The sequence below is a fragment of the Phyllostomus discolor genome, chromosome 6 (genome assembly GCF_004126475.2).
Source record: "Phyllostomus discolor isolate MPI-MPIP mPhyDis1 chromosome 6, mPhyDis1.pri.v3, whole genome shotgun sequence".
In the NCBI taxonomy this organism is placed as follows: domain Eukaryota; kingdom Metazoa; phylum Chordata; class Mammalia; order Chiroptera; family Phyllostomidae; genus Phyllostomus; species Phyllostomus discolor.
The window spans coordinates 40,175,128-40,278,247 of record NC_040908.2 but is presented as its reverse complement, the minus strand read 5'-3'; the positions used below and the strand labels follow the sequence as shown (position 1 = coordinate 40,278,247).

General features: G+C 36.8%; 2 protein-coding genes and 1 pseudogene across 9 annotated transcripts; 2 read left to right on the top strand and 1 right to left on the bottom strand.

Annotated features, from left to right (window-relative positions):
- The first annotated feature begins 14,551 nt into the window (after nt 1-14,551).
- Nucleotides 14,552-15,327, top strand: LOC114500267 (annotated as a pseudogene).
- A 593-nt stretch (nt 15,328-15,920) lies between these two features.
- Nucleotides 15,921-33,140, bottom strand: PEX13 (peroxisomal biogenesis factor 13). Its single transcript, XM_028515851.2, has 4 exons — nt 32,982-33,140; nt 23,418-24,109; nt 20,386-20,511; nt 15,921-18,407 (listed from the first exon to the last, which is right to left on the bottom strand). The coding sequence occupies exons 1-4, from the start codon at nt 33,071-33,073 to the stop codon at nt 18,109-18,111; spliced, it is 1,209 nt and encodes a 402-aa protein (XP_028371652.1). The 5' UTR covers nt 33,074-33,140; the 3' UTR covers nt 15,921-18,108.
- A 250-nt stretch (nt 33,141-33,390) lies between these two features.
- Nucleotides 33,391-102,259, top strand: PUS10 (pseudouridine synthase 10). 8 transcript variants are annotated; one of them, XM_036028017.1, is made up of 18 exons: nt 33,394-33,691; nt 36,331-36,471; nt 39,143-39,397; nt 40,306-40,392; nt 68,213-68,247; nt 72,036-72,147; nt 74,204-74,265; nt 74,565-74,610; nt 76,846-76,910; nt 78,332-78,417; nt 79,478-79,603; nt 87,219-87,275; nt 88,063-88,196; nt 88,290-88,345; nt 89,372-89,489; nt 95,547-95,689; nt 99,128-99,227; nt 101,065-102,259. In XM_036028017.1, exons 2-18 carry the CDS (start codon nt 36,346-36,348, stop codon nt 101,101-101,103), a joined length of 1,647 nt encoding a protein of 548 aa, XP_035883910.1. In that variant the 5' UTR covers nt 33,394-33,691; nt 36,331-36,345; the 3' UTR covers nt 101,104-102,259. The 8 variants fall into 8 exon arrangements, with proteins under 8 accessions (XP_035883907.1, XP_035883903.1, XP_035883905.1 ...); XM_028516322.2 differs by having other exon boundaries at nt 33,395-33,691; nt 88,120-88,196; XM_036028014.1 differs by lacking the exon at nt 101,065-102,259 and having other exon boundaries at nt 33,391-33,612; nt 99,128-101,041.
- The last annotated feature ends 861 nt before the right edge of the window (nt 102,260-103,120 follow it).

The following is a 103,120-nucleotide window of genomic DNA, read 5'->3' as shown; positions in this document are numbered from 1 at the left end:
CCTGTTTCTAAAGGGCACTATCCCACCTAATCCCCTTAGTAAGTCTGTAGTCCTTAAAGACAGCTCTTGATTCAAAACTGAATCTTGATAACCTGGCTATTAGCAAGTGCTTACCACCTTTAACAAGAACCCTTACTATATGTCAGATGCTCTGCTAAGTGCTCAACACAGAATCCCCTCAACAGCTCAATGAAATTGATATTATTCAGAGCTTAATAAATATTAACAAGTTTCCAATGGAAAATGTATTAAACATTTATATCAATAAATTTATTTTGGTTGGCTTTTAAAAATTTGTGTTTTTACATAGAAATGGAAAAACAGTAAAGTAGTATATGTTTGATCATTAATACAATGGTTGAGGAGTGGATTTTTCAAATCAGTTTATGAGTTTAGTTGCCATGTACCATATATGAATGAAAATTTTCAAACAATATTGACATAGACTATAAAATTCTAAAACTACAGTTATAAACATATCTATTTTTTTCTGGGAGTCAGGAGGCACTTAGGAATCTTCATAAACCTTAAAGCAGAAGTTCCCAAATGTCTGTCTTAGTTTAAGGACCTGTGAGGACCTGAGGTAGATGGGAAAAACATTATGAAATGTACATGCTTGCTGATTTATTAAGTCTGTTAGTAGAAATTATGCCTTTTCTACTTTCTGGTGTTAATACTGTTTCTTCATTTCTGGTTTCTCCTCATACCCCACTGAGGGTATTGAGTTTCCCAGTTAATTTCAAGCTAAAGATTAGTTTTTACAAAGTAAATATGAAACAAAACATATCAAAGAAACAAAAACACACATTTACTGATTTTTTTCACAATGTAATACTTGAATTAATTGGCTATGCATGTCTGGAAATTGGAGGGAAGTTCTAATTTTTGATATTGTGCTGGGCGACATGTGTGGCTCTCCTGCTGAATAAGTAAGACCTTGTCTGGGATACACACATTAAAGCATTGTGAATCTCATAGGAAGTTGGGGACAAGCAAAGATTATCAAAACCAGTGAACTGGGAACTGCAGGCAGAAGGGAAGAGTATGGGGGCCTTGAAGGGTAGATGCCCAAAGCTGCCAGGAGTCTGAGCTCTGGGCCAATAAGTAGAGTGAGGGTGAGGGGAAACTCATTCTGGTCTACTTTTGCAGGTTAAAACAGGGTTACATGGATGGGCTCATTGAAATGACTCTTGGACAATGACCAGAAAGTTTCAGAAGAGGGCCAAGAGGATCTCTGGGAGAGTGTCCTGACATAAGAAAAACTATGTACAAAGGTCCTAAGGTGGAAGCATGCCTGGAGTATAAAGTAGCTGCAAGGAGGCCCATGCAGACTCCTGTGAGGAAAGCGGAAAGGGGAGAGTTGAAGGGGGTTGGATGGCATAACCACTTGTAGACCACTGCAAGGACTTTGATTTTTTTACTGAGTCAAATGGGAAACCACCTGAGGGAATTTAGCAGAGGAGGTTGCAACATGTGACAGGTTTTTAAAAAAAGGAATACTCTGCTCCTGTTTTGACAACTGACTACAGGTCTGGTGAGGTAAAGGCAGAAGCAGGGCGACAAGTTATAGGCTATTACAATAATATATGTGGGGTAAAAGTGAGAGAAATAAGAAGGGTTCCAAAGTTGCTGGCTTAAATGAATGGGAAGGTATAGTTGTTTTTTACTGACACGGAAGAAATAGAAGAGAAACAAGTTTTGAAAAGAAGGTCGGGATTTTTAAGCATACTAAACTTTAGATACCAAGTGAAGATAGCAAAGTGGTAGCTAGATATGTGATTTTAGAATTCAGATAAAAGATAAGGCCTGAAGATATAAATTTTGGAGTCAAGAACATACAGTATTGTAAGCCACCAGATTGGATGAGATCATCAAGGAAATGCATATAGAGTAGAGGACACTGGGGTCCGTAAAAATTTACAGGTAAGGATATGGGAAGAAATCAACAATGAAGATTGAAAAGAAGGGGGTCAACAATACTGTAGAAAAACTAGGCATTGTGGCATATTTGAAGCCAAGAGAAAAAAAAAGATTTTCAAGCAGGAGGGAGTGATCAACTATGCCACCACAGGTCAAGCAGAATCAAGACAGAGACTGTTTGCTAGATAGCAGAGTAGTTAGTGGTCACCGACCCCAACGAGCTGTTTTGGTGGGAGCCAAAAGCCTGCTGAAATGAGTTCACGACAGCAGGGAGAGAAGTACATTCAACAGCAATATGGACAACTCTCTGAAGGGCATGTGAAACTTGGTTGCACAGTTTCACTTCTAGTTAAATACAAGAGATTGATTATTCACCTTTATCTCCTTCCTCCTCAAAATACCCCCAAAATGACAATAAAAGAATGAGAGGAAAGAAAAAAAGGAAAAAACAAAAGAAAAAATAAACAGAAAAAAATGAGTGGGTCAAGGGGGAGGGGAGTGGGTGGAGGTGAAAGAGGGTACAGGGGATAAATGGTAATGGAAAATAAATAAATTTAAAAAATAAAAAAGAATGAGAGGGTCATGTGGTTAGTCATGCCACAGGCATATAACTTCTTCTTTTAAAAAATATTTTATTTATTCATTTTTAGAGAGAGAGAGAGAGAGAGAGAGAAAGCAACATCAGTGTGTGGTTGCTGGGGGCCATGGCCTGCAACCCAGGCATGTGCCCTGACTGGGAATTGAACCTGCAATGCTTTGGTTTGCAACCCACACTCAATCCACTGAGCTACACCAGCCAGGGCACATATAACTTCTTTAGTAAAAGGTTTTATCTTTGCCTCAAGTAAGCCCTGTCCATTATTTCTGTGCATCAACACACCTTTAAATAAATTGTAACCACTCTCAAGAGAGCACAATCTTGTTAGCTATCCTGAAACACAATCCCTGCCTTGCTTTTTCCTGACTCTACTACTGTATGTAACCTTCCAATGTTCCTTACTTAATTCCAAATGCATGAAAGAAGCTGTGAAACTGTTTTTCTTTGGGGCATCTGAGATCTTGTTCCCTGGCATAGGTCATTAGTTTGGCTCAAATAAACTCATTAAATTCTGAGAAAAAAAAGGAGGAGGGAGAAAAGAAAAAAAAGATTGAGAAGTATTAAACAACAAGGACAAAGCATAAAAGAGAAGACAACAATGAATGAGACTTTTAGAAGTCAGAAAGCAAAAGGATGCTAGGTAACTGACTTGGCAGAGGGGATGAAATGACACCCAAGACAGGGACTCTGACAACTAAGACTATTTATGCTACAGAACCTTTGAAAGACTCAACATTTGAGAACATTGGGCACCACTCCTTGTAGCTAGCCACAGTACACAGAAACTAGGCAAATAAAAAAACAAGGCAATGTCAATGCCAAGAAAACCAAAAGGTTATTTGAGAAATGAACAATAGGAAGAAAAGAAACAGTATTAACATGATCACAGTAATGCAAACATTCTCATTGACTTAACCAAGGGTTAAAATATCTTTATATGGGGAAGATTGGGTAAGAGGAAATGTGGGATAGTATAAAGCAGTCAATTTCTCCAAGGGGGTTGAGGGGAAAGAAAGAGGTTAATAGTTACCCTCTAAAACTGTAAGTCAAGAAATAGCAGAATGAGCACATTGTGTAGGAATAAGAAGGTAAAAACAGAATAGCAAAAAAGTTAAATGTGGTTGCTTTTGGGATAAGGACTCTGGAGTAAGGCAGGAGACTACTTTATTTCCTTAAAGTCACAATTTGATTTTTTTAGAACCATGTGATTATATTAGTTTTGTAGTTAAAATGTAAACAAATGGATAAAAAATACATAGGAACTTAAGACAAGTTGTTCAGTTAGGCAAATATTAAATATAAAACATTAACCATAACAATCTAGAATAAAAACTTCAAGTGGTAACAACATTGGTGAAGGAATACAAGCAAGGGGGACACAGTGTCTGGAGGAGAAAGCAGGGAGGATAACACCTTGCCAACATTCTTGTGTTGTTACTTCAATATTGATAACTTTAGCCCTGACCAGTGTGGCTAATAGTTCAGTTGGTTGGGTGTTGTCCTGCAAAGCAAAACGTGACCAGTTCGATTTCCAATCAGAGCACATGCTCAGGTTGCAGGTTCGGTCCCCAGTTGGGGTGTGTACGAGAAGCAACCAATAGATGTTTCTCTCTCACACTGATGTTTCTCTCTTTGTCTTTCTCCCTCCCTTCCCTCTCTAAAAATAAATATTTTTTTAAATAACCACAAGAATAAAAGCACATGAAGTTTTGAAACCTATATGAAATAACTGATAAAAGCATGAGAAGCTATCAACTGGACAGTTTAAATATATTCTTTTTAGAAATAACAGAGGCCAAAAAATAAGCAAATATAAAGACAAATTTAAAATACAAGTTCAATCTAACATACTATTCAATCTAACCTAACTTCTCCATATTTCTACATGGAATAACAGCATTCTGGTACCCCTTTCTCCCTCACTTACTGTTTCTCAGAGGAGGAGTGAGCTGAGATTGGTAAATTTGGAAGAAACTGTATACACACAGTTTTCTACTTCCACTCTACTCTTACTATATCTGCCTATCTCCAGTGAAGGTGCTTTCTGGTATGTTTTCCTGACCATTCTCTAAGTTTGGTGGGTCACTTTTTCTGAGACTTGGATAGTTTAATTCAGGGAAATAGTAGCAAACTCTATGTCGTGCCTTCTGAAATGGCTTTAAACACAAAGTTTACAGACAATAGCCCCACCTGCCTACTTAAGGTCCTCAATCAGCTGTTCAGTCTCTTATTCTTTTGTTCTATTTTCTTTGTCATTTGTTGCTTTCAGTTTTATATCCCATATATGAGTAAAAACATATGGTTGCTAACTTTTTTCTGACTTATTTCACTTAGTGTGATATTCTCAAGGTCAATCCATGTTGTTGTAAATGGCAGTATTTCATCTTTCCTTATGGCTTAGTATTCCATTGTATGTATGTATCAGAGCTTCTTTATCCAATTATCTATTAAAAGACACTTCAGTTGTTTCCATGTCTTGGCCACCATGAATAATACCACACTAATCATAGGGGTGCACATGTCTTTATGAATGTTTTCAAAATTTGGGAGTATCTACCAAAAGAGGTGTTGCTGGGTCATATGATAACTCTGTTCTTAATTTTTTGAGGACTCCACATACTGTTTTTCATAGTAGCTGTACCAGTTTACATTCCCAGTCAGCAGTGAATGAGGGTTCCTTTTTCTCTACAACCTCTCCAAAACTTACTTGTCTTGTTTATAATAGCCATTCAAACAGGTGTGGAGTGGTATCTCATTGTAGTTTTGATTTGTATCTCCCTAATAGCTAGTTGAGTACCTTTTCATATACCTATTGGCCATTTGCATGTCTTCCTAGGAGAAGTGTTTATTCAGGTCCTCTAACCATTTTTTAATTGGATTGTTTATTTGGTGTTGAGTTGTATGGGTTCTTTTCATATTTTGGTTATTAACCCCTTGTTGGAATTGTTTGCAATTATCTTCTCCCATTTGGTTGGTTGCCTTTTTGTTTGTCGATGGTCTATTTTGCTGTGCAGAAGCTTTTTAGTTTTATGTAGCCCCATTCATTTATTTTTGCCTTTACTTTCCTTGCTTTTAGGGTCAAATTCATAGTCTTCTCTAAGACTAAGGCCCATAAATTTAGTCCTGTTTTCTTCTATGTAATTTATTGTTTCAGACCTTATATTTACATCTTTAATCCACTTGGAGTTAATTTTTGTGTATGGGGACAAACAGCAGTCCAATGTCATTCTTTTGCTTGTGGCTTTCCAATATTTCCAGCACCATTTACTAAAGAGGTTTTTTTTCCTCCATTGTATGTTTTTAGCTCCTTTGTAAAAAAGTATTTGCTCATATACATGTGGGTTTATTTCTGGGCTCTCAATTCCGTTCCAGTGGTCTGTGTGTCTGTTTTTCTGCCGATACAATGCTGCAATACCTCCGGCTTTGTTCTTTTTGCACAGGATAGCTTTGGCTATTTGGGGTCTTTTGTGGTTCCATACAAATTTTTTTCCTACTTTTTTAAAAATAAAAAGGCATTGGTATTTTGATGGAGATTGCATTACATCTGTATATTGCTTTGGGTAACATGGCCATTTTAACTATGTTAATTCTTCCAATCCATAAAGATGAATATCTCTCCATTTCATTGTGTCTTTTTTAATCTCTTTTAAATAACGCTCTGTAGTTTTCTGTACTTAGGGTCTTCACATCCTTTGTTAAGTTTATTCCTAGGTAGTTTATTTTCTTTGTTGCAATTGCAAAAGAAATTTTTTCATTTATTTTCCTGAAATTTCATTGGTAGTATATCGGAATGCAGTAATTTTTGTGCATTAATTTTTTTATCCTGCAACTTTGCTGTATTTGTTAATTGTTTTTAATAGCTTTTTTTTTTGGTGGAATCTTTGGAGTTTTCTATATAAAGAATCATGCCATCTGCAAAAACTGGAACTTTTAGTTCTTCATTCCCAATTTGGATGCTTTTATTTTTCACTCTTGCCTGATGGTTCTGGCTAGGACTTCCAGTATATGTTGAATAAGAGGGGTGAGAGTGGACATCCTTGTTTTGTTCCTGATCTTAGAGGAAAAGTTTTCAGTTTTTCATCACTGAGTATAATATTGAAGGTTTGTCAAAAATGGCCATATAGGTCAGCCTCATATTCCTAAACATACAACCAGAGTTCAGCAGAAACCTGAGGAAACTCTTTATCATGAAAGACAGAGATAACACACAGTGGGTAGGAGGTGGGGGAAGACTACGTAGGAAAACAGAAACTTTGTAACAAAGCAAACAACCAGTCGAAACTTATGCAGAATGACTTAGACATATTGTGAGCCGCCTTCAAAATGCTGCCTGTTACACCATATTTTTAACTTGATAAGATCTGGATGAGCCTGGCCTAGGTTATAGCTGCATTTAGTTTGTTTTACCATGTGCTGATGAAATCCTTGCTCTTTTTCTCCAAGTTCTACTCTCAGGATCATCTGAGAACACACAAGTCTTCTGTCTTGATCTGTTCCTGAGAACTGAACGATGCCCATGAGGCGCTTAAAAGTAGAAAAGCCTAAGCAGCTCACAACCCCCCACCCCATGGTGTTGGTATCAATTCTAGTAGCTGGTAGACCTTTCAAAAATATACTAACTGTGGATAATCCTAGACTTCCCAAGATTTGCTCAGGGCCTTGCCCAATGACTTCTCCAGAAAAAAACTCTTGATAAATTCTCAGAGAAACTGAAGCCAGACTGTGATCCAGTGCTTCTTTTTAGCTTATCTTCTCCTGGGGCACCTAATTAAACAGTGGCAATATTGCCTTCTATATATAGCTACGTTTCTGCATGCTACCTCATTTTTATATTAATCACTTTCCACACTCATTTATATGTATATATTTGATAAGGCAATTTATTTTATAAAAAATCCTATCAAGAAGGCATGCAAGAATGGTCAATATCAGAAAAATCAGTGTTATTCATTATATTACTATAATTAAAAATGAAAAATCAAAAGACCTTCTAAACAAATGCAGATGCAAATTACCAATGAAAAAGGAACTTCTTTTGATAAAGACTAGCTTGAAACTCACAGCAAACATCACATTTAATAGAGCAACTTTGGACTCTGAAGTAGAAGTAAAATAAAAATGCCTGCTACCACAGTTACTGTGAATTACAGACTACCTGGCCAAAACAACAGGAATAGAAAGTATATGGGCTAAAAAGGAATAGGCTTTTTGCATTTGCATTTACACAGGCAACCTAGGAGGATCGATACTGTTAGAACTAATAAGCCACAAATACAAGATCATCATACCACACTCAACATATTTCTCTGTACCAGAAATAACAGGATACCATTTTCAACGGCAACAGAAATTTTAACATTCCTAGGAATTAGCCGAAAAATATGCATGATATCCTAAATAAACGGGAGAAATTATTTCATGAATGGGATGATCTGACCTTGTAAATGTTAATTCTCTCTAAATTAACCCATAAATCCAATGCAATTCCAATCAAGATCCCAGCAGCTCGTTTTAAAAAACTTGAAGTGATACTAAAACTTATACAAATGAATACAATTACAAAAATAGCTAATTTTCACAAAACAGGACACAATAGATTCACCTATCAGATACGAAGACATATTACAGTGGCATTATTAAGTTACATTAAGACATTATTATATGGGAAAAGGCACTGATATATCAATAAAACAGAACTGAGAGCCCCGAACAGTTTCATGTACATGGTATGCATTGAAAGGGGGAAATTTTGGATTATTTAGTAGATGGTGTTAGAAAAACTGACTACAATCCTACAATGATGCCCAGCAGACATTTATACCCACAATATCTGAAAGGATGTAACTTGGCACCAAGGTCACTTAGTTTGGCACTAGGATAGTAAACAAGCACAGTAAACATGGTATGGAAAGGAGAGCATCCTCCTTAGAGAAGCCTCATGTGCCAGAGGAAGAAGCACTATTTTGTAAAAATCCCTGAAGATCTCCCATTCCAGCTCTCAGCAATGAGGAACAAACTCAGTTACCAGTTGTACTTTACTCAGAAGTCTCTGAAAAGCTGATGCCTTTTCATTGTATATCAAAAAAATGTTGCTGGTTAAACATTTGACATTCTGTATTTATCTTAACCCTGTAGATATCTAAAATTATGCAAAAGAAAAGGTAAACCCAAGATAATTTTCCCAGAGTGAGAGAGAGAAGGGGTTTTGTTAACTCTTTCCCCTTAGTAACTAGCTGGAGAAAAAGTTGAACTCTTACCTTATACTACACCCAAACGTAAGTTCCAATTAAAATTAAAGACCTAAGTGTAAATGATAAAACGATAAAACTGAAAGAACAAGACCTAACAAACAATTGGGGAGAAAATTAAAGAATTCCATTCCATGAAGGACACCCCAAGACAAGAATTAACAGTGACTTAGTTATTTCCAACATCTGAAACTGACAAGGGAATAACATCTAGAATCTATAAAGAATTCCTTGTGCTATAATCAGCAAGAAAGAGAAAACCTTAATAGAAAAATGGGCAGCCCTGGCTGGTGTGGCTTAGTAGACTGAGTGCTGCCCTTCAAACCGAAAGGTTGCTGGTTTGATTCCCAGTCAGGGCACATGCCTGGGTTGTGGGCCAGGTTCCCACTGGGGGGCATGTGAGAGGCAACCAATCAATGTATCTCTCCCACACATTGATCTTCCTCTCCCTCTCTTTCTCCCTCCCTTCCCCTCTCTCTAAAAAAATAAAGTAATAAAAAAAGAAAAATAGGCAAATTAATGTAGTATTTTCCACAGAATGACTAAAAAGCCTAAGCTTAGCTTCATTAGTAATCAGATAATGCAGATTAAGACAATATACAATTTCACACATATCAGAATAACAAAAATCAGAAAATATCAAGCACTTCTAAAGATGTAGAGAACAGGGAAACTCTTATATCTTGCCGGTGCAAGTATAAACTTGTCCAACCATTCGTAAGGACAATCCAGCATTATTTAACTAAAATTAAAAATGCATGTACCTAAAACCCAGCCATTCTTCTCTAGAACACATATATTATCATAGAAACTACAGGGCAGGTTCATAGAAAGGCATGTGCACATTTGTAGAAGTAGGAATAGCAGGAAGCAACCTAATTATCTATGAGTAGAGGAAAAGATAAACTATGGTATGTGAATAAAATAACATGCATCAGTAAAAAGCATGCTATATAAAGTAACATGAATAGGTCTTAAAACCCTAATATTTTATGAAAGAAGCAAAATGAGATTTATTTCACAATATCAATTTTATAAAATTGAGAACTTATATAAAATAAATATTACATAGTTTTTCAGGAAATATATTCAAAATCTGGAAGAAGGCTTGAAAAGATAAATAGTAAATACAGTAAGGAATGGGGAGTATGGAACCGGAGGCAGGAGATGAACAAAAACTATTACGGTACAATAAAACAAAAAAAAATGTAGCCTTTCTAGACCAATGATATTGATGTCAATAAAAAGTATGACCAGTAACTGACTTAGCTCTGAGCAACTGAAATTCTTAAAACTAAAAACATTTGTTTTACATGAGCAAAAACACTGTTGGGACTTAAGTTAGATTAGCTAAACACAATTTAAATGTGGAAAACTATTCATGGGGAATTATATGTAAGTATCTCACAGGATTTGTGAGTTAGTTGGCTTTTTTTCAAGATGATGATGATGATGATGATGATGATGATGATGATGATGATTTTTAGAGAGAGAGGGGAAGAGGGAGAGAAACAGACCAGCTGCGTCTCACAAGCCCCTAACTGGGGACCTGGCCTGAAACCCATGCAAGTATCCTGATAGGGAATCCACTGCGCCACACCAGCCAGGGTGAGTTAGTTGACTTGAAAAGAAACAGTTCAGGACCTGGCCACGTAGCACAGTTGGTTACACCAAGGTTGTGGGTTCTATCTCTAGTTAGGGCATGTGCAGGAATCAACCAATGGATGCATAAACAAGTAGAATAACAAATCTCTTTTTCTCTTTCAGTCTCTTTCCCTTCCTGTCTCCCTAAAATCAATAAATTAAAAAAAAAAAAACAGTTCTAAAGACTATATAATATGAAAGGATATTTCAAGTCAATGCTGAAAAAAAAAATCCCTTGTGCTGAATGAATATTCCTGTTTTCTTGTTAGGCTGTTCTGGTATTCATGAAAATAATTTAAATTACATTTTGACAAAGTTATAAGAACCTGAAATTCTAGACTGATAATACTTTGTGACATTTTTACAGGATGTAGTAAGTTTAAATATACATGGAAATATTTACTATGTGTCTTTTATTGGTTATGCTATTAGTTATCCCATCTTTTTCTTCTTCCCTTTAAACCCCAGCCCCCTGGACCCTCCTTCCCTCCAGTGTTCCCCCCCCCCTTAGTTCATGTCCATGGGTTGTACATATAAGTTCTTTAGCTTCTCTATTTCCCATTCTTAACCTCCTCCTGTCTATTTTGTACCTACCAATTATGCTTCTTATTCCTTGTACCTTTCCCCCATCTCCCCGTTCCTCCTACCCACTGATGACCTTCCATGTGATCTCCATTTTTGTGATTCTGTTCCTGTTCATTTACTTAGTTTGTTTTTTAGGTTCGGTTGTTGAAGTTGTAAGTTTACTGTCATTTTACTGTTCATAGTTTTGGTCTATTTCTTAGATAAGTCCCTTTAACATTTACTATAATAAGGGCTTGGTGATGATGAACTCCTTTAACTTGACCTTATCGGGGAAGCACTTTATCTGCCCTTCCATTCTAAATGATAGCTTAGCTGGATAGAGTAATCTTGGATGTAGGTTACTTGGAATACTCCTTTCCAGCCCCTTCTTGTCTGCAAGGTTTCTTTTGAGAAATCCGCCTAAAGTCTTATGGGAACTCCTTTGTAGGTAACTGTCTCCTTTTCTCTTGCTGCTTTTAAGATTCTCTCATCTTTAATCTTGGGTAATGTAATTATGTGTCTTGGTGTGTGCTTCCTTGGGTCCAACTTCTTTGGGATTGTCCTGGACTTGCATGTCTACTTCCTTCACCAGATAGGGGAAGTTTTCCTTAATTATTTGTTCAAATAAGGTTTCAATTTCTTGCTCTTCCTTTTCTCCTTCTGGCACCCCTATGATTCGGATGTTGGAATGTTTAAAGTCGTCCCAGAAGTTCCTATGCCTCTCCTCATTTTTTTTTTTTAACTCTTGTTTCTTCATCCCGTTGCAGCTGAATGTTTTTTTCCAAATTGTTGATTTGAGTCCCATTTTCCTTCCCTTCATTGTTAGTTTTTATTTCATTTTGTATAGCCTTTACTTCTTCCTTTATTTTGCATCCATACTCAATCACTTCTGTGAGCAGCCTGATTACCTTTGTTTTGAACTCTCCATCTGATAGGTTGGCTATTTCCTTGTTGCTTAGTTCTTTTTCTGGAGTTTTAATGTGTTCTTTCATTTGGGATATATTATTTTATTTTGGCCTACCAGCTACCTTGTAAGAGGTGGAGCCTTAGGTATTTGCCAGGGTGGGGCAACCCACATTGCTGTGTTGTGGCACTGTATGTGTGTGTGTGTGTGAGGTGGGGGTTGGTCAGAGAGGGAACAATGGTGCTTGCTTGGCTCTCACCCTGCTTTCAGTCACTTTCCCTGCTGCCCACAAGTGAATTGGGCCCTTATAGTGCTGATTTTTGGGTGGGCGGGTTTGTGTACATTCTAGGACCATGTGGGTCCCTTCAACGGACTTCCTGTGAGGATAAGTTTCTCCCATCACTGCAAACCCCACAGGTTTTTGCAGCCAGAGGTCTTTAGGACTTATTTCCATGTGCTAGATACCTGGATTGTGTGGTCTCACTCCCCAGTTGTTCCTCTTGGTTTATCCACATGTGAATATGGGACTGCTTGGTCTGCCAGCCACCACCTTGCTGCGTGTCCTCTCCACCCTGGCTGCCTGTTTCCACCTCTCCTACCTAGTATGGATGTTTCTTCTTTAACTCTTTGTCAGATTTCCATAACATTTGATTTTCTGGCAGTTCCTGTTTTTTTGTTTTCAAATTGGTGGTTGTCCTTTTGGTTGTGCGAGGAACCAAAGTGTATATACCTACACCTCCATCTTGGCTGAAGTCTACATGGAAACATTTATAAAACATGTAACTGCTATAACATCTTACTTTTGATTGCTTTATATATATATATATATGCTATTTTAAAAATATATTTTACTGGTTATGCTATTACAGTTGTCCCATTTTCCCCTCTTTATTCCCCTCTGCCCTCACACCCCCTCCCACCCCCATTCCCCACCCCTTTAGTTCATGTCCATGGGTCATGCCTGTAAGTTCTTTGGCTTCTACATTTCCTATACTATTCTTAACCTCCCCCTATTTTCTACCTACCATTTATGCTACTAATTCTCCATACCTTTTCCCCACCTCTCTTCCACTCCCACTCCCCTGCTGATAACCCTCCATGTGATCTCTATTTCTGTGATTCTGTTCCGGTTCTAGTTGTTTGTTTAGTTTGTTTTTGTTTTTGGTGTGGTTGTTAATAACTGTGAGTTTGCTGTCATTTTACTGTTCATATTTTATATCTTATTTTTCTTAGATAAATCCCTTTAACATTTTACATAAGGGCTTGGTGATGATGAACTCCTTTAACTTGACCTTATCTGAGAAGCACTTTATCTGCCCTTCCATAGCTTGGCTGGATAGAACAATCTTGGATGTAGGTCCTTGTCTTTCATGACTTGGAATACTTCTTTCCAGCCCCTTCTTGTCTGCAAGGTCTCTTTTGAGAAATCAGCTGACAGTCTTATGGGAACTCCTTTGTAGTTAACTGTCTCCTTTTCTCTTGCTGCTTCTAGGATTCTCTCCTTCATTTTTACCTTGGCTAATGTAATTTTGATGTGCCTTGGTGTGTTCCTCCCTGGGTCCAACTTATTTGGGACTCTCTGAGCTTCCTAAACTTCCTGGAAGTCTATTTCATTTGCCAGATGGGGGAAGTTCTCCTTCATTATTTGTTTCAAATAAATTTTTCAATTTCTTGCTCTTCTTCTTCTCCTTCTGGTACCCCTATGATTCGAATGTTAGAACATTTAAAGATGTCCTGGAGGTTCCTAAGCCTCTCCTCGTTTTTTTGAATTGTTTCTTCATTCTTTTCTGTTTGGATATTCCTTTCTTTTTTCTGGTCAACGCTGTTGATTTGAGTCCCAGTTTCCTCATCATTGTTGGTTCCCTGTATATTTTCCTTTATTTCACTTAGTGTAGCCTTCATTTTTTTTTATCTAATTTGCAACCACATTCAACCAATTCTCTGAGCATCCTGATTACCAGTATTTTGAACTGTGCATCTGATAGATTGGCTAGCTCTTCATTACTTTGTTGTATTTTTTTCTGGAGCTTTGATCTGTCCTTCCATTTGGGCCATTTTTGTTTTGTTTTGGCATGCCTGCTACATATAAGGGGTGGAGGCTTAAGTGTTCACCAGGGCTGGGCAACCCCTGTCACTGTGTTGTGGCAATGTATGTGGGGGAAGGGTCTGAGAGGGAACAATGGCACTTGCTCCACTCTCTGCCAGTTTTCAGTCACTTCCTACACTACCCACAATCAAATTGGGCCCTTCTGGTGCTGATTCCTAGGTGGATGGGCTTTTGTACATTCTAGGACCCTGTGGGTCTCTCCAACAAACTCTCCTGTGAGGCTGGGAGTGTCTCCTGCTGCCTCAGACCCTATCAGTGTTTTCAATTAGAGGTTTGAGGCTTTATTTCCCTGCGCTGGAGCCCTGGGTTGCATGGTCTGTCTTGCTCCCCAGTTATTCCTCCCAGTTTATCTGCATTGCAAATATGGGACCGCCCGCTCCACCAGCTGCTATCTTGCTGCGAGTCCTCTCCACCCTGCTGCTCGTCTCTGTCCCCTACTGGTCTGGATGAATGTTTTTTTCTTTAACTCCTTGGTTGTCGGACTTCCATACAATTTGATTTTTCTGTCAGTTCTGTTTTTTTTGTTTTTAAATTTTTGTTGCCCTTCTTTTGGTTGTGCAAAGAGACACAGTGTGTGTACTATGCCTCTATCTTGGCTGGAACTATGGATTTTGCTTTATATTTTTAAAAAACACTCTCAACTTCCTCCCTTTTGGCAAGCTGAACAGCACATGGCGGTTGGCAAGAACAAGCACCTTACAAAAGCCAAGAGGAAAGTGGTCAACCCATTTTCTATGAAAGACTGGTATAATATGAAAGTACCAGCTATGTTCAATATAAGAAATATTGGAAAAACACTAGTCATGAAGACTCAAGAAACCAAAATCGCGTCTGATGATCTCCAGGGTTATGTTTTTGAGGTGAGCCTAGCTGATCTGCAGAATGATGTAGCTGCATATAGAAAATCTGAGGTAATTATTGATGGCATTCAGAGAAAACACTGCTTAATTTCTGTGGTATGGATCTTACCCATGACAAAATGTGCTCCATGGTCAAAAAATGGCAGGTCATGAATGAAACTCATTTTGATGTCAAGACTACTGATGGGTATTTGCTTCATCAGTTCTATGCTGGTTTTATTAAAAAATACAACAATTAGATTCTGAAAACCTCTTATTCTCAGAATCAATAGGTCCACCAAACCTGGAAAAAGATTATGGAAATTACCTGAGAGGTACAAATGATGTGAAAGAAGTGGTCAATAAATTTATTCCAGATAGCACTGGAAAAGACATAGGAAAGGCTTGCAAATCTATTTATCCACTCCATCATGTCTTTGTTAGAAAAGCCAAAATGCTAAAGAAGCTCAAGTTTGAACTGGGAAAACTCAAATAACTTCACAATGAATGTAGCAGTTCTGGAAAAGCTATGGGTGATGAGACAAGCGCTAACATTAACAAGCTGATGGATAATGAGTTCCCGGTTCAAGAATCTGTTTAAAATTCAGATTAATGGTGACAAATAAAAAAAATCCTACTTGTGAAAAAAAAAAAGCTCTCTCATGTGAGGCAGACATAGCTTTGCTCAACATTATCAATGAGGCAACTAAAACTCATGTGAGTTAAATCTTATAGTAAGTAGTAGTGGTGTCCAGATTAGATTCCAAAACCTAGATTTGTGGTCTTATTTTTATTTAACTCACCTTCTTGATAATTTATATATAAATGTAAATTTAGTATTTTCCTTTAACTCACAAGGAAACAGAATAGACACACTGGTTTGCAGTCGTTAATATACACAATGAAATGAAGAAAAATAGAAACTTTTTATATCAATTCCAATCTTGAACAAAGAATTAATATTTTATCTTCTAAGAATGTCAATCAAGTTTAATGTGTTTTTATTTGTTCAATAAGGGTAACTTTTAAAAATAAAATTTAACTGCATTCAATTTGTTCTTTTTTCCATTAAAGCACAAGATGAAGGACAGTTATATTCAAGTAAATGTATAATTATGATACACTGACAGACTAAATCAAGTATATCCATATAAATAAAATGTTAAAACATGAAAATTTACAGTCCTCTTTTTCCTTTCTAAACTGACAAAATAAAATCAGAAAAAATTAGTAAATAAAACCTGTTTTCTTATTGTAACTTGTGATTTATTATTTTATTTGAAAATGTTTTGGTTTAAGTTAGTAATTTCTGTAAAGTAGTACTTCTTAAGTTCCTAAAAATAACAATATTGAAGCCTTGAACATTACATTTCATGTCATCTAAAAAAGTATAGCAAAATTGTCATAATAAAAAAGATTATAAAACTCCTCTTATTCTAATCCTAAATTCCTTTTCCAGAATTTTAATAGCAAAGGAATTTCCAGACCCATAGTTACCAGATAATATATATTGCAATTCAGCATACTTAACTGAAAAACAAAAACAAAAACAAAAAGAAACCAAAACAGCCTAAGTGAAATTATTCTTTTCATTCTGTGCTATACTCTTCTCCCTATACATCTTTAATATCAGTCACAAATTGTAATGTAAAGACTTACCTTTTCTAACTTAAATAGCACTGACTCAACATTTCACCTGTACACTTGACTTAGCATTCAATTCAGATGTCTCAACACCAAATTTAAAAATTTGTTTCAAGAACAAAATTTCTATAGATTACTCTACAACAAAACAAAGCAGAACCTCTAATTGCAGAACAAAAATGGAAGATAATATACAAGAAACTTTATCTCAACTTGAAGGTTAACTAATACCTGGATGTTAGAAAACAGACTTTAAGATATGTAAATTTTGCTATATTTTTACTTTTTTCTGCATAGGGTCAACATTTGCATTTTAAATGTTACTCATTATACTGTCATTTCAAAAGAGAGGTTCCCAAGAAGCTTTTAGTAAAGTTCTATGCTGAGTACATATTTGGTTCCTATATGTTTTAGCTGGAGCTGTTCTAGAATTACTTATTTGGTTAACATAAAGTCTATAAAAAGAAAGATACAAATACTAAATCAAAATCTCTATAAAAATTGCAAGTTTTCAGCAATACCTGTGAATATATTCTTGTACATCTGTACTCCTAACAGTACTGCTTTGCAGTATGATCACAGCAAGTATACAAATTTTCCAATTTTTTTGTGGAAATATTCAGTGTACTGAAATTTAACTGCATTTAAAGTCATTATTAAACAAAAAACAAGTCACATAGCATTATCATATGCTAAATGGCAATTCAGGTTAAACTAATCCTGAAAACTAATCCTAAAAAATGTATATTTTCAATGAATAGCCTGAATATGGACTTCTGAAAATTAGAAGCAGAAGATCTATGAAAAGATTTTAAATCATTACTGCTAGAACTGATTATATCATTAAACACAAACTCAAAGGACTTAAGTCCTCGTAGGAGGAAAAGAAAGTAAATCTTTCCTATATCCCGTTTCATACAGGATGAAAACTAGTCATATCCCAAAGGAAAAAAAAAGTTCAGAAGATCCTCAGAAGAAATGAAATAATCTGTAAGAAAGATAAGTGTCAGCCTTTTTATTAGCAGGGAAAAAACTATGAGGGCTAAATATCACTCTAGAAACATCTCCCTCAAAATGCTTCCAGCAACCTTTTCAAGATATTTTTAAAAATACAGTAAAAGATGATGGTACCAACTATTAGTGGGCAAAAACATTAGTGCCTAAAACAACCAAGACTGAATGTAATACAGATCCAAAAAATTTTTATTATTCAATATAAGTTGTAAAAAAAATTAGCCTTTTTTCCTGTTCTCACATGTTAGCACTCAATTTGAGGATTCCAATGTAACTAATGTAGAATTTTTAAAAGCATTAATGTCTACTTAGCAAACAGTATATTCTGTAGTTTCATCACTCTTACTCCTTTAATAAGCATAGGGTTTTAAATAAGATGAAAATGATACCAGTTTCCATAATCTTAAAATCTAAGTGAAACAAACATCCTTGTGGTCCGATCACTTGTAAAATGTAACCAGGTCGCTAGATCAACATACTAGTGTACAACTTTAACAATTTCTAGCAGCAAAACACCTGGAATAGCAATTAATAAATGTGTTCACAGGACTGTAGAATAATTCCTCTGTAAGAAGTAATTTTTAAAAAGTACTCTACAGTTCAACTGCAGGCAAACATGAAAGATATCAAAGATCTTGTTTATCTCTACTTTTCCCAGTGGAATCAGGTGCAACTGGAACCTTACTAGTTTCAACAAAGACAGATTCAAAGGCAGCTTCCTGTTCATCCAAAGAATCAGCGGCTGTGGCTCCTTTAATTAGTGTTGTATTGGTCAAAGATTGTTGCTGCATGGAAATTTTACTGGATTCCAGTGTTTTTCTACCTCTTCTTTTACCAAGAATTTTGACATAATTAGCAGGTACAAGTCCTGTTGTTTGACCATCAAGACTAGCCAGAAGCCAACCACGCACTCTGGGTTGCTGTTCTGATGAAAGAAAAGACAGCCTTGTAATTACAACATAATTTGGAGTTCAACAGAATATTGATAGTAAAATCTGTAAAATCTGTGTTACAACTATATATAATAAAATATATAAACAAAAAGTATATATACAAGCATTCAGTATCAAATAATGATAGGCTTAACATTTCTAGGGTCCCTTCTTACAATTTATACATTTTATACTTACTAAATATATTTTTGACCTTGAAGAACATAAAGCTTATATCAGTTGGTCCATTCATAGAGTGGACCAGGCATAAGTCAGGCATACATAAGTCGGGCATATGTATAGAAAATAAATATATACCTTCACATAAGCCAGCTTTCTTTACGTCCTTTTAGCCAAAATGTAAAATTTATCCCATATGATTATGATGGACAAGCCTGGAGACAGGGAATGTTAATTTTAATCCAAGATGGGCAAAAATGAAGCCCTCTGTTACCTCCAGCCATATGAAAAAAGTTAAAGGGACTAACCTAACCTTAAAGTAGGAAAGATTATTTAATATATTCAATTTTGTATTTTGGTATTCTCCTACCTATTTGATCCATGTCTTCAAAAAGCTGTTAAACTGTTACAGTTTAGTTCAATATTACAGTTTAGGTACAATATGACATTTTAATATTTAATATGCTATAAAAATATAAAATAAGTTAACCATGTCTGTGAATGATTTCATTCTAAATGTGCAGATATACTTTACTTGAGTGATGAAAGAAAGCAAAGAAGCAAAGCCAAAGTGTTAGGAGGCAATATTAGGAGAAAAATAACCTAAGACATTTTTCTAAATCGTTATAATGTAACCAAAAGACACTTTTTTTTTATTCTCTATTTAGAGTAATTAAAACTAATTATCTGAATGGTCCTATCTCTAAGAACAAATCCTATAAAGAAGTCCTTCTGAAATCCAAAATAGTAAGGTGCGGCTTTCACTAGAAGGAAAATATGGATGTAACACGTAGAAGGCAAGATTTTGTGTATGAGGGGATATGGCAGAGATTTAGCAAATTTGATCCAAAATTTTTAATTATTTACACATTAAACTAATAATTTGAATATTGATGGTATTTTTTCCTTTATGTAAAGAGTGACTTAAGAGCAATTAAAGGCTCCTATTAATAGATTATACAGAAAACAGTCCAAGTGTTTAAAAGTACAGGTTTCCAAAGCCAGATAAACCTACTACATTCAAAGTTCACCTTCGCTACATCTCAGTTTTGTGATATGGGCAATTTACTCAGAATTCTGAGTCTTAGTTTTCTCATGTGTAAAACAGGGACAGAATAGTAACAGTTTGCACTTCACAGCATTATTATTTTAAGGGTTGTTATTATTATTACTAGTATCTTTACCAACTATGTGACTTTTTGTAGCAAACTCGAATCTTCAAAAACACACAAAATACCTTTTTTTGTAATCAACAAAAATTCTGTTCATCAATACTGGGATAGCTGAAGAAAAAGGCTACTTTGCCTAGAGCAATTAAAAACTGTTAGTGACCTGGTCTAAATACTTCATGACAGTAATTCCTAAAATACTCAAGTTGAAGTTTCTGAAGTAAACACTATTTAAGAAAGAAAGCAATAACAGCCCCAGCAATTGAAGAAGGAAAGGGATGTTTAAATAATGCTAGATAATTTCTTTGTTATATTTGTTATATTTAGTGTTTACCCTATGTTTTTGTGTGGGGATTAACAGAATTTGGAATACAAGTGTTTTGAGTTTAGAAGAGATTATATAAACAAACTCCTTATCTCAGTGAAATATTATTGGAACAACTGTTAGGGCATTTCTCCACCACTACCCAAACCTGAAAGTTCTAAATAGACACGAAAGAGAAATCCTAGTAACTACTTCGAGTTGACCAACAATAACCAATACCCTTGTTGCAGTTTTTAATATTACACTTATAATTTCTAAAAATTCACAGATAGTTTCAATTTATCTATATTCTGTTACCTTTGAGGGCTAAGTTCAGCATATCGCCAGCACGGAAAGAAATTTCTTCTTCAGATACAGCAGCAAAATCATATTCTGCTCTAGCAACTACATGGTCATCCTCACCACTTGCCCAGTTGGTATTGTCTATAAACCAAATTAAGAATTAAGATTAGGTTAGAAAAACTTACAAAAATAAAATGAAGTTATTTCACTGGCTACAGTTTGCAAACTGCATACATTTATTTGCCAAGGAAAGTCTCCCCCTAAAGTAAATTCTATAATTAACATGATATAAAATCAATAGCATGTTCACTAGGATATCTATTATGAACTTTTCCCTTTTCATCAAGCTCAAAATTCTAGCTCCCTTACTTTGAGCCAAGGTTTGGAAAATTTTTTTCTATAAAGGTCAGATAGTAAATATTTTAGGCTCTGCAGGTCATGAAGCAATCTGGAGATACTGTAGTTACTTATATAGTGAGAGAAATAACTTTCCATAATTTTTTGACAAAACTCAAATGTAATAAAAATTGAGTTAAAAAATAATACAGGTCTACTACTGAGAAAAATGGGATTTTAGGAGTTCAAAGGCAGTGTTTCCTATCATATCAAGTACAAATGTTCATCTGTTAATGCTCATTCATAGAGATTTGAGGTATTTCATCTTTGAAAATGTCTTTTGCACAGATAGGTACTGACAAATCCTGATATCAGTCCAATGAACTTGTGGTTTTAACTGAGCATATTCACCCATGAGGTGAATAGAGTATAATTCTGTTAAATTCTTCTTTTGTATTAACTTTTACTGTGTCATTACAAGAAATATCAGTCATTTCCAAATGAACATTAAGTGGAAACTTCTCAATTGTACAGTTCAATGGACTGTGAAATACAGAAATTTCCTTTGTACTTGCTTGGATGTCCCAAACACTGCACTCTTCCCTCCTTCATTTCCTACTACTCAGACTTTGCTCCTTTCCCACGGGATCCCTTGCTGTTCACATGACATGCTGCGCACACTACCACTTAAATACCTTTGTACTTTTGCTGTTCCCAGCCTGGTGGAGCATGGTAACCTCACTTCCTAACCCTGGTTCCGTGACATTTGTCCTTGCTTTATTTTTTTCCCAAAGGTATTTACTACCTTCTGACTTCTACAGGTGACCCTTGAACAATGCAGGGGTTAGGAGTGCTGACACCCCCCCTCTCCCCACCCGACCCTGTACAGTCCAAAGTCCATGTGTACCTTGTGACTCTACAGTTGGCCCTTCTTATCATCCATGGTTGGGAATGCAAAAACATAGTTTTTGACCCATGGCTGGTTGAATCCGTGGATTCAAAACCCACATATAGAAAGGGCTGAAAAAAAATCAACATATAAATGGACCCCGGAGTTCAAACCTGCATTGTTCAAAGATCAACTGTATATATTTTAACTTGGCTTATTGCTGTCTTCCCTGGATAGTCAGAAGGGAAGGCATTTTCTTTTAATGTTTTATTTACTACTATATTCCAAGCTCCTAGAATATGGTAGTCCTAAAAAATATTTACTGAATTGATGAGTGAAACAATGATTTCTCTAATAACCCAAATTTAAGCGCCTAGGGCATTTTGATTCTACCTTTCCTTTTGTGTACCACACCTATCCATTCGGTAACTAAATTTGTTCAATCCTGTTTCACACACCCTAATTCAGGCCTTCATTATTTCTAATCCAGTCAATTGCAAATGCATTATAACTGATATCCTCAAATTAATAAACACTTATTAAGCACCTTCTGTGTCCCAAGCAGGTTGTTAGCTTTTGGGGAAATAAAGGTAAACATAACCCAACATTCTTTATGAATCTTACCAATCAATTTCAACTTGTTCTAACCTGCACTGATCTATTTTAAACGCTTGAGACAGACTAATCTCATTAGAACACTGTTTATATGCCCTGGCCAGGTAGTTCAGACGGTTAGAACATCACCCCGATACGCCAATATTGTGGATTCAGTCCCCAGTCAGAGCACATACAAGAATCAACCAATGAATGCATAAATAAATAGGTGGAACAATAAATCTATGCTTCTTTCTCTGTCTTTTCCCCCTTCCTCTCTCTATAAAATCAATTTTTAAAACAGAACACTATAAACACACACACACACACACACGTATAAACAAGTCTGTTTAAACATATACAAATCCTTTCCTTACTAAATGAAGATTAAGATCTTCCATTATTAGCCTTCAACCTCATTTCTCAGCCTTATTTATTATCCTTTTATCCTATACTGTGGGACAGCTGCTAAACAAACATCACATTTCCTGCCTATGTACTTTTGTTCAAAGCTGTTACCTGTCCTTCAAAAATCTAACTTATGTGACACTTCTTGGATACTAACAGACAAAAAATAAAAAATAAAATAAAATAAAAAGACAGCTTTCTTTTTTTAAATTGAGGTAGTGCTCTGTACCAGTTGACGGAGTAGGAACTTAACAAACAGGCCTGGTTTTGTTTTTGGTTCTACCTTATTAAAGATGTCACCTTGGGCAGTGACTTCTCTAAACCTTAGTTCTGTCCCTTGCAAAGTGAAGATTATTTCTATCTCAGGGTTATTGTAAAAATTAAATGACATAAAATACACAAAATACCTAACAGTGTCTTGCATATAAAAAGGGACAATAAACCTTGTCTTTCCCTGTCACATTACTTACCATACTTTTTCTGCCTCATTACAATTACCTGTGTATGTGTCTTACCTCCCTGCCAGTAAGTTTTAGAAAAAGAGGGGGATTACATCTTATGTATCTTTATATACTCCATAACATCAAGTTCAGTACCTTGTAAACAGTAGTTAGGTAATGTGTACTATTACACTGAATGAACAATGAATAAATCAAGAAACCTGTTTCTGCTATATATTTCTCTTCCAGTTTTGAATTTCTTAACTAAAAATATAACTGGATCAAAAATTAAATACAAATAACATAATGCTAATTTAACAAATCTATCCTTGAAATTTGAGATTGTTATATGGTTTTTGAATCCACTCTTTTACTCTTACCTGTTATTTCATCACTGTTGGTAGAGAGCAGTTTCCAGATGAGGTAAGGACCACCAAGGATAACAGCAAAGAACAAGAATATTGGCCAAGATTTTGCTGAGTTAGCTGCTCTGTCCTCGGCACCAAGGATAGCCACAGTTCCTTCACTTTCTGCCCACAGGTCCTCATTCTCAGAGCCTCTTCTTAAACCTAGCATCCACTGTAACCGTCTGTAAAGATACCTTATAGTCCTAACTAATGCAAAAGCTGAAAAAACCTTGGTGAAGTGTATTTTTAATCGGGAAAAATGATTCGCTACATCCAATACAGCCCTAAAACTATTATACACAGCTGAAAAGGTAGCATCCATCATCATACTGACAGAGGCAAATGCATGCACAATACTTTCAATGGACTGAAATGCACCTCTGCTGCTTTCTTCAGCTTGCTGAACAAATCTACTAGGCGGAAGATCATCTACACGGAGGCGATTATAGTTTAACCCATTATATCCATAACTATAAGGGCTATAGCTTCCATAAAATGAATTTCCATAGGCACCATATCCTGAAGAAAATGAGCTGTAAGCTGGTCTGAAAGTGTTCACACTACTTCCTGTCTGCTGTGATGGCCTTGGAAGAACAGGTGGGGGCACTCTGGTGAGTGCTGGTTGTCCAGGTCTTGCCAATAAAGTAGGACCCAAATCAGCAGATCTAAACCAAAAAAGATTCAAAACAGTAACTTAAACACAACAGATTTAATTTAAATTAACTATTAAATTCCTCCTATAACTAGTGCAATGAGATTCTACCGAAGATATGTTAAGAGTGAGAAATAATCTGTAATATCTAGTTGGTTAGAATCTCAGTGTTAAGAGAAAATGTATTAAGATAAAATAGCTGAATGAACACTATATTCTAGTTTATGCTGGCATTATTAGTACTATCTTCAATCTGTAGTTTCCTTTTAAGACACCTGTCCATTTTCTCAGACTTGGTTGCTAGATATTTGTCCATCCTTGTACCTAAATGACACTATCATAATTATTATAGTTTTATGATAGATCTTAGTATCCAATAAAACAAGTTCTCCCACAATGTTCTTTATCCTCAAGAATGTTTTGACTGTATGACCCTTTGAATTTCCATATACATTTAGAATCAGAGCTAAAAGTTCTATAACCCTCTTCACCAAAATATTTTTCTCAAAAATGGTTTTTAAAAATAACTTTATTGACTCTAATGTTTTATAGTTTACTACATGGAGGTATTCTTTTTTTACTTTTCATTTTTTGGTACACGGTGTCTTTCTAAAATTTCACTTTGTTACTGTTATGTAGAAATAATTGATTAAAAAATATGGTCTTTATATCCAGCAATCTTGTTGTGGGTTCCTTTCTTGGATTTTCTAGAATCTTAAGAATTTACAGTCACATTGTATGTGAACACTGATAAGATTTATTTCTTCTTCTTTTTAATTCTTGTGTCTAGGACATGCAGTATAATCTTGAATGGTGATGGTAGCAGGTATCCTCGTCTCATTCCTGATCTTAAAGTAAAATTTTCAGCAGCTCACCATTATGCACTATGTTTGTTGTAAATTTAGTACTTGTTTTTCTATTTCTATTTGCTAAGAGTTTTTTTACCACAAATAAACACTGAACTTAATCAAATAATTACTCAGCATCTATCAAGATGATTTTTCTTCTTTATTCTCTTAATATAATGAATTACATTAATTCTCAAATGTTAAAGCCAACCAACATTCCTGAAGTAAAACTGAAAAGCCAATATATATTCCTGATTTGGTTTGCCAGTATTTTGTTAAAAGATATTTTTGCATCTATTTTCGTAAGTGAGAATGTCCTAATTTGCTTTTTACTGTTTTTGTCACGTTTGGGTATCAAGGTTAAACTGGCTCCTTATAAAGAATTGAGGAGAAGCCCTGACCAGGTGGCTTAGGTGACTGAAGCATCATCCTGTACACCAAAAGGCTGTGGGTTCAATTCCCAGTCAGGGCACATGCCTAGGTTGTGAGTTCAATTCCCAGTTGGGGCATGTATGGGAGGCAACCAATTGATATTTCTCTCACATCCATGTTTCTCTCTCTCTACAATCAATAAAAACATATCCTCAGTTGGAAATTAAAAAAAGAATGAAAACTCATTCAAGGAAAAAATAATTTGATGTAACAGCTCAATGAAGATTCTAAATATGTTTAAGATGGTCAAAGATATAAAGAAGCAATAAAATATTTGAAATAAAAATTGAAATGAAAAACATGTTAATATGAAAAAAAAATTTAGTACAGACCTTAGACATGACACCCACAACCACAGAGGTTATCTTGCAACTGTGAGGCAAGATAACCTCACAGTTGCAAGAAAAAACAAAACAAAAACAAAACCTAAGGCACAGAGTAGAAATACAGAACTTAGGGAATTCCACTTCAAGTAATGGCATTTCTGGAATCAGACTAACCCTTGCACTGAAAACAACTAGAAAAGCTAGAAAATATATAAAATTATCTATTTAAAGCACGAGAGAACAAGGGACTGAGGAATTATGGAGCCAACATCCATAAAAAAGAGAAAACCCAGAGAGCCCACTTTAAGATATTTCTCAAGCAACAAGGGCCAATTCTGGAAGACATGGCTGATAGGATGAGAAGCTGAGCCTTGGTTTTAATAGACTCCTTGGGCTAAAGAGACAAAATTAGAGTTTAGAACCCTCAAAGAAGAAGGCCAACATAAATCCCCACACTACAAATGGGACCTTAAAGGGACATTCACTAGGAGTAAGAGTAAGAAGGTTTACAGGAAATAGACTAGCCCTGGTAGGAACTGAAACCACAGCTTCAAATCTTGATTGGATTCAAATGATCCTAGATTGCTAGTGGCCCAAGGTGCCTGTCAAAAGTAAAACTCATTGGAGGAAGTTAACCATCCTAGGCCTCAAATAGTTTAAAACTGACTATATACAATGTTCAGGTTTCATTTAAAAATAATTAGGCCTGTATACGATGACAAAATTACATGTTTAAAAAAAGAGTGACATTAGGCAATACAAAGAGATCCACAGTGGGTAATGATAATGGAGTTTTTAGTCAGACTTTAAATAACTATGATCGATATATTCAAGGAAAATAGACAAGACTGAAAATTTTCAGCAGAAAACGGAAAACTATAAAGCAAAACCAAAGGGAAATTCTAAAACTAAAAAGAAAAACAAATACCTGAAACCATAAACTCAATGACTGGTTTAATTTCAGATTAGACACATTTAAAGAAAAATATCAGTGAACTAGGAGAAAGTTTGGAAGAAAACACTGAGAAATGAAGCATGAGTAACCAAAGCATACATACAAAAAAAAAAAAAAAAAAAAAAAAAAAGAGGGTAAGACAGGGTATATAGTGAAAAACAGAGCATATATGTAATTGGAGACAAATGAGTAAAATGATGATGATCTGAAGAAATATTTAAAGAGATAATGGATGAGACTTTTCTACAATTAATGAAAGCCATCAAGTCAGATTCAAATATCTCCATAAATCTCACCCAAAATAACTCAAAGAAAACCACAGTAATGCTCAGTAAAGCATCACTTTTGTAAAACCAAAAACAAAGAGAAATCATGAAAGCAGCCAGAGGATAAAGAGATTCCTTTTGAAGGAGTAAAAATAACACAGATGGCCAAAACTGTTAGAAAGCTCACAGGGGGGGAAAAAAAAAGGAAATCAGAAAAAAAAATGTAGACCAATGTAGACCCCTTGATGACCATGCATACTCAGAGATCATTCAGAGATCTGTTGAAAGATCTCTACACTTCTTGTTAACCAAACAATAAATGCCAAAGCACAGTGAGTCAGATATTGTTACTTACAGCAGAAACTATCCCTGATACAATGTTTAATAGGAGTTCTAAAAGAAGAGATGGGAAAGAAAAGTACTCAAACAATATTTAAAAATGTAACTGGGAGCCCTGGTTGGTATGGTTCAGTGGCTTAAGTGCCAGCCTCTGAACCAAAGGGTTGCTGGTTCAATTTCCAGTCAGGGTACATACCTGGGTTGCTGGCCAGGTCCCCAGTAGGAGGTGCTCAAGAAGCAACCACACATTGATGTTTCTCTTTCTTTCTCCCTCCCTTCCCCTCTCTACAAATAAATAAAGAAAATCTTTTTAAAAAAGATGTAACTGGTAAGAATTTTCCTGAATTAAATAAAGATATGTATCTTCGGACTAAGCACTGTGAGTTCTGAGCAGAAGGGAAAAAAATGTTTACATGTGTACCTGCATATTCACACTCTGATAGAGCATAAAAAAGCTCTATCAGACTGGTCCTTGCAGAGGACCAAGGTATCAGGTGAAATCTTAAAGGCTCTTAAGGAAAAGATAACCTACTTATAAAGGAATAAAAATCAGACTCAACAGAAAAATTTCTTTAAGTTATATAACTTTGATACAAAACCAGAAATGTATGACAGTACAAAGAAATAAATTATAGGCCAACTTCACCTAGGAACATATATGTAAAGATCTTAAAATATCAGAACAGAATCTAGCATTTATTTTTACAAAATCATCACAATTAAGCAGAGTTCATCCAGAAATGCAAAGATGATTCAACAGTAGAAGTTAACTGATACAATAAACCACATTTTCATATTAAAAAATGTACACAATGATCTCAACAGACAAAATAGTTATTCATAAAATCTAGTATTTCTTCACAGTAAAAATCTGAGCAAGGTAGAGAGCTAGAAGTTCAATAGGAAATCTATCAAAAACAAAAATCAAACATTATACTTAATTGTGAGACTTGAGAAGCATTCCAATGAAAGTGAGAATCAATACAAGAATGTGGGCTCAAGTTCTGGTCAAGATGGCATAGGTAAACATGGCTCACCTTCACACACAACCACATCAAAGCTACAACTAAAACAGAACCACCATCACTCAGAGCCATAAGAAATTGAGTTGAATGGACGTCTGACAACTATGGAATTAAAGAAACCACAACCATCTAGACTGGTAGGAGAGGCAAAGATGTAGAATGGACTGGTCCCTCTCCCACGTGTGGTGGATATAAATTCAGGAGGGATATACTGGGAGCAAGGAGTCCCAGCCCCACACCAGGACCCCCAGTCCAGGGTTCCAGTACCAGGGAGATAAGACCCCATAACTTCTGGCTGCAAAAACCAGTGGGGATTGAGTTGGTGGAAGAAACTTCTGGAGTCCCAAGGAGTTCCTCTTCAAGAACCAATTCAGGGACTTAATCAGACTCACTCCTTCTGAGCTCCAGCACCATGGTAGCAGTTTGAAAGGCAACAATGGCACACAGGGAGAAACTGAAATGTTGCATCAAGGCAAGAGCTGAGGGACAGCCTTCTCCTACACAGAAAGGGGGGCCATTGTCCCTTTACTGAATCCCTCCCCCACAAAGCCACAGTGCCAGCAGGTTGGTGCCATAATAGAGACTCCATCAGCCTGGCTGACACTGTTTGCCCTGCCCTGGAGATCCCCAGAGACTCTGGCCAACCTGCTTTTCCATATGAACGGCTGGTCTCGGCTCATGCTTCACAAATTCCTAAATCCTCTCAAACAAGCAACACCAGGCCTCAGTGAGCCCCCAGCCCTCCATATTTCTTGCTAAGGAGCTCCAGGCCAGACACTAACAGCAGCTAGCCTAGATTCACAGCTTGGCTTTGCCTGGGAATCTCCAAACCCAGCACAAGTAGCAGCCATCTCAGATTGCTTTATAGCTCAGGCAGAACGGCCTTGGGCAGAACACAGTGCGGGCTGACCTTGGCCTGCACCACCCAGTAAACCCTAGAGCCTGTACACAGAGTGGACAACTACAGACCACATCTGCCCCTGTACAACTGATCCTCCATGGAGGGCAGAGGTTGGTGATCAGTGGTCAAAGCCAGTCCTTGCAGGTGACTGGCCTGGGGAAATCCTTCCCATTGATCTGCCAAAGGTAATCAAGGCTCAACCACAAGAGGAGGGTGTAGTCAGCCCACACTAAAGATGGCTCTCGTGTATCCAGCTTGGGGCTGTGCCACTGGACCCTAAAGAACACTTACTACATTAGACCATGCTACCAAGACAGGGAGACATTGCAGCTCTACTTAATACATAGAAACAAACACAGGAAGGCTTTCAAAATGAGGAGACAAAGAAACATGGTCCAAATGAAAGAACAGAACAAGACTCCAGAAAAAAAACTAAACAAAGTAGAGATAAGCAAATTATCAGATTCAGAGGTTAAACACTGGTTATAAGGATGCTGAATGAACTTAGGACCTCAACAGCATGAAAAAGATCCAGTCAGAAACGAAGGACACTACCTGAAATAAAGAATGTTGGCTATCTATGCCGGCTTATTTGTAAATGATAAGACTGTCAAAACACAAGAGAGTTATAACCAAATCATCAGAACAAATTAAGTCAGAATTATGCTGGATATATATCTTTATATCATAAAAGATGAGAAAGGACTTCATGGAGACAATAACAAAACATTATTTAATACAAATAAGGTCAAAATTCTCACTAATTGTACCATCACAATATTCACAAATGGAAAGACTTACTTGATCATTAAATAAAAGTCCCAATAAAATATAAAGTTCCGGTAAAAATCTCAGTAAGTCTTTCAATAAAAGCTAAATGTAACAAAGGCAACTTTGAAGAACAGGAAAGTGTGAAGGTTCTTGATATACCAAATATCAAAACTTATTATAAAGACAGTATGGTGCTAGTATAAGAATAGACAGACCAATAGATGTATCAGGAAGTCCCCTAAACAGAACCACTCATTTAGAAAAACTTGGTATCATACAGATGGCACTATAAACCAGTATGGAATAGATGAATAAATGGTACAGGACAATTAGTTATCCACATGGAAAAAAATTAGACTGCCCATTTCACATTGATTTTGTACAAAAAAGTCAGCTTCAGGTGGATTACAGAGATAACTGTGAAAAGCACAACAGTTAAAAGAAAATATAGAGAAAATTTTTCCTGATTTGAGGACAAAGGATTTCTTAACTAAGACACAAAAGGCACGATCAATATGAAAATTTTGTTTATGTTAAAATTAAAAGTATTTGCACAAGAAAGATAAATATGAATATAAAGGTAAGCTACAGACAGAAAGATTTTAAAAACATACCAAGAAAACAGGTTTAGTATGAACAATAAAGTATTCTTACCAATTGATAAGCAAAAATAAAGCCAATAGAAAAGTGGGCAAAACAAAAAAAAAAATCAACAGAAGAAACTCAAATGGCTAATAAACATTTCAAAAAATATTCGATCTTACTACAAATCAGAAAAGTGTAAATTAATGATGAAATATCATTTCATTTCATACCCATTAGATTGCCAAATACAGTACTAAAAAAATAACATCATTGTGAGGAACCAAAATTTTGCCACCTCCAAATAAGCCTTTTGGAATATTGATTTTAAGCTGGTTATTAAGGAATAAAAGACTCAGAAAGAAACTTTGATCTTCCTCGTAACTGCCTAAAAGGAATTTTGATAAAGGAGAGGACATGCTCCAGGAAGGGAGGTATCACCACAGATAACTCTAGTTTAATAGAAACTAGTGTGTGATAGACATCTGCTTTTCCATCTCCATGTGAATTGCCTTCCTGCCCTTTAGAGTACCAAACAAACCACCCCCCATTCCCGCTTCCCCTTAGTCCAAAATGGCATATAAACCAGTGTCTCTATGGACCTCATGTTCTTATGGCACCCCTACAATGTACATCCATAATAATTTATAAATTTTCTCCTGTTTATCTGTCTCTGTTAATCGGATTATTAGCCCAGCCAGAATAACTTTAAAAGGTGACAGGAAGAGTTATTTTTTTACACTCCCACAGTATGAAGGGCTGGAAAGAATACAGAAAAACAGAAAACCTTGCTAGTGAATAGTAAAAACTGACATACAACCACTTTGGGGAACAACTTGGCCATAGTCAGTTCTTGAAGACAGACACACCCTTCCACCAAGCAATTCCACTACTAGTAACACATTAGAACCCCCCTTGGAAATATGGACAAGGAGAAAGAAATAAGAATAATTGTAGCAGTTTTTAATATATAACTAATACTGTAATACCTATAACACAATAGTTTTTTTTTACATAATAGAACACTCCACGGCAAATAAAATGAACTATAGGTATATGTATGAGCAAAATAAACCTCAAAATAAAAATATTTAGTGGAAATACATTTTGCAAAATGATAGTTTGAAAAAAGTATATATATAAAGTATAAAAGGTACTGGGTACACTAAACACCTGATAGAAACAGTAGTTACTGCAGGAAAGAAGAATGGGAAGGTTTATCTGTTTTTTTAATTTTAATTTTAAAAAATCTGAGGCAAATCTGGCAAAATATTACTTCTTAAAGCTGGCAGTGAATGCACACACAAGTATTCATTATCTTACTCTCCACCAATCTCTACATCCTTAAAATAATTCACAAGGAAGAATAGGAAACAGTTAATTTTACATAAACAGAACCTTAACAGATGCAAGAATAAATCTCTCTTCCAAAGAGCAGTCCAAATTTTTAGTAAGTCAAATCACCATAAAAAGGAAGTAGAAAGTGTCACCTCAGCTTTATAGCATAATTAAAGCTTATTACTTGTTAAATATCTATCATTATTAAATTAGAGAGCGATTGTGTTCAAGCATCTGAGCGTTTAAATAGAAGATTACAAGACTTTAGAGCATAGCATAGGAGAAATATATTCCAGTATGCTGGGGGTTTTTATGTAATAGGTTATGTGACATTCCAGTCTCATCATTTGAATCAAGATGTCCAGACACACCCAACACAAAACACACAAGGCTATGAAACTCTTAACTTTTTTAATCTACGTTAACCTTTTTTGAGTTGTAGATCCATTTAACGGTGATTACAATAAAAACAAAAACGCAGGCCTTAGAGAAATCACACGCTATTTTGTATACAGAGGCCATCCACAGGCCTTAGATTTAGAACTCCCGCTTTCAAGTTGCTTTTCCAAATCTCTGCCCGATAACATTGTTGAGTTATGCGGGAAAACGACGCCAAGTGTTATTCAGGCTTAGCTTCCAGTTGCGTAAAAGTGACCTGGGCTTTCACCAACTCCTAGAGAAGCTTTCCAACTCCTAGTGGAAAGCTTTAAAGAGACTTTGCTCCCCGTCGAGCGGAGGCTGGGCTAATATCACTCTCATTCGCTACAGATTAAAAGTCTATCGCTTTAAAGGGGGTCAGGCGGTACTGCCTAGGTGTCCCGTGACAGAAACCCCCTTTTATTCTAAGCCTTGGGACTCGGAGAGGCTCCCAGGAGCTCCGTGGAGAACGTCGCTACCAAGAGCCAGCGGGTCAGAAACTGTGGTCAGACATCGACACGGCCCTGTACGCCCCTTCCTCAAGGCCCACCTCAACCCCCCCGCAAGGTTGGGGACTGGTAGAAAGGGGGAGGGGAACCTCGCCCCAACAACGTCCTCAACCGCCCCCTACCAAAATCCCTGATCCGGCAAACCCGAGTCACGGCTTAAAGTATCCCACGCTCACTGAAAAGCAGGGCCGGGTCCCGGTCCCGGCCCAGCCCCAGGAATTCGTCGAGTCTCCCAGGGTTTGGGGGGAGGCGGCGGCTGGGACGCCATCTCCTCCACCTCCGTTCCGCTGCGGCTGTGCGCTCGGACTCACCCGGCCTCAGCGCACGGGCGGCACGGGCACCAGGCGCAACCGGCAGAACACCGAGCCCTTCACCCGGCCCAGCCCCGCAGTCAGGACGAGGCTTGTGGTGCTTTGCCAGCTGGGACCAGAGGATAGGAGGATGCCACTGATCCACGGGAGAGAAATGCCCCCGCCCTCGTTTTTATTTGCCTCGGAAAGAAGGTACACTCTAAACCTCCTGTATAACGTAAGGTCTCATCGATATTTCTGGTAGCGGCTACAATGTCTGAGATGTCGGTGTCCCTAGGGAGCAGTTTTGGGACTTGTCCCGCTTTACCCGGGACTTCTGTCCCCCGCACACCTACCTCCGAGGGACAGGTCGGGTGTGTGGCAGCAGTCCAGACAATATTACTGATTTTTGTACACACAAATCGGGGACGGTGCGTTCAGCCCTCCCGAGAGGGGGCTGGTACTTTCGTTCTAAAGCTCTCGTTTCCTCGGGGAACAAAATTGCTAGACGCTATAGGTGCGTTGTGTTTCGTCTTCCCCGTTCTCTCCGAGGGCCAGAAGGGGTTAAATCTCAGACTCCAGCTTCGTTGATGAAAGTGAGGCTGCGAAGTCTGAGGTGAAGGTATGCAAACTGGGTGCCAGAGAGGTGTGGATGGAGGGGGTGGTTTCCTTCCTGCTGGGGCGGCTTTGTTAGCAAGGAGGGTTGAGTGGGAAGTTTCTTGGACTTGACCGAGGCCAGGAGGTGGGGGGCGAAGGGTGGAGGAGGGAGGGGGAAGGCCTTGCTTAGCCAAAAAAGAGACTCGAGATTACATTTTGGGTGTAAGGGAGATCTCACAGCTGAGTGTATTGGTAGCAAAATGCAGTTGTGAGCGCCTTCTTAAGATATCCTCACCCCACCCTCACCACCACGAGACAAATGACACCCTTCAGTACAGAGTGAGTTTTTAAAAGATCACGGGATGTGAACAGCCTGGTCATTATGGTGCCTTTTCCCATGCCCTGCTCCTTCCCTATTTGCAGTGAGTGATTTGTGTAACGTTCTGAGAGATGAAAAGAAAGTTCATCCTCTCCTCCAGTAAACCAGAGACTGGGGTAGTTATACTTGGTTTGTGGGGAAGGGACTCTGTCCCCTTAGGGATCCTGACACCAGGGTGAGGGTGGGGAGAAAGGAGGTTCTGTTGCAATTACTTGTTCCTGTTCTTTCCGTACACTGAACACGTAAACGAAAAGCAAAAATCTTAGCAAAGGTAACCAACAATGAAAATCTTACTGTGTGAGTTACATTTCTCATGGCTTCCTTTCAAAGGTAATAAACCTCTTATGGAACAACTGATTTCTGACATTCTAGGAAATCCTATCATTTTAGTGCTGTACATTAAGATGAATCAACCAAATTTAAGTCAAAACGTATTTCCTTCTTTTAATGTTGACATGTTTAAGTCGCTAGATTATTGCTAGGCGAAAATTATTCGAGAGGTTTGTAAATCCATTCAAGTGATTACACACTAAGAGGGTTTTGTTTTGTTTAAGGCCCCTTCAAACTACTCAGGAAGGTTTCCTAATTCTCAACTTGTTTGGGAACTTCTCAGAGCCAAGAGATTATAATGTATCTTTTATTGACCTTGCATGATACCTTTATTTTTAGAGAACCTATTGGAGAAATAAACATTGTCCTTTGCCAAAGGAAATAAAGTAAATGTTTTATTGAAACTATTTAACTTAAGTCCCCAAGGAAATCTTCGATACAAATTGTCCTTTTTAAGCATTTATTCTTTGACTTTATGTGTTGGGGAAGAAGGGTTTTTTCTCTTTTGAGTTGAAGGTTAATTCTAAATTAAATAAAATCCTTGATGTTATCTAATGGAAAGGAGGAGTCATTATTTTGTGTCAAGGCTCTGCTCTTGATATGTGGCCACAGACGTTTAGAAACTTGCAAGTTAACTAGAGCATTTAAAGGGTTGAAAAACACAAAGTTATTCCAAGAATCATATCTTCATAGTAAGCACTTGGTAACTGCTTCACCCTCCCACATTTTTTTATTCTTTAAAAGATTTTATTTATTTATTTTGAGAGAGAGAGGAGGGGAGTGAGAAAGAGGGGGAGTGAAACATCATTGTGTGGTTGCCTCTCTAGCCCACCCCCTACTGGGGACTTAGCCTGCAACCCAGTCATGTGGCCTGACTAGGAATCAAGACAGCGAGGCTTTGGATCATAGGCCCGTGCTCAGTTCACTGAGCCACACCAGCCAGGGCCTATCCTCCCACAAATTTTAAACATGTTCTTTGAATTATGAAACTGCACAAATTAAAAGGTGCCACTGTATTTTATTCGTGTGGCCACAGTTATACCATACCACAACATTGCCATGCAATGACATTGCTAGTTTCTCATTTTAATATGGACTGATTCATTAATCAGAAGACCATCTATTCTTTCCCCAAACAGAATGAGTAGGTAATTTAGTACCCCTCCTTCTGGCAACAAGAGAATGATATTGGGTTTCCACTATTCTCTAGTATTTGTTTCTAAGTGAATTTATTCAAATTGCAAAAGGTAGTAAATTTTTTTGGACAGTAATTAATTACTTTAAAATATTTTGCATTTAATGTGTTTTTGTTGAGGTTTTACCTGTGCATGAAAGAAGCAGATTTTCTTATTTGCTAATTGTTTTCATTTAGTTAATATCATAAAGTAAAATTGATATTTTGGATCACTGGTCAATTTATTTTAAATACGTAACTGCTTAACTATCCACTAAGGTTAGTCACGTATTATATTATATAAACTTATCTGATCTATTTCTAGCAAACTAATTTTTAATTTCTAATAGGAAAAGATTATTGAATTTACTACTCTGTGTTCTCAAACAATACTCAATGGTACAAAATGAAAGTAAAATTTTACTCTGTACTGTTGTTTTCAGTACCCTTCTCAGAGACAACTGTTCTTTATTGTTTTTATTTCTTTTGATTGATTTAGGTATATCAATGCACTTTATCATAATGCAGAATGCTAAATGAATCCCTAGACAATTAGAAATGTATCTGATTCATCTCATAAATGTTTTACATGTTTATGCTTCAGTGTGCATATAATGAAAGGGATATTATTGGAGAATACAAAATAGTGTTTTTCAAATAAAAGATAGTTTTTATCCTTAAAGGTAATGATATATATTTGTCTGTGAAAATAAACACAAAGATGCTTATTAGTTTTACTTTTTATCTTTTTCTAGTTATAATTATTTGATATGTTTCCACTGACTGAGGAAAACAAGCATGTGGCCCAGCTGTTGTTCAGTACTGGTTCATGTCCAAGATGTATCTTCAGATTCTGTGGTGTGGATTTGCATGCACCTTACAAACTTTCCTACAAGGTATTTTCATTTTTTAAAAGTTAAGAACTTTTCTTTATTTTAAGTAAATACCTGTACATTTGAAGGGAAGTATCTATCCATAACTCATTAAATTTTAAAAAGCCTATAATAAAATAATTACTGATAATGCTAATTTTGGAATTCACATTACCATAAAGATATAAGTTACTTCTTGAGTGATTACATCTGATGTTTAATATAGTAGAATCTTAGGGGAGCAATTCCCTGGTACATTTAATGCTTTGTAGACCTTTTCTAAAGAGTATCTAAACAAAATATCACAAAGTAGTGCTTTTCACCAGATATTAATAAGTTGTAACAGGAGGGTGTGAGAGTCCTTAAATCTGTTAAGTGGAAGCATTGTGGATTTGTTGGCATTTTTTCATTTTCTGTTTTCTGTATTATTTAATTTCCAAATAGGTATTTGCAACCCTTTAGAAATAAATGCTATTAAATTATTATTTATTGCTATCAATAACAACAAAAGTTATATAGAGGTCTTTGACATTTATGACGATACACAGAGCTTTGACATTTAAGAATATGACATTTAAGAATACTTTCACATAATATATATAAACATTTGTGAAATATGTTTTATTTCTAATAGTGATGTTCTTTCAGAGGCAGATAGTAATAATATATTTAAATATATAGCTATGCAGACAGTGCAAACACATACAAACACACATGCATGCACACTCAGTTTCTTATAATTTTTAAAAATTGCCCAGGAGTTAGCAATAGTTGTCATTTTTCCTATGTATTAGTTGTTTCTATTATTTTGAAATAATAATTATATCTAATATTCATATAGCATTGTTATATGTCAAGCTCTCATATAACCCTCATAGTAACCTATTAGGTAGTAAGTACATACTATGATTGTCTCTATTTTCAGATGAAGAAACTGAGGCACAGAGAGGTTAAGCAACCTGCCCAAAGTTACACAGCTATTAAGTGAGCAAGCTAGGATATGAACTGTCTGTCTGAATCCAAAGCCTAGAATTTGGAGCTGGAAGACATGGATTTGAATCCCAGTTCCACCACTTTCCATCTTCAGTTTTCTCCTCTGTAATTGGGAATGGTGATAACATCCACCTCACAGGATTTTAAGGGACAATATCTAATAAATAATGTATGTGAAAACACTGAAACTGAAATGGTACATATGCTATGATGACTAACATATGTGTATATTTATTTATACACACTATGACTATAAAGTAATAAACCTGGTTTTGTGTAACTTACACATTTTTAAAGACACATTAGAATCTGTTATTCTGTGTATATGTTGTAAGTTTTAAAATATGTATTATATAAGAGACTTAGTGTTACCAACTTTTGTTTGTATCACTTTGTGTAAATAAACATGAAAATATTTGAAGATTTTTTTGGAAAATGTACTTAAATTTTGACCTGTTCTATTCATATAATGGTATATGTACACATACATATATATGTACTATGTTATACTGACGTTAGACATCTCAGGTAATAATAAACATTTGAGTAGGTCATAATACACCTGTATGTGTGTGGATGTATGAGTATTTCTTTGTTAAAGATAAAAGAGCTAATGTCTTAATAAAGTGAATTAAATTTGAGTGTAAGACTTTTCCCTTTATAGTCAGTAAATTGTAATCTGAGTGAATTTAAAAGAATATTCAGCAACTGAATAATAAAACCTGTTTAATTTAGACAAAATAGAGGAAAAGTTCTGTGAGTATTTGGATGAGTAGATTGAAATGTGAGAATGGTGTGAAAGGAAGGCTACTTTCAACATTCTAATACAAAGGGTGACAAAATTAGGCAAACCAGAATGTGCAATGGTAGAGGGCTCTTTTGATGAATGCATATAAATGGTTTGTAATTATGGTGCCAAATTCAGCATTGCCAGTGTGTTTACCTTTGTTTAGTAAATTGTCCTTGACAATTATTTTTACTTAATAGATTTCTAATCTCTAATTTTTCAGATTTCACATTAAATAAATATTGTACATATGAGATTTTAGTGATTGTGAGATTATTAAATTACCTAGCAATAATGGAAAGTCAGTTTGTATGTCTGTTTGTTAATAATTAGAATCAAAGGGTCCTTTTAAACTGAAATTAGCAAGTGAATGAACCCCACATTAGAACTACAAGCCAAATTAATACATTTCTTAATATTTCTTTTTTTTTAAGATTTTATTTATTTTTTAGAGAGGAGAAGGGAGGGAGAAAGAGGGGGAGAGAAACATTAATGTGTGGTTGTCTCTCACATGCCCGCTATTGGGGACCTGGCCTGCAACCCAGGCATGTGCCCTGATTGGGAATGGAACTGGCAACCCTTTGATTTGCAGGCTGGCACTCAATCCACTAAGCCACACCAACCAGGGCACATTTTTTAATATTTCTTAATGGAGCCTTTCTGCTTCAGATTTAGGACTTTAGTTCACTGATATATGAAACATCTTTGAAAAAATATTCACATATCTATTATAGAAGTCAGGTAATTCTCTTTTAAATTCCCCAGAAAACCAATGCTGGCTAATAAAATTAATTAATCATTCTGGAATTAATATAAATCAACATTGGATAAGTCTATGATATAATATTTATTCCTATTTTCATGCTTCATCTTACCCTTAGGGTTATTACTTTTTTTTGTAAATTAACTTTCCAGGAGTTGCTCTATGAACTACAGAAATTTCTGGAAACTGAAAAAGGTGAATTAATTTTGGAAGTTCCAAACCCACCTCCCAAGAAAATTCGACTACAAGAATTAGAAGACAGGATTAATAATCTGAGTCAAAATGGAGAGGGAAGGGTCTCCAGTACTGAAGATGGAAACATTGCTTCCAAGACCTCAAATTTGAATGTATGCAATGTATGCCTTGGAATTCTTCAAGAATTCTGTGAAAAAGAGTTCATTAAAAAGGTAAATAATCTGTCTTGTTATTAGGTGTTCAATTATACAGGGGTTTTCAGCTTAAAGACCTAGAATTCTTGTATCTATAGGAACAATGCCATTCATTTCAACTTGTTTTACACTAATGGATTATTAAAACATTTATTTTATTTTTAAAAATGAAAACCTTTTTATCTCAAATTACCTTTTTATCAACATGATACCTGAATATTAATGAAATATATATTCTTTCATCTATTTCAGTCATGAATGCTATTCAGTTGGAAAATGTATAGCAGCTTTCCTTTTGCTACTTAGCAGAAGTGGAAAGTTCTTTCGTAGTCATACCTATTAATGTCTAGAAAAGACACAAATTACAGCTTTGTGGGAGGTGCATGTTTAAATGTTGTATTGCCTCTTAAAATCTTTCTTAAATTATGGGGTAACCTAAAAGAAAACTATTTTGACATTCAACACATTGTTCTGCCGCTGAGTCCTGGCTGTTTTGGTGATGTCAATCTTCAGCGTCATGGTTATCAAATATTTAATTTCAGGACGTTTATGAGAGTTCCCTACTCAAAGGGGAAAGTTGGGATGTTTCGCAGTGTCACCTCTTGGACTAAAAGTTTATGTGATGAAGATTGTTACAAAATTTTTAGCAATTCCTGGGAATTTACATAATACATTCTTATCTGTAACAAATAATTTCTAAAAAGATTTTATTTATTTATTTTTAGAGAGGGAAGGGAGGGAGAGAGAGAGAGAGAGAGAGAGAGAGAGACATCAATGTGCGGTTGCTGGGGGTCATGGCCTGCAACCCAGGCATGTACCCTGACTGGGAATCGAACCTGCGGCACTTTGGTTCACAGCCCGAGCTCAATCCACTGAGCTATGCCAACCAGGGCGTAAAAAATAATTTTTATATGATGATTTTTTAGGTGTGCCAAAAGGTTGAGGCCTCTGGATTTGAATTCACCAACTTGGTATTTTCAGTCTCCTTCCCACCACAGCTATCTGTAAGAGAGGTAAGTTTATTTACACGCTTAAAGCTACATGTGAAATGCCTGCTAGAAGTTTCTCAAAAAATACGAATGTAGTGATATTCTTTACCATATTACATGTTTTACATTTTGTTTTCTTATTGAGTGATTGAAAGCATTACATTATAGCTGTTTAATAATATTGAGTGAATGGATGGAAAATGGAGTTATTGGTATAAAAAAGTGTATTCATCACAGTACTGCCATCTTTTTAAAAGGTCCTCATTCAGTAGAAGACATTCATTGAAGATTAACTCTGTGTGGCCAGAGATCTTTCTCTAAGAATTGACCTGGAATCCAGAGGCTTGAGTGTAGGGGTGGGGGAAGCACCAAGGACACATTTTATAATGGTCCTAGGACAGAGATGTTTCAATTATGGTCAGCCTTCTTATTTTCTAGAGTATAATATAAAACAGTGTCACTTCCTTTAGTCATTGGTAGAAAAGGAAATAGCCTTATGTTTATTTTACATTAACATTTTTCCTTTGTTAGTAAAAAAAAGTAGTCATTACTGTAACATTTTTGTGTGTCAAAACTGAAATGAAAACATAAACTTTTGTTAATACTGTTACATGAAGTATAAGGAGAATGGCCTTGGTAATCTCAAATTATAAGAATGAGTTCTAAACATATCTACTTATTTTTATGTATAAGGTATCTTTTCATTAAGAATCCCCAAGCATCACCACAACACTGTCTTACACCGTCGCTTTCTTTGGGTGAGCATGTTCATTAGCCCCCAAAAGGCTGAAAACTGATTTAAAAATTGTTGAATGATAGATAAGAGCTGAGAAGTGAAAAAGAATAGATGGTTTTTAGTAGTACCTCTGTTGATGACCAGATAACTAAGTAAATGGAAGAGTAAAAGGGAGGATATATTGAGGTTTCTAAACACAAGTCATTTTCTAGTCAATCATCAAAGCATGTCTCACTGATAGGTCATCTTCAGGGTTCAGTGTTCACAGAGAGAAACAGACTTCCAAAGCTAAGTGACTCACAAAAGTTGCAGTGTTTGAGTAACAAAATAGGAATAAGAAGCACGGTTGATCCTTGAAAAACAAAGGTTTGAACTGTACAGATCCCTGTACACATTTTTTTTCAATAAATATTGTAAAAATATTTTCTCTTTATGAGTTTCTTAATATCTTTTCTTTAGCTTACTTTATTGTAAGAATACATATATAATATACTATATAACATACAAAATGTGTTAATCAGCTATTTATATTATCAGTAGGCTTCTGGTAACAGTAGACTATTAGTAATGTTTTTGCGAGTCAGAAGCTACCCAAGATTTTGACTGTGGGAGGACGGGGGTGCCTTTTTTACCTCTGCTTTGTTCAAGTGACGATTGTATATTTTCTAAGTGTGGTTATATATCTTAGCATAAAACTCCTCTCAAAGTTTATATCTTTTACATTAAAATTTGTGTTGTCCATATGTATCACTTATGTGATGATTTTAACAATGTTCATTTAATATTTATTGAATACTTATAGAGTACTTATATTTCATATCAGACACACGAGATGCCATTTTACAAAACAGAATTATTCTGCTTAAACTCTACTTAACTTTTTGTAACTGACTTTAGTCACTAAACTATTTAGCAGATATATGTGACTTATTCCTATTATGGAGAAATTAATACTTCCACAGGTTAGTGTGTTAAGTAACTTATTGTTTTCCTTCTTGTTAATAAGTAGTATATTTTTACCCATTTATTTCTTAATAATAATTATTCAAAAAATATGCAGTTTTATATACAGCATACTATTTTCACAACCTAGATTTCTTGCACAAATTGTACTTATGTTTCATTTTGTGATTTTCTTTATTATGTTTTATAACTATTATTTTGTCTTTTATTACTATTTTGGTGTTGAGATATGTTATGGGCCAGACTCAATATAAATTGCTTTTCAAACCAGTTAACTTACTTGTTACACTCCCCAATATAAATAAATTACACATCTTGAGACTGTTCTTGCATTTTGAATATAAATTTTCTAACTTCATTAGTGACATGTTTCTTCTACAATGTGGTTTTCTATTTAGATCTTGTAAAACTTAAAACTTATTTGTGTGTAGAATAAATATATTAATATACATGGAATTGATTTGTACTAATTATCTCATAATTCAGAGTGGAATATACAATTGTGTCCATTTTTCCCACTTTTGTAGAAGAAAATTTTGATCAAAGATATATTAATTGAAAGCAAATAGTTTTTTAATAACATAGTAGTGTTTGTTATATTCTTGTTTACAAAAGAACCAAGGAAATGGATGACTTCAAGTAAAGGATTTTTAAATATCAAGGTATTCAATTCGTTTTAATCTCTACATTCCTGGCCCTTCCAATCCTGGCCTTTCTGCCTACAGTCATAGTTTTATTTATCATCATCCTAAAAGTGCTAATTAAGAGCTTAGAAAGAAAAGCTTGCAGTTAGTGTAATCATCATCACCTTTTGCTGAATTTGGGAAAATGGAGGGAGTGAGGGAGTACATGTTCTGTGTGTGCTGTCCTAGGAACCAGCTGGTCTGGTCAGGAGAGTTTTAGACTGAATACTACTAAAGAGAAGAAAAACAAGTAGATTAACTGATGAAACTGTGTTAGACATAAAGTAAGACATGGTAAGCAGAATAAATGGAGGCAGTATCCAGGGATTCATAAAAGACAAGAATATGGAAAGTAGCTGGACATAATTCTTAGAAGTTTCAATACCTTCAATAACAGCATTTGAGTGACAAAATACAGTCGAGGTGATAAGGGAGAGGAATAAATATCTCATGACTGCCTTGGTGACGTTCTGGATTTGGGTTTACCATTTGGGTGTAACAATAGAAGGATGTTTTCGCTATAGACTCAGATATCTCAAAGGGAGAGATAGAATAGTTTGATATGATAAGAAATTATACCTGGACTGAGAATCTGCAAGCGGAATGATGCTAGACACCATCTAGAGTAGAATTTAGAACAAGAGGGAGCCCTGACCAGTGCAGCTCGGTGGTTGGGCATCATCCAGTAAAACAAAAGGTCACTGGTTCAATTCCTGGTCAGGGCACACACCTGGGTTGCAGGTTCAGCCCTCTGTCAGGACCTACACAAGAGACAACCGAGGGAGGTGACCAATTGATGTTTCTCTCCCTTTCTTTCTTCCTCCTTTCTCCTTCTCTAAAAATTAATAAATAAAATCTTTTAGAAAATGAATAATATGAGAGAAATGGGACAGATACAGAAGTGGAAGTGTGCTGTCTGCCCCTTGGCCAAAGGAAGAGGTGATTTGTTATACACGTAAACTAGTCTCAAAGGTTAATGTACACAGTAGCAGGAGGGACTCCCGGTGTTTAGGCACTTGATGGAAATCACATTTGGTTAAAAGCACATTTCTGACAGCTTTTGAATTGGAACAGTTTCCTCTCCTAAAGTAGTGGGTCTCAAACTTGAGTATACATAGGACTCATGTTGGAGAGTGTCCCGGGCCCCATCTGCAGGTGTTCTGATGCAGTAGGTTAGTGGGACCATGAATTTGTGTTTCTGACAAGTTCATAGGTGATGTTGGTGTTGTTGGCACAAAGACCACCTTTGAGAACCACTGTCCTAAAGACTGATGGCAGAACTAGTACAGTCCTAAATGACAATGAACAACCTTTTAAGATTTGTATTTCTGATAGGAAGGGAAAAACAGGCATAATTAGAACATATCCTAGCCTTTTGATAGATAGATTTCAAGCAGTCCAAAGGAAAGGCAGTTGAAGAAAAATGACATGGGAATCTGGGCTGGAAGATAAAGGAAAATGTTTGGGAGTTGCAGAGAAAGTGCAATTGAGGCTTTAATTAAAACCAAATTATCCCAACCAATAAAAAAGTTGAGTGATGAAAATGAAGAAGAAAAAATGAAGAATCCTCTCCTCTCTCTCTTCTCCCTTTTCCCCTCCCCTTTCCATTTATATATTTAATTTGTATTTATATATTTATTTGACTTCTTATTTCATAAAATTTCAAAAGTAGTAAGATAGCCTAACAACTCTCTATGTCTCTAAGTATATATTATCCAACTCTAACAGTTAAATTGTTTGCCAGCCTGAGATCAGTTTCAAAAAAAAAGGAGGAAAATTTAAGTCAAATTAATGCCAACGTAAGCAGGAGGTTTAGATCTGTAAGACCAGCAACTAGAAAATAAAATCTCCAATGAGTAGGGACTTGCAAGAATTTTGAAGAGTTGGGGTACTTGGAATTATGTTTAGATCAAGAAAGAGATGAAATAGGGAATTGATCTGCTATTTGGAACTGATGGTGTACTGCTGATGGATGATGTAGAGAAAGCAGAACTCTGTAAATCCCATTTTACTTCTGTTTTTTCTCTCAACAAAAATCATCTTCATCTGAAAAGGGTAGAATGATCATTGATATGGAAGAATGAAAGCTCCACATGGCGAAACTTCTCAAAATGGGTTCAGGTATTCCGGCCTGGATGAATTACATTCCAAGATAGATTCAGAAAGAACTTGCTGCTGTCCATGATCCTTAATATCTTTTAAAAGATAGATTTTCCAAATGACTGGAGACAGGTTAGGGCAGTTCCAACTTTCCAAAGGTTAAGAAAAGTTGGTTCTGTTAAGTACCAACTCATGAGCTTGACCCTAAAACCCGGCAAGATTCTAGGTCCGGAACTGAAGAATACCTTGTGGGCACTGAGAATAAGGCAATCTGGATTATCAACACACCAAACAGGTTTGCTAAGAATAAATTATGTCTGCCATATTTCTTCCATTTACAGGTAGTAGGACTGGTGGAGCAGAGAAATGCAGTAGCACCTGTGTGACTGGAATTCAGCTAGACTAGGTTTCTTTCTCATGATAACTTCCTGAAAGTGGCAGGAACATGAACAGGGTGTGAAGACCGTCGGGTGGATTGTGCCTGGCTGGCCATACCCAAAAGGAGCTGATTAATGATTGGTATGGAACTAGACAGTGTTTCTGCAAATGTGCTCTGCACAGCAACCACTTGAAACCTACTTGGGGAAAGTTTTTGATTGCTGCACCTTGTCTCAGACCTCCTAAACCAGAATCTCTGGAGATGGAGCATATAGAATCCCCTCAACAGTTCACGTGCACATTGAAATTTAAGAATCATGGAACTTTAGACAGATTTCTGAAGTGTTACAGGACACTTTTCATACCTTGTCCTGTTGATGATTTCTATCCATGATGCAATGGAAACACTACCAGTGTGCATGACAAGAGTTGGGTGTATAGCAAATAGGCGGAGTGTTTGACTTGAGATCCAAAAAGATCTCAAGAATAGGGAACACCTAACAAAATGAATTGAACAGAAATAAACATGAGTTCTTATACTTGGGTTTAGAAAACTGCCAAGTAAAGGATAAGCAGGAGTGGCTTAAAAATTGTGTTTATAGACAAGGCTATGGGTTTTAGTTAATAGCCGGATAAGAATTAGAGGTGTCATGTAGATAATCTCTTTGGATTTTAGCCTAGATTTTAGAAGTACAGTATCTGGTATATGAAGATATGAAGGTGACAATCCTGTGTTACTCAGAGCTGGCCATTCATGGGGTGCCACATTCAGATGGAACATTCCACTTTTGGGGGAACAAGGACAAATGGGAGAGCATTTTGTGGTAGCCTCAGGAATTTGTGAATGTTACTTTATGTGAAAATTAAAGAGGGATTCATGGATGTAATTAAGATTAAGGGTCCTGAGATGGAGAGATTATTCTGAATTATCTGTATGGATTCAATCTAATCAAACGAGTCCTTAAAAGTACCCTTCCTGGCTGGGGTCAGGGTCAGAGGAAGATGTGATTGTGGAAGAATGGTCAGGGAGACGCAATGCTGCTCGATTTGAAGATAGTGGAAGGGGGCCATGAGTCAGGGAATGTGGGTGGCCTCTAGAAGCTAGACCAGGCAAGGAAATGGGTTCTGTCAGCCTGCAACCTCCAGAAAGGAACATAGTCCTGTTGACATTGTGATTTTAGCCCAGTGAGACCCATGTTGGGCTTCTGACCTAACTATAAGGTAATAAATTTGTGTTGTTTTAATCCACTAAGCTTACAGTAATTTGTTATAGCAGCAATTTAAAAAAATGAATGCACATTCAGAGGAGTGCATTCAGAATGGTCAGGACATCTGAAACCTGGTCACAGGAGCCACTGGAGGGAACTTGGATTTATGATTTAGTGGAAGTGATTTGCTCTATTTAAATATTTGAAGGGTTTTCTGCTGCAGAGAGAGGATCAGAAGGGAAATAGTTTTCAGCTATAAGGAATTATCCATAACAGGATAAACTGTTTTCAGGGCTGGTGAGTTTTCTATCACCAGAATGTTTAAGCCCAAGCTGGGCAGCTACTTGGCAGATACATAGAGGGGTGTGTTATCATATAATTGGTTAGACTAGAGACTTTATGTAGCCTTTTCAACTCCGAGATTCTATATAGTTTTAAGAAAACTATTTATTATAGTAGTTATTTTTGTTACCTTATATTCATGATTGATTCCTCTACACCACATTAAGTTACTGCCTCACTAAAATTACCATAGAATAAATGACCCAGACTTGTGCTAATATTAGGCTAAACTTCCATTTGTGGGAAAAGAACATTCCATTAAGTCCTTCAAACAAGAAAAAATGTTTCAAAGGCCTATTAATTCTTTTAGGTTTATCTTTACTAGTGAAGTCCAGTAGAGGGCAATATGGTACTATTAGTTTGGCTTATTGGTCCCTCCTCAGGGAGAGTATGTGGGAGTTTGTGGGCTCTAGCAACTTGAAACACATATAGTGTCTCTTACATGTTACTTTGGTTGTATGAAACACCTACTTCTGATACGCAGCTTGATATGGTTGGTGTCTTATTTGTCAGGTCAAACCTTTTTTCCTTTCATTTGTTATACTTCATATCTCCATGTTTTACACTAAGTACCGTAATTATACACAGCCCCAGAAAAGTAGCCAAAAATAAAAGTAGTACCATTTCTATGGTAACAGTTTGTAGTTACAGAATTGTTTTTCCTTAAATTCTGACAAATGGGTATTCAAAAGACTTTGGATTTTTACTTAAATCTGCGGGTTCTTAATCAGTCTGGGATCATTATCTCATTAAGAATCTAAAGAAAGCGCTGGAACGGGAGTAGGGGGGAGAAAACTGTACTTGAACAATGATTGAAAAAAAAAAAGAATCTAAAGAAAGCAATATAACTCTTGTCCTAAAAATGCACATATTCAAAAATTTTATATGTGCTTATAAGGGGACTTTTAAATTCCTAGCCATTAATCTAGGATTTTTCTTAAATTGCATATTCCAGTAATTTTACCCCTTTGTAATTGATTGAAGTGATTACTTTTTCTAAAGGGCATTTTTTTTTTCTAATTATGTTTAGCTCACAGAACAGGATATGATGAAATTGCTTTGACTTCCAGTACAGAGAGCTACACTTTTCAAGTTCATACTGTGTGTAGAGACCTGAGCTCGCTGTCTTTATTCATTAACCTAACTCTCTGATTTAGCATGTTCATTTTCATGACTCAGTTTTTATTTTGTGTGACAAGTACTGTGCCTAAATCAGTTTTTGTTTTCTCTAATCCACCATTTAAGACCAAGTCAAGTTCACTTCAGTCGACAAACTTTTTCTGAGTGCACTAAGGAATTTTTAAAATTTGTAGCCTGATTTTCGGTTAGGTTAGTTGGCTAGAACTTGCTTCAGACCCTAAATAGTCCAAAAATATGCAAAACATATTTTCACAAAGTGTTGTGAGGCACTGAAAATCAAATACAATTAAGAGCTCATTGTCTCTTTCTTTCAAGGATCCTTTACTAGATACTTCATGAATAGGTTGTGGTGCATAGTAACCTTGTTAATGTTTTAGATACACAAGCTACAACCTTTAAAACCCTTTGGAGGAAATGGAGCAGTTCAAACCCATCTTCCTAATAAAAGGTAACTCTAATAACATGCCCCTGTGAGTACACCAGTGTATGAAAGTCTGCTTATTAGAATCACAGAATCATAGATCTGTAGGAAACCTTGGTAATCGTGTGGAACAAGGCTCCCAGGTTTTTATGACACTCGGTGAAAAATGGTGATATGTTAGAGCTCTGGCTACATCACTAACTAACTTGGATGTAAATCTACTCATATCTATTGAGAATCTCTGATAGAGTCCAGGAGTTCCCAACCTTTGTATGTCAGGTGATTCCATTTTAATCTCTGAAGGTTAAATGGTTCCCCAAAACCCATGAATTGGATAGAAGACATGCTTGGATGATTTTTTGCAGCCTCACAGATATTGGGGTCACTTCACTAATCATCTCACTTGTGGTCATTTGAAGAGGAGAAAACCAAAACTTGGCAAATGTGTCACATTTACGGGAATTGGGGGGTGCCCCCCTACTTCACACTGTTTGAAAAATTTTTAAACCATACCATCTTTTCATCTTTTATATATGTGCATGTTGTATTTACGTAATTACTTTGGCTGTATGAGCATTGCCTTTTCTTAACTACTCCACTTATTAAGCCATACACTCAAGAACATAATTAGGGATTAAGGGACATCAGAGTGATGAATCCAGGCAGAGCTGCTATATCGGGGGAACATGGAACCAGACATGAGAGCAGGTTCAGGATTCTGTTTCTTGATACACAATTGGGACATATGTTCCAAGGGAGAACTGATGAGTGACGTGCAATTAGTCAAAGTCTGTATGGAACCCAAGTCCTGATGAGGATGGGCAACCCCAAGTCCACCTGTCAAGGAGTCAGAGCAGGTGTTGAAGAGCTTTAATACCCCATTATTAGGGATATAGGCTCAGGGAGTCCACCATTTAAAAGAAGAACCCATTCCTGAGACCACTGAGGTATGCAGCAAAAGGAAGGAATCACATTTCTGGGAGTGAGCTGCCATGGTGAAGCAGGGTGAGAGGCAAGGCTGATTTTAACAGACCACCACAATAGCATTGAATTCAGGAGTGCAGTTGGCAAGGTATTCAGGCCTGTTTAAATATTACAAGGTGTGTATATTTACTTTGTAGGATTATTTTTCTTTCTTGGCCTGAAGCAGGTAAATACAGGTGGAAGCAGCAAGAAGAAAGAGGTCGCTGTGGCTAATCCACCAGTGTTGGTAGTGGAAAGGTAGTAGGGTGTGATAAAAATATCAGGCAGCCTTAAAATTTTGAAGGTGTTTTTTTTTTTTTTTTAGTTTATATGGTCTTATTCTTGTGAATTGTCCCATTTTATCTCTTTAAAATTTACAGTGAGAAATGGCAATATAACAATTAATAGAAATACTAGATGAAGCAAATCATTCTTTAAAATCATTTTCTTATCAAATGTAACATATTATCACATTGCTAGTTATCAACTGTTGAGCTCCTTAAGAAACTTTTTTTTTCATTAATTTTTAGGACTGTGTGGCTTACTTAGTAGACTAAGTTTAAGAAAAAGGGAACTTCTAATTTAGACTCTACCTGTTTCAGATTTGGGTTTCTCTTGTTGCATGAAGTCATCTCAACTATCCTTTTTTTCTGATATCACCACTGTGTTTTAGACTTAGAAAATTTGACTTACTAAGTTATTATTGTTTTTGAAAAATCATTCATGGTAGTAGCAAAGTTACATATATCTAAAACACTTGTGTATATATATATATGCACATGTATATAAAATGATAGTTTATATGTAATGCCTATATGTGTATACAGAATGGTAGTTTATGTATGACATAGCCATACCACCACAATGTGTACTTATGCTTCAGGAGCAGCAAGCCAAAACCCCTTCCTTAGTAAAACAAGGTATAGGAGCTGCCATGATTTATTGATGAGTATTTGTACAACACTGTGTGCAGCACGTGATCTCTCATTTAATCATAACAATCCCTTGAAGAAGGTGGTATTATTATCTGTTTTACAGATGATGAAATTGAAACTCAAGGCCACATTGCGAATAAATAACCGAGCTAGGATTTAAATGCTCATCAATCCAACTCCAAAGTTCATGCCTTCCACTATCGCTAAGCCCTACTGCCTACCAGCATTGTGATTTGGTTAGACCAAAAGTGGGCTATTGTGTTTCTGTGCTCATAGGAGAGACATAGCTTTGGTTTTGACTTCCAGTTGTGTTTTGTTTCTTCAAATGGTACATCTTCAAAGTTAGGGAAAGAATCCTTAGTAAAAAAAAATGAAGGTATGAGAGCTCTTATAATATTTTAACAAGAGTCATAATTTAACAAGCATGTTGATAAACCACCAATTTGGTGATTCTCTAAAACTATAATATTGAAAATAAAATTAAAATTACATTTTTAAGCACTTTTCCACCACATTTGTGTTCATGTTTTGTTATCAGATGATTGGAATGTGTGTAGAAGAGGCTTTGGATTAAATATCTTATTACAGTGGATATCTTAAAATAAAGGAATTTCTGTCATTTTTATAAGGAGCTACTTTTGATTTTCTTTTGATGTTAGGAAGGTTGGAATGCATGTGTGATAATGAATTATGATGCTAAAATCCCGTAATAATTGGGGGCGGGAGTGCCAGATAGGCTTTCAACCAATGTCCTTTTGTCGTATCTGTGTCCAAATGTCCAAGAATAGGGCAGGTGCCACCTGAAGTCAGAAAATCTGACTTCACTTTTGACTCATCAGAAACTTCCTTCTTGAGAAATAGCACTAGTACTTCCTTTCCCTTAAGAAAAGGGAAAGATAAATGAAATCATTTTAGACCAGGTTCGTCAATTAGTATTGTTGATTAATGGTAGTACTACATCTGCTCCTGCTTCTGTTTTATAAATTAGGTTGTATTCTTAAAATATTGAAAGGTATTTCAATATGAATACCTTTATGAATCTTCTGTTTTTAAATTAAATCTCATCTGTTTTTCTTCGGTAATATTAATACAAGATCAATACTAGTGGAATCTATTTCCTAGAATAGATGCTAGTCAAGGCCCAGTTGGAAATGTTTATCTGAGAAACTTTTTTCTAATAAAAACTGAGTATCTTTCTCCTTGTTATTATTTTGATTATGTAAAAATATCCATTTTTTAATGAGATAAATATTTTTCAACCAATTTGGACTCTTTAATCATTCATAAAACCATAGTTGAACACTGGATTGTCACCTCACAGTACTAATTCCTTTCTACTGCATGTAGCTTCTGGTTTAATAATTAGTGGGTCAGAGGTCAGCTGGGTGTAGGGCAGTCTCTACAGCCTTGGCAAGAGTGCTCAGAGTAGGTTCTGGCAGAAGGAAGAGGGTGAGTTTTTTATTTAAAAAAATATATATATACACATACAAGGGTAGGCAAAAGTAGGTTTATTGTTGAGAATGTGTGAAAGTTATTCTTGTGTTATTATTTATTAATTATTGTATTTTCCATAAGAACAAATTAATGAGTCATATTATTTTTGTAATACAGAGTATGGCAGATGTAACACCTGCTTGACTGTGATTGCTAGGGTAGTAATATGGGTATAATAATTTATAGTTTTAATTTGAACATTTCACCTAAAATGTCAGTGGTGTGCTTGACTGTGCCATTGTTATGTTGAAGAATTACATCCTGATGATTTTTAATAAAAGATTTTGTAATAAAAAGGGCACTATTTCTGCTAGACCCTGTATATTATATTAAAAGCTATTCATATAGTACTTTGAAATGTTGATATGATTGAAACTCTTGATTCTTTTTTCTGGCGGAATCTCAGTTTATCTCTGAAGTGGTTGTTTAAATGTTACTGTGAGTATGTAGGCAAAGATAATGTGAGGGGATCTGACTTGGGTGGAGAAAAATAAAATAGGTTTTATTTAAATGTGGATTGAAGCATACAAAAGCAAATGAAATAATGAAATTGATGCAAAGGTATCAACATGGGTAGCCATTTAATTATATTAAGAATCATAATATAAAATGATTTCTATTTAGAATTCAGTTCAGATCTAGAATTTAAATTTTCTGTGAAGCAAGGGTGTTATCATGTGTATTGACCATACAACATTCATATGGTATTATCACTATAATTTCATATCAGAAACCATGAGACAATGATTTTAGTAAGAATCGGGCCCTGGCTGGCATAGCTCAGTGGATTGAGCACGGGCTGGGAACCAAAGTGTCCCAGGTTCGATTCCCAGCCAGGGTACATTCCTGAGTTGCAGGCCATAACCCCGAGCAACCGCACATTGATGTTTCTCTCTCTCTCTCTCTCCCCCCTCCCTAAAAATAAATAAATAAAATCTTTAAAAAAAAAAAAAAAGAATTGGGATCATGTTTCTGAATGCATCACAGAAATCCTCTAGCTACTCAAGGAAGCATGAGTATGTTTACTTATGCCTTAGTGAGTGAATCAGTAACAGGGCAGGATACTAGATTGGTATTCCAAAAGGATTCTTTTTTTTTTTAATGTAGACATGTATTCAAGGCACTTCTGCTTGATAACATTTTTATTCATGGTGTAACCCAAGTTATACAAATCTTACAAAAAAGTCTTATTTTTTTAAATAAGATTTAAGATGCCCCACATGTGCTTTCTTTATATATATATGAACACAAAATTTACCACTTTAACAATTTTAAAGTGTACAAATCAGCGACATTAAATACAATGTCATGCAGCCATCATTGCTATCTAGTTCTAGAAATTTCCATCATCCCAAATGAAAACCCTATACCCGTGGTCTTGGGAACAAAGAGTTTATTTGGACCGAACTGATGACAGGCTGGGGAGCAAGATCTCAAATTATCTCCCCACATGTGTCTTCTGAAGAACTTTTGATCACATTCCCTGCAGGTGTAGCGCAGTGCATCAGAGGGAGTGTTCAGGTAGTGCAGAGATACCTTTTTCCTGAGCTCGTGATAATTGTTCAGTGGTTAGCTTGTTGGACTTCTTAAAGTCTTATTTTAGTTTGCTTAGTCAGTCTTTCATGTTCCTCAGTTTTTAAGGAACTGCCCTGTAGAAAACACAGATTGCTCAATGTGAGTTCTTGAAGTTGAAATCTATCTTAGAATATAAATATTTCCATTTTCTTTTTAATAAGTTTTTATTTTTATATTCACCAGCAGTTAACTCCTTTCTTCTCCTCAAAGGTAACCATTGTCTATATTTCTAGAACTAGAGTTTAAATGGACCTGACTTTGAACTTTATATAAAATGGAATCATAACATTATATATCTTTTGTGTCTGGCTTCTTTTACTACATATTAGTTTTGAAAGATTCATCTACATTGCTTTGTGGAACTGATTTGTTTGTTTTCATTGCTGGAGTATTCAGTTGCATGAATATACTGCAGTTTATTCAGACTACTGTTAATGAATATTAGGTCATTTCTGGTTTTTGGCTACTTTCAACAGTGAAACCATAAACATTCTTGTAGCTGTATTCTAGTGCACATGTGCAGGGGTTTATCCACATATGAGTGGAATCGCTGAGTCATAAGGAATACATTTCTTTGACTCCACTAAATGATGCCAAGTTATTTTCCAAAGTGGTTGTACCAGTTTACATTTTCACCAACAATGTATGAAAGTTGAAGTTATTCTGCATCATTACTGACTTACAGTATTGAGAATCTTTTTCTTAAGAATCTTCTAAATTTTAGTATTTCAGTGGGTATTAATGGTATCACATTGTATGAGTATACTTTAACTTTATGAGTTATAATTAAGAGCAATAAACTGTACCATTTTAAAGGATACATTTTATTGAGATTTGACAGGTGCATATACCTGAGTAACCATCCCCACAATCCAGACTTAGAACATTTCCATTACCTCCGAAGTTTTCTTGTGCCAGTTGCAGGACTTTCACTTGCAGCTCTAACCAGCTACTAATCTGCTTTCAGGTATAGATTAATTTGCATTTTTAAAAGAATTTCATATAAATGAAACCACATATTATGTATTCTTTTGTTCTAGCTTCTTTGACACAGCATGATGGTTTTGAGATCTATCCATATTGTTGTGTTTATCAGTAATTAATTCTTTCTTATTGCTTAATAGAGTCCCATTATATGAATATAATACAATTTGTTTATCCATTTCACCAACTGATAGACATATGGGTTGTCCTAGTTTTGGGCTACTATGAATAAAGCTGGTATGAACTTATATGTACAGTTTTTTTGTGTGGATATATGTTTTTACTTTTCTTGGGTATGTTTTTACTACCTTGGAGTAGAATGCCTAGGTCATAGGGCAGGTATATATTTAACCTTATGAGAAACTGCCAAAGTTTTCCTAAGTGGATTTATCAGTTTAAATTTATATTCCACCAGCAGTATGTAAGTGTTCCAGTTGCTTCACATCCTTGCCAACACTTGGTATTGTCATTCTCTTTCATTTGAGCTATTCTAGTGAGTACATAGAGGTTTATGTTTCTTTTCCTGATGACTAATGATGTTGAGCATTTTTTCATGTGCTTACTTGCCGTTCATTTATCTTTGTGAAATCTTTTTACATATGACTTTGTCAAACCAAATCGTTTTCCTATTTTAAAAAATTGGGTTTATATTCTTTTCATTGAGTTGTAGGAGCCCTTACTATATTCCAGATACAAATCCTTATTATGTATATGTATTGCAAGTATTTTTTTGCATACTCTGGCATGCTCTTTAATTTCCTAATGATATCTGTCAAAGATTAGACATTTGTACTTTTGATAGCATCCAATTCATTAGCTTTTTATTTTTATGATTGATGTTACTTGTGTCCTAGCCAACAAATCTTTATCCATTTTATTGTTTCTTTAAATGTGTTTCAGCTCTATTCTGTCTTTCCTCTCCTCCTGAGATTCTAATTACACATGTTAGACCTTTCATGGAATCTCTTATGACTCTTTCTTCCTCCCTCTCTCTTTTCCTCCCCTTTCTTTTCTTTTTTTTTGGATGAAAAATATTTCATCCTTTTGAATCTCTTGTATCATTTTGGGTCTTGTCTTCTAACCTGTCTTTCAGTTCACTGATTCTCTTTTCAGCTATGTCTAAAATGTTGTTAAGCCTGTTTACTAAGTTTTTAATTGCTATTATTTTTATATTTCCAGAACTTTCATTTGTTTAATTTATGTAGTTTCTATAGATCATATCCCTCTCCTTCTAGCAATCACCCCACTGTTGATATCATGTTTTAATTTCAATGATGTTTTTCTATTTTGTTTTTTACCTTTTGCACGTTTATCTGTATGTTAGAAAAATAGGATATTATCCTTATTTGATAATAGGATATTATCCTTATTTGATAAACAATATTTTATCTTCCCGAGAATATTATATTGTGCTATTAAGGTTTTTTCATTGTCTCTGTTTTTTTAAAGTTGCTTTTTTCTGTTTATTTTGGTCTTTCCATGTGAGAAGATCTCCTTAGCTGTCTGCTGATTCTTTGTTGGCCAGTCTTATTTAAGAGTACCAAATGAGAAGCAATTGAAAGCTGAGTGCATGAGTAGGGAGGGATGGTTGACTGGGAGTTTTACTGTGTCCATTGTCATTATCTTTGGGTCTTTCCTCTTGAGTAGGTAACATTCTCCGCAGAAGATGTAGTCTCCTCTCCATAGAACTGCCAAGATCTAGAAGCTGATGTGGGAGCAATTGTAGTTAGTTATGTCATGATCTTAGTGCCTGTCTTTATTCAGTGAAGTAAATGTCACTCACGACTCCCAATCAAAGATCCCCTGTTTACCATCTCGAGGAAGAGGACTCTATAGTCTTTTACAGGAATTAGGGAGGGGCATTCACCTGACTGCATGGAGTGGGGAGGGTGTTTAAGGATCTACCTCTTTTTCAAACAGATTTCAATTAATCTTCTTTTTTTGCTCCTCCTACTTCCAAATTTCTTTGTGTTGTTTATTCCTCAAACTTTTGCTGATTGTGGAGTATCAGTTTGCTCTGCCCCCAGGTTAGGATTCAGCATTTTTTCGGGGGCAGGTCTGCTAAGTCCTTTTACACTCTTTTATTTGCCTTTCATCTTCCAGATCGATGCTGTTCCCTGTACCCTCACTGTCTCCATCCTAGTAGATTGTGCACTTTTAACAAATGTCCTTATTGTTGGTTTAGAAGATTAGAAAAAGTTCATCCCTGCATTTGACCTTCTCTCTCTACCCAGAAGTCCAACTACATTTGTTCACTTTTAAGATATAATTTTTGCATTTGACCCATTTTAATTTTTATTGTAGTTAAATTATTTTTATTTACAACATTAAACAAATTACCAAGACCAAAGTGTACTGTTCCTTTTATCTGTGAGGTTAGAAATCCTTTTTTTGTACTATAACAACCCTAATGGAGATCTGTCCGTTCAGTTTTTATTTTACAAAGTAATTATACAGAAGAGTATGAAGAGAAAATATGTGAAAAAATATTTACAGTGGGGTTTATATTCTTTTATGGCATTTACACCCAGAAGGCCTGCTTTCCCCTTTGCACTCCCACATGTCCTCAGCCACATGTCCTCAGCTCTTTAAGGACTACTGATATATGATCCATACGATGTTTGCAGGTTTTAAGAATATGTAACGGAAGAGTGGTAGATACAAGAAAAGAGTAGATAAAATTCATTATCTGTTAGATTCATGAGGTATTTAATAATTGTTTTTGACATCTCATGAACTTAGGCCTTTTTAAATTTTTTGGTTATTTTAGCTTCTACTTTTATATCATATTGTACAAATTAGTGGTGGTATATAACTCATCACACTGCCATTCTCTGGAAATTTACTTGAAATTTCCCTCACACCAAAGCTTTGTCATTAGATCTTGCTGTTAGACAGCCTTCACCAAATTATTCTTAGGAATCTGTGGTTCTTTTTTTCTTCTTTCTCTACACTGTGTCTACTTTTATCTCTTTCTCCCCCTTTTTCTTTCTCCTCCCCACTTTCCCTCTCCTTTTCTTCCTTCCTAATACTATATCATGGTATCTTAATAAAGATATTGGCCGGATTTAAACTGGACAGGATTTAAGGTCCAAGGTCCTCTGCCTTTCTCCTTTCCCCTGCATCTTACTACATTTTGGGTGTGTGGTTAGTTCTGTCTTGATCATTTGCCCCTATGTCTTGCATGACTATTAACCAGCTTTCATAGCTAGAAACTGACCCAATACAGATGCTATTCTATACTCCTGTTCACAATAAAATTTTTCAAATGTCTCCTTCCTTAAACATTTAGACCAAAACTAGAACTGAAAGTTTGGAAGGGACAAGGCTTGAGGAAAGCCCCTTTTGTTTATTGTGCTTCAAGAAGTAATTTAGTATATCGGTTGAATTATACACAGAGAGTCAGTATCATAAAAACAACAGTTAACATTTCTTTGGTAGGCCAGCTCATTTAAACATTTAATTATATAAGAAATAGCATTCTCCCTGTTGTACAGATAGGAATCAAGCACCAAAAAGGCACTACCTAGTAATTCTGCCAAATCACTTGCTGCTAAGTAGGAAGAGAACTTGAACTTAGTTCTTTCTATCGTGAAATCTGATGTTTTACCTAGGGTACTTTATGAGTTCTGACTACTTACTCAAGCCCTGGGGAGGAAAGTGGGTAGCAGGCACATTAAACCTTAATAGATTAGAGCTATTTATTGTATATTTGGGAAAATTTTGTTAGTTTTCAGTGCATGGCTTTGATAAATTTCAAAAGACTCAAATATAAATAGCTTGACATATAACCTACTTTTCAAATTATAATAAAATTCATTAACTTGGAGAAAAATTTTCTTTTATAAAGAAGATCGGGGTATATGGTGGGGTGTATGTGTACATTTTACAGCTTACAAAGCATTCTATTACCACAACACCTCTAAAGTTAGCTATTGTATTTGTGGGAAATGAGGTTTACATTCAAAGACATATGCAACTTTTCTGTTTGAATTGATTAAAATTTTGATATGTTTTTCCAGCTTGCCCTTCTAAAAGATGATACTTTTTACAACAGTGTAGGGCAACCTCATATCCTTGCGCAAGTAGGAATTATAATATTCTTTCATACTTTCTAACCAACATGTAGAAATTGCCTTGTTTTAATTTGCATTTATTTTATTTGCAAAGGAGGGTTCACATCTTTTTATATGTTTACTACCATTAGAGTTTCTTTTTATCTGGTTATTTGACTTTTTAAAAATTGATTAGTAAGAACTCTTTGGACATAATGGTTATTCATCTTTTATGTATTTAATTTCTCACAGCCTGTCACTTACTTTTGTCCATGGTCATTCCATAAACTTAAATTTCTAATTTTTATGGAACTTTTCATCTAGGAACAAATTTCTCTGTATTTAAAGAGTTCTTTGTTTAGGTCTTTCAATTATATTGTAGTTTTTAGCTTGCTTTCATCAATTCTGATATATTTTGGGATTTTTTTGTTTTTAAGATGTTTTTGAGTTTTAATTGCAATCTGGGTGGGATTTTTTTCATAACCTTTTCTATTTTGTTATTAGGAAAGTAATTTGTGTATGTTTGTGTGTGTGTGCGATATTTATATTGCAATTGCCTAACTTACCAGTCTCCATTGTTGATGCTAATGGGTTTTAGTTGATTATCTAGGTATGCATTTACCTTATTTGCAAATTTTTACTATATATATTTATTATATGTACATGTATGCAAATGCACATACACATATGTATGTCTGTGTGTATATTATCTCATAGAATTGACTAGGGCCTCCACAACATGTTAGATAATAGTGGTGATGCCTTACTAATGGTGAACCTTGTGTGACCCTCACTAATAGGAATGTTTATAGAGCTTTACTATTAAGTATATTGTTAACTCTTTTTTTAATAGATATTCTTTATTTAAGGAAGCTTGTTCTTAGTGCAAGTTTAGTAAGTTTACAAAGGCAGAAATGGAGGAGAACAGGTAGTAAACTGAGATTTTAATGGAAGGACCATGTGTAATTACCTGCGAGTGTTCCCTCAGAAACCATCCAATTTATCCAAGAAAGAACCCTCTGATCCCTTGTCCAAAGAGGTATAAACTTGGCTGTCTGAGTGCCCAAGTAGGGTCGGGTAGGCAGTTGCAGGTCTCTTTTCAGACTGTAAACTCTCACTGAACCCTCCTGTTTTCCTTGTAGGGCTCCACTCCAGCCATCCTCTTGTCAGGGGCTCCTGAGTGCACATACCACTAGTTCATTTCCCAGAGTAAAATTGTCTGCTCTTGCTTGGTGTCAAGGAAGGGGAGCTGGGGGTCAATCCATTCCTTATACAAGCCTTCCACCACTTGCTCTTCATTTAGCCTCTTGTTTTGCCCTCCAGTGTCATGTGCCTTCAGTCCTCGGCTTTGCCGGGTCTGGAGGAACAAGTGTCCCCTTTTGCTGACACTTAGGGATCAGTTTCCTGGGCTCTGCTGCTTTCCACTCCTGCATCTTCTTTCTGTCCTCATGTATTGAGATTTGGGGAAAGGAATTACTTTCTTGTTTCATTATTAGATAGAGTTTCTGTTTTCTGTTTCTCATTCGTCATCTTATTTTGAGATGATTTTCCGGGGCAGGGCACAGAAAGGTCTTTTTTTTTTTGCCATCTTGAAACTAGAAGTCTGATGATTTTATAGTAACAAGTTCCTTTACTATATTTAAAAAGTAATATCTAAAAATTAATTTAAAAATTGAATAAATAAGTCCTTATCCCTAAGGATATATTCAGTATAAATCAAGTTGAACACACAGACTGCTTCCAATCTTGTAATTTTCCTGGGGTAACTTCGAATAATTTTAAAATAATTCTCCTTCTAGAGTTCTTGAATTATGTATTGAAGAGACCTTTTTCAACAATTAATAGATTCTCAGCAATTAACAATTAATTTGTCTCTTTGGTATTTCAAAACAAAATTTACTTTTAAAAGCTGTTTTTCTTAGTAGTAATTTTGAAGTGAACTTGTATTTATGATTATTAAAATTGAATCAGTTGATACATTGAAGTCTCTCGAATCTGCAAGTTCACTTTACTAATATTTTACTGAAGATGCTAGTTTTCAAAACTCAGATTCTAGGAGGAATATATTTGTACCCTCTTAGCCATACCCAGCTGTTAACAGTTTTTGTTGAGATGTCTTTGCTTTCCTGGGGTTGTTAACTCTAGAGGTACATGAAATTTGGTCTCCAAGTTTCCTTCTCATTAGCGTATGACACTAACAGACAGAGTCATCCCTGTCTTTATGTCTATCCCAGAACTTTTCATTCATTGTAGCTGTTCTGTTTTTGCTTATTCCCCTCCGTACCTCGACTCCAATTCCACCTTGCCATCTCCACAAATTTCCTCATGATTATTTCCAATCACATCCCTCAGAGTTAGGCTAGCATCAGCACCTAGATTATCGGATAGCACAATGGAAATTTTCCTTGTTAAAACTCACAGCCTAGAAATAGTAATTCTCCTGTTACTGGGTCAGTAGAGCTGTACAACTTAATTTGGACCTGCAAATTCATTCTATCTTTACTGATTTGTCTTTGCGTTTCCCCTCTTGCCTGTCAAAAACATTCAACCTTTTTAAAACAACCTAAAGGATTTTGTTGCCAAGAGTAGTAGGAAAAGCTGGAGTGAGAAGGTCTTGTGTCTCACTTCATTTAATTTTTTTCTCAGCATTGTAGGGAAAAATAATGTAGAGGATTTGTAGAGGTTTTTATGCATAGCTGACATAAATTTTATTCATTAAAAGAGACACCCAGCCTGAGACTGTTAGCCACTATATCATGGGTCTGGTATCAGAGACTGTGGGGGGAAAGAGGAGTGGGGTTGAGGCGAGGAGAGGGTGGAGGTGAGGAGATGTGGGGGAGGAGTCTTTACCTCAGCTAAGCGGTAGAGTCCAGCTGGCTAATAGGAGAGTATTCTCCCTTCCTTTCTTACCTTCTTTCTGCTACCGCACCCGACACCAGTCCTGACACAAGGTGAAGAACAGGCCCTTTTTGAGGCAGATGTTCAAGGTTATAGCAGACTGGAGAGTGGGGAGGAGGAGGAGAAAAAGGAAATCTCAGGCAGTTATGCTGGGTGAGAAGAGGGAAGAGTTTCTATTGTTACTAACCTCATTATAAAGCCTAGTTCCCAACTGGCTATTTGTGTGCAAGAAAAATACATAAATGTGGGTATGTATGCATGTGTATGTGTAGGAAGAACAGGGAGCAGCAGGTAATAGCTCTAGCTGCTCAAACAATTATTGTCATTTCCCTATTGGTAAAAGTCTATATTTGTACTGTCTTTGTTAGTATTAATGAGACCAAGAGATGTGTAGGATTCAAAAGACTTTAGAGTTTTAAGGGCATTAATAGTAATTTAGAAACCCCAGTATCAGTGCTAATCACCCAGTTTTCTTTCTGTCTTCATTATCTCTTAAAGCTGCCTACTCTTCTCCATCCACAACAGCACTGCCTTAATATATTATTTCTTGCTTGAATTACTTCTTTAGTTTACTACGTGTGTTCATTTCCCTTATTGTGTACCTTCCTCCTCTAATTCACAGTGCAACCAGGTGAGCATCCCTGAAGACAAATATGACTATGCCATTCCATTGCTTAATGTCCTTCTGTGGCACCACATCACCATGAGTGTAAAATCTAACCCCCTTAGCACAGGGGCCGTAGTTCCATGATCTCAGGTCTGTACTCTCCTTGTACCCCCCAGCCGCATGTCCTGAGCTCTTTAGACACCACTGACTTATAGTTGCCAGAACTTTCCTGACACCCTCTGGTTTTTGCACCACAGAGTTTTTTTCTTTTTTTAAAAATATATTTTATTGATTATGCTATTATAGTTGTCCCATTTCCCCCCTTCACTCCCCTCCACCCTGTACACCCTCTCCCACCCACTTCCCCCCCTTTAGTTCATGTCCATGTGTCATACTTATAAGTTCTTCAGCTTCTACATTTCTCATACTATTCTTACCTGCCCCCTGTCTATTTCCTACCTACAATCTGTGCTACTTATTCCCTGTACCTTTCCCCCCCCTCTCCTCCTCCCACTTTCCTGTTGCTAACCCTCCATGTGATCTCCATTTCTGTGGTTCTGTTCCTGTTCTAGTTGTTTAGTTTCTTTTGGTTTTGCTTTTGGTGTGGTTGTTCATAATTGTGAGTTTGCTGTCCTTTTACTATACATGTTTTTTCTGCATCTTCTTTTCTTAGATAAGTCCCTTTAACATTTCATAAAATAAGGGCTTGGTGATGATGAACTCCTTTAACTTGACCTTCTCTGAGAAGCACGTTATCTGCCCTTCCATTCTAAATGAAAGCTTTGCTGGATAGAGTAATCTGGGATATAGGTCCTTGTCTTTCATGACTTGGAATACTTATTTCCAGCCCCTTCTTGCCTGTAAGGTCTCTTTTGAGAAATCAGCTGACAGTCTGATGGGAACTCCTTTGTAGGTGACTGTCCCCTTATCTCTTGCTGCTTCTAGGATTCTCTCCTTCATTTTTACCTTGGCTAATGTAATTATGATGTGCCTTGGTGTGTTTCTTCTTGGGTCCAACTCCTTTGGGGCTCTCTGAGCTTCCTGGACTTCCTGGAAGTCTATTTCCTTTGCCAGAATGGGGAAGTTCTCCTTTATTATTTGTTCAAATATGTTTTCAATCTGTTGCTCTACCTCTTCCCCTTCTGGTACCCCTATAATTCAGATGTTGGAACGTTTAAAGATGTCCTGGAGGTTCCTAAGCTTCTCCTTGTTTTTTTGAATTCTTATTTCTCCATTCTTCCCTGTTTGGTTGTTTCTTTCTTCCTTCTGGTCCACTCTATTGTTTTGAGTCCCAGTTTCCTTCCCATCACTGTTGGTTCCCTGTGCATTTTCCTTCATTTCTTTTATGGTAACCTTCATTTGTTCATCTAACTTGGGACCAAAATCATCCAATTCTGTGAGCTTCCTGATCACCAGTGTTTTGAACTGTGCATCTGATAGGTTAGCTATCTCTTGGTCACTCAAAACGATGAGTTCTGAGGCACTGATTTGTTCTTCTGTCTGAGCCATCTCTCTCTCTCTCTCTCTCTTTTTTTTTGGGGGGGGGGTCTGGTCGCTCCTGTTATGGTGAGGGGCGGAGCCTTAGGTGTTCACCAGGGCTGGGCACCCCAGTCGCTAGATTGTGATGTTGTGTATGGGGGCGGGGGTGGGGGTGGGGGTGGGGGCGGGGGCGGGAGGGAACAATGGCGGTAGCTCCATTCTCCGTGGGACCTCAGTCCCTTCCCGGGGATCCTTGGTTGTGCGCTCTGCTGTATTCCACAATCACCGCCTCACTGGGTCTGCCAGCTGCCGCTTGTGTACTCAGGGTCCACCTGATGTCATCTTGCACACCCCAGATGCCTTACGTGCTCCCGGTTGCCTTATGCGCCTATTTCTCCCTGTTCTCCTCGCTGTGACCCACACCTGGCTGCTTGTCTCTGCCCCTCCTACCGGGCTGGATGAACGGGTCTATTTCAACGTCTTAGCTGTCCGACTTCCATTCAGATAAATTTTCTGTCAGTTCTGGGTGTTATTCTGCCTCTAAATTGTTGTTGTTCCAATCTTGGTTGTGCGTGGAGGTATAGTGCGTCCACCTATGCCTCCATCTTGCCAGAAGTCATCCAGAGTTTTCTTTCTTAGGAACATACTTTCCCCATTATTTACCCAGTTAATTCTAAGTAATTTTAGAGATCAGAGTAGGTGTCGCTTCCCCTACAAGACTGAGCTGAAGATGACTTACATGTTCCCTCTAAATATATCCCTGTCATGGCCACCACCATTATATAATTTTATGATTTTTATCAATATTATTAATTATTATTAAATTGTACTATCACTTTATTCCCTTTATTCTCTCCTATTGATAGATAATGGGTTCCCTATGGGCAGAAACTCTGTATTTTCAGTAAAGATCTCACCACATAGGTGGTGCCCTCCAAAATAATGAAGTATAGAGCCCTTCTATGTTATAGTTGAGAAACCAAGGTGCAGAAAGAGAAACCACCTTGCAGGCAATCACACCATATTTAGAGGCAGAGCCTGCCTTGTAGTCTAGTGTTTGTTTCCCTCTCTCAGGAATTACAGACTCAGTTATCTATAAGGGACAGATAAGCAACATATATGAGAAAAATGGACTTTTTCAACAATATTCTGTCATTTTTCTGGAACATATGCCTTTTTTACACTATATTTTCTATGATAAAGAAATATTTTGGTACAAGAAATATTTTATTTTCCTCTTAAGTTACCTCATGAGAAAAAACTATAGTAATAAGGAGACCTGGTTGATGTGGCTCAGTGGATTGAGCGCTGGCCTGTGAACCAAAGGGTTGCTGGTTTGATTCCCAGTCAGGCCAAATGCTTGGGTTGTGGGCCAGGTCCCCAGTAGGGGGCACATGAGAAGCAACCACACATTGATGTTTTTCTTTCTCTCTCCCTCCCTTGCCCTGTCTGAAATAAATAAATAAAATCATTTTTAAGTACAATAAAAAAATTATTGACTTTAAATCTAAAATAACAAAACAAAAAAATAAACAAAAAACCCCCCAATAGTGTGAAGGTAATAGTTATATTGTGACTTGATGAATTATAGATTAGTATTTTTTCTTCTTTGTGGTGCTATGGGACTTTGTAGATAAATTGGCATTTCTCATATTGTCGTTTCAGTCTTTGGATTCATGCTCTAGCTTAGCTCTCAGAATCTGCTGACCTTTCCAGTGTCGTTTCTAGTGGTTGAACTCCTTACTCACATTTATGTACACATATACATACCCTAAGCTCCAACTTTACTAAAACTGTGGTTCCCCCAACATACCGTTTTTAATGCCTCTTTTTCTCTTTCTTTTCTTCTTTCCTGCCACCTGTGCTTGAATCAGCCTTGGTCTCTGGCCCTCCATCACCCGCTCTCATTGTTAGGTCTTGGATGAGCTCCCACCTCAGACCCCCAAGTTCAGAAGGCATAGACTTGGCATGGGGTGCATGTGTGTGTGTGTGTATGCAGAGTACACAAACACTTTACAAGCATATTATTCAAGTGCCCCAGTTTGAACTTGCTTAGAATTCTCTAATAAAGTTAAAGCACAGTCCGGGATTGAACTGTGTGGTTCTTGAATTTTCAGAAGGTGGTATACTGCCTTTGGTATCAAATTTGATTAAACTTGATAATTTCAATGACATTCGACTCTTTTGAGGAGGAGGAATTAAATTGCTTACCCTGGAGAATGAATTTTTCCCATTGACTAAAGAATAGAAGATGTGTAAATTTAAAATTACGTTGGTGACGTAAAAGAGAGAACTGTACTTCTTTTTCCTCAGAAGAAGCAGGTTTAGGGCATTACTGGCATGTGGTAAAAATGGAGTAATTGCGCAACACCAACTTCTTTGGGATGCAGCCTCGCAGCCCCTGCTGTGTGATTAGGTACGTACGACCCCTGGCGTGCTTGAGGAGGGAGCTTGCAGAGGATCAGGAAGGAAAAATCTTTTAGCAGATCTCAGGTACTGAAGAGATTTGATTTAATTTTACATGTTACGCATGGTAATCTGGTTCCCTTGGCAACCTCCAGTTTGGCCCGACTTTACAACAGGAGGATGACAGGAAACATTGCATACTTGATGGCATCACTTGGAAGTGGCTGTAGAGAACAGAGTGTGGCTCAAAAGAGGGGAGAAGTAGGTTACTGAAAGAGAACACAGGGGACAGGTAAGATAGCTCTCTGTATCTCAGGGACTTATGAGGATTTCATTGATGAGGGAGGTTCCAGAACTACCTATAGTAGAGCAGTTTGGGGTCTCAGGGAAAGGGCTCAAGTCTTGTCAATCTTTTAAGGTATAATAATTTTATTATTTGTGATTGCAGGTAAGGTTTTAATTTAAAAACAACAATAATAGTTACCATTTATTAAGTACATGCCAGGAATCTTACTTGGTTCCTCACATTCACAGTTTCATTAAATCCTTACAATATTCCTGCAGGGAGAGTATTCATATCCTATTACAGGTGGGGAAACCCGTATTTGTTGATTTCTTAAAGTATGGAGGCTGAAGGAAGGTGGGGCAACATTGACTACAAGGTTTCAGCTTTAAGAGAAATTGTTCTTTTTTTTTTTTTTTTTTAGTGATCTCCAAGTCCTTAAAAGAGTCCTTAATAGACTCTATTATAAAACAGTATACTAACTAAAGTTTGTTAATGATGAACTTTAGTCATTCAGAAAATTTTAAATTGTACTTAACTTTGTCTAATTCTCTCATTTTTACACATTAGGAAATTAAATGACAGAAATTTAGGAAATACCAAAGCCAGGTCTTCTGAGTGCTAGTAATTTGTACATTATACCATGCCCATAGACTTTCTTTTTTAAAAAACATACTTTATTGATTATGCTATTACAGTTGTCCCAATTTTTTCCCCCTTTGTCCTCCTCTGCCCAGTACTCCTCTTCCCTCCAGCAGTCTCCTCCCTTAGTTCATGTCCATGGGTTGTGCATGTAAGTTCTTTGGCTTCTCCATTTCCTATACTACTCTTGACATCTCCCTGTCTATTTTGTACCTACCATTTATGCTTCTTATTCCTGTGCCTTTTCCCTCATTCTCCCCCTTTCCTCTTCCAGCTAATAACCCTCCATGTGATCTCCATACCTATGATTCTGTTCCTGTTCTGGTTGCTTAGTTTGTTTTTTTAGATTCAGTTGTTGATAGTTGTGAATTTGTTGCCCTTTTAATGTTGATAGTTTTGATCTTTTTCTTAAATAAGTCCCTGTAACATTTCATGTAGTAATGGCTTGGAGAGCCATCATACTAAGTGAACTTTTTGGCTACTCCAATAGATAGATAGACAGACAGACAGATGTAACTGGGTCTTGAGGTGGATGTGAGTGATAACGACTGGCCAGTGATAGATACCATATGCGGTATTTTGTGGACTTACATGTGTATGCTTCTGTCACCTGCACAGAATGCTGTATACTGAGGCAGGACTTGTCATTACCTTTCTTCAAGGCGAAAGCTACGGGAGTCTAATGGCACACTGGGAAATCTTAGTGTCACATGCTTACTGTGCAGAGCATTTTTCCTGAATTTTATTTAATCCTCATCATGACCATGATTGTGAATGTTATTCATTTTAGCAATTTTCTCAGTTGTTTTATTAATCATTCCCAGAACATTCTCCCTAACATTTTATTATGAGAATTTTCAAACATATAGTAAAGCTGAAAGAATGGTCCAGTGAACACCCATAGGCCCACCTAGATTCTGCAGTTGTTACTCTTCTTCTATATTTGCTTTATTATATATCTAGCCATCAATTTATCTACCCACCCACCTTAGTTTTTGTTGTATTCCAAAGTGAGTTACAGCCCTGGCTGGTGTGGCTCCGTGGATTGAGTGCCAGGCTTTAAATGTACCTTTTACTCCTAAACATGTACATGTGTGTATTATTAATTAGATATAGTTAAAAATGTGTTATTCCTATTAAAAGACAAAAACAAAGCTAAGCCTTCAAGTCTGTGTTTTAGGGACGTAGTCAGTTACTTTGGGCCTTTCCCTATGAAATAATAAGATATTTTAAGAAAAAATGTAAGCTACTCATGTTAAAAAACACTTGTACCTCATTAATGAGAAACAGAAATCTGTAGGGAGGTGGGGGATACCCCTGTTGAATTCCTAGGCCACAGCAAGCCACTGTTGCAAAGTGACATCTTAACCTCATTTCTGATTGTAAATGAGGCTGAGGTCACTGCCACATTTCTGAACATTAACTTCTCTCCCAAAAAGGGGAGTTTGATTAGCAAATTAGTTAAGCACTTTAGTAATGATACTGGAACTTAATTTCAATAAACATTTTTTCCCTTTTCTCTTGTTTCTGGGTGTGACTAAATTGCCTACAGCATGCTGCATGGTTGCTGGTAAAACAGGAAATGGGGTAAGTAATTTAGGTAGGGAATTTTTACCACCATTTAAATATAAGCTACCTGATTCTTAAAGTACTTTTACTACTACTGTCTCTTTTTTTAGAGTGAGTTCACTGGCTACTAGATAAATTGGCACAAAGAAAATTTTTATAGTACAAATTTAGGTGTCAGCCTTGCTTAATTGGTTTATTTGCATAGCATGTTAGCAGTCTATGAAAAGATTCATTTTTTTGGTAGATTTAACATTAATATAAATACATACTTTATATTTATTTGTCAGTTATATAATGTAGTTTGGCAAGTTATTTTAAAATAATAAATTTTATACTGATTTTAGAAACTAAATTTGATAAACAAAGTCTCTAAACAGTCTCACATGTTCAAGTGAGAGTTTGGTTGCCACCTAAACTTAAAAAAAAAAGTTTAATTGTCCAGAGCTGGATTGGATTTAAAATTGGATTTTAAAACTAAAATTTCTCTACCAATTTGAAGGACCATGTGACTGCTGGAGGTTCCTGGGTGCACTGGAGAGAAAAGTTCAGAGAGAAGTATAGATGTCTGTATTAAAATCTAGGACTTCATTGAGTGATTTATTTAAAAAAGTGATCACTTAATCACTTTTTTTGGTTTTAGTTTGTTTTATATTTCACATCTACATTTTAAGGGGGGTAATAACCACATGTTTATCAAAGGTTTTGGAGGTTAGTTAGGTTAGTCTCAAATGCTTGTGATTCTGGCATAATACAATTTGATTCTATATTTGAGACATTTTTTAGTGTATAGAACATGGTATTTTCTGTGTGTGTGTGTGTGTGTTTGCTGTTATCATTTTTAAAACATTTGACATCTAAATGAAAAGAGGTCAATGCCCCTGACTAAATAGTCAGGTATTTCACATTTTATTATTATTTAAATAAAGTTTTTATTGTTGTTCAATTACAGTTGTCCCCATTTCCCCCATTGCTCCCCCCTGCCAATCCCACCCCACCTCTCCCATGTTCAATCCTCCCTCCTGTTGCCCTTGTCCATACATTTTCCTTGACTTAACCCTTCCCCTTCTTTCCCTCATTATTCCCCCTCCTCTCTGGTCACTGTTGAATATGGCATTTTATGAATTTTTTATTTTCCATCCACATTGCTTGTGAGTTGCTATTGTTATTCCTTATTGATGGATTTTAAACTAAGCTTTATTAGTTCTTCAAAAAGATCTTGTTCAATATTCAATATAGGGATATAGGAACAGCAAAAATATAGAAAGAACATTAATCTTTATCCTTAGTGTCCCTAGGTCATTTTACGTTCAAAAGATTGTGAAAGAATTGCCATTAAATTGCCAAAAACTCAAGGAATTCAGAAAAAATTGCATTGATATTTTTGTTCATCTTTGCTCTAGTTGGTAGTCATGTTGTATCTATAGCAACAGTGATTGCAATGGACATCCTCGTTAGTAGTTACCTGACAGAGGAGGGAAATGCAGTTACTAAGTACTAAATTGAGAGTGAATTTAACTTAATGACTGCTAATCCCTCTAAAGGACCATCAGGATATGTTAGGAACCTCTGTGAAAACACCTACCCTAAATTATACTATAAAAGTTATTAGTCACATTCAACTTGTGGGACTGAAAATCTGGCACTTTAAGTATTGTATTTTTTTCCTTATATATAAGGTTAAGGTTTCCAAGATGTGTTAACCCTTTCCCCTAGTTCTTTAATCCAGAAGGAAAAAAATACATATAGTTGAAGTGGGGTTTTTTTGCTTTATTATTTATTTATTTAAAACTGGACTGAGAAACTTGAAACATATTTCAAAGACTATGAAGGATAAAATACCAGTTTCCTGCACTGGCCAGCTGGCCCAACTGGTTGGAACCTTGTCCCATACACCAAAAGGTGTGTTTGATCCCCGATCAGGGCACATACCTAGGTTGTGTGTTTGATCCCTAGTTGGGATGTGTACAGGAGGCAACTGATGGATCCATGTTTCTCTCTCTTCTCTTGTTCTCTCTCTTCCCCCCACAACCCCCCTGCCAACTTCCTCTCTCTCTAAAAAAAATCAGTAAAACTATCCTTGGATGAGGATTAAAAAAAACACAGCTTTTGTAGCTCAGTGGATTGAGCGCAGGCCTGCAAACCAAAGGGTTGAGGTTCGATTCCCAGTCAGGGCACATGCCTGGGTTGCAGGCCAGTTCCCAGCAGGGGGTGCATGAGAGGCAACCATACATTGATTTTCTCTCCCTCTCTCTTTCCCTTCCCCTTTAAAGATGGGTAAATAAAATCTTTAAAAAAAAATACCAGCTTTCTTAAATACATAATGAGTAATATTTTAACCCATTTTTAGGATTAACTTTTGCTGCAGCCCTTTGTACTCTAGGGTATAATCAGTTTTTAAATAATTTTCCATTCTTGTGTTCTGTTTCAACTTTTTATCCTTTAAAATGTATTCTCATTTACTAATTATTTACCTTTCGATTGTGATGCTTTTAATGCAAACATCATTAAACTATTGATACAATATCAAGGTTGTCTTTTAAAATACCTAAAATATTTCTGATATTTAGGGAATTAGGAACAGTTTACAAAGCTCAAACACTTAGTGTTTGAATAAGTTCTTGCATGTAGAGAAATAATTTGATTATTTGTCTTGCTAGGGCTTATCTGGGTATTTCATTGTTAAATCACAGTACCAAAGCATATGAGAGCATTCCTTGTAACCAGTTACATTCTCAGGTGGATAAGAATGAGTTAGATAAACTCTTTCTTAATTTGCATTTTTAAAGGAACAATGGTCTTTATATATTTATTTTTAAAGATCAATTAAATTTAGCCATTAACTAAATTACTTTGTTTTCAACCTTTGGTTAGTATTTTCTTTTGGTGTTGAAGAATTAAATTATAATGGATGTTGACTCTAAGTAGTCATTTCTAGCAGTGAAAATTAGACATTTAAAAAAATGAGTCACAAGTTGGCTTTTAATATCTCTTATTAAAAGTAGCCCTGTGTATAGCCATAAGACTGATTTGAAGTTTTAATTATATGAATGATATGGGCTTGTTAGTTTATTATTGATACTGCAGTGTTCTCAGCAGAGTAGAACAGTTTTAATACTATCATACCATGTTTTTTTTTTTCCTCTTACCTCAGTTCCTTTCTATTACAATTTAGGTTGCAAACTAAAATCTAGAAGTCATAATTGGGACTTCCCCAAGCCTATCTGTTGGCTCATGAGTAGATTTGGGGGGAATGTCAGATTTTTATTCAGACGTTTATCTGATATTAAGTTGATGAGCATTTCAGAACAGTGATACTTTAGGATTTAATATTTCTTCAGAAGTAAAGAAAAGTACAGGTTTTACACTGATTTCCCAAAAGTAAATTTCATTATCAGGAAGAGAATAGATGTAAACAGTTTTAGTCTGGATATTATAATATGCAGTTTTGTAGTTTCTGAACAGTAAATAGTCCTCTGTGTCCCACCTTTCTGTATTCTGATGCATTTTATAAATTCTGGAATCTGGCAATTCTAGTTCAGAAAAACTCATTAGTACGCTTTCTGTATCTGGAACTTTGTAAACTGTCTTATATGCCATTTTGAAAAACAGTTTCTTGATTTTGCTAGAATATAAGGTTCATGACCTCATGAATTTTTGTCTGTTTTGTTTTCTACTTTTTAGCTAATGTGTAAAATTGTGCCTGGAACATAGTAGGCAGTTAATAAATATTTTTAAATAATTACATAAGTTCTTTTAGTGGAAGAAGTAAAGTTTTTCATATCAGTGAATTAATTTTTGTTATTCAGAAAGCAGAATCTGTCACTGGGAAGAAATGACATAGTTCAGCTAAAAGAAGCCTACAAATGGATAACTCACCCGCTGTTTTCAGAGGAACTGGGTGTTCCTGTTGATGGAAAGGTATCGGGTCATCAGCATTGTTAATTTTGTTCTTTAGTTTTACTAGTTTTACTTCATTATGTGGTGGAGGTATGGTTAGCCAAAAGAACCTTGTCTTTAGGTAATCCAATGACGGATTTTTTAAGCCTTTCAAATGTTAATTTCTGACAGTCTTAAATTGAGGTTAAAGATTTTCTTTGTTTTTTAAAAACTTCTCTGTGATCCAAGATTTAGAAGTGTGACAGGGGCATTGTACACTAATTCACCTTAAAAGGCTAGAAATGAATCTAAGCCTTTAATATATTTAAATTTTAATTGTAGAGACAGATTTACTGATGCAATGTATAAATAATGGAGCATGCGTAGAGTCACCTCTAGACTATTTAAATTTCCTTATTTGTGGCTGATCTTGTTTTCAAATATTTCTGATACATATACTACAGCTGATCTGTGCTGCCTGGCTGTTTAATGTTTGGCAGAGTCTGCCTTTGAAGCCAGACCACTTAGCCATCATCCCTGCTCCAGAGCAGACCTTGCCGCAGTCCCTGGAATGGACTGGACTCCAGTGAAGAGATCAACAAGTTTCCTGATGTGGAAACAGGACATATTTGCAGTTCATCTTAAGTTAGATTTTAATAGTATGGTCTCATTGCTTTGTCATTTTGCTTGAAGGAAATTCCCTGAATACCGGACACACCCCTAGTCAAGTAAAATCATAAAACCACCTTTCAAAATTAAGGAGTTAAATATTTTCTTCTTTCCCTATTCTGAATTATATAGCTCTGTCTCCCTCAGTTAATAAGAATAAACTGACTGTCCTGTAAACCGAATACTGAGAGAATAGAAAAATAAAGCCACCTCAGATAGTATAAAGAGGAAATGAGGTGAAAGTACTTTGGGAATTAGAGAAGTCATTGATGCAAAATATTTTTACATCAGGTTTTACTTTTGAAGCACAAATAGTTTTCTTACATGTTGAATCAGAACAGAAAATAGAAAACAAAGGCAGTAATAATGTTCTAATTATTCAGAAGGACTGAAGTTTTCTTGAGTAAAAAGAATGGGTTGCAATTTTAATTTTATTTTGTAGATTAGAATAGACAGCAAAAAAAACTATTATGATTCTAGGGTAGCTAATAAGCTTGCTGACAATTCAGTCCAATCAGTAAACACAGTACTCAATAAAAAAATTAAGATTGTCACATGGTATGGTATTCATACCTTTTTCTTAATGTGGAATTTTATATATGCTTTGTGGAAGTCAATGTACAAGAGTATATGAAATGAAACTGTGCTTTTTTATGTACAAGGATGTTTACTTTAGCATTTTTTTAATAATAGAAAAACTTACTACAACAAAAATATCCAATGATCCATACAGTTGAAAAGATGTCCATTTGCTTTATTCATTGAATAAAGCAATTATCCAAGAGTATGTTTAGTGTTCTAAGAAGTATATACTGTACATTCATGTTTATATTCATAAAAAGAGTTGGAAGAAAACACACCAAACTGTTACTAGTTCTCCCTCAGTCAAGTGATATAAAAAATCCACCCCATATTTGGTTATTTTACAATTTGTATGTATTCCTTTTGTAATAAAAAAATAAGATCTCTTTTAAAACTCAAATTTATTAAGAAATTTGAGCACTTTATAAAGGCTCAGACAGAGTTTTTAAGCATGTGAGTAAAATGCTTTTTGCTTTGCTAATAATTCTAATCACAGCACTGACTGGAACAATTTTTCATTTTTTTTGGTTCTCTTTCCAATTCCCTGTATTCTCGTTCATCCTCACACCTCATTTATATACACGTACAAAAATCCTACAACTTTATTTAAAAATTTCTTTTAAACTTGTTTTTTTGGTAGGATCACCAATGATTGAATTTTAGAAGTGAGAAAAAGAAAAAAGACATTTTCCTTTACAGCTGCTTTATGAACAAGTTGGTAGTATTTCCAGTTTTTCTTGTCATTCTTTCTGAGCCAGTCTTTGAGAGTTAATTTCAGTTTCCATTCATAAGTTGTTAGATGTTGGTTTCCTTTTGCTCATTTTTAAACTGTCTTTATAACTTTTAGAGCCTGTTTGAAGTGAGTGTGGTCTTTGCCCACCCAGAAACAGTTGAGGATTGCCACTTCCTGTAAGTCCCCACGTAAACAACAATGTCGATTGTATAACATTGTTAATGCCTTTGGTTTTCATGAAAATAGTATTGCTCCTCTTTCTAATCAAGTTCTATATCTGAACTTGTCATCTCTTAGTAGGTTTAAAATGTGCTAACATAAAGGACTAGGCAAACCAGTACAGCTTGTATAGGGAGTTATTTTGTCTACTCCTGATATCCTGAGTTTAGCATCCAGGTTGTATAAAATGTATTTGAATTATATCCACCCCAAAATAAACTCATTAACCTTTTATATTAACTTGAATTTTACTTAGACGTGCAATATGCCCAGATTGTTTCAAGCCAGCCAAAAACAAACAGGTAAGGATTCCTGGTTCTTATTCTTTAGTGAGTTTTATCTGAGCTGAATATTCAAACTAACAACAACAACAAAAGGTCTGCATTAGTAATGTGGCAATCTATTAAGAATCAGTCTTTAAATCTTTTCATTTTCTACATTTGTTTTTTATTTTTTTCTACTGTCAACACCTTTGTCTCTGGCTAGAAAGCTGGAACACGCAGTCATTCTCCTGTGTTTGTGTCACTGTCTGGCTTGTTGCCCTGATGTGGAATTTGAAACCCGGGTTTCGGTGATGTTTCTGTTACCCTTTTGGGAATATCTGACATTTAGATTTTAATCCCCAAAATTGTGTCATCTTGGAAAATCCGTGGGAAGTTCAATAGCATTCCAAACTTTTGTCTAATATCCATTTTCTAGCAATTAGTGTTTTAACAATTATTTTATTATTTTTTTATAGTTAGAAATAATAACAAGAATTTTATGCTACATTTGCAAAAAGGGCATATTATTAAAACTCCCCTTTACTGTCTGATGTGAGCTGGTCTTTATGTTAATGAGCAGATTAGCTGGCATTCACTGTTAGCTTCAGTTAGATAGAATGGTGTGGCATGATTGGCAAGCTTTCACGTCCCAGTGACTTAGCTGCTTTTGTGCAGGCTCAGGCATTCCTAAATTATTGACATCCATTTCACTGTTCTGGTTGTTAAAAAGAATGTTAAGTTGATTGTCAAAGATACTTCATTTGGTCTTCCTCGTCCTTTGACTACTTGCAGGGCCTTTTAGAACTGGTTAGGGGGTGGGGAGGAGGTGTTGTAACACTTGCTGAATGCCCTATGAAGAAATAATTAGAAATGCAAACCAAGCCCAAAGCAGTGCTTTCCTGCTTGTCTCATAAACGTTACCATGTTTGTTCAGCACCCTGAGGTTCACAGATGAAGTTGCTCTAATTTGGAAGCAGTAGACCATTGTCCCAAGCCCTGCTTCTCAGCCCTTAAGAACTACAGGAATTGATGCTCACTGCTTTGCCATACCAGTTGAGAAGCTCTGTCCTAATGACTATAAACCATATTCATATTGAAGATCTAGGTTTATTTTTTGTTATCTTTCAGTAAGTGTACGTGCACCAGCATCAAATCATAGGATAAGGGAATTTTTGCCAAAGCATCATAGACACCACACCATTTGGCCAGTGGGCATTGTATAGTGTATACAATGTAAGACTATATAGTATAGTCTTACATACTAAGTACTATACTAAGTACTTAGTATAGTATAGTAGTATACTATACTACTAAGTAGTATAGTATAGTATAGTATAGTATAGTACTTCTATAGTATAGTACTACTATAGTACTACTATAGTAGTATAGTATAGTATAGTAAGTAGTATACTAAGTACTATACTATAGTATAGTACTATAGTACTATAGTAAGACTATAGTCTTAACTGTAGTTTTCCCTCCTTACAGCTGGAGTAAATTGAATGACCTTTTGAGATTCTTTCAGGCCTAATATTTCCTATCTGAACAAACAAGCATTTAATTTTCAGTTCTAACCCTACAATACCTTGGGGTTCTCCGGAATATGGTTTAGAAAATCATTGCCTTGATGATAAACTTGAGATATTTTCATTGTGCCCCTTTTCAGCCAAATGCAATTTCTCATAACAGAAGAAGTAATTGTGATTTATCATAGCAAACCATGTGTATATGCACGAATTAGTTCTATATGCCTACCACGTGATTTGGCTTTTCTTATTTAAAAACCCCTAAGTGGGACATTTGTTGTAGATTGTCTTCTATTCACTGTAGTGGGTTTGTTTCCTTTGTGGCTGTTAAGTGATGTTGAGTTGCTACAGGCCAGGTAGGCTGGTTGGCTCTGTTTACCTTTTACCCCTACAGCCAACTCCTGAATTATATACTGTGGCCCCTGAGGGGATGTGGAGAAGAAAAGACAGATGAATTGATCTAAATTCCTCTCAAGGTCTGGGAAAAGCTATTCAAAGCACATTTCTTACAATGTCATCATTTTTATGTTTGAAAAATGCCACATTTTGAGGGGAGGAGGCCAAATGCAGAACTGATGGTATGAACACTTAGGCTTTACTTATTTTCTTGATGCTATTAAGTATTACTGCCTTTTAAGTATGGTTTAAAATAACACTGTAATTTCTCCCACCGTGTTCTTTGTTTCACCTCTTTTGTTTTCTTGTCTAGGTGATAACATGTCTTTTCTTTTCATTTTACCCTATATAGTCAGTATTCACTAGAATGGCAGTTGTGAAAGCTTTGAATAAGATAAAAGAAGAGGATTTCCTCAAGTAAGTAGAAGTATAGAAACAAGGAAGCATTGTGGAATTTTAGAATAAAGGGAATGTCGGTGATAGTCTGGATTATCTATCTCCAAGACGAGACTGGATGTGTTTCAGGGACCTTCAGGGACCACGATTGTGCCTTCATCATCATTATATCCTCCACCCCTGGCTCAGTGCCTGGCATGCAGTGGTAGTCAATAAATGTTTGGCAAATAAATTTGAATTTATGAATGAATCCAACTTATTTACCTTTTAGAAGAGGATATTGTGGTTAAAAGTGGGAGTTGACTTGCTTAAGATTTCAACTGGGTGACAGAGAGTAGGGAATTTAGAGCTGGGTTTCCTGACTCTGCAGTCAAAATTCTGCATTTTGAAAAAAAAAAAAAAAATTCTGCATTTTGTAGTGTTCTCCATCACCAGAAGAGGGAAGAAAAGGCTCAGGAGTTCCCCACTTGTTAAACTATGTTGAAATACAATAAGCCTTATATTTTAATTCTCAGTATGTTTGTTTTATTTAATAAAATATTATCATAGTTATCCTTCTAGGATATCCTTGAATATCCTTGAATAAATTTCAAATAATGCCATTATGAAGAAGGTTCTATATATTTTACTGACTAAAAATGAGCCTCAGAATGGAAATATTTTTATTAAATTTTAGAAAGCAAAGACACTTAATGTCTACAAGCAATAGTTCCTAAGATCCTAAGTGATTTCTTTGTTGAGATATCTTGGGAAACTGTATGAGATTTTCAAGCCAAGCATTGTGCCTTAAGTCTACATCTAGTCATTTACAGTCTGTGGCTTTGGAAGTTCCCAGATGGTAGACAGAGAATAAAGCCATGCATTGCTCCTGTCTGTCATAAGTTGAAGTTTCTTAGCTAAAAGGTCAGAGTCTGCCACATTCTACTTTTTTTTGGCTGTTTGGTCTGATTCCCAAGGTCATAGTTGAAACGAGAAGGAAAAATGAGAGATAAATGGTGAAGTATCCTCCCTTCAAGTGGGGCTCACTTATGTGATCAGTCTCACCGCATACCAGCATAACCTGATGATTGAGGATTTTTGTAAGCAGTGTTCATGGACAGCAAAATGTCTAAAGAACCTGGAGAGGCTTCTACTTCATATATGCAAATTTTTCTCCAAAGTCTCAAGGTTATTGGAAATTATTATTTGGGAACATGAGGCCTCCTGGGAATGAAAGGCAGTAGTAAATCAGGTCCTGATTTACTTGGTGTCTCCCTCATGTACTACAAGCAGTTCTCTAGAGGCCTAAAAGACAGTCTGGTTCCTAACCTCAAAGTTAGGGAGATGCTTAGTCCTCAGGAGACTCAGGCCCTGGGTCTTGGACAGTGCTGATTCATTGCAGTTATGTGGTTCAATATCATGTCTGGAACATAGTAGCTGTAAAATTTATTTTGTTTTTGCAGGCAGTTCCCTTGTCCTCCAAACTCACCAAAGACTGTATGCACTGTTCTTGAAATTGAATGCGCTCATGGTGCTGTTTTTGTGGCTGGTAAAATTTTTAGTCGACAATATACTTACCCTGTCAACTTACCTCCTTTCTGAAAAACTCAACTGACTCCTCCTCTCTTTCCTTCTTATTGTTGTTATTAGGTTCCGGTTAGTTACCTCTTTCAGAACTAGAACTGATAGCCAAGCTTATTTTAGATTGTGTGACATTCTTAATGGTCACTCAGGAGATCTGTTATTTAAAATACCATGCCAAAGGGAAGTGACACTTCTTAGGTTTTAATAGTTTTCATCAGAGATGGCCAAATGGAAATATGGGTAGATGTTGAGACCCAAAATGCATCAGGAGAAACACAGCCTTAGAGAGAATTTTTTTTATATAACATGAAAGCAAACTTGAAAACATAATTTTATTATCTGCAAAATGACTAAACACTGGCTTCTGCCTGAAAAAAGAAAAACAACTGTTGTATTGACTTTCCCAAGGGGTTATTTAGCGGACAGTTTTGTTTTGAAAGCTATAGCTGTTTTATAGTAATAACTGAAATGAAATTTATCTTTAGTTTTGGCTTTTGAATGAAATAGGGTAATGAAAGCTAGCTTCCTTAGGGTGGCTTTATTCATAAAGCAATTAGTCATATTCTGTTAGAGTGTTTTCTTTTAAATTGCAAAAACTTCAAAATCTTCTGTATTTGAACTCTTTGGAATACATTATCACCGATGACTGTTATATTGAAAGTATTATTAAGCAGGTATAAAAGCAGCAGTTGCTCTTTTTAAAAACATTATCCTTAGTGTGCTCTGTAGTATTATAACTTGTTCAGTCATCCAGTCAGATTAATAAATATATTGAGGATTCCTTTAGAACTCATTTAATGATTCATATCATGTCTAGTTATCTCTTCTATTGTTACCTTAAATATTACCACATAGTTATGTATATGTTTATGTGTTGGCTCCCCAGATTAGATCCATAAGTCAGTTGAAAGCTAAGCCTTGTTTAATGTCATAGGATATTGGCACTCAGTAATTAGTAGTTGCATTTCTTTTTATCCCATTGTGTTATATCATTTCATCCAGCCTACCTTATATGTCTCTGGCAGGGAGGTATAATAAATACTCCAGGAATCTACCACAAACTCCTTGGATAATTGATGGAGAAAGGAAGCTGGAATCTTCAGTGGAAGAATTAATTTCAGATCATCTTTTGACAGTATTCAAAGCAGAGAGTGAGTGTTAAATTATTCATGTTTTAAATGCATTGTCATTAATGAATAGATTCGTTGGAGGTGGCAGGGAAGATTTCTGCATTTTGTAAACTGCCACCAAGTCTGGGCCCCTTGCCTGGCACTTTCCCATAAACAACAAACATGGGATTGCTGTGTTTGAGCTTCTCTGACCTTGACTGGATTTGAGCCAAGGTATACAAGGATTTCTTTCCTTTTTCAAAATGATTGCTCTGTCCTGGCTGGTGTGGCTCAGTGGATTGAGTGCCAACTTGTGAACCAAAGGGTCGCTGGTTTGATTCCCAGTCAGGGCACATCCTGGGTTGTGGTCCAGGTCCCCAGTAGGGGGCGTGCAAAAGGCAACCACACATTGATGTTTCTGTCCCTTTCTTTCTCCCTACCTTCCCTTCTCTCTAAACATAAATAAACAAAATCTTACAAAAAAAAATGATTGCTCTTTCCTGGGGAAATTCAGAACAATCGAAACTACTTTAAATGAATACACTTAAGCTCTGACCTTGGGACACCTCTGCCTTGACCTCTTTTTAGGGAATATGAGGAAATTAAAGTACAGCTTGCACATTTAGTGCTTGGCAAATGCCTGGCTTCCATCATGGCCAATAGAATGCCCTCAGATGAAGTTTGAAGCCCAGAGAAAAGAAACCAACAGCTACCATTTCACAAAGACTTAATGGGAGTTGTGTTGTGTTTTAATTTCATAGATATTAACAAGCCCAGGTTTGTGGGATGAGTTGGATCCCGTCAGGTTTGTGTTTTCTTTGTCTCAATTGGCCTGTTAGGTCAAAGGCAGCATAAAGCTGCATGATTTCACCTAGGATTAAGCTAGAGGAAAAGGGTTAGCATTTCAACCACAGGAAATCATGTTGTACTTCAGGAAAAACTGGAGGCAGTGAATAAATAAATCACTTTTGAAATGGGTTTCCTAGAATAAGTAGAATACCTTTTTTTGAAGGATCAACTAGACATCCTTCCTTCTCTGAAAAACCTTAAGACAGGCTTGCTGTAGGAGTAGGTAGCAGGTGACTGAGATGAGAGATGTGGCTGTCCCTTGGCCCTCTTTTTTTTTAAATAAAAATTTTGTTTATTTTTAGAGAGAAGGGAAGGGAGGTAGAAAGAGAGGGAGAGAAACATCTGTTGATCGGTTGCCTCTCACGCACCCCTCAACTAGGAACTGGGCCACAACTCAGCATGTTTCCTGACTGGGACAGGTGACCTTTTGCTTTGCAGGATGATGTTCAACCAACTGAGCCATGCAGGTCAGGGCACAGTGGCCCTCTTTCTAAGGGTCTTTAAGAATTGTTTACTGAATAAAGAAGAAATTGACCTAGCAACCTAGTATTTTCCAAAATCTTAGCAGTAGACTCTGGGCTATTGTCATGAGCTTTTATCTACTTAATCTGGTTATTTTATAAGACTTACCCAAGTTATGAATAAGAGAAAATAAAGTTTTGGCCTAAAAAGTCTCTTTCAAACTCTCTTTGGGGCCACCTTACTCCCTTTCTGTAAGAAGACTCGAGAACCTTTCAGTTCTGACTATTTGGGTTCCAAGGAAGCCCCTACGATGGATAGGCCTACTGGGAGCTTCTGAAACAGCTGTATGTTTCACCCTTGCTATTCTGAAACATAGTTCGTTATCATTTTCCATCTGAGGGGGAAAAATTGTCCCCAAACTGAAAAGAAACAAAGCTGTGTGCTTAACACATATAGTTATGTGCTGAGGAAATTTATTGAGAGCTGCTTAAGAAAAAGGAGAGCTCTGACTGGCATACTCAGTGGATTGAGCAGCAGCCTATTAACCACAAGGTCACTAGTGGGGGCATGCAAGAGGCAGCATGCAACCCATCAATGTTTCTCTCCCTCCCTTCCTTCCTCCCTTCCCTTCTCTCTAAAAATGAATAAAATATTTTTATTATATGAATAAAATAGTTTTTAAAAAGAATGCAATAAAATATTTTTTTAAAAAGAGAAGAAAAAGCAGAGACCTCTGGGCCTCTGTGCACACTGGCTTCTTCTTGGGATAACACTTTGTTGTTTGAAATACCAGATTAAATGTTTCTTAGGTAAATTGCTTGTTATTTGTGTGGTTCCTATCTGACAACCCAGGGAACATGGTCCTGACCATTGTACCTCTAAGTCTCACAGCTGAATGAAAATACACCAGTATTGCATGAAGCAGCCTAGCTATTTACAGAAAGGTTCCTTCCCCTAAATGGAAGATACAGACTTGTTTTTCATTCACTTTATTAACATTATGTACTTGCTAATTCCCTGGTTAATGAGTAATAAACTTTGACACATTGTCAAAATCAACGTGTCTAAGAAAATTTTCCCCTGATACATTCATTACAACACTCACTGAATATTTATCAATTCTCTGCTGAACTGATATTTGTCAATTCATAAATATTTGTCAATTCTCTGCTGAAAACTGGTCAGTGACTAGGTACAGGATAAAGTCCAAACTACTGAACTTGATTGTCTAAGGCCTTCATCATCTGGTCTCTGTCCATCTTTTAGTCCCATTGCTTGCCCATGGGTGTAAGGCCCTGCAGACTAGCCAAACTACCTGTACAGTTGTGGATCATTCTTACCCTTGGTTCTATATTTGCTTTGAGACATCTGTTTCTTTGAGCAGAAGGCTCAAAGAACTCACAGGGTTCAGAAAACTCAACCAAGTTTTAAACCAAACTAAGTTTAAACTTGTGTTTCCTAAATGGCAGTGGCTCCTTTTCCCTTCTTTGTCCACTGTTATTCATGATTATATACAAATAAACTCTTCAAGTTTGCCCCACGAAGTATTTCTCAGTGTAGGGTCAAAATGTGAAACGTTTTTCTAAATGTTTGGACATCTAAATGTTGGAATGGAGGGTTCTTTGGGACTTATTGGGCCATAGAATCCTACTCCCTGCCTACATTCTCCATCTGGAGAAGAATCTGACCTTGTGCCCTTCATGGCTGCCCACTTGGCCAGCCCTTAGGAATAACACAGCACAGTTCACTCAGACTTAAGAGCCTAACTAGCAGCTCAAATTCTAGACCTACCTTGAATGTCTATTGATTAGCCAGTCCTGAGTTGCATCTCTGTGTGAGACCCACAGTTTTGAGCCCTGTGGGGCAGAAAGGAGCCACTTTACTGTGGCAGCGTGTGACACACTACAGCTTGGAACCTGTTTCCTATAAAGGAGGGCTAGTCTTAAGTATAGTTGTCATAGGACTTTTAAAGCCTTTAGCCTTTTTCTAAAATCTACATGGGAACTTGGTGTTTAGAATCTTTCCTGGGAGAAAAATGGCCATCAACATGGTATTCACCCACCTTCTACCTTTCCCATCTGTTCTTCCCACCAGTCTTGTTCTTTTTAATCTTGTGCTTTCCGCAGTGGCTGGACTATTGGGGAATAAATACAAACCTCATCGCTTGTATTGCAGTTGTGCTCTAAAGTGCAGGAATGTTCCTATACTTTTCCTGCCCTGGCCCTACCCATTATGTTGTAGCCTATGTCCCTACAGAAATAGTAAGCTCTGTGAGGATAAGAACTATACACTTCTTGTTTGCCTTTGTCTTCACATCATCGGCATAATGTCTCTTGCATACACATCCTGTAGATATTTGCTCCTAAATGAAAAAATCAGGGTGTGAGCCTGAGTTCTAGCCTTCAAGCTCTGTTTTCAGACACCTTAAACTCTACCACTCTTAGAGTACCACTCTAGAGTACCAGTCTTGGGAAGACTGACCAGCCTTCCCAAAATCCAAATCCTTGGTCCAAGAAGGCTGCTTTTGCTTTCCCTGTGGGCATAAGCCAGAGCATTTTTGGCTTCTTTATGGTAGTGCAATATGAATGGTGGTTAAGAAACTCTGAGGGGCCTTCTGGTCAAGATGGCAGCATAGGCAGACATGACTTGCCTCTTCACATAACATACCAAAATTACAACTAAAATATAGAACAGCCATCACTCAGAACTATCAGAAAGCATGCTCTGCCTGGGGTGGCTCACTGGACTGAGCACCAGCCTGTGAACCAAAGGTTCATAGATTTGATTACCAGTCAGAGCACATGCCTGGGTTGTGAGCCAGGTTCCCCAGTGTGTGGTGTAGGAGAGGCAACCACACATTGATGTTTCTCTCCCTCTGTTTCTCCCTCCTTTCCCCTCTATCTAAAAATAGATCAATAAAATCTTAAAAAAATAAAAAAGAACGGTCAGAAATCAAGTTGAATGGAAGTCTGACAACTACAGAATTAAAAAAACCACACCCATTCAGACTGGTAGGAGGGGCTCAGACATGGAATGGTCTGGTCCCTCACCCATGTGTGGTAGATAAAAATGTGAGAGGGATAGCTAGTGAATGAGGAGTTCCAGCCCAACACCTGGCTCCCCAGTGCAGGGTCCCAGTGACAGAAATATAAGTCCCCACAACTTTGGCTGCAAAACCCAGAGGCGATTGGGTTGGTGGAAGAAACTGCTGGATCCCCAGGCAGTTCCCCTTAAAGAACTCACAGGGACTCACCTATTCAGACTCGCTCCCTCTGAGCTCCAACACTATGGTAGCAGCTTTAAAGGCACCAGGGGCACACTTAGAGGAACTGAAATGTCTGGCATCAAGGTGAGCAGAGGCCATTGTCCCTTTTTGAAACCCTCCCCCCACAGAGCTGGCAAGCTAGTACCATATCTGAGACTACATCAACCTGGCTAAAACTGTTTAACCTGCCTTGGAGATCCTGAGAGACTCCGCCCCTTCAAATTTGCAGGCCCACCAAAGCTGCTTTTCCCTGTGAATGGCTGATCTGGACTCAGGCTTCCCAACTTCCTAAATCCTCTCAAGTAACAGCAAGGCTCAGTGAGCCCCTCGCCCTGGCACTAGCAGCAGCCAGCCTAGATTCACAACCTGGCTTTGCCTGGTAATCTCTAAGCCCAGCACAAGTAGCAGCCATCTCAAATTGCTTTATAGCTCAGTCAGGGTGTCCCTGGGCAAAACAGGTAGGTGCTGTCCTTGGCCTGTACCACCCAGTAAATCCCAGAGCCAGCACACCCAGTGGACAGCTACAAGACCATGTTGGAGCAGCACCACACTGCCCCTGCACAGTTGATCCTCTGTGGAGGACAGTTATCACAGCCAATCCTTGCAGCTGACTGGCCTGGGTAAATCCCTCCTATTGATCTGTCAACAGCAATGAAGGCTCAACTACAAGAGTAGGGTGTACTCAGCCCACACAAAGGGCGCACCTTGAGTACCCAGCTTGGGTTATAGGGGATGCTGTGCTACTGGACCCTACAGGACTCCTGCTACATTAGACCATGCTACCAAGACACAGAGCCAAGGTAGCTCTACCTAATACATAGAAACAAACACAGGGAGGCTGCCAAAATGAGGAGACAAAGAAACATGACCCAGATGAAAGAATGGATCAAAACTAGAAAAAGAGCTAAATGAAATGGAGATAAGCAATCTCTTAGATGCAGAGGTTAAAATATTGGGTATAAGGATGCTCAAGGAACTTAGTGAGGACCTCAGCAGCATAAAAAGGATCCAGTCAGAAACAAAGGATACACTAATTGAAATAAAGAACAACTCACAGGGAAACAACAATAGAATGGATGAAGCCAAGAATCAAATCAATGATTTGGAACACAAGGAAGCAAAAAACAACCATGCAGAACAAGAAGAGAAAAGAATCCAAAAAATGAGGGGAGGATAAGCAGCCTCTGGGACATTTTCAAGAGGTCCAACATTCACATCATAAAGGTGCCAGAAGGAGAAGAGATAGAGCAAGGAATTGGAAATCTATTTGAGAAAATAATGAAAGTAAACTTTCCTAATTTGGTGAAGTAAAGAGTCATTGAAGTCCAGGAACCACAGAGTCCCAAACAAGATAGATGCAAAGAGGCCCACTCTAAGACACATCATAATGAAAACGCCAAAGGTTACAGATAGAGAATCTTAAAAGCAGGGAGGGAAAAGCAGTTGGTGTCTACAGAGTGGTTCTCATCAGACTGTCAGCTGATTTCTCAGAAAAAAAACTTTGCAGGTTAGAAGGGATTGGCAAGAAATACTCAAAGCCATGAAAAGCAGGGACCTGTAGTCAAGATTGCTATACATAGCAAAGCTATCATTTAGAATCGAAGGGCAGATAAAGAGCTTCCCAGACAAGAAAAAGCTAAAGGAGTTTTATCATCACCAAACCATTATTGTATGAAGTGTTAAAGGGACTTATTTAAGAAAAATAAGATCAAAACTATGAACAATAAAGTGGCAAAAATACAAATCTATAAACAATTGAGTCTAAAGAAACAAACTATGCAAACAAAACAAACAGAAACGGAATCGTGGATACAGAGGGTGTTTTGATGGTTGCCAGGTAGGAGAAGACTGAGGGAAGGGGTGAAGAGGTGAGGGGATTAAGAAGTGCAAATAGGCGGTTACAGAACAGCCATGGGATGTGAAGTACAGTGTAGGAATGGAGTAGCCAAAGAACTTAAATGCATGAACCATGGACATGAACAATGGTGGGGGGATTGCCTGAGGGAGTGGGGGTTGCTGGGTGGAGAGTGGCAAAGGAGAAAAAATCAGGACAACTGTAAGAGCATAACCAATAAAATGTAATTAATAAAAAAAAAAGAAAGAAAGAAACTCTGGAACCAGACTACCTGGTTCAAATACTGACCATACCACTTGTCAGTGATAAGCTCTTAGATAAGCTACTTATCTTGTCTCTGTCTTGCCTTCTTTATAAGTAAAGGGGACATAACTAATGATAGTACCTATCTCAGATTGTTAAGATGTATGAAGTATTTAGAATAATGCTTGTCTTGGTAATGTTGGCTATAGTGATGATGATGATAATGAATTCATCAGTCAGTTCTGTATCTAAGAAAGTTGTCATGTGACACCCCTCCTTTTTTTTTAAACCACTTGCCATTCCAATATTTGCAGACCCATCATAGAAGGGTCTGTGATGACCCTTCTATGTTAGAATGAGCACTAGTTTTGTCATGGGTCCAGCTTAGGTTTGCTTATATAATGAATTTGGTTTTAGTGTCAAACATTTTCCTCTTCCTTTTCTTTTCATAGAGTTTAATTCTCAAATAAATATTTTTGTTTTGTTTTAAGGAAAAGAAGAAAGTAAATAGATTTTTCACAATAAGCTTGTGGCCAGGGTGGTGTGGGGCCTTCCTCCAACCTGAGTTCTGCTGTGGCTTTTTCATGGGATGGTGGGATGATAGTTAAGGTCTGGCCTTGACATTAGAAACACGTAGCTCTGCCATTTAATCTTGTGACCTTGAGAAAGTCCTTAACCTTTCAGAAGCTATTTTTAACCGCCCCCCCCCCAAAAAAAAACAATATCACCAGGTAGAATTAAATGAATTAATGTATGAAAAAATGTTAACTCAGTGCCTGGCATAAAGTAACTGTTCAGTGAATGGTGTTTATTATGATTAGTGCTGTTTTTAGGAGAGATTGGAATTAGAGGTGGGATGATGACTATCCTTTGGGATTCTCCTGTAAATTGTTTAAGACAAATTGGGTTTCTATCAAAGGGAGGGAATGAAAGTCTAAGAACTAATATTTCTCTGATTCTTTTTCATTATCTGCTTTCCAAAGGTTTTAATTTTTCATCCTCTGGAAGAGAAGATGTTGATGTGAGAACATTAGGAAATGGTAAGGTTGCAACAGCATCACTCGACCAGAACTAACTCTCAGATTGTCATCCTTTCAGACTCTAGTCACTTCCTCAAAACCAAAGCAGGCAGAGCTCAGAGCTTCTCTCCAAGTGAGAAAGCTTTGTGGACTATGGAGCTACCTCTATAAATTACATGATTGTTATGTTTTATAGGGATCATTTCTTCAGAGGCCATTTTTTATTGCATGCCTGTGGGTTACAAGGGACTTACGTGCATTAATGAGGAGGTACCTGATATTTTCCAAAAGTCTGATTATTAACTGTTCCATTTAATAACATTTCAGCAGGACCAGTACAGTTTTTAAAATGCACATCTTCATTTAAAAAAGTGATTTGCTCTTTTAGCCCTCATTTTTCTCATTTTACACTGTTGCCTTACAAGAAAAATGAGAGTTAATCCTGAGCTATTGAGATTTATAGTCCCCTCCTCTCATAGAATCACAGCTCTTCTGTTTCACTAGTGGATTGGGCTAGGAGGATGGATTTCAACTTGCTACACCTGGGCATCACTGCATGTGACAACATTTCACTAGAGTAACCAAGTCAATTAGCGGCTGTTTAGATTTTACTTTGTAATTAACACAGGCTTGTTCCTGGACCTTTGGGAAACAGTCACTTTCACATATTGCCTGGTGCTGGGGTCTAGCCACCCCAGAAAGTCCCTTGATTCTTTTCACACATGCTTCCCTCCCCCAGATGTAGCTAAACTTTCAGTCCTCTAGAGCTCAACTCGTTTTTTCACACCTCCTAACCCTCTTGCATTAGCCCGAATGTTAACTCCATCAACACGTTTCTGTTTCACGGCGGGGTGTGTGCTGCCAGGAAGGCCCTTTGCAATTGAGCTGGTGAATCCTCATAGAGTACATTTCACTTCACAAGAAATTAAGGAACTTCAGCAGGTAAACCACTTCATGACATGGAAATCGTCCTGTTTCTGCAGCTCTGTAACTGACTGAGAGTTGCTAATTGTTTTTCTTTTTCTGCTACTACAGAAAATTAATAAGTCATCTAACAAAATCCAAGTCCGTGACTTGCAGCTTGTCACAAGGTAAGGGTAGGCTCACTGGAGATAATTTCAAAAGGGAAGTGTCAGTTGTAGATCATGTATCTGATAAGGGAATTATATCCAGAATATATCAAGAACTCTTACAACTCAATTATAAGGGAACAGCCAATTAATAATGGGGAGATGGTTAAATGGACATGTCTCCAAAGAGGATATATGAATAAACCAATGAATACATTTGAAAATGCTCAATACCATTAATAATTAGTGAAATGCAAATGAAAATCACAAGTCTTACTTCACACTCATTATGATAGCTATAATCAAAAAGGTGGAAAATAGCAAATGTTGGCAAGAAAGTGGGAAGATTGTAATCTTCCTACATTGCTGTGGGATTGTAAGTGCGGCCAGTTTGGAAAAGAGTTTGGAGGCCTCTCCAAGGGTTAACATATGACCCAGCAATTCTACTTCTAGACATATACCCAAGATAAATGAAAATGTACATCTACACAAAAATCTACATGGATGTTTATGGTAGTGTATTTCATAATAGCAAAAAAAGTCCATGGATAAACAAAATGTGGTATATCCACAATGCGATGGAATACTATTCAGTAATACAAAGGAATGAAGGAAAAATAAAGGAATGAAGTACTAATACATACTCCAATATGACGAACCTTGGAAACATTATGCAGTAAAAGAAGTCAGACACCAAACACCACATATTGTATGATTCCATGTTACATGGCATGTCCAGAGTAGGGGAATCTGCAGAGACAGACTCAATTAATGCTTGCCAAGGGCCAGGGAAATGGGGGTGGGAAGTGACTGTAAAGGGTATGGAGTTTCTCTTCGGGGCGATGACAGTATCCTAAAATGAGATGGTAGTAGCTGCACAACTCTGCAAATATACTAAAAGTCACTGGAGTGTATAGTTAAAACAGGAGGGGAATTATATGTGAACTATACCTCAATAGAGCCATTTTGAAAGAAAGGGAAATCGGGGGCAAGGCTTGTGTGTATTTTATATATTCAGACAAACTTTGTTTTATTGTTTTTGTTTAGAGAAGCAATAGGACATATGAAAGAAGGTGAAGAAGAAAAGACCAAGACCTATAGTGCCTTAATATGGACAGATAAAGCAATACAGAAGAAAGACATTGAATTCCTAAATGACATAAAGGTAGTTACATACCCTAATTCTGTTTATTTTTCCACTGCCTGTGAAAGAGTCCTTTGTTGCCTGGTTTATTACCAGCAAGTCATAGAACATGGGTATTGAGGACCATGAGACCTGTTTTTAAATCCTGCCTCTGCCATTTACTAGTTGAATGGGTGGGCAACTCATCTACCCAGTTTGAGAGGCAGTCTTTTTTTTTTAAAGATTTTATTTATTTATTTTTAGATAGAGGGGAAAGGCAGGAGAAAGAGAGGGAGAGAAACATCAGTCAGTTGTCTCTCCCATGTGCCCTGACCGGGTCCCAACCGAGACTGAAGCTGCAACCCAGGCATGTGCCCTGACTGGAAATAGAACTGGTGACCTTTTGCTTTGCGGGACGATGCCCCATCAACTGAGCTGCTTTTGTCAGGGCCATCTGACAGGCTGTGTTGCTAGTGACTGAGAGTCTGCCTCTGAGGACAGATGGCTAGGGTATGGCTCCTGCACCTGTATGTCTTAATTGTGTGACTTTGGACAAGTGACTTAGCCTCTTCAATTTCTCCATCTATAAAATTAGAAGAATTAAGTGAGTTTAGTCACATAAATCACTTACAACAGTACCTGACACATAGAAAATACTTGGCAATGCTACTTTTGTATTTGGCCATCTATACAAAAGAAATGAAAAACAGGACTTATCTAATAGAGTTGATTCTAAGATTAAGTCAATACATAAAACATGTTATAGATGAATAAAACAGGATAATGTGTAGAGCACAAATTTTCTTGGCACATGCTAGGTTTTCCCGCACATGAGCATATCATTATAGAGGGTCTGCCTGTTTGAATATTTCTTCCCACATGCCTCTATCTTTTCCTATAATTTATTTTCAAATGCAAGGAATGAGCATAAATGGGCACAAAGATGTTCATATATAGTTATCAGAACATTGTTTAAGTGGGAAATATTTTGTAATAATCAGGATGACCTACCAGTGGGGATTGGTTGAATCTTACGGCTCATCTGTATGATGGACTACTATCACCAGGCTGTTGTTAGAAATTATGTGGTAGATGAATATTTATTGACAAAGTTGAAAATATTCCTGACAAATGGTGAGAGAAAAAGAACAAGCTGTAAGTGTAGAGGATGATACATTGTGACTTAACCACATACACACAGGTGTGTGTGTGTGCACATATATGTGGCTATGTAGAAAACAAGTTGGCAAAAGATACCAGAAATAGGATTTATACTTTTGAAAAGTATAAATGCCCAGTAGAGAAAAATAGACAAAGGATATGAACAAACAGCTGAAAAAAGAGCAACTTCAGATGGCCAAGATCATTTGAAAAGGTGTTCTACCTCCATATCAAAGAAACAATAAAACCATCACTTTATTTCCCTGAGATCAATAACATCTATTGGTTGGAGCAGAGGAGAAGGCTGGTTGCATACATTCAGTGGACTGTAAACAAAATGAATTTCCTTTAATGAGGAAATGGTAGTACAAGTTATGATATGATACAACTGTTTAAAAAACCTGAAATAGAACGAAGATAAAGGTGGGTCTACATCTGTGCCTTGTAGGAACACCCGTGGCATTATGAGGAAAAAGTGAAGTGCAGAATGACATTTAGAGTGGAAGTGGTTTGGTAAAAACATACACCTGCTTCTAGAAGTTCATCCATAAAACAAGGGATGGACTAGCAGGGGTGTCCAGCCTTTTGGTGTCTCTGGGCCACACTGGAAGAAGAGTTGTCTTGGGCCACGCAGTAAATACACAAATACTAATGAAAGCTGATGAGCAAAGAAAAGGTTTTCAGTAAATTTACAATTTTGTATTGGGCCATACTCATAGCCATCCTGGGCTGCATGCGGCTCACAGGCTGTGGGTTGGACACCCCTGTGAGCACCCCCTGTGGCCCTCCTATTCTCAGGCTCTATGATTCTGTGTCTAAGGCCTTTTGGCTTTGGACCCTATTATTTAGGGCCTTTAGGGTCATAGTTATACTGTAGATAGATATTTTTAAGGTTGCAAAACAAATTTTTAAACCTCTATTTTATCACATATGTACGAGTCATTCAGAATGCTTTGGGGAAAATAAACTCATTTAAAAAAATAGATTCAGAGTTCGAGGGTAGCTGTAGTGCTAATTCAGAAACAGTACTGAAAGATGAGCTTTACAGGTACAGCCTAAGTAGTAAAAGGGTTTATTTTAATGGTTCACATCCCAAGTGAACTGGACTGGTGAGACTAGACACTGCTTGGCTTCTGATAATTTTTTTTCTTTTTTTTTTAAATATATTTTATTGATTATGCTATTACAGTTGTCCCATTTCCCCCCTTCTCTCCCCTCCACCCTGTACCCCCCTCCCACCCACATTTCCCCCTTTAGTTCATGTCCATGTGTCATATTTATGAGTTCTTTAGTTTCTACATTTCCCATACTATTCTTGCCCTCCCCCTATCTATTTTCAACCTACATTCTATGCTACTTATTCTCTATACCTTTTTCCCCTCTCTCCTCCTCCCACCTTCCTGCTGCTAACCCTCCATGTGCCCTCCATTTCTGTGGTTCTGTTCCTGTTCTAATTGTTTACTTAGTTTCTTTTGGTTTTGCTTTAGGTGTGGTTGTTGATATTTGTGAGTTTGCTGTCCTTTTACTATACATGTCTTTTCTTTATCTTCTTTTCTTAGATAAGTCCCTTTAGCATTTCATAAAATAAGGGTTTGGTGATGCTGAACTCCTTGAACTTGACCTTATCTGAGAAGCGCTTTATCTGCCCTTCCATTCTAAATGAGAGCTTTGCTGGATAGAGCAATCTGGGATGTAGGTCCTTGTCTTTCATGACTTGGAATATTTCTTTCCAGCCCCTTCTTGCCTGTAAGGTCTCTTTGGAGAAATCAGCTGACAGTCTGATGGGAACTCCTTTGTAGGTTACTGTCCCCTTACCTCTTGCTGCTTCTAGGATTCTCTCCTTCGTTTTTACCTTGGCTAATGTAATTATGATGTGCCTTGGTGTGTTTCTTCTTGGGTCCAACTTCTTTGGGGCTCTCTGAGCTTCTTGGATTTCTTGGAAGACTGTTCCCTTTGCCAGATTGGGGAAGTTCTCCTTTATTATTTGTTCAAATATGTGCTCAATCTGTTGCTTTTCCCCTTCCCATTCTGGTACCCCTATAATTTGGATATTGGAACGTTTAAAGGTGTCTTGGATGCTCTTAATCTTTTCCTCAATTTTTTGAATTCTTATTTCATCATGCTTTCCTGCTTGGTTGATTCTATCTTCCTTCTGGTCCACTGTATTGTTTTGAGACTCATATTCCTTCCTTTCACTATTGGCTCTCCTCCGCTTGTCTTCCTGCATCTGTTTTATGGTACTCTGCATTCTTTCATCTAAATTTCGTCCAAAATCCACCAGTTCCGTGAGCTTTCTGATCACCAGTGTTTTGAACTGCGCATCTGATAGATTGGCTAATTCTTGGTCGCTCAAAAGGATGAGTCCTGGGGGACTGATTTGCTCTGTTGAAAACATGGTTTTTTTTTCCCCCTGTCTCTCCTTTTTTTTTTTTTTTTCCCGGTCTGGCTGCTCTTGTTACAGTGGGGGGCGGAGCCTTAGGTGCTCACCGGGCCTGGGCACCCCAGTCGCTAGGTTGTGACGTTATATGTGGGGGCGGGGCGGGAGCGGGAGCGGACGGGAGAAAACAATGGCGGTAGTTCCGTTCCCCTGGACTCAGACCCTTGTCTGGGCTTCCGGGCCGCGAGTTCTGCCCTGGTCCACAATCGCTGCCCCTCTGGGTCTGCCAGCCGCAGCTTGCGTACTCAGGGATCACCGCTGCCTTCTTACGCGCCCGATGGCTTTTGCGCCGATTTCGCGCCAAACCTTCCCCCGTCCTCCGCAGGCCGCCGACCCGAGCCAGCACCGCGCCCGCCGGCTCGTCTTCTCCTACCAGTCTGGATGAACGTGTCTACTTCAACTTCTTGGCTGCCCAACTTCCATTCAGATAAATCCTCTGCCGGATCTGGGTGTTATTCTGATAGTAAATTATTGTTGTAAATTTTTGGTTTTCTAATCTTGGTTGTACGAGGAGGTACGGTGCATCCACCTATTCCTCCATCTTGCTGGAAGTCCCTGATAATTTTTTTTAAGTATAAAGGTTAAAATAGTTTTCAAATATTCCCATTGGTAAAATATATATATATATATTTATATATAAGTATATATTACTTATATACTTATACTTATATATAAGTATATAAATATATATAATATATATTATATGTCCCCATTCTTTGAAGTCACTTCAAATTTATTACTCATCTCCTCTCTTTTAAGGACAACCTACTTCCAAGGGGAAAACAATCATCCATGTGTGTTTATATGTGTTTCTGAAAATCCAGCAGTATGGGAACGTCAGAGTACAATGTCAGAGTAGATGAATTGGTTTCTTTTTGCCTGCTAAAATCAATCAGACCAAAAAAGACACACGCGAGTGTGCTGCCCTGAGTGTTATTTAGAAGCAGTGGTGGGTCTGCCAGCTCAGTTAGTGCTTCCTTCGACTGGCTCATGGGCCGAAGTTGTGGGAGTGACTGGACGTAAAGGAAACGGGAGAGGGGCACTCCTTGGGCAGCCACCCATTTAAAGGCCAGCTGTTTCTGTAGTCGGAAGCAGAGGCCTTATCTCTACAGGTTCCTTAAAAGTTCAGCCTTGTCCTTCTTTTGCTCTTATTGGCCAGAGAAAACCTTATGAAAGAGTTAATCTCATCAGAACAAAGTGCTATTAAAATTGAGGACTCATGGAATCATAAAGCCCATGAGTTAGTCACGGGGATGTGAACTACAGCGTGGGGAATATGGTCAGTAACATTGTAATAACTATGTGTGGTGCCAAGTGGGTAGTAGACTTATTGGGGGGGTCAGTTCATAAGTTGTATAAATGTTTGAACACTATGCCGTACACCTGACACTAACATAATATTCAGTGTCAGCTGTAATTGGAAAAAATAAAAATTAGAATAGCAAAAACCCCCTGTGAGTTAGGAGGGGCCGTTGACTCACCGCTCTGATAAAAAGTAGTCACAGCATTTCAAGTGCGTTGTTGTCAGAACTTGTTCTTTCTCTCTCGGTAGAGAACTTGGTAGAGGGAAGGCCAGACAAAAATCTTTAATACGGCTTCAGGCGCTCACTGATCATGTAAATTAGAAAGGAGTTGTTCCAACAAGAATTGCAGAGCATTTAAAGTTCTTAGGAACATACATTTCTGGTTATACCCAGTATCTATTTTTAAAACTTGAAATTAGTTTGCCTTTTACAACACTAACCTCTATTTCTTAATTTATATCTTATGACATAAAAGGAAATCTCTGATTGTGAGAAAAACAAACCCGTGCCCCTAAAAAACTCTGAATTATAAAAAGACATGCAGTATTATTATTCTCAAGTAACTTGAATGGGGATAACAAATATTGAAAAGTCCTGGTTTATTGCACATGCTTACTTGTAATTATTATATGAAAATACTACCTTAAAGCTATGATGCAACTGCTAATTTTCCAGATACATCTTTTCATGTAACCAGAAAATAACCCTGTGAGTAGGTATATGGTTCTCTCTAAAACATGCGCACTGCCTGCACACACAGGTGATGCCGCTGATGCCCCACTGACTGCTGCCCGAAATCCCCACTACTAGGTTATTTCGTTGGGTTAGAAAAAAAAAAGCCTGGTAAGAACACGTCTTTTAGAAGAGCTGTGAAAGCAAAGAGGGGGATAGCACTCCAGGGTCCTAATCAATTTGTTAAATATTAGAGCAAAGGAGACTTTGGAGAACATTTCCCTCAAAGCCTTTTTTAATGGTGTGTGCTGGGGCCCAGAAAGTAAGTAATTATGGGCTAGGTTATGAGAAGCCCCACAGAGTGTGAACCTTAGGGTACTAGTTTCTACACTGACAGCGACAGAGGGTCAGGTTCTTGGAAGAAAACATCTGTGGTGAGCCACGGCTGACAGAGGAGGTGCCAAGACAAGCTTTGCAGTGGGCAGCAAAGTTGACTTTCTAGTTGTGTGTCGTATCCTCCTCTAGGACTTAAAGATCGACCAGAAAACACCTCTCCGGGTCCTTCACCGGCGGCCCCTGGCTGTACGAGCTCGTATCATTCACTCCATGGAGACACGCTATGTGGATGAGCACCATTTCCGCCTCTACCTGAAGACGCAGGCTGGAACGTATCCTTTCAGCTTCCACACAGCAGGAATCCAACCAGAACCCTTTTGGAGGAGTTCATGCTGCCCTAAAAAAAATAGGTTCAACTTGATCTAGGAAGGTAGTAGGGAAAGGATTAAGTTGGAGAATATTTGTGGGGAGGGGCTTGAGTGGTTTTTTCCCCATTAAATTTGTATTTTTCAAAATGACATTTTAAACCATGAGGCAGCAGTCAGTTCAATGTGATCTTTAAAATATTTAGTGTCTTATACAATGCCGAATCCATGGTAAGTACTCAGGAGACACTTTTGATTGATTCATTTGCTGTCTTTACACAGTTTTTAAAAATCCTCACTTGAAGATATTTTGTTGTTGTTTTTCTTGATTTTAGAGAGGAAAGGAGAGAAACATTGGTGTGAAAAACATCTATCAGTTGCTTCCCGTATGTGGCCTGACTGGGAATTGAACCTGCAACCTTTTGGTACACAGATGACGCTGCAACCAACTGGGCAACCTGACCAGAACTGTCTGTTTACATTTTACCAATCACATATTCATTACCACAGTTGGGTCCTTTCAACTTTTCTGAGCATTTGCCCCAGATAATTAAACACTGATAGCAGGTAGGAGTGGCCCTACTTTTACATAATGATCTTTTTTGGCCCCTGGTCCATACTGAGAAAATAGGCCAAGGCTGATCACTTGTTGATAACCTACTCACTCTGCCTTGCACGGTTTTATATCAAGTCTCAGTTGCTGGTTAAAAAATATTAGAGCTATCGTCTTAGAGAGCTGTTGTCATCTTAGCTTCATCTTGCTTTTTAAAGTTGCCTCTAATTTTTATTTGTTTCTTGGTTTCATATTTTTTGTGAACCAATAGCATGAAGTGATAAAATGGCTTCTAACTAGTATAAAACTAATGATATACTTATGGATATAAGGGGAAAACATGCCAAGTTTTAATCATTAGAGAGCATTCTCACCATATGTAATTAGTCTGCCTCCCCTTCCCCACCAACCTCCTCACCTCTCTGTCGCCATTGTCCCACCCCAGGAGTGACCAGGATTCCCCCCACCCCTTGAAAACAGGTATAGGTAACTTCTAAAATCTCCTAAATTTTTACCACTTGGAATAAGGGATGGTTTACTTAGGCTGCAGTGTACAGGTCTTTGTATCTTTGTTATTTGAAGCAATCTGCCTATTATAGATTGAATGTGGATGGGATTTCAAAGAAATTACAGATTTTTAAAAAAAATTCTTTTTACCTTATCCCAGCTTTAGTTCTGGTATACTAGCGAGAAATGCAGTGGTATTTTGGAGAAGCTAAATGAGAGGCTATTGGAGAAGCTATTATCTTTTCAATCTCATTAAAATATTTTTACAACCAGCCATGTATACAATACATATAACTTAAGGCATTAGTCAAGAGAGACTGTTGGGGAAAGCTTTAGATACTATGTGGTTATACACAGAAGTATGTGAATTTTTCACATGTATTGCTCAGTACACTGAACTAGTTCATTTCACTTACACTCATCCCTCTTGGTATGATTAACAACTATTCTGGACCTTATAGTTGGTTTTTGGGGGGCTTTTCCATCATCTCCCCTCATCATTGCCACTCAGAAGTAGCATTATCTAAAGAAAGTGAGAAAGAAAGAATGATAGTTGTTGTTAAGTAATTATGAGTTTAGTAAAGAAGACAGTTACTAGATAATTACATGTCTTATGCTTGAATCAAAACATTTGGTGAAAATAGAGTGAATAAACTTTCAGAAAGTAAGGATATATCAGAATATTATGGTATTTTTTAATTCATCATCTGAGAACATTTTTCCTATTCAAGTTATATTAATTTTTTTTCTAGATTTTATTTATTTTCAGAGAGAGTGGAAGAGAGGGAAGAGAGGGGGAGAAACATTGATGTGCAAGAAAAATATCAGTTGGTTGCTTTTTACATGCCCCTAGCCCACAGCCCTGGCATGTGCTCTGACTGGGAATTGAACCAGCGACCTTTTGGTTCACAGGCTGGTTGCTCAATCTACTGAGCCACACCAACCAGGGCTGTATTACATTTTTATACTAAATGCTGGTTAACAGACCACAACATAATGGTGAATGAACTTTTACTGAATGTTGGCAAAAACACCTTTCAGATAAAGATTGTCCAGGCTGTAGTAGAGTCCTGTGTAAGGAATGTTCACATAATCTTTTTGATAAGTGATTCCAGGATTAGTCGTTGACTTCAAAATTTGAAGACCTATGAGCAAAACACGAGGTTGCCCCTTTGAAAAGGAGAGAGAATTTACTTAATCCTTTTGCTAACCATGTTTGCCGAACAACTAGAACTTAGGTTCTCTAATAATCCTTCTGAAGGGCCTTCTTCAGACGAAATTGTCTTATTGTCCCTCTCATCCTATTGCCATGTGTCACTGGGTCATGTTACAAGGAAAGCCATCACTGAGGTCACTAAGTAGGACTGAAAACCTATCACCTGGCAGATACTGGCTGCTATTATTGAAAAACAGGACTAGAAAGATGTCAAAATAGAAGTTGTGGCAAAGAAAAAATAGCTGAGATTAAAAAATATATATTACATAATATATATTTATAATATATGCATTAGGTTGGCCAAAAAGTCTGTTTAGTTTTTTTCCCATAAATAAAAGACACATTTTTCATTTTCACCAGTAACTTTATTGATTTATATATTGAGTATGACAACTATCTCTTGTGTGGTAGAACATTGATTGTTCTCAACTTGGATCGCTATCAACTTTAACTGGTCTACCGACCTGTGGAACATCACTCAGAGAGAAATCTCCAGCACAAAACTTCGCAAACCATTTTTGACACGTTCGATCAGTCACAGTACCATTTCCATACACTGCAAAAATCTTTTTGTGTGTGTTTCAGTCAAATTTTTACCTTTCTTGAAATAATAAAGCATAATAATGCCAAAAATGTTGCGGATCTTCTTTCACGTTCAAAATTAAAATGGTTGCACAAAAATTCACCAATTTTTTTTTAAATGCATGCTGATATGTCAGCTGTCACAATCAAGTTAAAAACAAGTAAGCGCTACTAAGAGCCATCTTATGGAAAAAACCAAATGAACTTTTTGACCAACCCAGTAAATATAGCATTTCTCTACAGTTTATTTTGAAAATCCATACCCAATCCTTGGCACTTGGAGGTGAGCTAAAGAAAAAAGAAAATGATGATTCTTGGTAAGTTTGATGTAATGTCAACACAAGTCCTGGATCCTGGTGTTGGCTGCCAGGCTGGTAAAAACCAGCTTGCTGTAGCTTATTTTCTAAGACGTATGTCACAAGTCACAGCTCAGAAATAACCTCTCTTTTGTAACATTTCTACTTTTGTTATTTCTCTTTCACCTATCAAATCTCACCAAACAATTGGTACTGCATGGCTATGTTATTTTTCCTTAAACAAACTCCAGTTACATTAAAGAATTTGTACATGGAGACTTCGGGAGAACCAAGCCAAACATTGGCTCTCTGATGGATGTGACTGCAGACATTCTTGAGCTGGATGTTGAGGTAAACCATTTTATTGTGGAAATGCCCGTTTGTACCTTGAATTCAAAAGTATGCTTCTTTGGCATTAAGTCAAATAGTACTACTCACCTTAAGAGGTGTTCAAAAATGGTGAGAATCTTATAATAGCATTATAATGCAGGGAGGGTCTATCTTGGAATTTTTATATCTTAAAAAAAACAAGGTCTTATTTATGATTCTCGCAAATATGTAGCTAACTTATTGTTCTTTACACATGTCATAAGATCTAAACCCTTAAAACAAGCATGGAAATGAAGTTGTAAGTGCCTTTCCTATGTCCTTTGATTCTGTACTTCATTCCCATACTAATTTTGTCTTACAAAGAATTTAAGGCAGCCTACTCAGAAATGTATGTTCAAGATAGGTAGGGAATGCGGTGAGCCAGTGGTTATTAATGAAAGCAGTTCTATGGACCCCTAGAATGTGGTCCAAATTCTCCACTTTCATAATCTGAATTGGAACAAGGTTAACTTTGTAAGTAACTGGAATGGACAGAATGGATCTTTCCGGAAGTTCTCCATAAGTAGTTTTCTCATTTGAGTATCTGCAGGTATTGAGTCCTGAGTTGTGCTCCCATTAGGAATAGAGTTCTTCCCCACCCCCACCCCTCCAATTTTGGGAGAGGCTGACATTTTGTACTTGGAACTTGTACCTGTTATAAAGAGAAGTGAGTATAGTTGCCTAGGGTAAAAGCAGCTATGGTAGTCCAGAGATCACTGGAGCATTATCACCTCACCGACGGTTCTCTTGAGAGCTTTCAGATTAGATCATACTCAGCTCAGCTGGTGATAGCGTCTTCAGAGTTGCAGGTGGCCTCCTCAAAGAGAGTATCATTTGGATGAAGATACTTTTCTGTTAAAGAAAACCCCAGTTGTACTTGTCTTCTTTACTTTACTCTGTAGAACAGTTTAGGAATGTCAGAGTCACAGGCCAGTGTTTCTCAGCTCTGATTATCCATTAGAATCGCTTGTAGAGCCTTTTCAACCTTATAGCATGCTTGCCCTCCCCTGTGTGTGACACATGCTGATCATGATCAGAAAGGTTTAGTTTTCAGGCTTGAGAAACCACCCATTACCTTATATGTGGGTGTTGGGTATATGGCTATATTCTGAAACAGTACGAAAATATTTTCTTGGGATTTGTAAAAGGTACACATGCAATACTTGGGCTTTTGTAATAAAATTTTTCTGAATCTGGTATGTGAGGTGACTCACTGATCAACCTAAAAATCCAAGTTTTTAACTTTACATCCCAAAAACAACACAGTACAGCAGATTTTTTAAAAACTTTCTCCTAAATTAGGCCCTCCAGGGTAGTTAAGATGAGGTGCAATTTAATACTTCTAACCCCTGGAATGTGGCACAAAATAGTCTGGTACTGTAATTTCATTTGGTTTTGTTTTAGAAGAACTAGACCAGGGCGAGTAGAAATATGGGAAAAGGAAAAGGATCAGAAGAATAAAAGTTGCTGAGATTTCAGAGGGAAAGTTGGTATTGCCAACTGAATGTTCACTTTTAACTTAGCTACTTTTGCTAATTAAAAAATTTTAAGTGTGCTCTAGTCTCTTATCAGTCAAAAGGCACATTTATTAACCAGCTGAGTAACCAAATACTTAATAAATTCAGCAACAGACTGCAGATCCAAGAATCCCAAGGCCTAGAATTGGGTTTAGGATGTTAAATTGTATTCATTGGCTCTTTTCTTTAAATGTGATTTCTTCTGTTATAGTAATATTAGGAGTATTAAATTTATACAGCATTATCAGCAAGTGCTTCCTAGAACAGCAATATGTTTTAATGACTTGTTTTCTTCCCTCTAGTCTGTAGACGTTGACTGGCCCCCTGCTCTGGATGACTAGCTCTCAAATTTGGAAGCAGAGTAGGGTTTTCATGGCACGATGTGGACGTCCATTCAGCATACACTGTAAAACGGCTGTTTACACACTATAACGGTGTCTTGGAAACTATTTGGATCATATTGATCTATTTCTTTTTAAACTTGTGACATCTCAGGATCCATATACAGTATGTGTATATTGTATGTTACATTGTTCTAAGGATGTCTTAACGATTTTTCTTGTTCCCTCTCCAACCTGCATGATCCAAAACTATGAATAATGAAACCATTCTCTATCTTAATTCTTTCATTTAGAGAGGTACACAAACAGGATGCATTCTCTGATAATCTTAAGAAGCTGTAATTTCTTCCAGCAAAACTTCCTTTCACAAGAGAAATACCACCTTTAAAATCATGTTCTAAATTTTTTAAATGATTTAATAAGCTATACCTATATTTATGCAGCACAGTATCTTATAGTAAGATATCAAATGCAAATCTGACACCATTAATGTTTTTCCCAGTAAGCTTCTAGCAAGCTATTACCAGTAGAGGTACTTTTGGTGTGATTTATCACAAATGCTAATGACTTCAAGTTACTATTTTGACAATCTAAAATTGTCAATACCTTTCCTGGGGAAGGAAAGTAAAACCTTAGGAATCAAGGCTTACCATGGTAAGAGACTTTTAAAAAGCTTTTAAATAAGGAGACACAAGTGCCTTCAATAACTTCAGTGCCAGGGATAAGATTTTGAAAAACTGAAATTGCCAAATGAAGGTAAGCTGATATTATTCCAGAGTGCTTCAATATATTATCTAACCTCAAACATCCTCATCGGGTAGATAAGATATCATCATCACCACTTTATAAATATGAAAACCAAAGAACAGAAGTTAAATGATTTAGCTAAAATTGTTAGTTGCTTTCCTATCTAAGACTAGAACTTAAAGTTTCCTGGTCTGTAGGTCCTTTCTAATAAGCCTTACTATTGAACACATAGTGTATGAAGGCAGCAGTTGAGGATGTCATTTACATGCACGTAACCATGAGAATTGACTTTTGGAATTTAGATGCCAAATCAAGGAGCTTACCCCAAATAGCCCAAGTGTATTTCATATGATCTCATATGATTAACATTTGTAAGTTAATCATCAATTGGTACTATGAAGAGGAAAAACATTAAATAAGCAAAATCTGAAGAAAATGGCTGAGTCATTAAGAGAAAACTTTCAGAAAGGAGTCTCATTAAAATTTCACACTTAAGTGTAATTTCTGTCAGCCTGATCCAACTGTCTGAGCTTATTTTACAACATGTGTGACTTGGATAGTATTGGATTACTCAGTTTCCCTCTCTACATTAAACACAATTCATAGATACTAAGATGTATTATTCACTACAGAAATCAGGAAAATGTTTTGACATGAAATTTCATTATGTGAATAATAGCATTTTTTTCACTATTTTCAATGCCATAAAATGAGAAAGATAATAAAAATTAACTTTTGATAAAAAGGTAAGAACTTTTGTGTGCATGTTTCTTGGTTTCTGGGGAAATTTTGCTACAAAAGAGATTTAAGAACCTCCATAGCCAGCTTAAATTAGAAGACTTCTACTTCTTACATGTCTATCCCTGTGGTTATGCAAAATTTCAAGAAAAGAGTAAACTTTAGTTGTAAGTACTTGTTCCAAATGTTCATAGGATTATGAGCCACAAATTAATGTAGGTCTTTGTTTACGCAGAACTCATAACATTAAGTGATCAAAGTATTATAGTTTGTTTTGCCTATAGAAAAACATTTTAAAATTAGTTTTGTGATCTCTTATTGCTTTAAATTAAATCTTTTAAATAATACTTAGAGAAAGGGTCATTTGTACTGCTTAACATTTCTGCCCCAAATATAGTCTGTGGTTTGGTTTAGTAAAAATACCAACTCTTAAATACCTGAAAAAGTAAAAATAAATAAATAGAAGTTGGGAAAATGAAAAATTCCTAAACAAGATAACTGGTTGCATTTTCAAATTATGTAGAATTAAGTT

Bases quoted from the DNA above. Each gene is read 5' to 3' on its own strand.
- PUS10 (XM_036028014.1), top strand. From the start codon at position 36,346: ATGTTTCCACTGACTGAGGAAAACAAGCATGTGGCCCAGCTGTTGTTC. The intron at 79,604-87,218 runs GTGAGTGTTAAA...TGCTTTCCAAAG, and splicing joins GACAGTATTCAAAGCAGAGA to GTTTTAATTTTTCATCCTCT. The intron at 88,197-88,289 runs GTAAACCACTTC...CTGCTACTACAG, and splicing joins AAATTAAGGAACTTCAGCAG to AAAATTAATAAGTCATCTAA.
- PEX13 (XM_028515851.2), bottom strand. From the start codon at position 33,073: ATGGCGTCCCAGCCGCCGCCTCCCCCCAAACCCTGGGAGACTCGACGA. The intron at 24,110-32,981 runs GTGAGCGTGGGA...TTTTTGGTTTAG, and splicing joins GGACCCGGCCCTGCTTTTCA to ATCTGCTGATTTGGGTCCTA. The intron at 20,512-23,417 runs GTAAGAGTAAAA...TTTGGTTTATAG, and splicing joins CAACAGTGATGAAATAACAG to ACAATACCAACTGGGCAAGT.